This window comes from Polypterus senegalus, chromosome 1 (assembly GCF_016835505.1).
Source record: "Polypterus senegalus isolate Bchr_013 chromosome 1, ASM1683550v1, whole genome shotgun sequence".
In the NCBI taxonomy this organism is placed as follows: domain Eukaryota; kingdom Metazoa; phylum Chordata; class Cladistia; order Polypteriformes; family Polypteridae; genus Polypterus; species Polypterus senegalus.
The window spans coordinates 34,799,715-34,918,089 of NC_053154.1; the positions used below are offsets into that span (position 1 = coordinate 34,799,715).

General features: G+C 41.0%; 3 protein-coding genes and 2 pseudogenes across 4 annotated transcripts; 1 reads left to right on the top strand and 4 right to left on the bottom strand.

Annotated features, from left to right (window-relative positions):
- Positions 1–576: 576 nt before the first annotated feature.
- Positions 577–6,078, bottom strand: LOC120517777 (G-protein coupled receptor 4-like). The gene is made up of 2 exons (XM_039740262.1): positions 5,947–6,078; positions 577–1,799 (listed from the first exon to the last, which is right to left on the bottom strand). The coding sequence occupies exon 2, from the start codon at positions 1,504–1,506 to the stop codon at positions 580–582; it is 927 nt and encodes a 308-aa protein (XP_039596196.1). The 5' UTR covers positions 1,507–1,799; positions 5,947–6,078; the 3' UTR covers positions 577–579.
- Positions 6,079–24,097: 18,019 nt separating this feature from the next.
- LOC120524194 (G-protein coupled receptor 4-like) lies at positions 24,098–64,205 on the bottom strand. Its single transcript, XM_039746075.1, has 2 exons — positions 64,003–64,205; positions 24,098–25,631 (listed from the first exon to the last, which is right to left on the bottom strand). Exon 2 carries the CDS (start codon positions 25,038–25,040, stop codon positions 24,114–24,116), a length of 927 nt encoding a protein of 308 aa, XP_039602009.1. The 5' UTR covers positions 25,041–25,631; positions 64,003–64,205; the 3' UTR covers positions 24,098–24,113.
- On the bottom strand, positions 43,183–48,982 carry LOC120516996 (annotated as a pseudogene).
- LOC120517731 lies at positions 49,970–78,037 on the top strand (annotated as a pseudogene).
- A 17,731-nt stretch (positions 78,038–95,768) lies between these two features.
- LOC120524183 (G-protein coupled receptor 4-like) lies at positions 95,769–109,755 on the bottom strand. 2 transcript variants are annotated; one of them, XM_039746064.1, is made up of 3 exons: positions 109,716–109,755; positions 108,157–108,409; positions 95,769–98,065 (listed from the first exon to the last, which is right to left on the bottom strand). In XM_039746064.1, exon 3 carries the CDS (start codon positions 97,881–97,883, stop codon positions 96,891–96,893), a length of 993 nt encoding a protein of 330 aa, XP_039601998.1. In that variant the 5' UTR covers positions 97,884–98,065; positions 108,157–108,409; positions 109,716–109,755; the 3' UTR covers positions 95,769–96,890. The 2 variants fall into 2 exon arrangements, with proteins under 2 accessions (XP_039601998.1, XP_039602000.1); XM_039746066.1 differs by lacking the exons at positions 108,157–108,409; positions 109,716–109,755 and adding an exon at positions 104,053–104,206.
- Positions 109,756–118,375: the final 8,620 nt, after the last annotated feature.

The window sequence follows — 118,375 nt, forward strand, 5'->3', positions numbered from 1 at the left end:
ATGTGAATTTCCTTTGGGATTAAATCTATCTATCTATCTATCTATCTATCTATCTATCTATCTATCTATCTATCTATCTATCTATCTATCTATCTATCTGTCTGTCTTCAGTATAGGTTATCATGAAACCAAATCTCTCTGTCTTAGTACGAATCAGCCCTAATATTCACCATTCTTGTCTCTTGTTCCATGTATACTGGTCAATTCGCAACACTATGCACCCTACTGTCTTCCATTAAACAATGTATTATAAACTTACAAGGCCATCTTTCCATGTTTGTTACACAGTTGAACTGGAGGATATCTCACTTTGGCACCAGCTGAATTAGTTTTCTATAAAGGTTATTTCTTACATGCATCCTCAAATATGAATAGGCTGCAAACATAATACACCATGATAGAGAAGATTGTAGTATCCATCCATCCTAGAAAATCTATTCAGGATCATATGACATATCGAAACATATCTACTCATAGATGTATTCATATCTAGGCAAACACTATAGTATAATATAATATAATATAATATGTAAAGGTAAATGTCACAGAGCAAATAGACACCTTCATGGTGGGACTCTTTCAAACTGAACTGCTATCCACTGGCCACAGTCGTCTAAAGATGAATGGGCAAAGTTCCTGCAGCTCTTTACGAATATCTTTGGAGATTAATATGTAGAAGACTGGATCCAAGAGACTTGTTACACTAAGCAATGCAAATGTACATCTATAAGCATAAAACATTTTTGACTCATGTTGACATTTGTCAGATACGATTAATAATCCAACATATCTGATGAAAGCTGTGGTACAAAAGGGCCCATAAACCAAAATAAATATTAGCACTATCGTGATGAGAAGGTGTTTTATTTTCTTCTTGTTTTCATCTGGAACTGACTGTGAACTTCTTAAGATCTTCTCAATGCGAATGTAAATAAAGATGAGGAGTGCAAGAGGCAATGGGAACCAGAAAACGGACATACTTAGACACATAATGGAGAACGTATTTGTTGCTGGATAACTTTCAAAGCAGAGGTGTTGTTTGGAATTTCCTGTTGTAAAATACCAGACAAGAAGACTGATTCCTGTGAACAGAACCCACAATGCCAAGCATAGAATACAGGTGTTAGACAGCCTCCGGATATTCTTATACCATAAAGGATGAGCAAAAGCTAAATAACGTTCCACAGAAATCAGGCTTAGAAATCCAACGTTGCCTAAGAGACTTATGTGCAGCAGCACACCAAAAACGACACAAGTCACTTCATGAAAACGCCACACATGACCATTTTTGTAATAGTCAATCCACAGAGGCAGCGTGACTATCTGAAGGATATCTGTTAAAAGAAGGTTGATCACATACACCGGAAGAGAATCCTCTGCTTTAAGCAGTTTGTATAGGCCATAAAGTGCCAGACAGTTTGTGGGCAATGCCACACAGAAGATGGCACCATAGAGACCAGGGAGAAGATCTGTTTGTGAGCTGAAGTCGATGTGACAGTTGTTCATGATTTGTGATCAGAACTGAAGATTGGTGGTCTTCTTATTTATGTTCAGTCTTTGTCCTTGATCCAAACTTGATTAGACTGAGAGAGCTTTAAGGTGTTTAATGGCAGTTTAAGGATTTCAGAGGTGAGGATTACAGAGAATTCTAAACGTGCTTTACCTTTGCCATGTGGTGCTTATATTGATCAAGTGCTCACATCTCTTTTATAGCAAAAGCTGCACTGTCCGTGTATTGTTTGCACATTCTCCATCTGTCAGTTTATATCTTCTCCAGATATTACTGTTGCTCTTCTCATCTGTAAAACATGGAAGCACAACATCTCAAGGTGTTTTACAGAAGAAACATAATAAACTGTAAATGCAAGACCTTTCAATTATGCATTCTAATTTATGGGTCTGTGAGTGCACAAGTAAACAGTAACAGTAGAGTAGATGAAGAGCCCAGCTTGGCAGAAGGGCAGAGTTATTAGTATGGTTGTCACCGAAAAATGGATTTAAAATACAATTAGAGTCAAGCAGATTTATTGTCAAGATAGAAGAGCTCAGTCTTTTTTTATTGAATTTGTTAAAAGCTAGTAACATTCCATACAAAAAAGTCAGACTTAACAAAACTACAATTCAAGTCAAACCCATTCATGAGAAAGAGAGTACGACCAACAGCCAGAGTATAACTTTAAGAGTAGAAAAGACGCAAATGAATCCTTTTCTCCATTATAAATGCTTATTCTAAAATGTTATTGATTAGATCCTGCCAGGCCAGGTCAAGTCAGGTTGGGGAGCATGAACTGGTACAGCGTGTTGCACACCCACCACACGACGAAAATGCTTAGGATCCTGGTTAAGAACTCCCCTGGCAGACAAGCGGTCCAGTCCTACCCTATGGAAATGACCCTCTATCTCAACAACATCTCAAGGTGTTTTACAGAAGAAACATAATAAACTGTAAATGCAAGACCTTTCAATTACGCATTCTAATTATGGGCCTATTAGTGCACAAGTAAATGTTAATAGTGAAGTAGATGACTGGCTGGCAGTCTGGTAGAATTATTATGATTAATGTGGTTGTCACCAAGGAATGGATTTAGAATACAGCTAGAGTCAAGCGGATTTATTATAGATAGAAGAGCTCAGTCATTCTTTATTGAATTAAAATCAAGTAATATTCCATACAAAGAAGTCAGACAATACAATTTGCTGTGCTCCTTGGAGACTGTGAACCAAGGGTGCCGCTCGTAGTTTCTGGATTGAAAGAGGCAGACAAACCCTTTCCCCAGCTGGGACAGGCTTGCTAGCTTCACTGTTGGCTGACTTTTTCTCATGATGTCCTGCTTTTCTTGAAAAGTCCATCTTGAAAATGGTTTTGTAAGTATATCTGCGACAAATCAATTTCCTCTCCTCTCTCAGCCATAGCGAGTTAAAAAAGTAGCCATCAAATCTACACGGAGATATTTCAGCTTGAGCAGGTTGCTACACGTCACTCTCTGACCATCCAGTGACAGAACGTGAAAATGCTGACGTTATCGTATGCCTGCTAGATGTCCCCAGTGTCCGCAACTCGAAATCTGATTGGTTAAAGCAACAGTTTCATTGTGGTCTGTTTTAAGCTACAGGCACCTGCACTGTTGATTCTGAAGGCTCAAGGCAGATTTCTTTTACCTGGTAACACATGACAGCTGAAATATGATTGGATAAAAGATTTAGTATAAATATACACTACTGAGAAAGACTAGGACATGAAGAGAATAGATTATTGGGAATTATTTAATGCATATTCATGGAAAAATATATTGATAAAAATTTTGAAAAATAATAAAACATAAGTCAGTGATTTTGACTTGTGTTTAGGACAGGAGAGGAGGCCTTGCTACCATTGATGGCCCACCACTGATATATATACACAGGGATTTCATGAATAAAGGACCCTGTGGATGAGTAAATAAGCATTTAATTAGTATTAGCTTTACACTGTTATCTGCAGGATTATAATTATTTACTACTAGACAGTAACGGCGCACTGCATGATAATGTGCAGTGAATACACTTGACTTGACCATACTCCGTTGACCCTTGACCTTTGTTAACCATATATATCTACAATGAGGTAAGGGAAGTGACGGCCCACTGCCGAGTGTTGATTCTACAATACATCCATCCAATATCCAACCCGCTGAGTCCGAACACAGGGTCACGGGGGTCTGCTGGAGCCAATCCCAACCAACACAGGGCACAAGGCAGGAATCAATCCTGGGCAGGGTGCCAACCCACCACAGGACACACACAAACACACACTAGGGCCAATTTAGAATCACCAATCCACCTAACCAGCATGTCTTTGGACTGTGGGAGGAAACCAGAGCGCTCGAAGGAAACCCACGCAGACACGGGGAGAACATGCAAACTCCACACAGGGAGGACCCGGGAAGCAAACCTGGGTCTCCTAACTGCGAGGCAGCAGCGCTACCACTGCGCCACCGTGCCGCCCTCTACAATACAATAATATAAAAATTAAAAGATATATATAATAATTCCAAAACTCTTCATGTTTAATAAAAAGCTGTAGTGCAGAGTTTCAGCATAGTATATGTGTACCTAATGATAGGCTAAAGGTTATTTGATGTTTGACCCTGACCTCCCTGGGTTGACCTTTGACCTTGGATGTCAACCATCAACCTGACGCAGATAGTAGACGTCACGTAGTATAAGTGTACTAAATTTCAGGTTAATTGGTTTGTGAGCTACAGGTGATTTAAAATCCTGGACAGACAAATGGACAGCCACGCTAGTGTATTATATAAGAAGATTTCACTGACACTATAATTTTATAAGGGTGCCCAGACATCCTGGTGACAGGGACAGTTATGATTTCATAAAACGCGTAGTGATAAATAGCTGAAAAAATATCAAAAAGGTCCTGATTTTAACAGGCTACCCATCTAATAAAGTTTTTCCGGGCCACAAACATCATCATAATACAATTATAGCAGTGAGCACGAAATTCGAAGGGGAACACCGCTTGATGGAACTTGTGTTCAATTTGAAGAGGAGGACCAGGAAGTGCACAACAACAGACAGTACACTACCATTTATTTGGTTCCACTTCAAGCACTGAGTGAAATCCTATGCATGTACTTGTGAAAGTGTTTTGTGTTTTTTATCCTGTGCTCTAATCGGCCTCTGATAATGATGAGAGGCATTAAACAAAGGAGGCTTTACGTGTGGGCATGCATGCGACACAAGCGTTCAAATTTGGGTCTTTGAAAATCTTTTCACCCTTTAGTTTGCCATCAGAGTGCCATATGTGCCTGGTGTCCATTATGGTCTGTTACTGTAATAAAGTTTGTCTTTCACTTCTGTTATTTCCTAATATTTGCCATAACTGAATAGCTCTTCAATTCGAGGTTCATGAAAATTCCTATGGCCAGACATGTTCAAGCAAAGAAAAAAAAATGAATTGCAATTTTTTTAGGTTAGGGTTAGTTGGTAATTACAAACTGTCACTGTGTGTGTATATAATGGGTGTGTGAAAGAGAGAGTGCTGGCATGGTGGAATGGGTGGTGAAGAGTGTCAGGAGTGATTTGTGATAGACGGGTATCAGCAAGAGTGAAAGGGAAGGTCTACAGGACGGTAGTGAGACCAGCTATGTTATATGGGTTGGAGACGATGGCACTGACCAGAAAGAAGGAGACAGAGCTGGAGGTGGTAGAGTTAAAGATGCTAAGATTTGCATTGGGTGAGACGAGGATGGACAGGATTAGAAATGAGGACATTAGAGGGTCAGCTCAAGATGGACGGTTGGGGGACAAAGTCAGAGAGGCGAGATTAGGTTGGTTTGGACATGTGCGGAGGAGAGATGCTGGGTATATTGGGAGAAGGATGTTAAAGATAGAGCTGCCAGGCCAGAGGAAAAGAGGAAGATCTAAGCAAAGGTTTATGGATATGATAAAAGAGAGGACATGCAGGTGATGGGTGTAACAGAACAAGATGATGAGGACAGAAATATATGGAAGAAGATGATCCGCTGTGGCGACGCCTAACAGGATCAGCCGAAAGAAGAAGAAGATGAAGAAGTAGTGCGTTCATGTGCGTGTGTGAGTGAGGGTGGTCCCTGTGATGGACTAGAGTCCTGTTTTCAGCCTTCTGCATAATCCTGGCGAGACAGCCGTTTGCTCCCTTAACCTGGAAATGGACTGAGAAGGTTCTGAAACCCACCCACCTACTGAACTCAGTCCACCGAGGGCTACAGTACCTGCACAGCCCTTGAATGCATCTGTATGTTAATGCAATGCGTACATTTTCTTTTTAAAATTCTGAGGTAAAAAAAACTGACTTCCAGTAAGATTAGTAAAATAAAAAAGTAAAGGAAAGTAATGAAGCTAGGAGGTGAAAGCCCACGCAAAGATAGCAACGAAAGGCTGCTGCTGAAGACATTGCTTGTTACTTACCTGTAGACCTCTGACCAGGCAAACATCTGACAGCCGCAGTAAATGTCATTCTGTCTTTGTCGGTGACTCTCTCTTCAGCTGTCCTCAATAGTTGTAAAGGTTGTACTCCTTTTCAGATGAGCCTCATGCTGTGCTCCCTTTGAAGGCTTTTGAAGAACATCACTCATTTATTTCGGTGGCAGGTTTTAAGAGGAATTGGTCAGGGCTACAATGCAGTCAAGTAATAAATCACCAAGTAAGCAAATGTGTAATGTAATAAATGACAGCCTTTACAATACAAGCCATTGTCTACTGGTAATGGGGACAGAGCGTATGCAAAATCTGAGGTCAACCAGACCCTACAAATAAGTAGATTATGTTTCAAGCGTCTGGCTTAGTATACCTTGAATGTTTGTTTTAGTATTTTCTGCATGCCACCAGACAAGAACTCAATTCTCATCTGCACACATGCATTGTTCATATAACAGCTGAAAACATTTTTTTATAACAACATAAATGGCTCACTACATGTACGTTATTCTGAAGTCCATCAGTCTTGACTTGGATGTCATCCTCAGGTAAGAGCACAGCCTTACTTGTGAGGGTTACCGCCTTGTACTTTAGAAATCACCCAACCAGAGACTCCATGTTATGAACCAGCTAAGCACGCTTCTTGGTCTCCCTCCATGTTTTCACTATTACAAAGTCCATCCATCTAAGCCAGCGGTTCTCAGACTTTCGTATTTCGCGAACCACCAAGGTCGACCCCCATACCCCCACCTTTTCAACCTGGAATAATTCTGCTCCCCCTGTATAATATAAGATACAGTAGATGAGAATAACCAATGATACAACTAACAAAGGTATGATACTCGTGTGGTATCACTGTATCCTATCATTTTTACTTCCATAAGATTTGCCAGTGTTCCGCTAACTTTGCAATTTATTTTTTTAAAGTGCTTTAATGACTGTTAAAATGCTTTGTGTGGTTTTTGGTAGTAATTCTAATCCCAAAAACAAAGAATAAATTATTTATTTATTTATTTATTTCTGTAAAGAAACGATTAAATATGTTTTAATTTTTAAAAATCTCGTAAACGAGGACAGCGGTGAATTTAATCTGCACAAGACGAACGTATTTTCGCCTGACAAATATTATACCGCTGTTAGTTGTATCATGAAAATAACCCAATACGCAGTAAGTTATTAAACTGAATTTAGCAATATTGGCTACGCTGCCAATCTGGTGCAGTCGCGCCACATTATCAGCTGATCTACTGTTACCCGAATGTTCGCAACAGATACCGATACGTCTTGAACTTTCTGGATTGAAAATACGCGACTATAAAAGCAGCAGCAGTGACGTCGCTCGTCAAAGAAACAAACTTCAAATAGAAAAGGAACTCAGAGTGTCTCGATATCTCGAATATCAAACCAAACCTGGACAGGCTGTGTACTTTAAACCAGGCACATATTAGTCATTAGATCTATGCCTTAGAAATGTTTCCTTTTAATTTTAGTTACAATGCATTTGTTGTGATTATATACTTGCAAATTTAAATTTGAAATAAAAATGTAAAAAATTAATTTTGATGTCTTGCTCATTTATCTGACTACCCCCAGGGGGCGTGCCCCACAGTTTGAGAACCGCTGACCTAAGCATTAAAGCCCTAATCAAAGCTGGTGCACTCAACCTTGTCAACCTTAATACTCTTATAACAGTGGAAATGATTATAGTTGGATAGATAGAGAACTTTATTTGTCTCAAGAGACTAATTTAGATCATGAAATATGGAAATATTATAACATTGCAGGTCAGGAAACATGCAGGAAGTATGAACAAAGACCACACTCACATTGACAAGCCATCTCTTTCAGTTATTACCAGATGCTGTACCAGTCACTAAAAGCCACTACTGCTTGGCATATAAATAGTTTATTATCTGTTACAGTTGCTCTGTTCAAATATAGTCCTGAGTCAATTCTCCAGATCTGTCAACACTTCTATCCAAATTAAATGATGCCTTCTTTATAAAGACTACTAGGCGTGAGCACAGTTCTCCATTGCCGTAATGTGTTTTTATATGGTAGACAAGTGGACCAGCCACTCGGCCTGACAGACAGGGGGCCACATCTTGTTTCAGAACACCCAGAGAGACTGTAGATTTCTAATATTTTTCTTTTTATTTCATACCCTCTTTCTCTAACACCCTTTACTCTTCCTTTATTATCATTTTTGTTATAATAAATCCATTTATTAAATAATGTAATAAATCCATGTCACTTGCAGCAATTCTCAGATGACTCTGCACTTATGGTTTCTATTGATAGGGGGAATGAGAGAGACTGTAGGAGTGAGGTGGAGAACTTTGTTTCTTGGTGAAAGTAAAATTGTCTGCAGCTAAACATAAACCAAACCGAGGAACTGGTTATTGACTTTAGTGCACCAAAGAGCCTCTCTCTCCAGTCACTATTTAGCTTAACAGTGTAGGACAACCAAAGCAAGTCTCAGTTTCTACTGTGAAGATTGTGCTGCAGCTTTGACTGTGAGTGGCAGTAAGAAAGCCATTCCTTGAAGGATAAAATAGGTCCATGAAATACTGGCTGATGACTACTGCTGACTGAACAAAGTCTCCTCTTTATTAAAAAGTTATATATGAAACCTACACCTGAACAGCAGCAAAACCAAGGAGCTGGTGATGGATTTTAGGAGACCCAGGCCCCTCCTGGACCCCGTGATTATCAGAGGCGATTGTCTGCAGAAGGTACACACCTATAAGTACCTGAGAGTGCAGCTGAATGATAAATTGGACTGGACTTGCAATACCTGTGCAAAAGAGGACAGAGCCGACTATCCTTCCTTAGAAGACTGGCATCCTTCAACATCTGCAATAAGATGCTGCAGATGTTCTATCAGACGGTTGTGGCGAGTGTCCTCTTCTATGCAGTGTTGTGCTGGGGAGGTAGCATAAAGAAGAGGGACACCTCACGCCCGGACAAACTGGTGAGGATGGCAGGCTCTATTGTAGGCACGGAGCTGGACAGTTTGACATCCATGGCAGAACGACGGGCACTGAGCAGGCTCCTGTCAATCATGGAGAATCCACTGAACAGGATCATCTCCAGACAGAGGAGCAGCTTCAGTGACAGACTGAGGAGACCCCACACTATGCGACTCTTCAATTCCACCCGGGATAAATGTTAAAATTATACAAAGTTATTGTCTGTTATACCTGCATTTGTATCACTCTTTAATTTAATATTGTTTTTTATCAGTAAGCTGCTGCTGGAGTATGTGAATTTCCCCTTGGGGTTAACAAAGTATCTATCTATCTATCTATCTATCTATCTATCTATCTATCTATCTATCTATCTATCTATCTATCTATCTATCTATCTATCTATCTATCTATCTATCTATCTGTCTTCAGTATAGGCTATCATGAAACCAAATCTCTCTGTCTTAGTACGAATCAGCCCTAATATTCACCATTCTTGTCTCTTGTTCCATGTATACTGGTTAATTTGCAGCACTATGCGCCCTACTGTCTTCCATTAAACAATGTATTATAAACTTACAAGGTCATCTTTCCATGTTTGTTACACAGTTGAACTGAAAGATATCTCACTTTGGCACCAGCTGAATTAGGTTTCTATAAAGGTTATTTCTTACATGCACCCTCAAATATGAATAGGCTGCAAACATAATACACCATGATAGAGAAGATTGTAGTATCCATCCATCGTAGAGAATCTATTCTGGATCATATGACATATCGAAACATATCTACTCATAGATGTATTCATATCTAGGCAAACACTATAGTATATATTTATATATGTAAAGGTAAATGTCACAGAGCAAATAGACACCTTCATGGTGGAACTCTTTCAAACTGAACTGCTATCCACTGGCCACAGTCGTCTAAAGATGAATGGGCAAAGTTCCTGCAGCTCTTTACGAATATCTTTGGAGATTAATATGTAGAAGACTGGATCCAAGAGACTTGTAACACTAAGCAATGCAAATGTACATCTATAAGCATAAAACATTTTTGACTCATGTTGACATTTGTCAGATACGATTAATAATCCAACATATCTGATGAAAGCTGTGGTACAAAAGGGCCCATAAACCAAAATAAATATTAGCACCATAGTGATGAGAAGGTGTTTTATTTTCTTCTTGTTTTCATCTGGAACTGATTGTGAACTTCTCAAGATCTTCTCAATGCGAATGTAAATAAAGATGAGGAGTGCAAGAGGCAATGGGAACCAGAAAACTGCCATACTCAGACACAAAATGGAGAACGTATTTGTTGCTGGATAACTTTCAAAGCAGAGGTGATCTTTTGAGTTTCCTTTTATGAAATACCAGACAAGAAGACTGATTCCTGTGAACAGAACCCACAATGCCAAGCATAGAATACAGGCTTTAGACAGTTTACGGAAATTCTTATACCATAAAGGATGTGCAAAGGCTATATAACGTTCCATAGCAATCAGGCTTAGAAATCCAACGTTGCCAAAGAGACTGATGTGCAGCAGCACACCAAAAACGACACAAGTCAGTTCTTGAAAACGCCACACATGTCCATTTTTGTAATAGTCAATCCACAGAGGCAGCGTGACTATCTGAAGGATATCTGTTAAAAGAAGGCTGATCACATATACTGGAAGAGAATCCTCTCCTTTAAGCAGTTTGTATAGGCCATAAAGTGCCAGACAGGTTGTGGGCAGTGCCACGCAGAAGATGGCACCATAGAGACCAGGGAGAAGATCTCTTTGTGAGCTGAAGTCGATGTGACAGTTGTTCATGATTTGTGATCAAAACTGAAGATTGGTGGTCTTCTTATTTATTTTCAGTCTTTGTCCTTGATCCAAACTTGATAAGACTGAGAGAGCTTTAAGGTATTTAATGGTAGTTTAAGGATTTCAGAGATGAGGATTACAGAGAATTCTAAACGTGCTTTACCTTTGCCATGTGGTGCTTATATTGATCAAGTGCTCACATCTCTTTTATAGCAAAAGCTGCACTGTCTGTGTATTGTTTGCACATTCTCCTTCTGTCAGTTTATGTCTTCTCCAGATATTACTGTTGCTCTTCTCATCTGTAAAACATGGAAGCACAACATCTCAAGGTAATTTACAGAAGAAACACAATAAACTGTAAATGCAAGACCTTTCAATTATGCATTCTAATTTATGGGCCTGTGAGTGAACAAGTAAACAGTAACAGTAGAGTAGATGAAGAGCCCAGCTTGGCAGACTTGCAAAATTATTATGATTAGTATGGTTGTCACCGAAAAATGGATTTAAAATAAAGTTGAGTCAAGCGGATTTATTGTCAAGATAGAAGAGCTCAGTCTTTTTTATTGAATTTGTTAAAAGCTAATAACATTCCATACAAAAAAGTCAGACTTAACAAAACTACAAGTCAAGTCAAGTCAAGTGAAACCCACCCATGAGAAACAGCCAGAGTATAACTTTAAGAGTAGAAAAGAGGGAAATGATTCCTTTTCTCCATTATAAATGCTTATTCTAACATGTTATTGATTAGATCCTGCCAGGTCAGGTCAGGTCCGGTTGGGGAGCATGAACTGGTACAGCGTGTTGCCGCACCCACCACACGACGAAAATGCTTAGGATCCTGGTTAGGAACTCCCCAGGCAGACACGCGGTCCAGTCCCACCCTCTGGAAATGACCCTCTATCTCAACAACATCTCAAGGTGTTTTACAGAAGAAACATAATAAACTGTAAATGCAAGACCTTTCAATTACGCATTCTAATTTATGGGCCTATTAGTGCACAAGTAAATGTTAATAGTGAAGTTGATGACTGGCAGGCAGTCTGGTAGAATTATTATGATTAATGTGGTTGTCACCAAGGAATGGATTTCGAATACAGTTAGAGTCAAGCGGATTTATTATAGATAGAAGAGCTCAGTCATTTTTTATTGAATTAAAAGAAAGTAACATTCCATACAAAGAGGTCAGACAATACAATTTGCTGTGCTCCTCGGAGACTGTGAACCAAGGGTGCCGCTCATAGTTGCTGGATTGAAAGAGGCAGACAAACCCTTTCCCCAGCTGGGACATCGTTGGCTGACTTTTTCTCATGATGTCCTGCTTTTCTTGAAAAGTCCATCTTGAAAATGGTTTTGTAAGTATATCTGCGACAAATCAGTTTCCTCTCCTCTGTCAGCCATAGTGAATTGAAAAGCAGCCATCAAATCTACACGGAGATGTTTAAGCTCGAGCAGGTTGCTACACATCGCTCTCTGACCCTCCAGTCACAGAACGTGAAAATGCTGACGTTATCGTATGCCTGCTAGATGTCCCCAGTGTCCCCAACTCGAAATCTGATTGGTTAAAGCAACAGTTTCATTGTGGTCTGTTTTAAGCTACAGGCACCTGCACTGTTGATTCTGAAGGCTCAAGGCAGATTTCTTTTACCTGGTAACACATGACAGCTGAAATACGATTGGATAAAAGATTTATATAAATATACACTAACTGAGAAAGGCTAGGACATGAAGAGAATAGACTATTGGGAATTATTTAATGCATATTCATGGAAAAATATATAAATAAAAATTTTGAAAAATCATAAAATAAAACATAAGTCAGTGATTTTGACTTGTGTTTAGGCCAGGAGAGGAGGCCTTGCTAGCCTTGATGGCCCACCACTGATATATATACACAGGTATTTCATAATTAAAGGACCCTGTGGATGAGTAAATAAGCATTTAATTAGTATTAGCTTTACACTGTTATCTGCAGGATTATAATTATTTACTACTAGACAGTAATGGCACACTGCATGATAACGTGCAGTGAATACACTTGACTTGACCATACTCCGTTGACCCATGACCTTTGTTGACCAAATATATTTACAATGATTTAAGATATGAAGCGGTAGGGGAAGTGATTGCCCGCTGCCAAGAGTTGATTCTACAATACAATAAAATAAAAATTAAGAGATATATATAATAATCACCCTTAGCAGAATCCTGAAGGGTGCATGGGAGTTTGCCCAACCAGTCTATAAGTGTTTTGTGGACTTAGAAAAGGCATTCGACCGTGTCCCTTGGGGAATCCTTTGGGGGGTGCTCCGGGAGTATGGGGTACCGAACCCCCTGATAAGGGCTGTTCGGTCCCTGTACAACCGGTGTCAGAGCTTGATCCGCATTGTAGTAAGTGGAGCCCGTTTTCAGTGAGAGTTGGACTCTGCCAGGGCTGCTCTTTGTCATCGATTCTGTTCATAACTTTTATGGACAGAATTTCTAGGCACAGCCAGGGTGTTGAGGGGGTCCGGTTTGGTGGACTCAGGATTGGGTTTACTGCTTTTTGCAGATGATGTTGTCCTGTTTGCTTCATCTTCAGCTCTCTCTGAATCGATTCGCAGCTGAGTGTGAACCGGCTGGGATGGGAATCACCACCTCCAAATCCGAGACCATGGTCCTCAGCCGGAAAAGGGTGCCCTCTCAGGGCTGGGGGAGAGATCCTGCCCCAAGTGAAGGAGTTCAAGTATCTCGGGGTCTTGTTCACGAGTGAGGGTAGAATTGAGCGTGAGATCGACAGGCGCATTGGTGCAGCGTCTGCAGTGATGCGGGCTCTGCATTGGTCTGCCATGGTGAAAAAAGAGTTGAGCCGTAAGGCAAAGCTCTCAATTCACCAGTCGATCTATGTTCCTACCCTCACCGATGGTCATGAGCTGTGGGTAGTGACCGAAAGAACGAGATCCGCGAATACAAGCAGCTGAAATGAGTTTCCTCCGCAGGGTGTCTGGGCTTTCCCTTAAAGATAAGATGAGAAGCTCAGTCATACAGGATGGGCTCAGAGTAGAGCTGGTGCTCCTCCACATCGAGAGGAGTCAGATGAGGTGGCTCGGGCATCTGATCAGGATGCCTCCTGGACACCTCTCTGGTGAGGTGTACTGGGCACATCCAACCAGGAGGAGGCCCCGGGGAACACCCAGGACACGCTGGAAAGACTGTGTCTCCCGGCTGGCCGGGGAATGCCTTGGGATTCTCCCAGAAGAACTAGAAAAAGTGGCCGGGGAGATGGAAGTCTGGGCCTCCCTGCTCAAGCTGCTGCGCCCGTGACCCAACCTCGGATAAGCGGAAGAGGTTGGATGCATGGATGGATATATAATAATTCCAAAACTCTTCATTTTTAATATAAAGGTGTAGTGCAGAGTTTCAGAATAGTATATGTGTACCAAATTTCAGGCTACATGTTATTTGATTTTTGACCCTGACCTTCCTGGGTTGACCTTTGACCTTGGAGGTCAATCATTACCCTGAAGGCAAATAGTAGACGTCACGTAGTATATGTGTACCAAATTTCAGGTTTACAAGTGAAACAGTTTTTGAGCTAGAGGTGATTTAAAATCCTGGACAGATAAACAGACAGCACTCTAGCGTATTATATAAGAAGATTTCACTGACACTTTCTTTTTTTCTTTGGTCCCTAGCTGGCGTTTGGTCTGGACCTGGTCCTAGGCCCGTACGCTGCTGTGGGTGCCAATGGTTGTTGGATTTCATTTTGTAGGAGTTTCCATGCAAGGCGATCCATGGCGGCTGTTCTGGCCTCGTCAAGGTTGAGTCGACGGTTTCTGATGTCGTCTTCGACCTGCTTGAGCCACGTTTTCTTTGGTGCCGTTCTTTGGATTCTCCACCAGGTGGGTCGATCACACCAGAGGAGTTTGTGTGGTAACCGGCTGCCTTCCATTCTGCAGACGTGGCCAAACCACTGTAGTCGTTGTTGTTGGATTTGCTCCTCGATTGTTGGCTGCTGATCACACCGGCGATGGATTTCCTCATTTCGTATGCGGTCTCGGAGTGAGATTCGTAGGATTTGTCACAGGCATCGCATTTGGAAGACCTCGAGTTTGTTGAGATCTTGCTTGAGCAGTGTCCATGTCTCGAATCCATAGAAGAAAATTTGATAGAATCAGAGTTCTGAAGAGTTGAATTTTGGTCTTGTTGGAAATATTGGTTTGCTTCCACAGGCACCACTTTAGGGAAGCAAATGCCACGGTTGCTTGACCGATTCAACTGTGGACCTCTACTGTGGATGCCACTTTCTTCTCCTGGACCAGCGACCCAAGGTATTTAAATTCTTGGACCTGCTCGATCTGCACACCATCGAGTTGCACGTTGGTCTGCAATCCGTCTGTTGTCAGCACTTTCGTCTTGTCTGTGTTTATTTTCAATCCATATGGCTGGCCGATGTTGGCGATGTTGTAGAGAATGTCCGTGGCCTCCGCGTCATCACCGGCCAGGATGCCACTGTCGTCTGCAAACATGAGATCAGTCAGAAAGCCATCCTCACCATACTGGATTCTTTGTCTCCCTTTAAAAACCTTTCTCATGATGGCGTCGACTACGACGTTGAAGAGCAGTGGAGAAACATCTCCCTGACAGACACCAGTTCGGATGGTAAACTCCTCAGATAATTCATTTCGGATGCATACTTGGCTGGAGGACCCAGCGTAGATTTCCTGAAGGAGTTTGATGACTTTCTGAGGCACAAGTTCGGTCTCCAGTACTTTCCACAGTGCTGGCCAGTGGACGCAGTCAAAGGCAGATCGAAAGTCAATGAAGACAATGACTGCTCTTTTCCCGCATTGGATTCTTTCTCCATCAGTTGACGGAGGGTGAAGATCTGGTCACTGCAGCCGCGGTTTGGCCTGAATCCGGGTTGCTCTTCCCGACTGGTCTGTTCGCTGTGCCGCTGCAGCCTTAATTGTATGATCTTCATGAAGACCTTTCCAACAATGGAGAGCAAGCTGATGCCTCGGTAGTTCTTGCAGTCTCAATTATCGCCTTTTTTGTGAATTGGCACGATGGTGGCCTTCTTCCATGATTGTGGTATTTGTTCAGTACTCCAGATGGTTTGGATGAGCAGGAGCAATTGATGGAGTAATGGATCCCCACCAGCCTTGATCGCTTTGGCCGTGACCTGGTCCTGTCCTGGTGCCTTGCCATTTTTCAGAGTTCGAAAGGCAGTCCGGACCTCGTACGTAGTTGGCTCAGCGTCAGACATTTGGACCTCTGGCTTGTCGATGCTTGGTGGTTCCAATGGTGCGCCTTGTGGTGGGGGGTGATTGTAGAGCTCCTCAAAGAATTGTTTCCATCGTTGAAGGCGCTCTGTTGGTGATCATACAAAGGTTCCATCGGCATTTTGGATGTTGTCATTTGTTGACTTGGCCTTTCCACTCAGTTGTAGAAGAGTTTGATAGAGCGTGTAGTACTCGTGTTTGGAGGCTGCCTGTTCCAGGTCGGCCGCCACTTGGTTCCAGTAGGCCTCTTGCTCTTCTTTCATCTGACAGCGGATTTCTCTGTTGAGCTGCCGATATCGTTCAAAATTGGACAGTTTGACTAGCTTTCATTTGTTTACCATATCCAAGCATTCATCAGATATCCATGGCTGTGTTCAATGGCGAGTTGGCGGACACATTTCCTTGGCGCAGTTAATGATGGTGTTCAAAATTTGTCTTTCTTTGACGTTGACATCCTCTGATTGTGCCAATGCTGCGAAGCGATTGGATAGCTGCAGTTGGAATTCGGCCTTGCGGACAGGGTCTAGGAGACTTTTCCACTCCAGCTTGATCGGAGGACTTGATTTGCATTTGGCCCATTGCAGGCGAAGCTGGAGCTTGGCGCGTACAAGGTAATGGTCCGATCCACAGTCTGGACCACGCATCGCCCAGACGTCCGTGAGCGACGATCGAAACCGGGAGGTAACCAAAATGTAGTCCAAACCTGCAGAGTCCTTGCCAGCTGGGTTTCGCTATGTGAGTTGATGTTTCAGATGATGCTGGAAGTGGCTTTTTCCTACAAGGAGGTCGCTGGCGCTGGCGCTGGATAGAAGACGCAATCCATTGTCATTGATATGTCCACGTCCAAACCGACCCATTGAGTTTTCCCATCCCATTCGATCTGTGCCGATGTCTGCATTGAAATCACCAGCCAGGAGAATCACATCAGTCTGTGGGAGGGAATCCAGCGTTTTTCGTAGTTGGTTGTAGAAATCATCTTTGACTTGATCCTGACAGGTCTCTGTTGGAGCGTAGACGGAGATGATGTGGGTTTTGATAGTGCCTTTAATGGTGAGGACTGCTAGGCGGTTGGATATTGGTTGGAATGTGATCACACTCCTGGCCGCGTGACTGGTAACCATAAATCCGACACCTGCCTCTCTTTTGTCTCCACCTGAGTAGAAAAGTGTCATTTGATCTTCGATGGTTGGTGGTTGGACGATCATCGTCCCTGATCCTGTGAGTCGTAATTCCGATATCGCTGCGATGGTGATTTTGCAGTTTGTCAATTCCTTCGCGATGATTTCCTTTTGTCCGACATGGTGACCAGTTCGGACATTCCATGCACCGATGCGAAGTTCTGATGTCGGCGTGGAAAGTTTGGGTCTTCGGCCAATAGCCCACTTCACACCAGTACCCTGGCTCCTCAATACTGGCGCATCGGCTGCCCTGGATGCGGTAGCATGAATCGCAATACTTGAATTTCGATTATCCATTGGTTACGTGCCTAATTTCCCTGGTTTCCTGGTTCTGGCCACCTCGGCAAGGCGACCACCTTCCTCCTTTTGCAGCCGGGCTTAGGAACGTCCTCGGCGGAGTTTCACTGACACTATAATTTTATAAGGATGCCCAGACATCCTGGTAACAGGGACAGTTATGATTTCACAAAACGTGTAGTGATAAATAGCTGAAAAAATATTAAAAAGGTCCTGATTTTAACAGGCTACCCATCTAATAAAGTTTTTCAGGGCCACAAACATCATCATAATACAATTATAGCAGTGAGCACGAAATTCGAAGGGGAACACCGCTTGATGGAACTTGTGTTCAATTTGAAGAGGAGGACCAGGAAGCACACAACAACAGCACTGAGTGAAATCCTATGCATGTACTTGTGAAAGTGTTTTGTGTTTTTTATCCTGTGCTCTAATCGGCCTCTGATAATGATGAGAGGCATTAAACAAAGGAGGCTTTACGTGTGGGCATGCATGCGGCACAAGCGTTCAAATTTGGGTCTTTGAAAATCTTTTCACCCTTTAATTTGCCATCAGAGTGCCATATGTGCCTGGTGTCCATTATGGTCTGTTACTGTAATAAAGTTTGTCTTTCACTTCTGTTATTTCCTAATATTTGCCATAACTGAATAGCTCTTCAAGTCGAGGTTCATGAAAATTCCTATGGCCAGACATGTTCAAGCAAAGAAGGCTGAGCGTAAGTGGAAAAAGGACAGGTTACATATTTCTCTACAGCTGTTCAAAGATAGTCTATCTGCTTATCAGAGAGCTGCCAAATCAGCTAAGGCAACCTATTTTTCTAATTTAATTTTACATAATCAGTCTAGACCTAAGGTCATGTTTTCTGTTATTAACTCTGTTGTCAATCCCCCGGTACACACTGGGTCAGTTGCTTCTGTTGCCCTTTGTGAAAGCTTCTCGAGATTTTTTAAAGATAAAGTAAGTAAACCTGGTCTGGGAGCCCATATCTTCTCTACCAAGCAGCCTGCTCCTCTGCCGTTGTCTATGTCTTGGGATACTTTTGAACCAGTCTCTATACAGTCACTCAAAGATACTATTGTTAAACTGAAGCCATCTTCCTCTCCATATGACGCTATCCATCCTAGATTTTTAACACAAATCATTGATTCGATCGGACCGGGCTTAGCGTCCTTTTTTAATAAGTGCCTCTCAACAGGCGTGGTTCCTTCTAATTTGAAAGTGGCTACTATTACTCCCCTCCTCAAGAAACCTTCACTCGATTTGTCAGTTTTAAAAAACTATCGCCCTATCTCGGTCCTACCGTTTCTTTCTAAGGTTTTGGAAAAGATTGTGTTTTTCCAACTTCAATCTTTTCTTGCTTTAAACAATTTGTTTGAGCATTTTCAATCTGGTTTCAAGGCCCACAGTACCGAATCAGCCCTTTTGAGAGTGTTAAATGACATCTTTTTAGCCACTGATACGGGGGATTCTGTGGTCCTTGTTCTATTAGATTTATCAGCTGCCTTCGACACTATCAATCATTCGATATTACTGAATAGACTAGAGTCCTGGGTGGGTCTTTCTGGCACAGTTTTAAAATGGTTTCAGTCATTTTTATCTGATAGAAAATACATGGTTAGGCTAGGAGACTTCTCCTCCTCAACGTCCTCTCTTTCCTGTGGTCTTCCTCAAGGCTCTGTGTTGTCTCCCACTTTATTTTCTCTGTATATGCTACCTCTAGGCTCTATTTTTAGAAAACATGGGGTATCATTTCACCTTTATGCTGATGACACCCAAATTTATTTACCTTTTAAGAAAACTGATCCACTGGCTATGAATGCCTTGTTGTCTTGTTTAGATGAAGTTAAATCTTGGCTATCCCAAAACTTCTTATCCTTAAATGAAGAGAAGACTGAGGTGATAGTCTTTGGCCCTTCTGAACATATGAAGGCCCCGGAATTTGACCTGGGACCTTTATCAGCTTTCAGGTCTTCACAGGTTCGGAATCTGGGTGTCCTGTTAGATGACTCATTAAAACTTGACAAACAAGTCTCTGCCGTGATCGGATCGAGCTTTTATCAGCTTCGACGCTTGCAAAAATTAAACCTTATCTCACTGACAAGACCCTGGAGATGGCCATACATGCTTTTATTACATCTCGCCTCGACTATTGCAACTCTCTTTATTATGGCATCTCCAAATCCCAAATTGCCCGTCTTCAATTGGTCCAGAACGCAGCTGCTAAATTTCTTTTAAAAAAGAAAAAAATGGATCATGTGACTCCGCTTCTGAAGTCCCTTCATTGGTTGCCTGTTCAATTTAGAATACATTTTAAAATCTTATTATTTGTTTTTAAAACACTACACCAACAAGCACCCATCTATTTATCTGAATTGCTTCACCAATATACCCCCCTGAGAAGTTTGAGATCCGGTGATCAGAACCTTCTTTTAATTCCACACTCCAGACTAAAGCGTAGAGGTGATCGTGCTTTCTCTGTAATTGGGCCTCGTCTTTGGAATGATCTGCCTATTGAAATCCGAATGGCTCCTAGTCTGACTATTTTTAAATCTATTTAACACATCTGTTCTCTCTGGCTTACTAGGCCTTATTTTGCCTACCTAGATGTGTGTAAGTATAGATATATGTATATGTATAGATATATTTATACAAATTATTTTTATGTGTTTCTGCTGTGCTTCTTTTGGCTAAATCGTATATTTCTATTTTATGTTGTTGTTTCTAAATGTACAGCACTTTGGTCAGTCGTGTGGCTGTTGTAAATGTGCTATATAAATAAACTAAACCTAAACCTAAACCTAAACCTAAGAAAAAAAAATGAATTGCAATTTTTTTGGGTTATGTTAGTTGGTAATTACAAACTGTCACTGTGTGTGGATATGATGGGTGTGTGAAAGAGAGAGTGCAGGCAGGGTGGAATGGGTGGTGAAGAGTGTCAGGAGTGATTTGTGATAGACGGGTATCAGCAAGAGTGAAAGGGAAGGTCTACAGGACGGTAGTGAGACCAGCTATGTTACATGGGTTGGAGATGGTGGCACTAACCAGAAAGAAGGAGACAGAGCTGGAGGTGGTAGAGTTAAAGATGTTAAGATTTGCATTGGGTGAGACGAGGATGGACAGGATTAGAAATGAGTAAATTAGAGGGTCAGCTCAAGTTGGATGGTTGGTAGACAAAGTCAGAGAGGCGAGATTGCGTTGGTTTGGACATGTGCAGAGGAGAGATGTTAGGTATATTGGATGTTAAAGATAGAGCTGCCAGGCCAGAGGAGAAGAGGAAGGTCTAAGAGAAGGTTTATGGATGTGGTGAGAGAAGACATGCAGGTGATGGGTGTAACAGAACAAGATGCAGAGGACAGAAAGATATGGAAGAAGATGATCCGCTGTGGCGACGCCTAACAGGAGCAGCCGAAAGAAGAAGAAGAAGTAGTGTGTTCATTTGCGTGTGTGAGTGAGGGTGGTCCCTGTGATGGACTAGAGTCCTGTTTTCAGCCTTCTGCATAATCCTGGCGAGACAGCTGTTTGCTCCCTTCACCTTGAAATGAATTGAGAAGGTTCTAGAACCCACCCACCTACTGAACTCAGTCCACCGAGGGCTACAGTACCTGCACAGCCATGGAATGCACCTGTATGTTAATGCAATGGGTACATTTTCTTTTTAAAATTCTGAAGCAAAAAACTGACTTCCAGTAAGACTAGTAAAATGTTCCTTATTTCCTGTTCTCCACAATGGCATCCTTTCTTCTCCAGTAAGTCATTTCGCTGTAAGTGAGCAGAGAAATGTGATCCCTGTGATCTCTTAAACAATACTGATTTTTGATGATGTTTTTCATACATACAAATTTCACTTCATTACTTTTTAAAGCTGCAAAATGTAGAAGAGGAGGAGAAGAAAGCAGGAGTCTCCATTACGTATCCAAAGGAGATGCTCAAAACTGGCCGCAGTGTCTACAGTCCACCAGAATCAACTTGTCTATTTCTGTGTATTCAAAAGTGTCCAAAAGGAAGTAAAAGAAAGTAATGAAGCCAGGAGGTGAAAGCCCACGCAAAGATAGCAACGAAAGGCTGCTGCTGAAGACATTGCTTGTTACTTACCTGTAGACCTCTGACCAGGCAAACATCTGACGTCTGACAGGCACAGTAAATGTCATTCTGTCTGTGTCGGTGACTCTCTCTTCAGCTGTCCTCAATAGTTGTAAAGGTTGTACTCCTCCTCAGATGAGCCTCATGCTGTGCTTCCTTTGAAGGCTTTTGCAGAACATCACTCATTTATGTCGGTGGCAGGTTTTAAGAGGAATTGGTCAGGCCTACAATGCAGTCACGTAATAAACCACCAAGCGAACAAATGTTTAATGGAACAAATGACAGCCTTTACAACACAAGCCATTGTCTACTGGCTATAGGGATAGAGTGTATGCAAAATCTGAGGTCAACCAGACCCTACAAATATGTAGATTATGTATCAAGCGTCTGGCTTAGTATACCTTGAATGTTTGTTTTAGTATTTTCTGCATGCCACCAGACAAGAACTCATTTCTCATCTGCACACATGCATTGTTCATATAACAGCTGAAAACATTTCTTTTCATAACAGCATAAATGGCTCACTACTGAGTCCATCAGTATTGACTTGGATGTCATCTTCAGGTAAGACCACAGCCTTACTTGTAATGGTTACCGCCTTGTACTTTAGAAATCACCCAACCAGAGACTCCATGTTATGAACCAGCTAAACACGCTTCTTGGTCTCCCTCCATGTTTTCACTATTACAAAGTCAGATTCTTGTAATGCAGTTGATCGACACAGTTGACCAGATTTGATTCATACGTTGGGATAATCCATGATTTTTGTCTTCTTGTCATTGATCTGGAGGCATTGATTGTCATTGATTGCTTTCGAGCTTTGATGCTGTAGACTGTGGGGCCAGTTCTGTTTCAGCTGTGAGTGGCACATCTTGGGTGAAGTACAGGTCTATGAGGTGGGTTTGTGTTGTCCAAGGGATGCCATCTTCTACACCGTGTGCCATACAGAAATCCATCTAAGCATTAAAGCCCTAATCAAAGCTGGTGCACTCTCAACCTTCTCAACCTTAATACTCCTATAACAGTGGAAATGATTTTTATAGATATATAGTTGAATAGATAGAGTACTTTATTTGTCCCAGGAGAATAATTTACATTATGAAATATGGAAATATAACATTGCAGGTCAGGAAACATGCAGGAAGTATGAACAAAGACCATTGAAGGATTTCTTGAAGGATAAAATATACCATGAAATACTGGCTGATGACTACTGCAGACTGAACAAACTTTCCTCTTTATTAAAAAATTATATATGAAACATACACCTGAACACCAGCAAAACCAAGGAGCTGGTGGTGGATTTTAGGAGACCCAGGCCCCTCCTGGACCCCGTGATTATCAGAGGCGATTGTCTGCAGAGGGTACAGACCTATAAATACCTGAGAGTGCAGCTGAATGATAAATTGGACTGGACTGCCAATACTGATGACCTGAGCAAGAGAGGACGGAGCCAACTATACTTCCTTAGAAGACTGGCATCCTTCAACATCTGCAATAAGATGCTGCAGATGTTCTATCATACGGTTGTGGCGAGTGTCCTCTTCTATGCAGTGTTGTGCTGGGGAGGTAGCATAAAGAGGGACACCTCACGCCTGGACAAACTGGTGAGGAAGGCAGGCTGTATTGTAGGCACGGAGCTGGACAGTTTGACATCCATGGCAGAGCGACGGGTGCTGAGGAGGCTCCAGTCAATCATGGAGAATCCACTGCATCCACTGAACAGGATCATCTCCAGATAGAGGAGCAGCTTCAGCGACAGACTGCTGTCACCGTCCTGCTCCAACAAACAGACTGAGGAGATCATTCCTCCCCCACACTATGCGACTCTTCAATTCCACCCGGGGAGTGAGGGGGTAAAACGTTAACATTATACAAAGTTATTGTCTGTTATACCTTCATTGTTATCACTCTTTAATTTAATATTTTAATTGTTTTTTATCAGTAAGCTGCTGCTGGAGTATGTGAATTTCCCCTTGGGGTTAACAAAGTATCTATCTATCTATCTATCTATCTATCTATCTATCTATCTATCTATCTATCTATCTATCTATCTATCTATCTATCTATCTATCTATCTATCTATCTATCTATCTTCAGTATAGGTTATTATGAAACCAAATCTCTCTGTCTTAGTACGAATCAGCCCTAATATTCACCATTCTTGTCTCTTGTTCCATGTATACTGGTTAATTCGCAGCACTATGCACCCTACTGTCTTCCATTAAACAATGTATTATAAACTTACAAGGCGATTTTTCCATTTTTGTTACACAGTTGAACTGGAAGATATTTCACTTTGGCACCAGCTGAATTAGTTTTCTATAAAGGTTATTTCTTACATGCACCCTCAAATATGAATAGGCTGCAAACATATTACACCATGATAGAGAAGATTGTAGTATCCATCCATCCTAGAGAATCTATTCTGGATCATATGATATATCGAAACATATCTACTCATAGATGTAGTCATATCTAGGCTAACACTATAGCATATATTTATATATGTAAAGGTAAATGTCACAGAGCAAATAGACACCTTCATGGTGGGACTCTTTCAAACTGAACTGCTATTCACTGGCCACAGTCGTCTAAAGATGAATGGGCAAAGTTCCTGCAGCTCTTTACGAATATCTTTGGAGATTAATATGTAGAAGACTGGATCCAAGAGACTTGTAACACTGAGCAATGCAAATGTACATCTATAAGCATAAAACATTTTTGACTCATGTTGACATTTGTCAGATACGATTAATAATCCAACATATCTGATGAAAGCTGTGGTACAAAAGGGCCCATAAACCAAAATAAATATTAGCACCATAGTGATGAGAAGGTGTTTTATTTTCACCTTGTTTTCATCTGGAACTGATTTTGAACTTCTTAAGATCTTCTCAATGCGAATGTAAATAAAGATGAGGAGTGCAAGAGGCAATGGGAACCAGAAAACAGACATACTCAGACACATAATGGAGAACGTATTTGATGCTGGATAACTCTCAAAGCAGAGGTGATCTTTTGAGTTTCCTCTTATGAAATACCAGACAAGAAGGCTGATTCCTGTGAACAGAACCCACAATACCAAGCATAGAATACAGGCGTTAGACAGCCTCCGGAAATTCTTATACCATAAAGGATGAGCAAAGGCTATATAACGTTCCACAGCAATCAGGCTTAGAAATCCAACGTTGCCAAAGAGACTTATGTGCAGCAGCACACCAAAAATGTCACAAGTCACTTCATGAAAACGCCACACATGTCCATTTTTATAATAGTCAATCCACAGAGGCAGCGTGACTATCTGAAGGATATCTGTTAAAAGAAGGTTGATCACATATACTGGAAGAGAATCCTCTGCTTTAAGCAGTTTGTATAGGCCATAAAGTGCCAGACAGGTTGTGGGCAGTGCCACGCAGAAGATGGCACCATAGAGACCAGGGAGAAGATCTCTTTGTGAGCTGAAGTCGATGTGACAGTTGTTCATGATTTGTGATCAGAACTGAAGATTGGCGGTCTTCTTATTTATGTTCAGTCTTTCTTCTTGATCCAAACTTGATTAGACTGAGAGAGCTTTAAGGTGTTTAATGGCAGTTTAAGGATTTCAGAGGTGAGGATTACAGAGAATTCTAAATGTGCTTTACCTTTGCTGCGTGGTGCTTATATTGATCAAGTGCTGCTCTTTATATCACATCTTTGATAGCAAAAGCTGCATGTAAGTAGATTGAGTTACAAATATGGATCCAAAATATTAAATGAGCTGGTTGAATATCGAAATATGTGGGGCTTTACATTCTCATTAAATTGAGATTTCTGCTCATGTAGAGGCAAGGATATTAAGAAGAATTTTAGAAATCAGTACAACAATGCTTGCTGTTTTGGGGTTTACTAAATTTAAAATGCTATCTACAGTTTTATTACATATTGTTTTCAGGGTGGTGCAATAGTTAGAGTTACTGTGTGACAGCTCTGGAGTCCAACGTTCAGATCTTAGCCAAGGTCACTGTCTGTGTATTGTTTGCACATTCTCCATCTATCAGCTTATGTCTTCTCCACATATTACTGTTTTTCTTCACATCTGAAAAACATGGAAGCACAAAATCTCAAGTTGTTTTACAGGACAAACATAATAAACTGTAAATGCAACACCTTTCAATTATGCATTCGAATTTATGGGCCTATGAGTGCATAAGTAAACATTAACAGTAGAGTAGATGAAGACCCCTGGCTGGCAGTCTGGTAGAATTATTATGATTACTGTGGTTGTCACTGAAGAATGGATTAAGAGTACAGTTGAATTAAAAGCAAGTAACATTCTATACAAAGAAGTCAGACTTAACAAAACTACAAGTCAAGTCAAGTCAGCCCCCACCCATGAGAAGAAAAATGCGGCCAACAGCCAGAGAAAAGCTTTAAGAGTAGAAAAGAGGCAAGTGAATCCTTTCCCCCAATATACAGTAAATGCTTATTCTAAAATGTTATTGATTAGATCCTGCAAGGTCAGGTCAGTTTGGGGAGCATTTACTGGTGCAGTGTGTTACCGCACCCACCTCACTATGAAACAACGGGGATCCAGGCTGGCAACCCCCCAGGAAGACACTCAGTCCAGTCCCACCCTCTAGAAATGACTATTTCTCCCGCAGCTAAGTGTTACATGGGTGTCCTCTTGGCCATGGCAACAATGAGGATCCTGCGAGCTGGATAACCCTCGGATAATTGTGTCACATGACCGTAGTGTCGTAACTGATGCTCCCTCACAATGCAGGTATTGTGCCTCATTTGGGACTCCATGAGTAACTGTTCCTTTGACACAAAGTCAAACTAGCAGTACCCAAGGATTCTCAGAAGAGACACAGTACTGAAGGAGTTCAGTCTTTGTCTCAGGTCACTGGATAGCGTCCATGTCTCACAACTACATAGCAAGACAGGAAGCACCAGAACTCTAAAGACTTGGACCTTCGTCCATTTGCATAGATATCGAGAGCACCACACACCCCTTTCCAGCAACATAATAGGAAGAGTCAACAGAGACATGAATGTCACTGCCAAAATAAGTTCATATAAACCTCTCAACAAGATCAACACTCTCTCCACAGACAGACACACTGCTGATGGCTGTGCCTAAGAAGTCATTAAAGGCCTGGATCTTGGTTTTTATCAGGACACTCGTAAGCCCAGACACTCAGACTCCTCGCTCAGTCTCTCGAGTGCCCTGATCAGAGCCTCCATTGACTCTGTGAAGATCACAGCATCATCAGCAAAGTCAAGATCAGTGAATCTTTCTTCACCAACAGATAGATGCCCTACAGCAACTGGACCGTACTACCTTGCCCAACACCCAGTCCATGCAACTATTGAACACAATAAGATGCAAAGACATTACCAATGTACAAATCTCTAAGTGATCTAATCCTATACGTTTTCCAAACATTTAAAACTGTGTACGTTTGACAGGGTGAAAAAAGGCAGTTATCGCACAGAGGTGCCACAGATAAAAGCTTCCCTATCTTGAATTACTTCCTACATTGGTTCCATATTCTGAGTGAATGAAGCACAATTGGATTGTTAGTATATTGATGATAATTTGTATTTACTGGGGCATAAAGCAAGGAATATAATGAAGTGCTGCTGGGTTTATCTCTGTTGTGGACCGAGCCTGTGTATGTTCATCTATTTGTGTCAATGTCCAGGTTTTTATAGCTTCTATATTTGCCGCCCAGTAATAAAATTTAAATTTAGGTAGAGCCATGCCACCTTCTGCCTTAGGTCTTTGTAGGATCACCCTTTGGATGTGTGGATGTTTTGAATTTCAGATAAATTATATTATAACTGAATATAATTTCAATGATTTGTTAATATATATAGGAATGCTTTGAAATATAAAAAGAAGTTTAGGAAGGATATTCATATTGACAGTGTTAATTCTCCCTGCTAAAGTGAGATTGAGGGTAGACCATCTATGCAAGTGTTGCTTAAGGTTTTCCATGCAGATAGCAATATTTTATTGAAAAAGACCTTTATGTTTACTTATGTTTTTTACCTCTAGGTATTTAAAATGATCTGTGATAATAAAAGGGAAAGTGTCCAAACTAATATTGTGTGCTAGAGAGTTCACTGGAAAGAGCACACTTTTATTCAGATAAATTTTGAGTCCAGATATCTTTTGAAATTCTGCTAATGCTGTTGGGACTGCAGGCATGGTATTTTGTGGATCTATACTAATAAAAGGCAAAGGCCTCACTCAATCACTCACTCACTCACTCACTCACTCACTGACTCACTCACTCACTGACTCATCACTAATTCTCCAACTTCCCGTGTGGGTGGAAGGCTGAAATTTGGCAGGTTCATTCCTTACAGCTTCCTTACAAAAGTTGGGCAGGTTTTATATCGAAATTCTACGCGTAATGGTCATAACTGGAAGCAGGTTTTCTCCATTTACTGTAATGGAGATGAGCTTCAACGCCGTGGGGGCGGAGTTTCGTGTGACATCATCACGCCTCCCACGTAATCACGCAGTACATAGAAAACCAGGAAGACCTCAAAAAAGCGCTCAAGAAAACATGCATTATATAATTGAGAAGGCAGCGAAACAATAAGAAGCGAGCGAGTGACATATACAACCATATTGATGAGTTCTGCTACTGAAACAAAGCACGATGTAAACCTACACTTTAAATTAAGTTCATAGACAGGCTGCGCTGGCTTGTAATTTAGTGCCTGCCCATATAAGGCCGTCCGTCAGCGGCAATCCAATAGCAAACTCCCACTAAATATTCACGGGTTAAGGACTGTGCTTATGCAGAGGAAGATGAGATGGTCAGGGTGGTGTTTGGTACAAACTCAGCGAAACTGCGAGAGAAAGTTTTAAGTGCCAGGACTAAGGTAACATTAAATACAGCCATGGACATAGCACGAGATGGCACCAGCACAGCTGGGAACCTTCGATGCATGTACACCGAGCGGCTCACGTGAACTGACGCAGTGCACAGATAAAAGGCAACAGTTCCAAAGAGCTGAACAAAACCGAATTACACAATTGAAAAGGCAGCAAAAATATGAAGCGCCTGATAAGCATATTCATAAATGCAGCTACTGTGGAAACAAAGCACACGGTGGAAAAAGTCAATGTCCCGCTAAAGGAAGACAGTGTAAAAACCCGTGCATGCAGTGTGTCAGGTCTCAGATAAAGAAGAAGACGAGCTGTTTATTGATGCAGTAAGAAACGAATCGATGAATGAAACCTGTCATCTTTACAACGATTGACAAACACGGAATGTAACTTGAACACAACACATCCTACAAATACGAACCTGATTGAAAGAAATAATGATAATCAAATCCTTGATGACAGCAACACTCAGTAACACAAAACAAATACTGTATATTGACAGTCATGTTACGTTATTTTTAAAATGTTCCCTTTTCTTTTTCTACCTTTTTTAACACACTACTTCTCGCTGCGATACGCGGGTATATATATATATATATGTATATATATATATCCCGCTCTACATACTCGAATAATGGATACTTTATTCGCCATCAATGATTGTTTTGGTAAAGCCATACTCAGTGTATTCATTAGATGAACGGTAAAAAAGTAAGAGCGAGGGGAGGATGACTCATTGAAGCATGCAGGCTGTAGTGCGCCAACTCTATCTGAATTGCACGATCACATTTGAAAAAATATATCTTTTCAAGTTCTATTTAGTCCATATGTGTCAAACTCAAGGGTCGGGCCACATCCGCCCGGGCGTAATTATATCCGCCCCGAGATCATTTTATATACTGTATTATTGTTATTAAAGCCCGGTATATGAAGCGCTGGTAACACAATAAACTACAGATCCCATAATGCAGCGCTTCAGCTGCCTTGCCGAACACTCACCGCTTACTACAGATATTGCGCACTGAGTTTGCACGGCGCTTTGGTGACTTTGAAGAACAAAAAAAGTCCGTCTACATGCGGCTCGAACCTTGTGCATGTTTGGTAGCACATATCTGTGTGAGAAGCTCTTCTCAGTGATAAAGACTAACAAAACAGCACACAGGAGTCGCCTCACTGATGAGCACCTGCAATCCATCCTGAGAATCTCCACAACACAGAACCTCACACCAAACAGAAACGAACTTGTGGCCAAAAAAAGATGCCAGGCGTCCAGCTCTAAAATGACATAAGAGCAAAGACAACTGAATGATTTGATTTGTTATTGCACGTAAGAGCGGAGTCAACTGTTTTAACAAACAGCGTATTGCACTGATACTGAAATAGCTGTGTGTGTATATATGTAGATATGTATGTATATGTATATATATGTTTATATATGTGTGTGTGTATTTATGTATATATATATGTATTTGTGTGTATATATGTGTGTGTATGTATGTATATGTGTGTATATATGTAGATATATATATATATATATATATGACAACAACACTCATCACTCACAACAGTGACAAGACAATTACATTGACAATCAGGTTACGTTATTTTCAAAATGTTTCCTTTTCTTTTCATTGCTTCTTTAACACACTACTTCTCCGCTGCGAAGCGCGGGTATTTTGCTAGTCTGATTATATATAGTACCATATCATATGTGTATAGTGATATTTTCTGTTCAAGTCTTTCTCTGATAATCCCCTTTATCACAGAAGAATTTCAAAAGTGAACAGCCAATTGCTCAATGGCGATTGCAAATAGCAGTGGTGACAAGGCGCATTCTTGTCTAGTACCACATTCCAGTCTGAAGTAGTCTGAAGCAGATCCATGTACATATGTTAAGGCCAAACCCAAATGTATGTAATGTAGTCAATAGGTAGTCCCATTCAAGCATATTGAATGTTTTTTCTGCATCCAACGATAATAAGATCTCCAGGGTATTAGAGTTTGTGGGTGAATATATTACATTAAACAGGTGTCGAAGATTGGAAGCTAAGTGTCTACCTTTAATAAATCCGGTTTGGTTTTGTGATATTACCGAAGAAAGCACTTTCTCAGTACATCTAGCTACAACTTTGGAGAGTATCTTAACATCATTGTTCAGGAGTGAGATTGGTCTATGAGATGCACATTGCAATAAGTCCTTATTTTTCTTAGAAAAAATAACTTGATTGAAATTTTTTTTTATAAAATTCGCTATCAGGGCCAGCTGCTTTCCCACTCTGAAGTGAGTTTATAGTGTCTACTAATTCTGAGAGTGTCAAAGGTTTGTCCAATTCCTCTGCACTGATAATATCTAGCTGTGGAATCTGTAATGCATTAGATTGTGTCTTGTCTTCTTTAAACTGTGTAGAATATAAGGACTTATAGTATTCTCTAAATGTGTGTATTATATTTTTATAGTCAATGATTTTGTTTCTGTCTGTGATGATAATTACTGCGAACTTCCTTTCTTGTGGATTTGTTGAGCTAAGATCTTGTTAGCCTTCTCTCCATGTTCATGGTAATGATGTCACAATTTAAAAATTAGTCCTTTCATTTGTTTTGTTTTCAAGAGGTTGAGTTCTGAATGCAAAGCTTGTGTTTTCTTATAAAGTGCCTCATTTGAGAACCTGGCATGTTCTTGATCTATTCTGGTAATTTCAATGATTAACTCTGATATCTTCTTGGTTTCTGATTTATTTTTGTGGGAAAGCAATGAAATTATCTGCCCTCTTAAAATGCATTACGATTTTCCTAGAGTATTCCTGCAGATTCCTCTGAAGATGGACTTATCTCTAAAAAAAAATCAGTTTGCTTGGATATAAACTCTAAATAATAATAAAAGTGGGTTAAGACGGCAGCTGCGAGATGAGTATGTGGGGCATAGTGATTTGAGCTCCATGATCAGAGGAGCATGGTCAGAGGTACCTATAGTGTTGTACTTGCAAGATTTGATTATGGGCAAAAAATTGTTATCAATAGGGAAATAATCAATTCTTGAGTAACAGTGATGTACTGGTGAGAAGAAGGAATATGCACTTGGAGTGCAGTTTGGATTTAGAAATCAACAAGGGTCTAATAAGTTGCGATCAATTACCAACTCTATAATTGTTTTTGCAGGGTTAGATGCTATCATTCCTGTGGCAGAAAACCTGGAATTAAAACGCAATTAAAATCTCCGGCCATTATAATTTTATGAGTGTTCACATTAGGAATAGGTGCAAATACGTTTTGGATGAAGTCTTTATCATCCACAGTGGGTTAATAGACATTTATCAAAATCACTTTACAATTAAATAAATTACCCTTAACGATCACATATTGCCCTTCAGAATCAGATACTACATCTGATACTACAAATAAAATTGTTCTGTGTATTCAAATTCCCACACCTCTAGTTTTCTTTGTATAGCTGGAGTGGAATATTTGGCCAGAACTATCTCTTTGCAACCACAACTGATCCTTCCTTAATAAGTGGGTCTCCTGTAAAAATACCACCTTGGTGTTTAGACCTGTTAGGTTAGAGAATACTTTCTTATTCATTATTAAAACCTTTGACATTCCAGCTCAGAAAGTTCACTGTTTGGTCATAGAGACAGTGCTTCTGAACTTTTGTTGATATTTTGTAGTCTTAAATTAAGGTAGCACATTATTACATAAGATAGTTTTAACCTTAACTTGCAATTTTGACAGGAGTTATTGCTATGAGGCCTAATGTTGTGTTGGCACTTACAATTGTAAGGGTAAAAAAGACAGATTAGAAATAGCTTGCTCTCTTTCTCCACCACCCCGCCAGTCATCCATTTTGCCTCCCAATGTGAGGCTAGACCCACAGTTTTCCAAATTTTTTGAACAAGTACCACTCCGCGAGGACCAGTAAACTGAAGTACCAGTGTCAATGAATCGTTAATTTATGCCCGTGTTGTTTTGAAGAAAAAGTCACTATAATCACTATAATGACTATAATTATGATGTTAAAGTATTATTAAAATAATAAAAGAATCGTTTTAGAAAAGTATGAGGTGTATAAACAGGTAAAACGACTGAAAAGTCATATGTGCGGTTATTTGACGGCAGTTTCGCTCACAAGAAGAATTTGAATAACTTTGTTCACATGCAAAATACATTATCACTTGTAAGGTTACTCACTCTTACTGCCATGCTTAGTGCGAAACGTGCGCTTTTTTTGCCATCAGGTCCTGGATCCGTAGAGAAACTGTGCTTACCGAGACCACCAGCTCGTATTCCAAATACAAAAAATTTCTTGGTTTCGTCTTTATGCTTGTCATGGAAGAAAAGGCCTTTTCGCATAGATACGTCGAGCCGAAGGGTAGCAGAGCTGTAATCGCCTTAGCACTGAGTTCATCATGCTCTTTCCTCACTTGACTCCAGAATTCTGTCACTGAACATTTTCTTTGAACATTTCTTGGAAATGCTGATTATCTGTCATATCTATCAATATCTCTTGCTGCTGGATGGAAAGATCGGCACTTATAATGTTCTCCATATTAAACAGCGATGTAATCCAGCGCTTTCCAATGTCGCTTCCTGACGTCAAGAATGGAAAATATGATAGAAATTCCGAATGGAGCTTCTTTAGATGGTTGGTAATAACTTTCTGTATTTTCCTTGTATCGACGGCAGCGTTCATTGCTAGAAATTCCGAGAGAATTGGAAACATTTCCAAGTTTCCATTTGTGACCCGATTCATCCAGAAATAGAGTTTCTTATGAAAAGCTGAAACTTTCTCTTCCATTGTAAAAATGTTGTGTCCTTATCCATGGAGAGACATGTTCAGTTCATTAAATTTTTTAAACACGTCTGCAAGGTAACCAAGGCGGCAAACCCATGACACATCTTCAAACTTCTCTGCAAGGGATGACGAATCTTTCAGGAAGAGATACACTTCATCACGAAGCTCAAAAATCCTCATCAGAACTTTTCCTCTTGAAAGCCACTGAACTTCTGTATGGAAAAGCAACGTCTTATGGTCAGAACCTATTTCTTGGCACAATTGACGGAACAACCGCGCGTTCAAAAGGCGCCTCTTGATGTAATTAATCATTTTTACAGCATCATTCAAAGTCTCGTGCAAAATCTCACTCATTCTCTTCGATGCCAGCACATGTCTATGCAGGATGCAATGAGAGGAAACTATCGAATTATTTTGTTGCCTTGCTCTCGCAATGAAACCAGCTGTTCATCCTGTCATTGCTGCTGCTCCATCTGAACAAATTGCAACGCACCAAAACTAAAGAATATCATGTTCGCGGAAGAAATCATCGATATGTTTTATAATTTCCTCACCAGTTGTTCTGTCAGGTAAAGGTCGACAAAGCAAAATATGTTCGATAATATCTTCAGAATCTGGAACACAAACAAAAACGACCAACTGGGCTTTGCCTAAAATATCTGTGCTTTCATCCAACTGCATCGAAAACTCCTCAGCTGCAATTATCTTCTCAACCACCTGTTGTATCAGATCCTCCGATATATCTTTAATTCTCCTTTGCACGGTGTTATCAGAACATGGGATACTTTTCAAAACGCTGGCCATTTTGTTGTCGAACATGATTGATACGATTTCTATTGCCGAAGGAAACACAAGTTTCTCAACGACAGTATGGGGTTTATTTTGTTTTGCCGCTAGCAATGACAGAGCATATGATGCCTGCAAACACTTGTCAGGCACACTTGTTGTTTTTCTGAACACTGTCTGCTGCTTCAAAAATTCGTCTTTACTCCTGACAAAAAACGACAACGGCTTTCTGTTGTGATCTTTGTGCTTAGTTGTAAAATGTCGCTGAAGTAACGATGGCTTCATACACTGGTTCAACAGCACCTCATTGCAGATAACACACACAGGCTGCTGATGAGTGTCGCTTTCAATGTAACAAAACCCACATTGCAAATAGTCTTCGTTGTACTTGCGATTTGGTTGGGCTGTCTTTATTTTCTTTTTTTGGAGGTTCTTTCGGTGTAGCTCGTCGCTCAGTATACGGCGGAAATGTTGTTTTGGTAGCACTGGAAACTTTGCTGTTCGAACCGCCTCTTTGTGATTCTTGCACAGATGTTGCCACTTTTCTGATAGCAAATTTGTCCATCTTGAAAGAACTGCGCACGATACAACACGGTAAAATGGGTAAAAGGCGGGTAAATCACTTTGCACGCAGATTAGACCTTCCTTGAGACAAACCATAACTCAAACTGAAGAAATGAGACTGCTGAGAAGCCAGTTGTCAATTCCCCCCAAATTCTTTCGTTTGCTCAAAGAAACAGACACGAAAAGGTCATTTCGCAATCCACTTTAAGAAAGGGTAGACTTGAGATAAGACCTGTGAGGGTTTAAGCTTGGGCACCTGGGGCATAATAATCCATTTGCTCCAACTTCTGGTGATTCACTGGCTGGACGATACTTGTTGTCTATTTCTGAGCTATTCCAATTTTGGACCAAAGACGAGAGTAGGTAACGGGTTTTCGGGAAATGGGTGGCTGCACTAATTAAAGCTGGCTTGGAGTCTTCCACGCATTTACAGTAGTATACTTATAATAACTATATATGATTATATGCAACATATTGGCATTCAAGCAACATTGATTGGTGGAAAATAAAGGACCACACGAGTACCACTTGGCATGACTTGAAGTACCACCAGTGGTACGTGTACCACAGTTTGAAAACCGTGGGCTAGACTACACTTCATGAAGTAGCAGTCCTCTGACATACCTAGAGACAGAGCATGTCCAAAACAAAACAAGCCCCCCAGCAACAGTGGTGCAGAAGAGTTAAAGTAGAGATTTCTATTGACAATGCAGTCCAAATATTATAAATCTAGAATAAAACCTTAAACAGTCCCGAAACAGTAAACCCAGGGAATGAATTTAAACAGTAGCCATTGATAAGCAGATAATGTGTGATAGTACATTCCTAATACAATAAACCAAGGGTATGATGTTAAACAGTCTCCTTTGGGGAAAAAAAATATAATTGTAATTAAAATGTAAAAATAGCCTAGAAGAAAATAGAATATATAATTACGGCAAAAGTTTCATTGTGAATGGAGCAAATAGCAGGTAAAATCTTCTTTGCCTTGCCAGGACACGATGTGACTCACGATTGCATTTCAAAAAGTGTTGGGATCAATTTAATTAGCTGTTTTTCAGCTTCATCCATCCATCCATCCATCCATCCAACATGCAGCCCACTATATCCTAATTACAGGGTCACTGGGGTCTGCTGGAGCCACTCCCAGCTAACACAGGGCGCAAGGCAGGAAACAAACCCCGGGCAGAGCGCCAGCCCTCCGCAGGGCACACACATCCATACACCAAGCATACACGAGGGACACTTTATGATCGCCATCCAGAGAACTAAAAATGTAGAACTTGCCTTGAATATCCACTTTCAATTTAGCAGGATACAAGAGGCTGCCTCTAATTTTGGCTTTCCGTAAGCACTGTTTAATGGCGTAAAATGCGGCACGTTGAGCAACTGTTGAAGGTGAGAAATCAGGGAAACTACAAATGTGGCTTTTTCAGATATAATATCTTGTTTCAGTCTGAGAAGTGACATCACATTTAATTTATATTGAAATTTGTCGAAATGTGCAATGAGGCCATTACAGTATATTAGAAACACATATGTGTGCGTGTTTGTAAATATTTATTATGCTGCACTTGGATACTTGTAAATTCTTTTGTAAATAAATGAAAAATAGTTAAGTGTGATACATACTGGTCCTTCTTCCATGTCCACTCTAGCAGAACCGGGCATTAACTGATGAATACCGTGTGGCATCAACAAAACTCAGTATGTTCTGCGCATAGTTTTTTCTCCAGACAGGGGTGTGCTTTTAACAATGGCACCAATAATGCAAATGTAAAGTAAGTTAAGTGCTGCGACACCTGCACAGGCAATGCACATAGGACTCCATGCATCATTCTCTATTGAAGACAACCATTCTATTATTTTTTTGAAATTTACCTTTAGCCAATTTCTGTCTATGTTCTTGAGTTGTGGACAACCTCATTTCAAAGTAACAGCTGAGATCTACAGTACTACTTACCTTTAGAATTCTGAAAGCTTCTATGATGAGATCTGTCTTTATTTCTGTTTACCTAAACTGAAGAGGTTCAGCTCCTTCAAACGTTTCTTATACAGTAGGTCAAACCCACAGTTCTAAATCAGCCTAGCTGATCTTCTCTTGACTTTCTCTAGCAGTGTAATGTCTTGTAAAATGGAGACCAAAAACTGTACACAGTGCTTCAGGTGAGGCCTCACTAGAGAGTTATAAAGCTTAAATATAACCTTCCGTTACTTGTCTTCCCCTCCTTGAACTGTCACCTTATCGTGGTGGAGGGGTTTGCGTGTCCCAATGATCCTAGGAGCTATGTTGTCCAGGGCTTTATGCCCCTGGTAGGGCCACCCAAGGCAAACTGGTCCTAGGTGAGGGATGAGACAAAGAACGGTTCAATAAACCTCCAATGAAGAATAAAAACTGTGGCCGACGTTTTCCCTTGCCCGGACGCGGGTCACCGGGGCCCCCCTCTGGAGCCAGGCCTGGGGGTGGGGCTCGATGGCGAGCGCCTGGTGGTCGGGCCTGCACCTATGGAGCTCGGCTGGGCACAGCCCGAAGAGGTAATGTGGGTCCTCCTCCCCATGGGCTCACCACCTATGGAAGGGGCCAAGGAGGTGCAGTGTAAGTTGGGTGGTGGCCGGAGGCGGGGACCTTGGCGGTCTGATCCTCGGCTACAGAAACTGGCTCTTGGGATGTGGAATGTCACCTCTCTGAATGGGAAGGAGCCTGAGCTAGTGCGCGAGGTCGAGAGGTTCCGGCTAGATATAGTCGGACTCACCTCGACGCACAGCTTGGACTCTGGAACCAATCTCCTTGAGAGGGGCTGGACTCTCTACCACTCTGGAGTTGCCCCCGGTGAGAGGCGCCAAGCAGGTGTGGGCATACTTATTGCCCCCCGACTTGGAGCCTGTACGTTACCCCGGTGGACGAGAGGGTGGCCTCCCTCCGCCTTCGGGTGGGAGGAAGGGTCCTGACTGTTGTTTGTGCGTATGCGCCGGACAGCAGTTTGGAGTATCCACCTTTTTTGGAGTCTCTGGAGGGGGTGCTAGAGGGCGTACCTTCCCCCTCGTTTTTCTGGGAGACTTCAATGCCCACGTGGGCAATGACAGTGAGACCTGGAAGGGCATAATTAGGAGGAATGCCCCCTCGGATCTGAACCCGAGCGGTGTTTTGTTATTGGACTTCTGTTCTCGTCACGGATTGTCCATAACGAACACCATGTTCAAGCATAAGGGTGTCCATATGTGCACTTGGCACCAGGACACCCTAGGCCTCAGTTTGATGATCGACTTTGTGGTTGTGTCGTCGGACTTGCGGCCATATGTCTTGGACACTCGGGTGAAGAGAGGGGCGGAACTGTCAACTGATCACCACCTGGTGGTGAGTTGGCTTCGATGGTGGGGGAAGATGCCGTTCAGACCTGGTAGGCCCAAACGTGTTGTGAGGGTCTGCTGGGAATGGCTGGCAGAGTCCCCTGTCAGAAGTAGCTTCAACTCCCACCTTCGGCAGAACTTCAACCACGTCCCGAGGGAGGTGGGGGACATTGAGTCCGAATGGGCCATGTTCCATGCCTCTATTGTTGAGGCGGCTAACTGGAGCTGTGGCCGTAAGGTGGTCGGTGCCTGTCGCGGCGGCAATCCCCACACCCGTTGGTGGACACTGGCGGTGAGTGATGCTGTCAAGCTGAAGAAGGAGACCTATAGGACCTTTTTGTCCTGTGGGTTTCTGGAGGCAGCTGATAGGTACCGGCGGGCCAAGCGGAATGCAACTTCGGTGGTTGCTGAGGCAAAAACTCGGGCATGGGAGGAGTTTGGAGAGGCCATGGAGAACGACTTTCGGACAGCTTCGAGGAGATTCTAGTCCACCGTCTGGCGTCTCAGGTAGGGGAAGCAGTGCAGTGTTAACACCGTATATGGTGGGGATGGTGCGCTGCTGACCTCGACTTGGGACATTGTGGGTCAGTGGGGGGAGTACCTCGAAGACCTCAGTGAGAGTTGGACTCCGCCACGGCTGCCCTTTGTCACCGATTCTGTTCATAACTTTTATGGACAGAATTTCTAGGCGCAGCCAGGGTGTTAAAGGGGTCTGGTTTGGTGGACTCAGGATTGGGTCACTGCTTTTTGCAGATGATGTTGTCCTGTTTGCTTCATCAGGCCGTGATCTTCAGCTCTCTCTGGAGCGGTTCGCAGCTGAGTGTGAAGCAGCTGGGATGAGAATCAGCACCTCCAAATCCGAGACCATGGTCCTCAGCCGGAAAAGGGTGGAGTGTCCTCTTAGGGTTGGGGGAGAGATCCTGCCCCAAGTGGAGGAGTTCAAGTATCTCGGGGTCTTGTTCACGAGTGAGGGAAGAATGGGCCGTGAGATTGACAGGCGGATCGGTGTGGCATCCACAGTGATGTGGGCTCTGCATCGGTCTACGTTCCTACCCTCACCTATGGTCATGAGCTATGGGTAGTAACCGAAAGAACGAGATTGCGAATACAAGCGGCTGAAATGAGTTTCCTCCGCAGGGTGTCTGGGCTTCCTTTAATGGTAAGGTGAGAAGCTCAGTCATCCGGGAGGGGCTCAGAGTAGAGCCGCTGCTCCTCCGCATCGAGAGGAGTCAGATGAGGTGGTTCGGGCATCTGATCAGGATGCCTCCTGGACGCCTTCCTGGTGAGGTGTTCCAGGCATGTCCAACCGGGAGTCGACCCTGGGGAAGACCCAGGGCACGATGGAAAGACTATGTCTCCCGGCTGGCCTGGGAATGCCTTGGGATTCTCCCGGAAGAGCTGGAAGAAGTGGCCGGGGAGAGGGAAGTCTGGGCTTCTCTGCTTAAGCTGCTGCCCCCGCGACCTGACCCTGGATAAGCGGAAGAGGATAGATGGATGGATGGATGGGTTACTTGTCCTCTACACACTAACTCTACAAGGTGTCCCAAAAGTCACTTTACACGTTTAATAAATTCCTAAAAATTACTCAAGAAACTGAGTTTATTAACATTTCTAGCATCAACAAAGTAGTTGTTGCAGTTTTTCTTGCTAGACTTGCCATCATCACGTTCCAACGCCTTGACGACTAGTTGTATACCTCCACATGAACACCTCCATTTTCGACAACTTTCAGCCACCTTCAGGCGCAAGGATTCTTTCCTCAAGCTGTGAAAGGTTATGGGGCTTAGTGGCATAAACCTTTCTTTTTGATATAGCCCCACAAAAAAAAGTCACAAGGCGTAAGGTCAGGGGAACGCAGAGCCCATTCGAGGGGACCCCTTCGACTGATCCATCGGGCAGGAAATTTGATGTTCAGGAAATCTCTGAATAACCTGGCAAAGTGGGGAGGGGCTCCGTCTTGTTGAAAAAAGACATTAGCAAGGTCACTCCTCACCAGAAGTTGTGGCACAGCAAACTCCTGCAGCATCTCCAGGTAATTTTCCCCTGTAACGGTGGTCGTAATAGAGAAAAGGAAGTGTACAGTGACTTTTGGGACACCCTGTATATTAACTAGCATTCCTTTAGCCTCCTCAGTTCCTTCAGCACACTGTCTAGACACTGATCATGACAAGTCCACTTTATCTCCTGTATCTATCTTCCATAATGTCTTCTTTTAAGAATTTCTTTTCATTATGTTTTGAGATAAAACACTTTTACTTCCCACATGGAACTTTTACGTTTATTTACATTAAATTTGATTTGCCACAACTCTGCTCAACTCTGGATTCTGCCCTGGTCCATCTGTAATGATTCGGCTGATACTTGGTTGTCTGCCTTCCCACCTTCTTTAGTATCATCTGTATACTTGGCCAGCTTGTTAAAAAATTCCTCATACCAATTTTGTACCCACCTACAGAAGCCCTCCTTGAGTTCCCACTACTTCCACTTTAATCACTAACCTTTCAAATGTTGCCTTATCAAAAGCTTCCTGAAAATAAAGATAATTAATATCATATGCACCTCTTATCATATGCTTTTGTTGCTGCCTCTTAGAATTCCTACATATTAGTAGCATATTAGATAATTCAATAATATGACTGAATTTGACCTGTGATCTTTTTCTTAATAACTTCTTTTATTAATTTGCCTGTAATATATATTAGGCTGATTGGCAAATACTTACAGGATTGACATGATTACATTATTCTATATTAAAACATTCAGCCTTTAAGAATTTGACCAGTTTGCAATGATCTTGAAACATTTCTTTAAGGTTTTCGATATTCAAGATTCAAGATTCTTTATTGGTCACATGCATAGTTATACAGGACAGCACGCAGTGAAATGCATCCTGGTCCGCTTATCAAAACTGCGCAAAGTTAGAAGAATATCAGTGAGATTAACAAAAAAAAGTCCTAGATAAAAAGATAACAGTATAATAGAACATACAGTAATAAATAAGTAGAATTAAGTGGAATAAAGTAGAATAAAGTGTTAAGGTGCAGTAGTGTAGTGATTATTGGCCAAACCAAAGTTAGACAGGTGCATAGTTAAATGACAGACCAATTCCAAAACAAGGTAAGGGTAGACCACTTGGTACCACTCACCAAGTTTCCATCCAGTTTTTTGCGACGTTTTGTTATCGACAAACAGAATATACGTAAAAAAAATGTGCGAAATTTGCTGTCTCCAGCCTGTTTCCATCCAACTGGCTTTTTATCGATAAAATGGTGTGCGTGATGGCGCCATACCCCAACCCAAAACGAACTGTCGCATAAGTTTTGTTGTATCGCGAAAAAAAATCTGCCCTTGAGCCGTTTCCATACATAATTTTGTGTATGTCGCAAATTATCTACCTTTTGTTTTCCACGTTACACCCCCTCCACTAAACAAAGAAACAAAGAAATGGAGAGATTATTTAGACAGTTTTTTGAAATTTGCCAGCTTACTGTTATTTCAGTTTCACAAATAATTGGAATTGTACATAATATCCGAAGACGACAGCAGTATGAAGCAGTTGCTTGTCTGATAGCCCTAGAGCTCGAAGAAAGTACCCCAGTGCGACGAAACCCACGGGTATGGGAGAGATGACGGAATAAGACCTTCTGGAAGGAGGTGGTGGAGAGACACTTCACAGAAAATCTCTGGCTGCAACATTTTAGAATGACACGGCCAACGTTTGAGATGTTGTGTGGATTCATCAGTCCTGATGCTGCACCAATCACAGGTTGCCATCAACCACCGGTTCCAACCCAAAAGCGGATTGCCATCGCCCTTTACAAGCTGGCAACCTGCGCCGAGTATAGAGTAGTTGGAGAAACTTTCGGGGTTGGTAAAACTACCGTCCATCGATGTGTATATGCTGTGTGCACCGCTATTAAAGAAAAATTAATGCGCCGTTATATCAGACTTCCGACTGTATCGGAGGCCAATGAAATTGCATACCGCAATTCCTTGGTGCATCTTGTGCCACAGATTTACGGTGCGCTGGATGGCACGCATGTGCCTATTCTTCCCCCGACTGAAGGCTACCGCGATTACATTAATCGCAAAGGGTGGCCATCTATTGTTCTCCAGGCCCTTGTTGATGACAGGTGCATGATATGAGACATTTGCGTTAGCACTCCTGGAAGTGCCCATGATGCAGCTGTGTTTGCAGCATCGGATCTGTACAGGTGAGCCTATCTTTCAACATACCTTCTCTGTGCGATAACAACTGAATTAGTACTGTAACCTGCTTCCCTTAAGGTTTTTAATTAAAACTGAAATTTGAATTAATACAAAATAACGACGTTTAATCAAAAAAAAGTTCAGGTACCCCTTTCAGTAGCAGGAGACCCAGCCTATCCGCTACTGCATTGGCTCATCACGAGAAATAGCGAGGCTCTTCATCAGACCATGCAAACCGCTCCGCTATTCTCGTTTTGATTGCACGTGATGAAAATGTATCATGTGACACATTTATTTGCGTTAAAGCCCTTTTTTTCCGACAAAAAGTGTTTCCAATGTAGTTTTTGCGACATCTGAAGTATCGATATGGAATTTATGCGCTAAAATTAAACGGAAAAATATTATGTCGACATGTACAACATTTTATCGATAATTAGCATTTCCATCAGCTAAAATTTGAAGCGCTAAATATTTTTTCGCAAAAACTCCTTGGATGGAAACCTTACAGTCCAGTCTAAGTATGTGGAGGGTCATGGATGAGATGGCATGTTCTGATTTAACAGTCGTATGGCTTGAGGATAGAAACTCCTTCTGAGTCTCTCTATCCTGGCCAGGATGCTACAAAACCTTTTTCCTGACTTTAACAGATGAAACAGGCTATTGCTGGGATGAGAGGAGTCTTTGATCTTTTGGTGTAAGTGTTCTGCATAGATGGTAGAGCTGACCTGCAGCGGAGTTCTGCTGTACGGATCACTCAGGGCTTTATGGTCCTACACACAGCAGCTTCCAAACTAGGATGTAATGTTCTGTGTCAGGATACTTTCCACAGCGCCAGGCTAGAAAGTTTTTAGAATCCCTGAGGAGACCCCAAACTTCCTAAGCTGTCTGAGATGGCAGAGTCTCCTCTTTTCCCTTTTGGTCTGAACTTGGATGTGTTCAGACCATGTCAGGTCCTCAGAGATGTGAACCCCAAGTTATTTAAAACTGCTCACACCTTTCCACTGGAGTCCTGTTAATGATGAGGGGCTTAAAGTCCCGCTGCTATCTTCTGCTGAAGTCCACCACCAGCTCCTTGGTTTTGATGACGTTGAGCTGGAGGCAGTTTTCCTGACACCTCAATGTCAGGTTCGCAACTTCATCTTCATCTATGTAGGCTGTCTCATCGTTGTTCGCGATGAAGCTCAGTACCACCATGTCATCTGCAAACGTCACGATAGGGTTGGAGGAATACGTGGCCCCCGCAATCATTTGTGTAGAGGGAATACAACAGGGGGCTAAGAACACACCCTGTGTTGATGGTGATGGTGTTGGAATCACAGTTACCAACTCTCACTGCCTGTGTTCTGTCTATGAGGAAGTCCAGCACCCACACACACAAGCGGTTGTTGAGTTCTAAGTCCCTGAGTTTCGCAAACAGACTACAGGGTATTATTATATTGAATGCTGAACTATAGTCAATGAACAACAATCTCACATAGTTCCCCTGTTTCTTGTCCACATGGCTGAGGGTGGTGTGCAGTACGTGGGAAATGGCATCCTCCGTCAATTTGTTAGGATGGTAGGCAAACTGGAGTGGGTCAACGGTGCTTGGGATGGAGGATGAGATGATATCTTTCAGTAGCCACTCGAACAACATTCAGGCAGATATGTACTTGTTAACTTCCTTAATCACTTTAGCAACGTGATTTTCAAGTTCAGTCCTGGGGGACTCACATTTTAATCCGACCAATTTGACAATCAGTGCATCATTCTTACTTTTAACTGGTCTCATTGTTTAGTTATCTGGCCCACAACTACATGATTTCTAAGAGATTCATACAGATTTGCATTCTTTGCCATAGCTTTAAATGCTTAAGTTTACTTTTCCATGTTTTTTAATCAATCCTTGTCTGTAGAGTTGACTTCTTTGATGGTATCCATCCATCCATCCATTATCCAACCCACTATATCTATAAATACATGGTCTGCTGGAGCCAATCCCAGCCAACACAGGGCCCAAGGCAGGAAACAAACCCCGGACAGGGAGCCAGCCCACCGCATTTTAATGGTATCAGTAGTACATTAAGATAGTTAGTGTCAAAAGAGGTGTGAATTTGATTGATGACTTTAAGCCCCGCCCCCAAATATGATAGATGACATAAAGCCCCGCCCCAAATATGAGTTATGAAATATGATTTATGAACATATGAAGATATGAAATATGGAAATATAATTTATGTAAATATGAAACTATAAAAGTATGAAAATGTATTTATAAACTTAGGACACATGGGTTTATTTTATAAACATTAGGTTCAAAATTAATACTGTGAAATTAAATATACACTTATCTTGCAGTCATAGCTATGCTTATGTGTAACTTTCTGAAAATATTCACAGACCCGCGCTAAGATATAAACTCACAACCTCATTTTATAAGCACTAGATTCAAAACTAATATTATAAAATTAAATATACACTTATCCCGCGTGCAAAGCCACGCATATGTACGACTACATAAAAACGCTATAAAATATTCACACAACCGCTCTAAGTTATAAACTAATAGTAAGAAAATAAATATACTGTAATATCCCTTCCCAGACGGGCAAGTGGTAGTAAATTATCAAATAAAAGAACTAATCAATGGTTTATATTCACTTTCCTTCTTACTTCAACAAGCTGACAACCACAATGTAGGCAGGACAAAGAAAAACGCGCACCACTAAAAACCCTACTCCCATACAAGAAAATAAAATTTTCTAAAATCGATTTTCACTCCACCTCCAAGTTATAAGTTCACGACAAGAGTCTTTCCTTCATAGCCAACTCAAACCAAACTAAGCTCACGGCACACCCGTAAATAAAAATGATTTTCACTCCGCCTCCAAGTTTTAAGTTCACGACGCGCGTCTTTATCTTTCCTGCACAGACTAAAAACGATTTTCACTCTCCACTCTAAGTTGTAAATAGTAAGAAAATAAATATACAAATTTCTAAAAACGTTATAAGCTGCATTAGAATCAAAAGCACGAAAATACATGGCCACTCCAAATGCCTGAACGCCTCTTTGTAAATTTCACCGTTTCAAAGACTCGTTTTTCAATTACGTACTTCCCCCCTCATCTCCCCATCGGAATGCACCAAACATGATCTAGCACGGCCAGTCTCTTAATTTAATTACCAGGCCTTTCTGATTACCGGCTGTTTTAGGCATCAGCCAGACGTTACAGCAATTAGGCCCCCAAAGGGAGTCGGCGCCCTTCATGTTATCAATTAACAAAAGTCTTAATCTAATTTAAACGTGTTCTATTTTTTATATCATAAAGTAAAATACTTATTCACACCCCGAATCAAAGCGATTAAGAATATATACACTCCTTCTGATTTTTACTAAAATTCTTAACACGCTTTTCATCACTGTCTCTGCGAACACCCCACTAAAATTAAATATACAATTTTCTAAAAACGATAGGGACTCTCTGCTCTAAGTTATAAGTTAACGACACGCGTCTTTATTTGATAAGCACTAGATTCAAAACGAATATTAAATATACAGTACACTTATCCTGCATGCAAAGCCACGCATATGTGTGACTTTCTAAAAGAATATTCACTCCTAAAGTTCTAAGTTATAAACTCACCATACACGGCCTCATTTTATAAACATTAAGAAATTAAATACAGTATTATTATTATAATAACGTCTTGCCGTTATACTGTAGCTATGTGTAACCTTCTGAAAATATTCACAGACCCGCGGTAAGATATAAACTCACGACACACGACCTCATTTTATAAACACTTTTCATGCTTTTTAGTCATGTATAGTTCTGCGTAGCTGTAACTGTCTTAAAAACTCTATAAAGTGAAATATTCAATTAACCGAAAGTGTGCCTCCTTTTATAAATCCGGGGAAATAAGTTTTCTTTCACCGCCATGCGACCACATTTGGCCGTGAATTTTAAAGGTGGAACAAACTTTCACAGAACATGGATACCTCTGGTATTAAACTTCAGTTGATCAATAGCGAGAACCACGAAGCCCCCTGCAAGGCGAACACATTTGACCGCCAATTTTAAACGCTTGGGAAACACACTTTAGTGTTAAAATATTTATTGTAACAATTCATGCTTTTTATTTAATGAAATCGGAAAATCGTACGATTATTAAACCAACCCCACACCATTCAAAGGGGTTTGAGAATATAAGTTGCCTTTAAAATTCATAAGACCCTGCTCTTTGTTAACACGTTAATCGGCTAAATGTCAAAGCCTTTTTACATACCTATGGTCTAAGAACAATATTATTAGACGAACTACTTCCTACTAACGCTTCTCTCTTATATACCAAAATGCACAATGAACTTTAAAAGTTATTAAAAACCTCCGCGTTGAGCACAGCGGTTTCTCGCTGTCTATGGCACTTGATAAAACGTTATTTATATGCCGAGTACGAACACAGCTCTTTCCGATACTGTATTTCAGCCGTGTTAATCGTGTAAATGTCAAAATTGATCTAGTTTCATATGGTTTGCATGTATACCCATTTACATCAACTTTAAAATACACGTGGCTACCTAAGAAACGATCTCTCGGTAAAACATAACGTTTACATGATTTAAGCTCTTTCCAATTGATATCATTCATATTCAACTTGACCCTATAATGCTGAAGTCACAAAAAATCACTAGAGGCATAAAGCGAAATGTTAAAACAAAAAATGTACAGAACGTGTGCACCCCAACTGTAAAGCCACGCCCTTTTCTACATTACCGTGACGTGTCTCTCTGTTGGTGTGGTCAGGCTTTAGGGAAATGCCCGCCTCATTGTTAGTAAATAACAATTTAACCCTAAATGCATTGTCATTTAGATTCAAGCTATTATCACTCCATCCTTTTGCTGGATTGTATGTTATGGTCACATTTTGGTGCCTAAGCTTTAACACTTTATTTACATTTAACCTTTCTTTAACATAGCATTTTCTGTCTCTAAGAAGATATGTCCTAAATGTTATGTTTAAAGTACACTATATTTTTGGTGGTAATTGTCATCTTAACTTTTCCGGCATTATCCTGATAATATCCCTAATTAGCACGATTCTGGCAAACCACCGAATAGATCTGAGAGAATGCCATATTCAGGTCAACAAGGTATTACAAAGTATTACAAATTATGGCCACTACAGATGTAGTGACACTTTCAAATGCTACAGGATCCTGGTTGTAATTTTGCCATGCATTAAGGGAAGCCCACATTAAAAAAGTGTGGAATGTTAAAGGGATTAAACGAAAATTTGCAAAATGGCCCGATTAAAATATGCATAAAATAACAATTTACCAATACAGCGGCCATTCTGCATTGATAACATTTAGCCAAAAAACAAATGAAGGATTTATAAAATGTATCAGAGTCTCTCTTAAATCTTGTTGACTGTAAATATGTCAGTTTGTGCACTTTTACCATGGGGGAAGAAGGTAGCAGTACTGCCCCTATTTGTATAATGTTTACATGTTCTCTCTCTAGCCACAGGGGCTTTCTGCTGGTTTTTTCACAAAAACATGTACATCTGTTTAATTACAAGCTCTAAATTGGCCCTGTTTCCTGCAATGCCATGAGCCCTAAATATAGTAGGTGGCAGACCAGACCTTATGCCTGACGCTGGCCTTGGATTAATCATGTTCACAAATGAACGTATGTACTTAAAAGGTTGGGTCCTCCACATGTTGGTTATGTTTATGCAATGTAAGTCTGATTTAGAATAGTTTTCCCCAAAACTGCAGGAACAGGTTCTGATAACACATCCTGAAAATGTATGGATGGTTGTGGCTTATTCAAATGATCCTGATAAAGAAAACCCAAGCCACTGTTTATTAATACTGTTTTCGCATTACACCCAGATTCAGTCTGAGCAAGCCTAAAAGTTCCTTTCCCGGATTAATCAATCCGAGCTAAAGGCGTACAACCTTGGTGTAAAGAAAAATTTGATGCTAATCAGATGTTTTTGCCTTCTACATTATGTAGCATGCCAAAAGTATCTGGGGAATCAGAAGTTCTAGTGTATCATGTAAAGTCAGGGAAAAATATAGAAAGCCCTGTCCCAAAGCTTTGTCACTGTGGGCCTCCACTAAACTATCTGCATTTACTGGAAATTTTGCTCTTCAAGCAGTCTGAGTTTTGTCAGGAGGAAGTTGGTGAGACACCCAGGATAAACAAATGAAAGCCATTGTACTTACCGTTTGATTATCGGCATACAGCTTAAGGTGATAGCCACTGACCCCCTCAAAACAGTGAACCCACTTTTTCGTTCGGCGCACCATCCACCCACGTCTACCATTTTGAATGTCAGCTCTTTAAAGGTAAACATGTTTTCTACGATCCAGTTGTCATGTCTCAGGACTGGAGAATGTCTTCAATGGTTGGGGGTATAGTCAACCGCAGAAATGCGATCAAGGTCATTAAGATAGTAAGCCGTGTTATCCTCCAAGTGGCATTCATTGGAGCAACAGAAGCACTGTTGGAAACCTGGGTCAACCCCTTTGCTCTCAGCAGGACCAGTCAGTGCAAACAGCATCATAGGCGCTGTCAGGGTTGTGAATCTCAAATTTGAGGGTTGCCAGGGATCTTATGATTCTTGTCAGGGAGTCAAGGGCTTGTACTCCATGCAGGCCTCCAAGTTAAAGCCACCATTGTGGATTATCTTCATATGCTTCACTATAGTGCTTTTTCCTGAATTGCTGGTGCCAAGGAGAAGAAGCTTGATCTCACAGCATTGCCGCTGACTCTCAGAGCGCAGGTGTTGGTCGATTCTGCGAGAACGCCGAGCGGCCTCCTTTTCCTTCCGAGCTTTGACAACATCCCATGTTCATCCTGAGAGAGTTAGAGAAAGTATGCGTGAAGGAGGATGATGAAGCAGGGACACGTTTAGCTCTGCTGTAAGTGAGTAGACAGCCTTGATGACAGGTGCTGCTTTACAGTCATATACTCCTGCTCAATGCAATTCTGACGGCAATTTTGTCAAAGACAATATTTTTCTTACCCTTGCAAATCACATTCGTAACTGTACTACTTGACAGTAACATCATTTTACCAAACATTCTGCCGAGTATCTTTTCCACCGCTGGTCTACATAGTACCCCGTTCTAAATGGTACAAGTGTAGGATTGTAAACTACAAATAGAGGTGCCATATCTCTTGAGGTGTAGTGCCAGAGCGTTAATCTGATACACAGACTGGGATGGGTATGTTACTGTACTCATTGACTATTTGTGAAATTAGCTTCATTAGGTTCTGAAAAGAAATGCACTCAATATATGTATAAAAGAAAAACATCGCTGAACTTCCGTTATTCAAGTGTCGTATTTCTAGGCCTAGCTGCCGTGTGGTGTGGTTTTTAATTATTTATTTATGTCACTCACAAATCTATCTAAAAGGCGCCAGCAATGTTTTTTAAGATTTACAGATTATTTTCCTCCTCTGTTGTTATGCATTGCCTCCATCAAGTGTCTCTCACCTCTCCACACCAACCAGATTGCCGTGCTAACGGCCACTTCCCTCTCATGCAGGCGAGCAGAAACCGGCTGGATAAGTGTGTGCACCTTACATTTGGAACAGAGGACATGAAGTAACCATGCAGAGGTGGAGGGAGAAGGGCTTTTCTGTTTCCAGTGGAACAGCAGAGGAGAGGCAAATCGTTCCATTAACAGGAATGTGCTACAGATTGCTTGGTGGATGTGAAAAGCTATGATATTGGCCGAAAGAAGAAGCACTAACTGACCGCTCTGCAGTCTGGCAACCTTGTGCCAGGAGCAAGTTGGAAGGCCGTTGTGTGTATGTCAGGAGCAGGACATCAGCAGCAATGCATTGTATATGACTGTAAAGCAGCACCTGTCATCAAGGCTGTCTACTCACTTACAGCAGAGCTAAACGTGTCCCTGCTTCATCATCCTCCTTCACGCATACTTTCTCTAACTCTCTCAGGATGAACATGGGATGTTGTCAAAGCTCGGAGGAAAAGGAGACCGCTCGGCGTTCTCGCAGAATCGACAGACACCTGCGCTCTGAGAGTCAGCGGCAATGCTGTGAGATCAAGCTTCTTCTCCTTGGCACCAGCAATTCAGGAAAAAGCACTATAGTGAAGCATAAGAAGATAATCCACAATGGTGGCTTTAACTTGGAGGCCTGCATGGAGTACAAGCCCTTGACTCCCTGACAAGAATCATAAGATCCCTGGCAACCCTCAAATTTGAGATTCACAACCCTGACAGCGCCTATGATGCTGTTTGCACTGACTGGTCCTGCTGAGAGCAAAGGGGTTGACCCAGGTTTCCAAGAGTGCTTCTGTTGCTCCAATGAATGCCACTTGGAGGATAACACGGCTTACTATCTTAATGACCTTGATCGCATTTCTGCGGTTGACTATACCCCCAACCATTGAAGACATTCTCCAGTCCTGAGACATGACAACTGGATCGTAGAAAACATGTTTACCTTTAAAGAGCTGACATTCAAAATGGTAGACGTGGGTGGATGGTGCGCCGAACGAAAAAGTGGGTTCACTGTTTTGAGGGGGTCAGTGGCTATCACCTTAAGCTGTATGCCGATAATCAAACGGTAAGTACAATGGCTTTCATTTGTTTATCCTGGGTGTCTCACCAACTTCCTCCTGACAAAACTCAGACTGCTTGAAGAGCAAAATTTCCAGTAAATGCAGATAGTTTAGTGGAGGCCCACAGTGACAAAGCTTTGGGACAGGGCTTTCTATATTTTTCCCTGACTTGACATGATACACTAGAACTTCTGATTCCCCAGATACTTTTGGCATGCTACATAATGCAGAAGGCAAAAACATCTGATTAGCATCAAATTTTCTTTACACCAAGGTTGTACGCATTTAGCTCGGATTGATTAATCCGGGAAAGGAACTTTTAGGCTTGCTCAGACTGAATCTGGGTGTAATGCGAAAACAGTATTAATAAACAGTGGCTTGGGCTTTCTTTATCAGGATCATTTGAATAAGCCACAACCATCCATACATTTTCAGGATGTGGTATCAGAACCTGTTCCTGCAGTTTTGGGGAAAACTATTCTAAATCAGACTTACATTGCATAAACATAACCAACATGTGGAGGACCCAACCTTTTAAGTACATACGTTCATTTGTGAACATGATTAATCCAAGGCCAGCGTCAGGCATAAGGTCTGGCCTGCCACCTACTATATTTAGGGCTCATGGCATTGCAGGAAACAGGGCCAATTTAGAGCTTGTAATTAAACAGATGTACATGTTTTTGTGAAAAAACCAGCAGAAAGCCCCTGTGGCTAGAGAGAGAACATGTAAACATTATACAAATAGGGGCAGTACTGCTACCTTCTTTCCCCATGGTAAAAGTGCACAAACTGACATATTTACAGTCAACAAGATTTAAGAGAGACTCTGATACATTTTATAAATCCATCATTTGTTTTTTGGCTAAATGTTATCAATGCAGAATGGCCGCTGTATTGGTAAATTGTTATTTTATGCATATTTTAATCTGGGCCATTTTGCAAATTTTCGCTTAATCCCTTTAACATTCCACACTTTTTAATGTGGGCTTCCCTTAATGCATGGCAAAAATTACAACCAGGATCCTGTAGCATTTGAAAGTGTTACTACATCTGTAGTGGCCATAATTTGTAATACTTTGTAATACCTTGTTGACCTGAATATGGCATTCTCTCAGATCTATTCGGTGGTTTGCCAGAATTGTGCTAATTAGGGATATTATCAGGATAATGCAGGAAAAGTTAAGATGACAATTACCACCAAAAATATAGTGTACTTTAAACATAACATTTAGGACATATCTTCTTAGAGACAGAAAATGCTATGTTAAAGAAAGGTTAAATGTAAATAAAGTGTTAAAGCTTAGGCACCAAAATGTGACCATAACATACAATCCAGCAAAAGGATGGAGTGATAATAGCTTGAATCTAAATGACAATGCATTTAGGGTTAAATTGTTATTTACTAACAATGAGGCGGGCATTTCCCTAAAGCCTGACCACACCAACAGAGAGACACGTCACGGTAATGTAGAAAAGGGCGTGGCTTTACAGTTGGGGTGCACACGTTCTGTACATTTTTTGTTTTAACATTTCGCTTTATGCCTCTAGTGATTTTTTGTGACTTCAGCATTATAGGGCCAAGTTGAATATGAATGATATCAATTGGAAAGAGCTTAAATCATGTAAACGTTATGTTTTACCAAGAGATCGTTTCTTAGGTAGCCACGTGTATTTTAAAGTTGATGTAAATGGGTATACATGCAAACCATATGAAACTAGATCAATTTTGACATTTACACGATTAACACGGCTGAAATACAGTATCGGAAAGAGCTGTGTTTGTACTCGGCATATAAATAACTTTTTATCAAGTGCCATAGACAGCGAGAAACCGCTGTGCTCAACGCGGAGGTTTTTAATAACTTTTAAAGTTCATTGTGCATTTTGGTATATAAGAGAGAAGCGTTAGTAGGAAGTAGTTCGTCTAATAATATTGTTCTTAGACCATAGGTATGTAAAAAGGCTTTGACATTTAGCCGATTAACGTGTTAACAAAGAGCAGGGTCTTATGAATTTTATAGGCAACTTATATTCTCAAACCCCTTTGAATGGTGTGGGGTTGGTTTAATAATCGTACGATTTTCCGATTTCATTAAATAAAAAGCATGAATTGTTACAATAAATGTTTTAACACTAAAGTTTGTTTCCCAAGCGTTTAACACCTGAGGTATCCATGTTCTGTGAAAGAAAGTTTGTTCCACCTTTAAAATTGCAACTGAAGTTTAATACCAGAGGTATCCATGTTCTGTGAAAGTTTGTTTCCCTTTAAAATTCACGGCTAAATGTGTTCTCATGGCGGTGAAAGAAAACTTATTTCCCCGGATTTATAAAAGGAGGCACACTTGCGGTTAATTGAATATTTCACTTTATAGAGTTTTTAAGACAGTTACAGCTACGCAGAACTATACATGACTAAAAAGCATGAAAAGTGTTTATAAAATGAGGTCGTGTGTCGTGAGTTTATATCTTACCGCGGGTCTGTGAATATTTTCAGAAGGTTACACATAGCTACAGTATAACGGCAAGACGTTATTATAATAATAATACTGTATTTAATTTCTTAATGTTTATAAAATGAGGCCGTGTATGGTGAGTTTGTAACTTAGAACTTTAGGAGTGAATATTCTTTTAGAAAGTCACACATATGCGTGGCTTTGCATGCAGGATAAGTGTACTGTATATTTAATATTCGTTTTGAATCTAGTGCTTATCAAATAAAGACGCGTGTCGTTAACTTATAACTTAGAGCAGAGAGTCCCTATCGTTTTTAGAAAATTGTATATTTAATTTTAGTGGGGTGTTCGCAGAGACAGTGATGAAAAGCGTGTTAAGAATTTTAGTAAAAATCAGAAGGAGTGTATATATTCTTAATCGCTTTGATTCGGGGTGTGAATAAGTATTTTACTTTATGATATAAAAAATAGAACACGTTTAAATTAGATTAAAACTTTTGTTAATTGATAACATGAAGGGCGCCGACTCCCTTTGGGGGCCTAATTGCTGTAACGTCTGGCTGATGCCTAAAACAGCCGGTAATCAGAAAGGCCTGGTAATTAAATTAAGAGACTGGCCGTGCTAGATCATGTTTGGTGCATTCCGATGGGGAGATGAGGGGGGAAGTACGTAATTGAAAAACGAGTCTTTGAAACGGTGAAATTTACAAAGAGGCGTTCAGGCATTTGGAGTGGCCATGTATTTTCGTGCTTTTGATTCTAATGCAGCTTATAATGTTTTTAGAAATTTGTATATTTATTCTCTTACTATTTACAACTTAGAGTGGAGAGTGAAAATCGTTTTTAGTCTGTGCAGGAAAGATAAAGACGCGCGTCGTGAACTTAAAACTTGGAGGCGGAGTGAAAATCGTTTTTATTTACGGGTGTGCCGTGAGCTTAGTTTGGTTTGAGTTGGCTATGAAGGAAAGACTCTTGTCGTGAACTTATAACTTGGAGGTGGAGTGAAAATCGATTTTAGAAAATTTTATTTTCTTGTATGGGAGTAGGGTTTTAGTGTGTGCTGTTTTTCTTTGTCCTGCCTACATTGTGGTTGTCAGCTTGTTGAAGTAAGAAGGAAAGTGAATATAAACCATTGATTAGTTCTTTTATTTGATAATTTACTACCACTTGCCCGTCTGGGAAGGGATATTACAGTATATTTATTTTCTTACTATTAGTTTATAACTTAGAGCGGCTGTGTGAATATTTTATAGCGTTTTTATGTAGTCGTACATATGCGTGGCTTTGCACGCGGTATATTTGTATATTTAATTTTATAATATTAGTTTTGAATCTAGTGCTTATAAAATGTGGCCGTGAGTTTATATCTTAGCGCGGGTCTGTGAATATTTTCAGAAAGTTTACACATAGCTATGACGGCAAGACATGTGTGTATTTAATTAATTAATATTTAATTTTGAATCTAATGTTTATAAAATGAGGTTGTGAGTTTATATCTTAGCGCGGGTCTGTGAATATTTTCAGAAAGTTACACATAAGCATAGCTATGACTGCAAGATAAGTGTATATTTAATTTCACAGTATTAATTTTGAACCTAATGTTTATAAAATAAACCCACGTGTCCTAAGTTTATAAATACATTTTCATACTTTTATAGTTTCATATTTACATAAATTATATTTTCATATTTTCATATTTCATATCTTCATATGTTCATAAATCATATTTTCATATTTCATAAATCATATTTGGGGCGGGGCTTAAAGTCATCAATCAAATTCACACCTCTTTTGACACTAACTATCTTAATGTACTACTGGTATCCATATGCAGATTATTATGAATTAGCAATGCAGACATGGGTGGAAACAACATGAAATGCCAAAGGGAAGCAATGACTTAGCTGCTTTATTCACTTATCTGGTCAATAAGAAGCATTACTTACAAAGGGCCGACATAAGACCACGCGACAGAAGTCATTTGCGTCCTCTAGCGTTCAGTGATGTCAACATTTTGGTGAAATTAAGGGTTCAAACTCAATAGAAAAGGGTGCATTATGCTGAGAGTGGCAAATGAAACATACGCTTTTCAAGTTCTGGAAAAATACATATATTTCAGCCACAGGGATCTCCAGGACTAAACTGGGTAACCACTTCTCTTGGAAAAATGTCAAACTGTCCTTGAGATTTATTTGATTTCATCTTTTTTAGGTGAGTTAGCATATAATGCAAGGAACACCTACTACGATAGCCATGTCTGACTGCCTGTCTGTCCACATGAAACAACTCAGCCTCCAAATTTCAATGACTGTGTTGAAATTTGACACATTTATTCTTCAAAGAGGTTTGTCAAAACAGGTCAGTTTTTTTATTGAGATCTCTTGAACAGATTGTGATGTACAAAGTTTTGAAATGTCAGAATCTCCCATTGAAAACCATTGTTGATTCTGCAAACTCATCTTTCTTAAAACAGAGAAAAATTATATGTTGCTTTAACAATGAATTAGTTTACTGTTTCAGTTTCACCTTGGGAGCAGGTCCACCAACTTGTATATTGACTGAGATGGGAGTAGACTCACACCTTGTGGCATGGATTGTGGACTATCTTACAGACAGACCTCAATATGTGCGTCTTGGGAAGCGCAGGTCTGACATTGTGTGCAGCAATACAGGGGCGTGGACTTTCTCCGGTCCTGTTCAGCCTATATACATCAGACTTCCAATATGACGCGGAGTCCTGCCACGTGCAAAAGTTCGCTGATGACACTGCTATTGTGGGCTGCATCAGGAGTGGGCAGGAGGAGGAGTACAGAAAGTTAATCAAAGACTTTGTTAAATGGTGCGACTCAAACCACTTACACCTTAACACCAGCAAGACCAAGGAGCTGGTGGTGGATTTTAGGAGGCCCAGGCCCCTCATGGACCCTGTGATCATCAGAGGTGACTGTGTGCAGAGCGTGCAGACCTTTAAATATCTGGGAGTGCAGCTGGATGACAAATTGGACTGGACTGCCAATACTGATGCTCTATGTAAGAAAGCTTAGAGCAGACTATACTTTCTGAGAAGGTTGGCATCCTTCAACATCTGCAGTAAGATGCTGCAGATGTTCTACCAGACGGTTGTGGTGAGTGCCCTCTTCTACGTGGTGGTGTGCTGGGGTGGCAGCATAAAGATGAAAGACGCCTCACGCCTGGACAAACTTGTTAAGAAGGCAGGCTCTATTGTAGGATTAAAGTTGGACAGTTTAACATCTGTGGCAGAGCGACGGGCACTAAGCAAACTCCTGTCAATCATGAAGAATCCACTGCATCCACTGAACAGTGTCATCTCCAGGCAGAGGAGTAGCTTCAGTGACAGACTTTTGTCACCGTCCTGCTCTACTGACAGACTGAAGAGATCGTTCCCACCTGGGGGAGTAAATGCTAACATTAATTTTATTTTAATTTTTTTCATTTTTATTACTATTTAATTTAATATTGTTTCTTTGTATCAGCTGCTGGATTATGTGAATTTCCCCTTGGGATTAATAAAGTATCTATCTATCTATCTATCTATCTATCTATCTATCTATCTATCTATCTATCTATCTATCTATCTATTTGTATATTTTCCTCTTTTACTTGTGTTCCCCCCCTCACCACCACTAAGATCTTCAACTCTTGGCCCTGCCAACTAGACAGCCAAGAAATCCTGACGACTATGCCAATTGGTTCCACTGGGAGGCATCTGGAACTCCCAGATCCCAGGATCAGTCATACGATTAATGTGTAACATGTCTATCACTCTAATGTTATTTGATAGATAGATAGATAGATAGATAGATAGATAGATAGATAGATAGATAGATACTTTATTAATCCCAAGGGGAAATTTGTTAGAACTGCAAGAAATAAGCAGGGATCTCTGAGGAAGTCCACATGAGGGCAACATGCAATCTCCACAGAACAACACATCCAGCCATGATGTTGAATTTAAATTCAATTTCATTTTCAAATTGAAGTATATTTAGTTTATTCTTATTAACTCCCTTTCAGTTGAGGTAACAGCATCATCATACAGCAGGTCCTGTCAAATGCCCCATAATTTGTAAAACAGCCTTCTACCCAACGTAGCATACTAACTTCAAAGGTAACATAACAAAGATTAGCGTGGTAAGCTGTTTGGTTTCTTTTATTAAATAAAATGAAATTTTGCATTTTAAGACATTCTTGTTTGTCTGGCATCAGAGAGTGAGAATTTCACATTAATTAAAACTCATTTATGTACAGCAAAAGCAATATATGTATATATTGTGACAGATAGGGGTCGCTGTTGACCCCTGAACCCTCAGACAACACGTTCAGACACCAGGTAAAAGTCCCAATAATAAATTTATTTTTACAATAAAGTGCACAAAGCACCTCCACCTCCACAATCCTCAATAAATCAATTCAATTATCACAATAATAATCCAATAAATCCTCCTCTCCACCCAGCAGCTCCGTCACACTTCCTCCCAACTCGGTTCGGTTGGCTGGGGTATCCTAACGTCCTTTTATATTCCCTGACCCAGAAGTGCTTCTTTCCCTGAGTCCATGTGATTTCATAGCACTTCCGGGTCAGATGAAAACTTCTTCTTCTTCAGCCCGGAGTACTTCCGGGCTATAAAAATACTTGTGCCTCCCTGCAGCGTCCCCTGGCGGCCCCCATGGTATCCAGCAGGGCTGTGAAGTAAAACTCCAATGTCCATGATGCCCTGCTGGAATTAAGGGCCCCTCCATGTTGCAGGGAGGACTCCATCTAGCGTTGTGGGGGTATTGGCTGAGATAAACTGCTAGCCGTATATCACCGTATATATATATTTTTTTGTTTTTAGGCTTAATTTTAATTAGCTCACTTGTTACGATTCATAACCCTTATTTGCCCGCCACCAGCTCTCTAGCTAAGCTGGTTCCACTTAAAGCTGTTAGTATGCATCAAGATGTATATTCAAAATGTTTAGAATTCAATGAGAGAGAAAAGGGAAGGACCTTGAAATGCCAATCTGTTCCAGTCCATGGATAATTTTCTCAGAAAAGAAAAATCTACAATGTAATTAAAATTTATGTTGGATAAATGAAAGCACTAACAAAGAATACAATTAAATACCAAATGTCATTATCAGCAAGGACTTTCCCCTAATTTGTAAAGTGATTGGGCCAAAAACCTGCTGCCACTGCAGCCGTTGAGGAACGTGATTGAGGACCCCAGCACTAAACCATCAGCTCGTGTTTATAGAGAAAGGAGCGACACAAGTGTTACAGCAGGCAGCACCTCACACCTTCTAACAGTTCAATCTGTTTCCAGTCTCCTGCACAAAGCTTTCCCTCATGTTTTATAGGGCACTCTGGGTTATCTCAGTTCCTTCTCTGTCCTAAAGTCAGCCTATCAGGTTGCCTGCTGCCCATGCACTATGGCAGGATGAGGTTGCTTGTGTCTCTACATTTACTTTTGGACAATGCAAGATGGACGTCTCATCCAAAACCAATTTCCAGCCCTGCATCAGGTGCGGTTGGGATAGAGTACAACACATGACTCTAAACTGAAGCACAAAAAATACGAAGGCATGAATCAGCGGTTGTGCAAAAAGAAGGTGTCTGAACACAATGATGATCCAGTCCAGGAACAGGCAAATTCAGGCCTGAAGAGCTGCTGTTTTGGTTCCAGGCAGTTTGAAAATCAGAAGCTATATCGTGTCCTCAGCTCAAATCCTGTTTAGTGAAGTTCTAGTTTGCACTTATAATAAATATTCGGAAAATGTTGCCTTGTTTTTTGAGATCACTGCTTTTTCTGATATATTTGCATATAATGACTGCACCTATTGCAATAGCCAATGTCTGTTTGTCCACATGAAAAAATTGAGCCCCCTGTAGACCAATTTTGTTGAAATTTAACATGTGTATTCTTCAAAGGTACTTGTCCAGACAGGTCATGTTTTTATTGAGATACCTTGAATAGATCACAATGCACACAGTTTTGAAGTTTCAGAATTTCCCATTGAAAAGCATTGTGACCTCATCTCTTTTAAAACAGACAAACATTCTGTGTGCCTTCAGCTACAAATTAATTTACTGTATCGATTTTATCTTTAGAGCAGTTGCACCAACTTGTATGTTTTGCTGTTTTTCTCCGGTAAATGTCACTGACTGCAAACAGACCTTCCCCAGTGTGTGGATAGATAGTCGCTGTTACTAGCTGAGCACAAACAGAAGAGAAGCAGTGCATCAGTCCTCCTGATGCTTTAAGTTAAGGTAAATGAAATAATCTTAATAAACGTAAAAGTATAAAAGGCAAGCAAGGAAAACAAAACTTTTTTTTTATTTTTATCCACATAACTGATAAGACTTCATGAACAACACCCTCTGAACCCCACAGTATTAACCCACCTACCCCCCAATCTACAGTACATTTACATAAATATTTGGACAGAGACAACTTTTTTCTAATTTTGGTTCTGTACATTACCACAATGAATTTTAAATAAAACAACTCAGATGCAGTTGAAGTGCAGACCTTCAGCTTTAATTCAGTGGGTTGAACAAAAAGATTGCATAAAAATGTGAGGCAACTAAAGCATTTTTCTAACACAATCCTTCATTTCAGGGGCTCAAAAGTAATTGGACAAATTAAATCACTGGAAATAAAATGTTCATTTCTAATACTTGGTTGAAAACCCTTTGCTGGCAATGACAGCCTGAAGTCTTGAACTTATGGACATCACCAGATGCTGGGTTTCCTCCTTTTTAATGCTCTGCCAGGCCTTTACTGCAGTGGCTTTCAGTTGGTTTGTTTGTGGGCCTTTCTGTCCAAAGTTTAGTCTTCAACAAGTGAAATTCATGCTCAATTGGGTTAAGATCAGGTGACTGACTTGGCCATTCAAGAATGTTCCACTTCTTTGCTTTAATAAACTCCTGGGTTGCTTTGGCTGTATGCTTTGGGTCATTGTCCATCTGTATCATGAAACGCCACCGAATCAATTTGACTGCATTTAGCTGGATTTGAGCAGGCAGTATGACTCTGAACACCTCAGAATTCATTCGGCTGCTTCTGTCCTGTGTCACATCATCAATAAACACTAGTGTCCCAGTGCCACTGGCAGCCATACGCCAAGCCATCACACTGCCTCCACCGTGTTTTACAGATGATGTGGTATGCTTTGGATAATGAGCTGTTCCACACCTTCTCCATACTTTTTTCTTGCCATCATTCTGGTAGAGGTTGATCTTGGTTTCATCTGTCCAAAGAATGTTTTTCCAGAACTGTGCTGGCTTTTTAGATGTTCTTTAGCAAAGTCCAATCTAGCCTTTCTATTCTTGAGGCTTATGAGTGGCTTGCACCTTGCAGTGCACCCTCTGTATTTACTTTCATGCAGTCTTCTCTTTATGGTAGACTTGGATATCGATACGCCGACCCCTGGAGAGTGTTGTTCACTTGGTTGGCTGTTGTGAAGGGGTTTCTCTTCACCATGGAAATGATTCTGCGATCATCCACCACTCTTGTCTTCCTTAGACATCCAGGTCTTTTTGCGTTGCTGAGTTCACCAGTGCTTGCTTTCTTTCTCAGGATGTACCAAACTGTAGATTTTGCCACTCGTAATATTGTAGCAATTTCTCGGATGGGTTTTTTCTGTTTTCGCAGCTTAAGGATGGCTTCTTTCACCTGCATGGAGAGCTCCTTTGACCGCATGTTGTCTGTTCACAGCAAAATCTTCCACATGCAAGCACCACACCTCAAATCAACTCCAGGCCTTTTATCTGCTTAATTGATAAGACATAACGACAGACTTGCCCACACCTGCCAATTAAATAGCGTTTGAGTCAATTGTCCAATTACTTTTGAGCCTCTGAAATGAAGGGATTGTGTTAAAAATAATGCTTTAGTTGCCTCACATTTTTATGCAATCGTTTTGTTGAACCCACTGAATTAAAGCTGACAGTCTGCACTTCAACTGCATCGGAGTTATTTCATTTAAAATTCATTGTGGTAATGTACAGAACCAAAGTTAGAAAAAAGTTGTCTCTGTCCAAATATTTATGGACCTAACTGTATATTGCCTTCGACTCCTGTATGCGTAATCATTTTCTTCTGATGATAACACCTGATAGGTTGTAAAGCATAGGAATAAAAAAAGCTATTTTAAGATGCGTGGTTCATTTTCTCCCTTTGTGGATTTATGCAAACTGCATCACAGACCTTCGCTTTCATATAAATATATATATATATACTGTATATGAATAAAGGATCCTGTGAATGAATAAATGAAAAACATTTAATCAGTACTAACTTTACACTTTTATCTGCAGTATTATAATGATTTACTATTTCACTGACACTATAATTTATAAGGGTGCCCAGACATCCCGGTGACAGGGACAGTCCTGATTTCACATTATGCATCCTGATGAAAAACTGAAAAAATATCAAAAAGGCTACCCATCTAATAAAGTTTTTCAGTGCTCCAAATGTCATCACAATCTTATATATAAATCTCTAGTGTGTGTAAGTGTGTGTTTCTGTCTGTCCGGCCCGGAAGTGCGAGGCTACAGCATGAAGCTCAAAGAAATCGACTCAGTGCCAAAATGAAACGCAGAGAAAAGAGAAACTCGCGTAGCCGCTGATAGACAACAGAGGTGAGTATGTTCGCAAAACAAAACCACTGAGGAACGAGAACCTCGCTTAACCGCTAATGCACAACCGATGTGATTTATCGATTGAAGTGCCAGAATTCATGGTGTCTAGGAGCCCAGGCTTTTTACAGCATGAGCCTACACAGCTAGTACATTTATAACAGTGAACACAAAACTCCAAAAGGGAAATCCTGCTTTGTTAGGAACCTGTGTTAAATTTGAACAGCCTCACAAGGAGGACCAAGAAGAACGCAAAAACAGACAGTATACTGACGTTTATTTATTCAAACGCTGTGTGAAATCCTTGGGTGAGACCCAAATGTTTTTAGACAACTGTTATGAAACACAGATAACTTTTTATATGGACATAATTTATTTTTATTCTTCAAAATGCATTCCTCCTTGTTCAATGCCCTTGTTTGCACGTTCCTACAACTTCTTCATGCCCTCCAGGAAAGCAGTTTTTGAAATGCTGTTAAGCTCCCTTGTCACTGCACACTGAATTTCTTCCACTGTTTGAAAATGCCATCATTTTAACTTGGGGAAGAGAAAGTAGTTGGCAGGTACAAGATCTGGCGAGTAAGGTGGGTGTTGAAAAACAGCAACGTTTCTGTTCGCCACAAACTTCTTTACAATTGCAGCATTATCAGATGGCGTGTAATCGTGAAGAAGGAACCACTCACTGGATTGGAATTTGGCCATACTAACTCATTGAATTCTCTTCAGTAGCTGATCCAAAACATCCACGTAGAATGCTGCATTTACATTCTGCCCTTCAGGGACAAACTCTCAATGAATTACATTAGAACATTAGAACAATCTCGATGAGAACAGGCCATTCAGGTCAAAAAAAACATGAAGTTGAGTTTTGAAAGTCCCTAAAGTTTTACTGTCTACCACACTACTTGGTAGCTTATTCTGAAGTGTCTATCATTCTGGGTAAAGAAAAACTCCCTAATGTTTGTGTGAAATTTACCCTTAACAAGTTTCCAACTGTGTCCCCGTGTTCTTGATGAACTCATTTTAAACTAACAGTCTTGATCCACTGTACTAATTCCCTTCATAATTTTAAACACTTCAATCATGTCACCTCTTAATCTTCTTTATCTCAAACTGTAAAGGCTCAGCTCTTTTAATCTTTCCTCATAATTCAACCCCTGTAGCCCAGGAATCAGCCTAGTCGACATGTTACATGTCTAAAAATTCTTGTGTCGCACCTTGTACTTGTGAAAGTGTTTTATGTTTTTTTTTCCTGTGTCCTGGTCCCTTTCTGATGATGATGATGATGATGAGAGGCAATAAAAAAAGAGGCTTCATGTGTGGGCTGTTCAAATTTGGGTCTTTGCAAATCTTTTCACCCTTTAGATTGCCATCAGAGTGCCACATACACCTGGTACCCATAATGCTCAGCTGCTGTAATAAGGTTTGCCTTTTACCTATGTTATTTCCTAAGTGAATAGCATTGCATGTCCTATTTCATGAAAATTACTACAACCAGATATGTTCAAGCAAAGAAGGAATTCATTACACTTTTTTAGGCTATGTTAGTTGGCAATTGCAAGCTCTCACTGTATGTGAATATGGTGTGTGTGTGTGTGTGTTCATGTGCGTGTGTGAGTGAAGGTAGTCCCTGTGATTGACTACAGTCCTGTCCAGTCCTGTTTTCAGCCTTTTGCCCAATCCTGGTGAGACAATATTTGGCCCACGCAACCCTGAAAGGGATGGTGAAGGTTCTAGAACCCACCCACCTGCTGAACTCAGTCCATTGAGGGTTTCATACAGTACCTGCACAGCCCTCAAATGCACCTGAATGTTATACAAGGCGTACATTTTCTAGCTTGTTTTGCCTGTTATCGCTTCTTTTTAAAACAACTGATTTGCAGTAAGACTGGTACATTACAATGTTCATTATTTCCTGTTCTTCTTCAGTAAGCCATCTCGCTGTAAGTGAGCAGAGAAATGTGATGCCTGTGATCTCTTAAACAATACAGATTTTTGATGATATTTTTCAGACAGCCAAGATGCTCCAATCTGGCTGCAGTGTCTACAGTCCACCAGGATCAAGCTTGTCTATTTCTGTGTATTCAAAAGCAAGTAAAAGACAGCAGGAGGTGAAAGCCCGTGCAAAGATGGCAAGTAAAGGCTGGTGCTGAAGACGCAGCTTGTTACTTACCTGTAGACCTCTGACCAGGCAAACATATCTGACATCTGACAGCCGCAGTAAATGTCATTCCGTCTGTGTCGGTGACTCTCTCTTCAGCTGTCCTCAACAGTTTTAAAGGTGGTACTCCTCCTCAGATGAGCCTCATGCTCTGCTTCCTTTGAAGGCTTTTGCAGAACATCACTCTTAAAGAGGAATTGGTCAGTCCTACAATGCAGTCACGTAATAAACCACCAAGCGAACAAATGTTTAATGTAACAAATGATAGCCTTTATAATACAAGCCAAGGTCTACTGGCGATGGGGACAGAGCGGATGTAAAATCTGAGGTCAACCAAACCCTAAAAATATCTAGAGTATGTTTCGAGAGTCTGACTTAGTACAGCTTGAACACTTTTTTTTAACTTCTTTATTTTCTGCATGTCACCAGATAAGAACTGAATTCTTATCTGCACGCATGCATTGCTCATAAAACAGCTGAACACATTTCTTTTCACAACAGCATAAATGGCTCAGTATAGTAGTGAAATATTATGTACAGTGAACCCTCGTTTATCACGGTTAATCCGTTCCAGACTCTACCGTGATAAATGAATTTTCGCGAAGTAGGATTATTTATAAATCAAATATTTTTGCAGTTAGAGTATAGAAAACCTGTTTACGACCTTCTAAATACGGTTTTTAACATTATTAGAGCCCTCTAGACATGAAATAACACACTTTAAGCCGCTTTTCCACTGCATAGTACGACACGACACGGTTCAGTACAGCTCACCTTGGTTCGGCTCAGTTCGGCTCGGTTTGCGTTTCGACTGCAGTTTAGTACCGCTTTAGAGTGGGCGGGATTATTCACGTGTCGTTATAGTTGCGCCGCCTCTACTGCAGTGACACCGTGGAACTTTTACAACAACACGCAGACAATGACAACACTTTAGCTCGATGACGCGCAAGGTTAAGCATCTAAAAAAAGCATGTCACTAGCTAACTTTTATCACTGTTGCAAAGCATAAAATGAACTTAACTGCCAGTGTAACATTAAAATGCTGATTCTGTATATTACAGATCTTCCACATTTTGCAAAAAAGTCGCCGCAACAGACCATCTGTTTGGACATTTAACCGTGCTTCAGAGTGGTGGGATGTGATTGTTCCCGGTTTTACAAACACTCAGTGGCTGGAGAACTTTCGAAACTTCCGCGTGTCTGTACCTTTAAAGAAAAGAATAGCCAGTGACGCAGTAATGACGATTTTCTCCGGCCAATCAGTGACCAGCAGAGTTTACACGTCACATTTTGGTAACGGTTCGGCACGCTTGGAACCTCGGCTGAGGTGGTACTAAAAAAAGGACCAGGTACTGTTCCCAGTGGAAAGCCCCGCAAAAGTGAGCTGTACTGAACCGTGTCGTGCCGTACTATGCAGTGGAAAAGCGGCTTTAGTCACCATTACACTCGTATTACCAAATATATTAGACAAAATAAGAGAAAATAAGACATATTAGACGCTACAAATATCATATTATTACTAGGCTCACCCGCCTTTTAAGGCGACCAACTTTTATCCTCAATTTGTATGCTCCATGTGTACATCAGGCATGTAAGTGTAGGGAATGAGAACTTCAAAGTGCCCATTCATAACATCTCCCGAAAACCTAAGTTTTTTTTTTATCCTCTCAAGTGCCTGTCCAAAGTCGTACAATGTCAGCCCGAATCTGTATCGCTAAAGACGGAGTTTCGTGAATTAAATAAGCTATAGATGAGAATAAGCAAGCACCATCTCCCTGATATTTACTACGCGGTGAGGCATTTGTACTCCATCAACATTGTATTGCCATCTTTAATCATACCCAAGAGTTTCACCTTCTCATGGATAGTAAGCATCTTCCTCCGGCGCTTAGTTTTATTGTCAGAAGGCTTAGAAAGAGCAGCACGTTTAAGAGCCATCGTAGGGCTTAGATAAAAGTTCTCAGAAAGCGCATGCGTAGTGACGTAAGCGTGTATGAGAAAAAAATCGCGATAGAGTGAAGCCGCGAAAGTCGAAGCGTGATATAGCGAGGGATCACTGTACTTCATTTCTAGAGTCCTTCAATATGGACTTACATGTCATTCTCAGGTAAGAGCACAGACTTACTTGTGATGGTTACTGCCTTGTTCATTAGAAATCATCTAAGCAGGGACTTCATGTTATGAACAAGCCAAACACTCTTCCTGGTCTCCCTCCATGTTTTGTTTTTGCAAAGTCAGATTCTTGTAGTGCAGTTGATCGACACAGTTGACCAGATTTGATGCATACTTTGGAATATCCTTACTGCCTGGCCTAATCGGCATCACACATCCTCATCAGTTCTATCGTTGACTGTGGTGGTACTCCCCAGATAGTTAGACAGATTACCTCCTCAACACTTTTTCCGTACAACTGATTCCCATGATTTTCGTCTTCTTGTCATTAATCTGGAGACATTAATTTTCAATGACTACTTTCGAGTTTTAATGTTCAGATTGTAGGGCCAGTTCTGTTTCAGCTACGAGTGGCACATCATCGTTGAAGTACAGTAGAGGTCTACGGTATGGGTTTGTGTTGTCCAAGGGATACCATTTCTCTGCCATAATGAAATCCATTGCGATGATAAATCATTATGGTTATAGAATGCATCCTTGGCACACTCCAGTCTCAATGGAGAGCTCATCTGTCTTCATTGTTTACACAGCATGTTGAATTGTGGTAAAGATCTTGAAAGATGTTGATAAAGCCATAATGTCATAGGATCTGCCACAAGAATCACTGGTCAATGTGCCGGGAGTAACTAAGTACTAAGTGAACAAGCTTGGAGAATGAGAAGTGGACCAGAACATAGTTAGATTGAAAGGAGAAAAGCAAAGGATAGTCAAAAGACAGTCAGAGGTTAAAACCAGGAAGATAAACAGCAGAAGCATCAAAGCCCAAAATTTTTATCAGAAGAATAAAACCAAAAATACCTAACTGCCTTTTAAATCTTTCCTACTGCAAACCACCCCTGTTAAGATTGCCATTTTATCCAGAAACTTGGAATCTGCAGCTCCTCTTAAATAGTCACAGTAATGGCGACATCACACACAAAATACGGGAGCAAATTCTGCCCTCGATAACATAGTCTTGCGAAAATACACTACCGTTTAAAAGTTTAGAATCACCCAGAAATGTTCAGGTTTTTGAAAGAAATTGATGCCTTTTTTAATTAACCCTTTTAGGGCTGATGTCGACTTTTATCAAAAGGAGGAGTTGACGATGGAAATCAACTGTATGTTTTAGTTGGACTCTCGTTACTAGAAGGAAAGTTATCTTCATTGGTTTGACCGAGATTTTCTGCGCTCATTGTGAGTAATAAGGTGCAAATAAGAGCAAAAATGGCACTGACATAATGGTGAGAGATCAAAGCGAATGCGTAAAGCAAAATACTCCGTGCACAAAGTTTTGCCTATTATCTCTGAACTGGACTATGACTTGCCAGACTCTGATTTTGATACAAGTGATCAAAAACGAATGTGAGGTTACAGCTTCAGCTGACTGGTTCCCAGCTAATTGTGTAGCTAACACGCCTATGGCAATATTCGCCAGGAGGAATGCCACTTAACAATGATAAGAGGTAGAAAGCAGATTCAAGCAGACCATTTTCATCAGCTAGTCTTTCAGTGTCTCCCTTAGCTTATCTTTAATTTGTCATTTTAAATGGTAAATGGTTATTAGAGACCCCTTTGTAACTGCATTAGCACTGCAAGTTATGGGTGAGGCAAATTGCTATGCAATTTATAGATTGTGGAAGGAATTACTCACCAGTTTTTAAACCATCTGTCAATACTACTTTACTGACCTGGGGTCTGTTCCAGAAAGAGAGATTGCATAATCCCGGATTGCAAAACAAATCTTGACTTACTTTTGTATGATTTTGCAAAATGGAGATATTTGGTGTTGGAACACCAGTTTATAATTGGCTAATGCAATTGCAGGCAGGTTCATCTTTATTACTGCGCGTTGACGGCAACATTTACAAGACCTTTGAGTTGCAAACTGAACAGCAGACAAAACCATAGACAACAAGTCTGAGAAACCTTCATGCACGTAGAGCAAGAGGTGCTGGTGGCAGGATATGAAGATTATCAACATATCCTCCATAACAGCAGCAGCGGCCTCTGTGAAGGAAAGGGAGATGGTGTGGCGGAATATCACCGAAAGAGTAAAGTTTGTGTGGCAAATGTAAAAGAAACAATAAATAAGAACCACATTGACAGTTTCATCCTAATTCTGTTGCTATAAAACAGAACAACATTTTCTCCTTCATTCACGCTCGGTGCTTTCATACTGATGTGTGTTCTGTCCACACAGCCAATTACAGTGAGAAATCCTATACTATGTTATTCATTTAGCATTTATCCAAAACCACTTACAAGGGATTAAATCTAGTGAAGTAGCAGTCTTTTGGGATGGGCATGGCTCAAAGTGCAACTCGTCTTCTTCTTCTTCTTCTTCTTCTTCTTCTTGTTCCTCATTCGGCTGCTCCCGTTAGGGGTTGCCACAGCGAATCATCATTTTCCATATCTTTCTGTTCTCTGTATCTTGTTCTGTTACACCCATCACCAGCATGTCCTGTCTCACCACATCCATAAACCATCTCTTAGGCCTTCCTCTTTTTCTCTTGCCTGGCAGCTCTATCCTTAGTATCCTTATCCCAATATACTCAGCATCTCTCCTCTGCACATGTCCAAACCAACGCAATCTCGCCTCTCTGACTTTGTCTCCCAACCGTCCAACCTGAGCTGACCGTCTAATGTACTCATTTTTAATCCTATCCATCCTTGTCTCACCCAGTGCATATCTTACCACCTTTAACTCTGCACCTCCAGCTCTGCCTCCTGCTTTCTGGTCAGTGCCACCGTCTCCAACCCATATAACATAGCTGGTCTCACTAGCGTCCTGTAGACCTTTCCTTTCACTCTTACTGATACCCGTTTGTCACAAATCACTCCTGACACTTTTCTCCACCCATTCCACCCTGCCTGCACTCTCTTCTTCACCTCTCTTCCATAATCCCCATTGCTCTGTACTGTTGACCCCAAGTATTTAAACTCATCCACCTTCGCCAACTCGACTCCTTGCATCCTCACCATTCCTCTGACCTCCCTCTCATTCACACACTTGTATTCTGTGTTGTTCCTACTGACTTTCATTCCTCTCCTCTCTAGAGCATATCTCCACCTCTCCAGGGTCTCCTCAACCTGCTACCTACTCTCACTACAGATCACAATGTCATCAGCCAACACCATAGTTCATGAGGACCCCTGTCTAATCTCATCTGTCAACCTGTCCATCACCACTGCAAATAAAAAAGAGCTCAGAGCCAATCCCTGATGTAATGCCACCTCCACGTTGAATGCATCCATCGCTCCTACCGCAGACCTCACCACTGTCACACTTCCCTCATACATATCCTGTACAACTCTTACGTACTTCTCTGCTACTCCCGACTTCTTCATACAATACCACAGCTCCACTCGAGGCACCCTGTTATATGCTTTCTCCAGGTCCACAAAGACGCAATGCAACTCCTTCTGGCCTTCTCTAAACTTCTCCATCAACATCCTCAAAGCAAACATCACATCTGTGGTGGTCTTTCTTGGCATGAAACCATACTGCTGCTCATTAATCATCACCTCACTTTTCAACCTAGCTTCCACTACTCTTTCCTGTAACTTCATGCTGTGGCTCATCAATTGTATCCCCCTGTAGTTACTACAGTCCTGCACATCCCCCTTATTCTTAAATATCAGTAAGCTACCTAAATAATTAAAAGCAAGAGGGAAAATGGGAACTAAGCGAGTAGTCCGAAGTACTATACACGAGAGCAGCAACCATCAGCCAAATGAACTACAATACAATGCAGAAGTCATATCATTGACTTATTGCACTACAGAAACCCAAACTAAACTGCATTAATATACATATTGATACAGGTATTTGCAGAAAAAGTGGGTCATCAAAGGAGACTTGTTTAAAAGGTGAAAGGATGAAGGTGGGCAGCTTGTTCCACAAGGCTAGTCTTTCGGTTATTATTGCTCAGAAATGCTGCAGTTGCTTAATTTCGATTGCACTCCTTACAATCCTGTGAATGAATTTTTCTTTGGTGGTGCTTATGTACTTCTGTCTTGGGAACACAGCCCTTGTGTGTATTTGAGTGTTTGTGCACAGATTTGTGATTGCTTTGCTGTAGCATCTGCACTTTTCTGCAAAATAAAAAAGTCTCAATTGTAAAATAGTAACATGCTCTGTGTTATTGGGTTCTGATTATGTTTCTTACAGCAGAATTTGGAAAAGGAGATGTGATTTTTAATCGCTGAACTGGAGGAGGAGTTGGCCAGCCTGTGTTGCAGTAAAGAATGGGCAGACCTGGCCCAGGTATCCTTTAGGAAGATGGCGTGCTTTCCTAAGGTGGTGTGGGAGAAGACTTGAGACTGAACAAGTAGAGATAGGTGAGTGACAGTCGCAAAGCAAAGGGTGCACACTGTTCAGGAGAATCCACCCCAGATTTGGAAGTATCAAATCATTTTCAGGTATGACCTGGACAGTGTCTCTGAAAACTCTAAGGTGGTGGGCAGGCATGGTGAGCCCCAGAGGGACACCTCAACACCAATCACCTGAAAGAGAGAGGTTGTGATATTGTAAGACTCAGTCATTAAGGGGAATTGAAGTGCAGATTTATGTGTTGCCTTCCAGATGCACAGGTGGGAAAACTTTCTGAAAGGGTGGGTAGGCTCTTGGCCTAAGTGGGGGTGAATTCAGTTGTCATTGTTCATGTTGGAACAAATGACATACAAACAGGCTGACGATTCTGCAGTCTAAATTTAAAGAGTTAGGTGCCAGGCTCACGCTGAGGTGCAGAACTGACAAGTGGTCTTCTTCAAAGTTCTGCTTGTGCCACATGCCAGTCGAGCTAAGATGGATGAGATTTGAAAGCCTAACACATCTCTCAGATCTTGGTGTAGGACAGATAGGTATAGGTTTATAGGATATTGGGACTCCTTTTGGAACAAATGGGATCTGTTCTGGCGTGGCAGGTCACATTTCAACCAGAGGGGCATTAATGTGTTGGGAAGGTGTATGAGTAGGCAAGGATTGTATAAACTAGGGAGTGAAGGGACAGGGAGTTCAGAACAAGCCTTGGTAAAAAATGTACATGAAGGGACAAAAAAGTAGTGTAGAAACAAATATGCATAGGAATGTAAATTCTAACCCAAGGTTTAAGTGCAAAAGTAAAATAAGTAACACGTTAAAAATATCTTGCCTTAATACTAGACATATCAAAAATAAAACAAGGAGTTGTAGCCAAGCGCAATTATGATATTATAGCAATAACTAAAACTTGGCTAAATAACATGGATGGGGATGAGTATAACACAGATGGGTACACACTTCTCAGGAAGGATAGGCAGAAAAGAAAAGGAGAGGGGTCACTGTTTATCTGTCCACCCATTATCCAACCCGTTATATCCTAACTACAGGGTCACGGGGGTCTACTGGAGCCAATCCCAGCCAACACAGGGCGCAAGGCAGGAAACAAACCCCGGGCAGGGCACTAGCCCACCGCAGGTCACTGTTTATGCCAAACAGAGTCTAAACACAAGTCTTCTTCAGTTGGATGATGAGCCACATCTTAGTAAGGACGTCTGGATTCATCTGGAAAGCATTAGGGAAAGAGGCCTTATTTTAGAAGTGTGTTATAGAACCCCCAATGCAGACAGTAATTTCAGTGCACATCTTTTTAATACTGTTAAAAAGCAAGTTTACAGAGTCTTGAGGGATTTTAACTACTCAAATATTAACTGGACTAATCTTGCAATTAGCTGAGTACAAGAGTAGGAGTTTTTAATTTTCTACATCAGATTTCTACAGATTTAGAATCAACAGTATGTTAAAACACCAAAGAGAAGGAGGAGCCTGTCAAGATTTACTGTTTTCGTATTAACCAGGAAAGAATTGAGGGTGTAGAAGTGACTGAAGAGCTAGAGTTTCAAGTGACCATAATATAATTACATTCTTAGTGTTTTGGCTGTCCATGGATGCAAAGACTGAAATTGTTAAGTTTATCTTTGATAAGGAAAAATTCAAACAGATACAGATCAAACTTGTTTTCATATAATGCAGGACAGGTACATCCCATAATTAGGAATTAGTAGGAAATCAAAAAAACCCTGCAGTGGGTAAGTAAGGAGAGAATAGAAGAAGCTTTAAAGGAAAAAGAAATCAGCTGTATAAGGCATATAAGACTGGTAACTTCAGTGTGAATCATTATGTGGTGCCCCATGTAGTTAGAGTTGGTACCATGCTGCACTCTGGGCTTTATGAAACAACTGGATTGACAGTAAAACAATGAGATGAAAAACAATGACATCAGAATCTAAATAGTAAAGAAACAGAAAAGAATGCCCCACCAAAACAGAAAAATGGTGCAATTTCAAAATCCAAATCAATAGAGTGTTGCTAATTCAAATTCAGTTAACTATGACACTCACACGAAGGAAAACAAAAATAGCAAAAATGGCAGACAATAAATACGTATATACACAAAAAACAAAACAATCCTCTTCCCTTTCCCCTAGTAAAAACTCTTACAAGTAAAATGAATAAATGCTATATCCAAAAAACAAAAAGAAAATTCTCCTTCCCTTTGCCCTTCTCAAAGCAGTAAATCAAAAGACTATTCACAATACTAAATAATAAAATACCACTGTCAAAGTCCCTTCTTCTCAATTCTTTTTGTTCACCTCTAACCTTCACAATACACTTGCTCTTAAGGTTGCCAGACACTCGGCCCAGTCAAGAAGATGATCTCTAGTGTCCATCTACTGGTTTTGTACGTCAAGGGATATTGTGGTGCCCAATCCCTGTTGATGTCTCATTGTTCCTCCACTCAGGGGTCCCACAGCGACACTACTTACACCGCACTTCCCCTGTCCTGGAAACTCTTACTAAGCACAGCATCAGCTGGCATGCATCTCCCAAAAGAGATTATGCTGCTTCTCTCTCTCTCTCTCTCTCTCTCTCTCTTTCTTTCTCTCTCTCTCTCTCTTTCTTTCTTTCTCTCTCTCTCTCCTTCTCTCATGGATGTACTTTTCAATGCTATTCTCCTAGGACTTTGCTAAATCCCTACAGCCTCTTATCTAAATTGGCAACTGACCACAGCTGACATTGCCCACCCAGGCATTTAGTTCAACTTTCACAGCGCTCAGAGATTCGAATATGCGCACCGCAAGCAAAGAATTCCACATAAAGCCACGTCCACTACACCCGTACAGTTCATATTCTGTTCTGTCATGGTAAGTGTTTCACTTTCCTAAACATTATTTAAAACAATAATCAGACTATAAATCCGACTATACTTCCTTAGAAGACTGGCGTCCTTCAACATTTGCAATAAGATGCTGCAGATGTTCTACCAGACGGTTGTGGCAAGTGCCCTCTTCTACACGGTGGTGTGCTGGGGAGGCAGCATAAAAAACATGGACGCCTCACGCCTGGACAAACTGGTGAGGAAGGCAGGCTCTATTGTAGGCACGGAGCTGGACAGTTTGACATCCGTGGCAGAGCGACGGGCACTGAGCAGGCTCCTGTCAATCATGGAGAATCCACTGCATCCACTGAACAGGATCAGCTCCAGACAGAAGAGCGGCTTCAGCGTTCAGCGACAGACTGCTGTCACTGTCCTGCTCCACTGACAGACTGAGGGGATCGTTCCTCCTCCACACTATGCGACTCTTCAATTCCACCATGTTCATTTCAGCATTATACAAAGTTATTATCTTTTATACCTGCAATTTGTCACTCTTTAATTTAATATTGTTTTTTTTTTATTGTTTTTTTTATCAGTATGCTGCTGCTGGAGTATGTGAATTTCTCCTTGGGATTAATAAAATATCTATCTATCTCTATCTCTGTCTATCTATAAATAGCTTCAACTGTGCTTCAGATCTCTTTATTACGTAGTGTCCCTTACTACAAGGGCATATGAGAGCATGATAAGGGCAATGATTGATAAAGAGATTCTTTCAGTATTTTAGTAGAAACAGAACAGTCAAGGAGGAGGTGAAGTACATCAGGAATAGTAAAAGGGAATTAAAAAATACAGACAGTGAAATAGCAGATGCTCTAAATGCACATTTGTCTGAAGTCTTCACATGTGAGGACATGGATACCCTTCTGTTGGTAACAGGGACTACTAAGGAGGTACTGAGTGATTGGGAAATTGCAGAGGGAAAAGTAATGCTCAGATTAAATAGGCTGAAATCAAACAAATCACGAGGACTAGATAATATTTATCCTTGAGTACCTAAGTAAATTAATGAATGTGTATATAATAACTTGACACTTTTATAGGAAGTCACTTGGAAATGGCACATATTACGCTGTTAAATAAAAAGGGTGACCGGGCTGATCCAAGCAGCTATAGGTCAGTAAGTTTAATGTTTATCACAGATAAATTATTGGAAGGAATTATTAAGAAGGAGTTTTACTGAACAGACGAGGGAGGTCATGTTTTACCAACGTGCTGGAATTCTATGAAGAAGCAAGAAAAGGAAATGACCAGAGTGGATTTATCTTGACTTTCAGAAATCATTTGATAAGGTGCCACATGAGAGGTTGGGCATCAAACTTAAAGAAGTGGGAGGTCAGGGCATAGTGTGTAGATGGGTGCAGAACTGGTTAAAACACGGGAGACAAAGGGTGATAGTGTGATGAATCTTATCAGATTTGGCTAATGTTAAGTGTAATGTCCTTCATGGATCAGTGTTAGGGCCACTGCTGTTTTTAATATTTGTAAATGATTTGGATAGGAATATACATTTGTAGATGATACCAAGATAGGTGGACTGCCAGATAATCTGAATCATTACACAGGGACTTGCACAGCATACAGGCCTCAGCAGATTTGTAGCATATAAAATTTAATATATGTAAATGTCAAGTATTACATGTAGGAAGTAAAAATGTTAGGTCTGAATACCCAACAGGAGATCTGAAAACTGAAAGTACACCTTAGGAGAAGGGTGGCACGGTGGTGCAGTGGTAGCCTTGCTGCCTCGCAGTTAGGAGACCTGGGTTCACTTCCCGGGGCCTCCATGTGTGGAGTTTGCATATTCTCCCCGTGTCTGCGTGGGTTTCCTCCCACAGTCCAAAGACATGCAGGTTAGGTGGATTGGCGATTCTAAATTGTCCCTGGTGTGTGTTAAAGCACTTTGAGCTACTTTTTGCATGAAAATGTGCTTTATAAATAAATGCTGTTGTTGTTGTTGTGTTTGCCCTGTGGTGGGCTGGTGCCCTGCCTGGGATTTATTCCTGCCTTGCGCTCTGTGCTGGCTGGGATTGGCTCCAGCAGACCCCTGTGACCCTGTGTTAGGATATAGCGGATTGGAAAATGACTGACTGACCTTATGAGAAGGATTTAAGAGTCGTAGTGGACTCAACACTGTCAACTTCCAGACAGCGTTCAGAAGCCATTCCCTAGGCTAACAGAATGTTATGTTATACAGCGTCCTGATTTGTCGAGTACAAGTCCAAGGAGGTTACGCTCAAACTTTGCAATGCACTGATGAGGTCTTACCTGGAGTACTGTATGAAGTTTTGGTTTCCAGGCTAGAAAAAAGGCACGGAAGTGCTAGGAAAAATCCAGAGAAGAGCAACTAGGCTGATTCCAGGACTACAGGGGATAAGTTATGAGGAAAGATTAAAAGAGCTGAGCCTTTTTATTTTACGCAAACAGGAGATTAACAGGAGACATAACTGAAGTTTTTAAAATTATGAAAGGAATTAGTACAGTGGATCGAGTAAACAAGCTCAATGAGAACACAGGGTCTAGTTGGAAACTTGAAATTTTTCTTCACACTGAGAATCTCAGACACATGGAATAAGTTACCAAGTAGTGGGATAGACTGTAGGACTTTAGGGACCTTCAGAACTAGACTTGATGTTATTTTGGGGGATCTAAGAGGATACGAGTGGCAAGCTTTGTTGAGCTGTATGCCCTGTTCTTATCTATGTCTTTCTAATGTTTTATTGTTCTAATGATTGCTTATTCAGAGAGTGGCACATAATTTTCATTATTTTGTCATCTTTTTCTGCTTTTTAAATAGTGCAGGCGAGACCAGAAGTTCGTATGGGACAGTTATGACCTTTGATCTTCTGATCCAATCTTAGAGATCTTGATCCGTCTTATGATGGAATGCTCTGCTTTTTAATTATTGAGGCTGCAAAGTTTCAATCCTTCATGTTAAACTTGCTCTTTTTTCAGGTTAGTTTGAAGGCATTGGTGGCCCCAGTAACTGATCTGGAACAGACAAAGCTTGAGCCCATTCTGAAAAGTGGGATTAACAAATTATTTGCATCTTTAGCCTCATGCAACCCTGTCTTAATCTGTTCCAGAAACACGGGATTGACTAAATCCAGGTTTCCTGGATTGAAATTGGCCTGATTTCAGTGAATCCTCATTTACTTCGGCCAGGTTTCACTCTAATCCTGCTTTCTACAACAGGCCCTAGGTCTCCAATGTTATATTTCTTAGAATTGATTGCTTTATTTTGAGCCTCTTTTCTTTGTTTTATATTTTCAGAGCACTTGGATTTGTTCATAAAAGGAATCCAGTTCTGTGGTTGTTACTTTACTTTCATTTTCATTTTACAGTGGATACAAATATTTGAGTCTTCCTGTGATACCATTTTGTTTTTCATAGGTGTGGCTGTTTGGAAAGCCGTTTTATGCCCAGTAGCAGTGGGTGGACAACCTAATATGTGACATCACCATCAAGACAGTTTAATGGTCAGCATTGTGGGTGACCAGATTACTCAAGACTAAGATTTGCATTCATGAGGAATCCTCAGCTAGTGCTATACCTTTTGACTTTCTAGCTTCTCAACTTTGACTATGAAGTTTCAACCATTGAGATTTGATTTATATTCTTGATTTGATGCTCAATCTACTGTCTTTTTGGTTATGCATCTGTCTTCAGGTATCTGTCTATTACCTCATTGTAGCAGAACATCTAGAGGTAGGTTGACAGAGGCAAGGCAGGCATGAACATCCTAAGTGAAGGTCAGGGAGTGGCAATAATTGAGCATTCCTATAATTCCATATTTGATTAAGCCAGAAGTTTTAATTGTTGCTGCAGAGCAACTTTCAGAAATTGATAGAAACAGATGTCCCAGGGGATTTCAAAACGTGTTGCACTTCTCTTTTTCTCTCCTGATGTGTTCTCAAGGAACACTTCATGCAACTTCAGGACTTGGATAGATGAAGAAATGTGGTCTGTAGAGGATCTTCCTTTGATCCCTAGATAACAGGGATAAGCAATACTAAGTGATCAAGTCCATTACCTCAGACACTGTTGACTGGGACATTCATTTTAATCAGTTAAAACTTCATGTTTATATCCTCCTCCTTAGAATTCTTCCTGGCTTACCATTGAATTCATCATGATGGCTCCCAGACTTCTCTCATATTTCACTTGAACTATTTTAAAATATAAGGCAAGCACATCAAATGTAGGTCCCATCCTCTTGTACACTCTCAGCTTTTGAAGCCGAGTGAAAAGACATTTCAGCTCATGCCCTACCTGGCATATTTCTATTCCCTTATTCCATGATTTAGCTCCATGAATTGGAGCCAACCTTGTCTCTCCTGTTGGTGAATTTGAAGAACATTTGAGGGCATTTTCAATGACACAGGGCTTGGAACAGTCCATCCTACAGAGTCCAGTTTTGATATTCCCCCTTCCTCCTTCAAGGAATTGTTCTGAAGAAGATGTATCTTCTTCTTCTTTCCCCCTCTCATCCTTTACTTACATTTTCTTATTCACTCTGTCCAATTCTAAAGCCTATGTCAGCACTAAACACGATTCTGTGCAAAGCACCTTACAAACCACAGCCCCACCAATGAACCAAAAAGAACTAATACAGCGAGAGGGCATAATATACTGCACTTCTAATTTCTTTTAATCATCTGCAGAAACTGGAGAAGGTTTATATTGAGGCCTGAAATGGAGAAGTTTCAAACAAGAAACATGAAATACTAGATGGATCTCAAAATGACATAGCAGGACGAGTCTATAAACACAGGACACATCCTTTTTCAAGCAGATCATATAAGGCCCAATGAATTGAGGTAGGAGCTTTGTGTGACACAACTCTGGGTTAGATGGCACACCTTCTGCCCTGCTCTAAACTCTGAAGCAGGTTTACACTTGCGGGTCTCTGCCTTTGTAAGTTTCATCCGAAACCAGAAGTTTAAATAGAGGAAATATCCAACAAATGGAGTTTAAAGTCATGCAGATATTCAAATGTGAATTTTTATGGCAGAATGATACGTAAACTTCATGCAAACTCTGCTATAAACAATGAGTTCCATCAGTCGGGCTGACTGGAGGTACATGTACATTGAAGAAGCGTCTGTTTTTGTTAGGCCGCTCTATCTAACTAATTAAAAAAATAAAGAGCCAAAAAGCAAGACACAAACTGAGGCTCTAATCAAAAATGATGAAGAAAGACCATGCAACAAGACTATTTCACTCATACAAACTTCAGTCAATTCTCTGGCCTTACTCATCTTAACGATATAAAGTGTGCTGCTGTCTGCTACAACCAGAGTGATAGTATAGACATGAGAAGATGGAAGATCAGTAGATAGATAGATAGATAGATAGATAGATAGATAGATAGATAGATAGATAGATAGATAGATAGATAGATAGATAGACAGTAATAAAATCTATTGCAATGGCTAGGTGATGGAATAGGTTGAAAAAGACCTTGTGGAACTTCTCGTAAAGACTTTGCATGACAGTATATATCACAGGTTCATTTTTCCCACAAAAGGAATCCATTGACTAGTTTCATGGTTTGAGAGATGCTTGGGTGCCCAAATATACTTGAGGAGTAAATTCTGAGAAAAAAAATATTTTCCTTTGGGAGTCTAAGATTGTATCTACTTAATGGGGAAAGATCTATCCGGCTTCATCAGAGTCATATAATCTAGATAAAGTATCGGCTTTACCATTATTTCCCCAGCACGGTAAGTAATCATGAAATCAGAATGACTAAAATTAAAGCATAATGTGCTTGCCTTGTATTTAGATGTTTGGTGCTTTTTAGGTACATCATATTTTTGTGATCAGAATAGACGTTGAAAGGATATTTGCTCCCCCTTGACCAGCGTCTCCAGTCTTATAAATTGAGCTTGACGGCTCCACAGAGTCCAGTTTCCTTGAGAAGTGCGTGCAGGGATGGACATTCCTAGTAACTGAGAAAGAATGAGCTTCACATCCACAAATATATTTCTTTTGTTTGTTAGTTAGTTTGAGAGGTAAAGGTAGCAATAATCATGCTAAAAGTTTTAATAACACACTTGTAATAGTTACAAACCCCACAAACCTCTTTACTTGTTTCACACTTTCTGGTGCTTTCCAGTTAAGCATAAACATCACTTTAGGGTGGTTCATTGATAAGCCCAAGTGAGTGATTTTATATCCCAGAAAAAGTACCTAATCTTTATAAAAATCACATTTCTCTAATTTAACAAACAGAAGATTATCTCAGAATAATTATATCTAAAAACCTCTTTGACATGCTTAACATGTGTGTCAAAATCATTGGAAGAGGCAAGAATATCATCTATGTATACAAATTTAAAGTGCCCAATCATGTCAGTAAAAATATAATATACTTTGAAAAAAATAATTAGATTATTATTATTATTATTATTATTAAAATATTGTTTAGATTGAAAGAATGAATAATCAATATGCGTTTGTCCATACCAATACCCCAGGTCTAATACATTATCAATATTTTTAAGATTCTAAAAGAATAATCTATAAGGTACAAGTCAGTAAAGATAAAAAAATCAATGGTAAAAAAAAATCAATCTTTAGCAAACATTACAAAAAGTGTGTTTAGAATGGGATTAGAGAGTTCAGAGTTGAGAAGTTTATGGAGAATTTAAATAAATGTCAAAAGGTGCAGGTTTATTAATTGCTGGCTGTTTACTCAGGCATCCTTATTGCTGGCAGGTTAATCAGTGTTATCTTACACAGTTTGAGTTCTTTTTTCCAGTCCTTTTTAATTTTATGTGTTGATTGAAGGACAGTTCAGTATTGTGAGTTTTGAATATTAAAATCTTCATATGGCCTATTTGTATACCAATACAGTGATTTTGAATGCCATTTTCCATTCATCTCCTGCTCTGATACGAATAATGCTATAGTATCCAGTATGTGGATTGTTACACTCGAGGAAACAAGACTATTGACCTACTGTATGCAAACGTTAAAGACGCATACAGCGCCACCCCTCTGCCTGCGCTTGGGAAAGCAGATCATAACCTGGTTCTGCTTCAGCCTCACTACAAATCAAGAGTGAGGGAGCTACCTACTACTACATGCTCATTCAGGAAGTGGTCCCCTGAGGCAGAGCAGGTTCTGAGAGACTGGAACTACAGACTGGGATATCCTGCAGAGATCATATGGTGAGAACATTGAGGAGGTTGTTGACTGCACTACTGACAACATCAACTTCTGTATGGACATTGTAGTTCCAGTAAGAACAGTACGCTGCTATGCTAACAACAATCCATGGTTTACAAGTGACATCAAAGGCCTTTTGAACCAGAAGAAAAGGGCTTTTAAAAGCGGTGATCAGCATGAGCTCAAGTGCGTGCAGAAGGAACTTTGAGTCCAGCTCAGGGCGGCGATGCAGCATTACAGGAGAAAGCTGGAACAGAAGTTGCAGAATAACAGCATGAAGGAAGTGTGGGATGGGATGAAGATCATCACTGGCTGCAGCTCGAAGCGGGGTGCCACCATCAAGAGAGACGTGAAGAGAGCAAACCTGATGAACAACGTCTTTAACAGGTTTGAATACCCTAACCCACTCTCACCTCAGAGAACTGCATCCTCCACCCATCCTTCTGCTGATATCAGCATAGGAGAGAGTTTCTCCCCACCCACAATCACAGCAGCCCAGGTAAGCAGAGAGCTGAGGAGACTTCGTGCCAGCAAAGCAGCGGGTCCAGATGGTGTATCGCCACGACTGCTGAAGGCCTGTGCGTTGGAGCTGGGGAGTCCTTTACAGCGCATCTTCAACCTGAGCCTGGAACAGGGGAGAGTCCCGAGGCTTTGGAAAACATCTTGCATCAGCCCAGTCCCAAAGGTATAACGTCCTGGTGAGCTGAATGACTTCAGGCCTGTCACCCTGACGTCACATGTGATGAAGACCATGGAGCAGCTGCTGCTTCACCACCTGAGGCCACAGGTCCTCCACGCTCTCGACCCTCTGCAGTTCGCATACCAGGAGAAGGTGGAAGTGGAGGATGCCATCATCTATATGCTACACCAATCCCTCTCCCACTTGGACAGAGGCAGTGGTGCAGTAAGAATTATGTTTTTGGACTTCTCTAGCGCCTTCAACACCATCCAACCTCTGCTCCTTAGGGACAAGCTGACAGAGATGGGAGTAGATTCATACCTGGTGGCATGGATCATGGACTATCTTACAGACAGACTTCAGTATGTGCGTCTCGGGAACTGCAGGTCTGACATTGTGGTCAGCAATACAGGAGCGCCACAGAAGACTGTGCTTTCTCCGGTCCTGTTCAATCTATATACATCAGGCTTCCAATGCAACTCGGAGTCCTGCTACGTGCAAAAGTTCGCTGATGACACTGCTGTCGTGGGCTGTATCAGGAGTGGGCTGGAGGAGGAGTATAGGAACCTAATGAAGGACTTTGTTAAATAGTGCGGCAGGGGACAAATTTATCAAATATGGGACATGTCCTGTATATAAGGGACATCTGGCAAGCCTGCTCTTTTCAATCTACATACTTCCATTAGGTCAGATTATCTCAAAGCACAAGATGAGCTACCATAGTTATGCAGATGACACACAGTTGTATTTATCTATTGCACCTGATGACCCTGATGCTCTTGGCTCTCTGATCCAATGTCTTAGCAGTATTTTGAAATGGGTGATTAGTAACGTCCTCAAACTAAATAAGGAGAAAACAGAAATCTTAGTGATTGGCAAGCATGAATATAGTGAGGGTATTAGAAATAAACTTGATCCCTTAGTTTTTAAAATTAAGGCAAAGATAAAGAATTTAGGGATTATTATCAACTCAATAAATCACACATTAATCAGTTTACTAAAAGAATGTAGAAAAAGTTAGACCTCTTATAACATTACAAGATGCTAAAAAATTAATTCACACTTTTTTTAGTCAAGTAGATTACTGTAATGCACTCCTAACAGGACTTTCTAAGAAATACATCAATCATTTGCAGTTAGTGCAGAATGCAGCAGCCAGAATCTTAACTAGAAAAATAAAATTTGAGCACATCTCGCCAGTTTTAGCGTTGTTACATTGATTACCTGTGTCATTCAGAATTGAAAATACTACCAATGGCTTATAACGCCTTAAATAATCTGGCTCCATTTTATATTTTGGAATGCCGTGTCCCCCTCCACTCCAAGTCGTAACCTTAGATCTTCAAATGGTGGTTTGCTTATAATTCCAAAGAGCCAAGCTTAAAAGAAACGGTGAGGCAGCCTTTTGCTGTTATGCACCTAAAACCTAGAAAACTTAACCTTTAGTAATTTGCCAGGCTAATACTGTGGAACATTTAAAAAAAAACTGGTAAAAAATCCATTATTTTAATTTGTCTTTTTCATAGCTGTATTTTAGTCATACTCCAACTGGACATTATAGGCATAGAATGATCACATTCTTCAGGGATCTGCAGTCTTTACTAATCTCGACTATTCTCTGCTGTTTTTTCCTGTTCTTCTGTGGTGGCAATCTGCACCTCCACCGCCACCTCCTGATCAAAGTCCTGTGCAGCCAGCTGTGATGGTGGAATGAAGTCCATGAGACTGACTTCATTAAAATCTCTTATGTGAAGCCTGGAAACAAAGAGGAATGAATTTAAGAACATTTATGTTAGGTTCAATGCCCAGTGGGTGCTGGGTGGTCCTTTGGCCTTGGAACCCCTGCAGATTTTGTTTTTTTTTCTCTCCAACCTAACTGGAGTTTTGGCCATCTGCCCTTATCACTGGACTCATCCTTAGAGACTTACTTACATCTTGACACTGGATATAAGGACGCAACTCGTCTACTTCTACTTCTCTTGTTACGATGTTTGTATGAAAATGTGATATATAAATAAATGTTGTTGTTGACTGTAATTTTATTTTGTTTCTGATAATCAATAAATGAATGTAAACTCCCATCTTTTTCACCACAAAGTAAAAACCCAACCCTATCAAATGGTCGGACAGTCTAATAAAGTTATTTTCTTACTGTAACTGTCTTTGAAATAGAATTCCATTGCCTTGGCCTTGGTTTAGATCATTTGTAAATCCAGTGGTTACTTTAATGAAATACATTATGAATTTCACAATTCCCAGACCAAGGGGTTTACCATCGATTGGAAAAACTTTGAGTTTCAGTTTTATTGACACTTGAGGTATACGCTAAGATTTCACTAATGCAGTATTTATAACATTTTCTATCAGCCCCATGATAACCTTGTCATTAATCCTAACTGGCACATACAGTACAATAAGCTATTGAAGAGGATTTGCCTACAAATGCCTATCCTACCAACCTTGACCTGAAATGTTCATTTTAGTTTCCCCTGACATTTGGAACAATTAGATACAACTGTATTTGTCCTGGAGCACCTCAATAAAAACACAATTTTACTTTGGTTCTTGTCGTCAGTCTTTTAATGTGATGCCCGCCTTTCTCAGCTCTGAGGTTCGGACGCTGCTTTATTGTCTGTGGCTTTCAGATAACCTCTCTCTCTTATGCCTATGTTCTAATCTCCTCTGATCCACTGAAAAAAGGAAGGTAATGATTCGCACTTAATATTTTCAATCTGAACCAATATAATTCTTTTTAGCTTATTGATCCCACAATTTTTAAGTTGAGGCAAATCATTTTAAAGTGATTGGGTGCAATTCACTTGTTTTATACTGAAGTAAATCTATTTTTTAAGTTGTTCTTCTTTTATGGCAGTTGGAAAGCCATTACGCTGGAAAGATCCATCGGAAGAATATACAAACGGCCCCTCAAACACAGCACACGAACAACCTAAAATATTAGGTTAACTGAAACAGGATTTTTATGTTTATTCCCTCCACCATAACTTACTTTGGTCCAAACAATTTTTTTTACTTTGATTTAGATCTGAAACCAAATATTTCAAGCTACAACACTAAATGACTAATCTTAAGTTGCTTGAAAGAGAAAATTTACGTTGAATGAACAACATCAATGTTATACTTTTTTCAGTGTAGTAACACGTGTCCCTATTTTTTTGTGTCAGATCAATTATATCACCCAATGTATTGCCCATATTTTTGATAGCCATTTTGTCATTTATTTCACTTACAATCCCTTTTTTAGCACTGAAATTAGGGATGCTTCCTCCCATTAGATTTCTGCTGTCAACATACTGTATGAAAGTTACTATGTACTCGCTGAAAGGGCTTCTTTCTCTGTTCAAATTCTAGGATCTGAATAACCGCCGTCTCTAATTGAACATAAAATATTTTATGAAATTCTTTAATGAATGTATTAATGCAATAGGAACAAGGATGGTTCATATTGAATATACAGTAGTTGATGCCCATTCAAGTGGTTTATCAGTAAGTACAATACAATACAATACAATTTATTTTTGTATAGGCCAAAATCACACAAGAAGTGTCACAATGGGCTTTAACAGGCCCTGCCTCATGACAGCCCCCCAGCCTTGACTCTCTAAGAAGACAAGGAACAACTTCCAAAAAAACCCCAGTAGGGAAAAAAATGGAAGAAACATCGGGAAAGGTCATTTAAAGAGAGACCCCTTTCCATGTTGGTTGGGCGTGCAGCTGGTGTCAAAAGAAGGAGGTCAATACAATACAATACAATACACAGAACAGAACAAATCCTTAATACAGTATAAAAATAAAAATTTTAGAAGTACGTAGCAGAATTTAACAGTGGATGACATCACATACTTTATTAATCCCAAGGGGAAATTCACATAATCCAGCAGCAGTATACTGATACAAAGAAACAATATTAAATTAAATAATAATAAAAATGAAAAAAAATAAAAATAAAATTAATGTTAGCATTTACTCCCCCGGGTGGAATTGAAGAGTCGCATAGTGTGGGGGAGGAACGATCTCCTCAGTCTATCAGTGGAGCAGGACGGTGACAAAAGTCTGTCACTGAAGCTACTCCTCTGTCTGGAGATGACACTGTTCAGTGGATGCAGTGGATTCTTCATGATTGACAGGAGTTTGCTTAGTGCCCGTCGCTCTGCCACAGATGTTAAACTGTCCAACTTTAATCCTACAATACAGCCTGACTTCTTAACAAGTTTGTCCAGGCATGAGGCGTCTTTCATCTTTATGCTGCCACCCCAGCACACCACCGCGTAGAAGAGGGCACTCGCCACAACTGTTTGGTAGAACATCTGCAGCATCTTACTGCAGATGTTGAAGGATGCCAACCTTCTCAGAAAGTATATTCTGCTTTGACCTTTCTTACATAGAGCATCAGTATTGGCAGTCCAGTCCAATTTGTCATCCAGCTGCACTCCCAGATATTTATAGGTCTGCACCCTCTTCACACAGTCACCTCTGATGATCACAGGGTCCATGAGGGGCCTGGGACTCCTAAAATCCACCACCAGCTCCTTGGTCTTGCTGGTTATAAGGTGTAAGTGGTTTGAGTCGCACCATTTAACAAAGTCTTTGATTAACTTTCTGTATTCCTCCTCCTGCCCACTCCTGATGCAGTCCACAATAGCAGTGTCATCAGCGAACTTTTGCACGTGGCAGGACTCCAAGTCATATATGAAGTCTGATGTATATAGATTGAACAGGACCGGAGAAAGTACAGTCCCCTGTACTGGTGTTGAAGGTGCTAGAGAAGTCCAAAAACATAATTCTTACAGCACCACTGCCTCTGTCCACGTGGGAGAGGGATCGGTGTAGCATATAGATGATGGCATCCTCCGCTCCCACCTTCTCCTGGTATACGAACTGCAGAGGGTCGAGGGCGTGACGGACCTGTGGCCTCAGGTGGTGAAGCAGCAGCCGCTCCATGGTCTTCATCAGATGTGACGTCAGAGCAACAGGCCGGAAGTCATTCAGCTCACTAGGACGTGATACCTTTGTGACAGGAGTGATACAAGATGTTTTCCAAAGCCTTGGGACTCTCCCCTGTTCCAGGCTCAGGTTGAAGATGCACTGTAGAGGACTCCCCAGTTCCAACGCACAGGCCTTCAGCAATCGTGGCAATACACCATCTGGACCCGCTGCTTTGCTCACATGGGCTGCAGTAATTGTGGGTGGGGATATCTCACCTATGCTGGTATCAGCAGAAGGATGGTTGGAGGATGCAGTACTCCGAGGTGAGAGTGGGTTAGGGTGATCAAACCTATTAAAGAAGTTGTTCATTTGGTTTGCTCTCTCTACGTCTGTCTCGATGGCGGCACCCCGCTTCGAGCTGCAGCCAGTGATAATGTTCATCCCATCCCACACTTCCTTCATACTGTTGTTCTGCAACTTCTGCTCCAGCTTTTATAGTCCAGTTAATAGTCCTGGAGACCTCACCCATCAAGCTGCCTCCCCCATTTGGCCATTCCATAGCCAAAACACTGCTGGGCCAGCCAATCCGATGAAAGGAGCTCTCTTTCCCATGATTCCAGCGATCCTCCATCAGGGATGACTTTACCATAAGCAGGCACAACAACTTGGCAGGTGGGCCATGGCACCAAGTGCCACATTTGAGTAACGAGAAGAGAAACAGAATAGGTGAAGGTTAGTATCCAATTGTAACTATCATGTTACTTATGTTTTAGTGCTAATGACTAACAACAGAGATGCAGTCTGTACAGTTAATCAGCAGCTCTAGTCAGGATATGCTAAACTGAAGTAGTGAGTCTTCAGCCAGGATTTAAAAACTGAGACCGAAGGGGCATCTCTTATAGTAGCAGGCAGACCATTCCACAGTTTAGGGGCCCTGTAACTAAAAGCTCGACCTCCCACTGTTATTTTATTAATCCTTGGATTCATAAGCAGACCGGCATCTTGAGATCTTAATGTGCGCTCTGGTTTGTAAGTCATGATAAGTTCAGACAAGTAAGCCGGACCTTGGCCATTTAAGGCTTTATATGTTAAAAGGAGGATTTTGAAATCTGCCCTAAACTTAACCGGGAGCCAGTGTAAAGATTTAAGAACTGGAGTTATGTGTTCATATTTTCTTGTTCTTGTAATAATTCTTGCAGCAGCATTTTGGATTAACTGGAGGCTGTATAAAGAACAGTTTGAACAGCCAGTGAACACCGCATTGCAGTAGTCAATCCTACTAGAGATAAATGCATGAATTAATTTCTCACAATCCTGTTTATTTAGAAAGCGCCTTAATTTCCTAACGTTTTTAAGATGGAAGAAACATGATATGAACAACTTTGTAATATGTGCTTTAAATGACATGCTAGAGTCAAAGAGACCTCAGAGATTTCGGGCTGATTCAATAAAATTAATGGTGATTCCAACTGATTTAAATGATGACAGAATATTGTTGTGATCAACGTCATTCCCTCCAACAATTAACATCTCTGTTTTATCTGTATTTAAAGACAAGTAGTTCTCATTCATCCACTCCTTTAATTCACTAACACAACTAATTAAAGACAACATCGGAGAAACTTCATTTGATTTAAAAAAAAAAGGTATAACTGGGTGTCATCTGCATACGAGTGAAAATTAACATTATGTTTCCTAATGAGAGATCCCAGTGGAAGCATGTAAAGTGAAAACAGTAAAGGTCCCAGTACTGAGCCCTGTGGGACACCATATTGAATTTAAGTGTATAACGATGGAGTACTGTCAGCACATTTCTGTACATATTGGAATCGATTTGATAAATAAGAACTGAACCAAGCGAGCACGGGGCCTGTAAGGCCAACATCATTTTCTAGTCTGTGCATTAAAATAGAATGGTCAATGGTGTCAAACGCTGCACTTAAGTCTATACACTTACAGGGTCCAGCCTGAAAAACAAGCTACCGCCGAGAAGCAATAGTTAAGTGATTAGGCGACAGGGTCAATGGAGGAGTGTTCTGAGCACAGAGAGTTATGAAACATACTGAGGTGCTCAGCCTGGTAACAGTTCAGATGGAGAGCTTTCTTGTTCACTGCTCCGTCAGGCAGCACTGTCAGCTGAGCACTATTCTCAGTCAGTCTGATCACTTCTTTATAGGTGTCAGGAGGAGAACAAAGTAAACTTACACCACCCCTGATCAATTAGGACTAAAGTCAACTTACAGAAAAACTCTGCATCGGCACCTTGAATGGTAGCTTGTTGTACAGTACGCAGTAAAACAACAACAACAACATTTATTTATATAGCACATTTACATACACCTGATACAGCTCAAAGTGCTTTACAAGATAAAGAAAGAATGTTTTATATGAAACAAAAATAAGATTAGGCAATACTAAGGAACAAAGAAAAACTAAGATCCAATAGCTAGGAGGACAGAAAAAAACAAAAAACATCAGGGGCTGGAAAAAAAACTAAATCTGCAGGGGTTCAGAGGCCACAAGACCACCCAGCCCAGACTGGGCATTCTACCCAATATAAATGATCTCAATTAGTCCTCATGGTCTTCAGACTTCACATGGAAGAATTAGATGATGTGGACCTCTGGCCTTCAATCCATCAATGGAGGGTCATCACGGTGCTTTGATCAGGTGTGGTGACACACATCCCCACCACAGAAAACCAGAAAAAGAACAACAGAGAAAGTAGGGGTTAGTACTGATTGTGGAGCCGTGATAAAAACGATAATTCAATGTGTATACAGAATATCAGGGTTACACTCAAATGAAGCCATAAGAAAGCCATGTTAAAATAACTTGTTTCTGTCCTTACTAGAGTAAGTGCCTGCTGGCTCATATACCCTTCTTTTTGTGAAGACTGCCAGTGCTGCCCATCAAGTAGAGACAAGTGACTGTCTGACTCTAATAACAGCAATGTGCTGGCCACGTTTTATATTTTGTTTAAAGTAATCACATGTTGATGACTGGACTGCTCCCTTAACATTAAATGTGTGATTTTTTTATTTGTATTCTTCTAGGAGTTGAACTCCTTAGACATGAAAGCCCTTTAATCTGTTCTCACCGTTCTTTGGAATGAGCTCTTCTAGCATCTCCTGCGTTCCTCTACCTTTAAACCCAGCGATGGGATGACAGACACAACAGCTTTGAAGCCTGTAAAGCTTTAATGAAGCACCCTGTGTTGAAGTTTGTATCGACGCTTCATCAACACATGACTGTTAACGTCTGAAGTTTGAACATCTCTGAAGCATTAGGAGCAGCCTGACTGTTTCAAAGCTCTGCGCTGTCCCACGTGCAGTCATATTTTATACAGTGAAGATAATGAATTAAATATGGAATCGAAATGTGAGGAACTTGCTATCTGACAATAAAGTAAATACCATGCTATAGTATGCTGGAACTTGACATTAATGCTCTAGCCTACTGTAAGCACATTCCCTACACCATCTTGTATATGTTCAGTTCCACAAGCACATTCCTTAAATCCTGTTATGATTTTCTTGGACCCTTACTGATATCCATCCATCCATTTTCCAACCCGCTGAATCCGAACACAGGGTCACGGGGGTCTGCCGGAGCCAATCCCAGCCAACACAGGGCACAAGGCAGGGACCAATCCTGGGCAGGGTGCCAACCCACCGCAGAACTCACACACAAACACACCAAGCACATACTAGGGCCAATTTTAGAGACACGGTGAGAACATGCAAACTCCACGCAGGGAGGTCCCGGGAAGCGAACCCGGGTCTCCTAACTGCGAGGCAGCAGCGCTACCACTGCACCACCGTGCTGCCCTTAGTCGTATTTTTCCCCAAATACTAGTGAAAAATATTAATCTTTCACCTTACCTCCCAACAAAAATACCCAGATGTGAAGAAGCTGTCATATAATTATGCATCAGTGTATTGTATGGATTCTTGTTGTTTGTGCCGCTGTTGTAACGCCTCTGACAAGTTATATCAGCCCAGGTATGAGTTGGCATCAGTGGGAGTTGGCATCCCATCATTCAAATGAGCAGCTCAGTACCAGCTGCCAGAGAGCTTATAAAAATGGCAGGCCTACCAAAGTCACATAAGAGTTCCAACTCATGTGACAACAGTGAACAGGCCTTTATGGGCAGCGAGCCACCTAAAAGCGTTAAGTGCAAAGACTCCATTTGACACTTGATGCAGGTGAACACCGGTGTGGTGCTACGATTTTTAAAATGTTGCTGTAATGGCATCAAATTACACCTTTAGGACAACACATTTAAACATTTTCTAGTTGGAAATTGTTGCCTATCCTAACATGCACTCTTGTTGCTGTAGTTTAATGACAGCGTGATTATCATGAGATTGAAATGAACGCACAGAGTGTTCTTAGGCTTTTAGTAACCGTGTGCTCAGTAAGGGCTTGTATGTGTGCTTACTCAGACGGCGTCTGTGATTTATGTGGATGTCACTGTTTTTGAAGCTTTAAATCTTTTTCCAGCACAATCAGGTAGAAACCTCAAAAGCGTCAAGGAGCTTTGTTCACCCATCACTAATGGAAGCTTCCTGTTCATCTCTAAATAGGCTGTCCTCTCAAGTAATAGTAATAATACATTTTATTTATATAGCACCATTCCCAAAGTGCTTAACACTGGAGAAACCTTTACAGGGTCATGTAGCACTCGCTAGTAACTTAGGAGACTCCCACAATACCCCTGGGAATTGTTTTAATAAAAATAACTTATGAATGTTTGAAATCACGTCTGGTTTTGGTCCTGTGACTCCTAACTCACCCCACATATGACACACCATTCAACTCATCCTGATGTCTAATTAAACTTTTTGGGGTTCCCCTCTATTTTTGCCCTTTTAGCCCCAAAGAAAAACTTAATTTTTAGGCACATTTTGGACCATACTTTGTGCGGGAAATTACACCCTTACGTATAATAAAGGTTAAATTATTAGGTGTCTTCAGCAAAAATGTTCAGAAGGATGTCAACTGACACCAGGGGTTCATCCTCTAATGGGATATGAGGGGTCAAAGCTATTTACAAGATTGGAACTGGGCAACAGGGGCACATGGAGTGCCATTTTATGCTATTTTGAGATTGCTGAAAAAGAATATGGTAAATGTTTTAATATTTGATTCTTTATAAGTGGTTCTAGCTAGGGAATCCATTCCCGGGAAATATTTTTCATTCCCGCATTCCCGTGAATGAAACTGCTGTAATTCCCAGGAAACCGGGAACGGCCAAGCTCACATCTATAGTGTGTAAAATTGTAAAAATCGATCAAGAAATAGAGTTATAGTTGAAAATAATTAAGTGGCACAGTTTTTGTAGTGTGTTGCCGATTAATTCAGTCAACAACGGACCAGCAGCAGTCGTCAGCCTCCCGGCTCCGACTAAGACCGAGTACAGTGGACTGGGAAGAGTCTGCACTCTGCAGCTCATGAATGCCAGGGCAGGGCAGACTTCATTGACGTCTGTCAGACAACAACTTTGAACAGCAACTTGAAATTGCAATGCGTCACTCTGTTGCATCCGCATTATCTGTGCCAAGAAACTTGCCATCTTAGAATGATGACAAGAAACTGGATGCATCAGTAAAAGCTGAAATGGCGGTGTTTCAGAGCAGTGGCAAGCGCGGGCGTTGTTTAGAACAAGTGTATCAGTATCTGATCAGGTAGACTGTGTTGCATTCAAAAAAAATTTTTTTTAAATGTTAGTCTATCATATATCCTCCCTATGGCATTTGCCACTTGATTGATATTCAGGGCGGCCAGTCTGAGATCTCTTTTCTTCTAACACACTGGTCATCCGGCATGCACCCATACAATCAGATTGTGATTCAGACTACGGATGTCATGAATGTAATTACACCGATCTACATGCTGTCAAATAAACGAACCACACGCTGTGGCGCAACATAAGAGGCTACGCCTCTGACGTCCGAGGTTTGATTCCCAAGAGGGGGTGCAGTGAGTGTGTACGGCTGATGAGCCCAGAATTAGGTTGAAACACGTGTCACGTACTCTTTGCATTATTTGACAGTAAAACTATGCAATATATATATATATATATATATATATATATATATATATATATATACAGTATATACAGTATATATATATATATATATATATATATATATATACAGTATATACAGTATATATATATATATATATATATATATATATATAGCATTTTTAATGTAGGTAGATCATTTCGACCTGGTCATTTTAAAAGTCGCTGACAAGCCAAAAAAGTGTGGGCACCCCAGAACTAGATACATGTACTTATATGACAGCATGAACTGCTTGTAGATAAGGTTAGTCTTTTATTGGTGTCAACATATTGCAGTAGTTTTATTTAAAATAAGTGATGGTCGTTCTAAAACTGTTCACGTGTGAGATGCTCGTGCACTGTGTCATCCACGGGAGCCCGGGATTCCCAAATTCCCGGGAATGGATTCCCTAGTCCTAGCCCTCTAAGAGCCACATGACCAATTTCAAACATAAGCATGTGGGGTGTCGTTTTCGACTACTTCAGGGTCAGTGATTGTGAATATGATGTCACTTTTGATTTTTGATCCATTACTAGGGAGCTAGGCCTCTATGGACCTCCATCATTACTTTATCATTACCCATTATTTTAACATGGTTTTCTCATAGCTTCATTTTAGTGTAACTCTGATATTCTGTACATGCCTTTAATTATTTTTCATGGCTCCAAAATCCATACTAACCCATACTTTCTCTGTTGTTCTCTTTCCGGTTTTCTGTGCTGGCAATCTGTGCCACCACCACCTGATCAAAGCACCGTGCAGTCCTTACATTGATGGATTGAAGGGCAGAGGTCCACATCATCGAATTCTTTCATGTGAAGCCTGAAAACCATGAGGGCTGATTGAGATCATTGATGTTGGGTAGAATGCCTACTGGGGCTGGGCGGTCTTGTGGCCTTAGAACCCCTGCAGATTTTGTTTTTTTTTCTACAACTATCAGATCTTACTTTATTCTCTGTTAATTAGTATTATATATAGTATAGTCTAATTTTTATATTTTTTCTTTTTACTTTCTTCATTTTGTACAGCACTACATCATTTATAAAAAAAAGTGCTATACAAATAAATGTTGTAACAGAAGGGAAAAATTACAAATTTACATTACAGACAAGAATATTTAGACTTTAGGTACACATTTTAATATTTCAAATGTTTCACACAACTCTTCTTGTTAATAATGTACTTCTATCTCAGAAAGTTAAATCATTGCATTTCTTATGAACACCTTGGATCAGGGCGGTCTTGGCTAATTCAGAATTTTTCCCCAATGTTTTCCCTTCCTTAATTCACATTTACTATCCTGCACCTGTCTAATAGCATCTCCATTATTCATGATTGTTGCGATTATCGAAATGACACATTGCAGAGGTAGCTGGGGTCTGGGCCTGGAGATTTAACATATCAACAGTGTGAGAACATTCTTAACTGACCTTGAAGCGATGGCAGTTGGACATAAAGGTAAGTTAATGGAGTAAATTATTAAAGGGATGTAAGGATATTGGAAGGACAGTGTGGAATCGACAATTAAAGATTCTGCATTCCCCACCCATTAACGGCTGGCAGTGGGAGACTGCTATTGAGACCCCCACAGGATGTCCGACACCTTTTGTTAAACATGGACCAGCAGTCTGGTCAGAATATGTGGGGCTGCCAGAGGGATTTCTGGGCAGGAGTCCCCAGGGGATTTGTAAGGCTATGTCTGGCCTGGAGGTGCTTCAGAGACCAAAAGTGACCTCAGAAATACTTTAGGGATCGGACGTCAGAAAGACCAGTGGCTAGTCCTCCAGGAAATTTAGCATTGGATAAAGAATGGATTAGATTTGACCTGCCAGTAGCAGGAAGGAGAGGGGTGCAAGAAGGTAGAAGATGTGAAAGGATTTTTTATTTTGCTTCAGTGCACTTTTCCCTTTTCAGTCCTGTACCCTTCTTGTTGTTGCCTTTAGTTGTAATAAAACTTTTCATTTCCTTACATTTTTTTTTTGCCATTTTTTGGGATTTGTGGACTGCAAGGGCACCACCCACTGGCCACAATGTGCACTAGTGACTGACTGTACAACTCTTTGAATGTAGTCAAACTGAATGCATTTTCGACGCGCTCATTTTTCTGTGTGATCTCTGAGAATTTCAACATCTTTGTGCCAGCAAAACACAAGAGCAGGGAGCCATTTCCCCTAGCAGTCTGAATGCTGCACTTGCAGCTTCATCTTCTTTTTCTTTAACCACTGCTTGGTTTTTTTCAGCTTCCAGTGGTTTTAACAACAGCATTGTCTTTGTGTATATTTTTAGCTGCTTGTAAATTACTGATTCCTTCTCTGCCACGAGCACATGAACAGAAGCCCATTTTCACGTTATGATGCCATTTGCATGTGCATTGTTCTTCACCGCACCGCCACAGCAGCAAGTGACCACCAAATAAGCTGCAGACACTTCCTGTTAACTATGACTGCAAAATGTTTTGGCAAATCCTAATAATCAATCAGTCATTTTCCAACCCGCTATATCCTAACACAGGGGTCTACAGGAGCCAATCCCAGCCAGCACAGGGCACTAGGCAGGAACAAACCCCGGGCAGGGTGCCAGCCTACCTCAGGACACACACACACACACACCAAGCACACACTAGGGACAATTTAGGATCGCCAATCCACCTAACCTGCATATCTTTGGACTGTGGGAGGAAACTGGAGCACCCGGAGGAAACCCACACAGACACGGGGAGAACATGCAAACTCCACGCAGGGAGGACCTGAGAAGCGAACCCAGGTCTTGTGGCAGTGTGGGCGGAGCCATACCTGGGCATGTTGTGGGCGTGGCTGTTTCTGCACTAAAGTGTCTTTAATGCCCATGTCCTTAATTGATGCCGGGAGCTGCTAATTGCCACACCTGTGCCACGACCCCATTAAAAAACGGGAGAAGCACGAGTGCGGAGGGAGGGTGAAAAAAGAAAGGAATAGAGGTTAGTGGAGAGAAGAGGAAAGCAGTAAGAGAAAAAAAGCAAGGGAGTGAGTGAGTGAGCAAGAGAGAGAGAGCAGGCTCGCTGGTTAAGGCAGGCAGCTCGGTGGAGAGCCACTGGACTGGCACTCAGGGGCTGAAGGAAGTGGTCACTCCAGCTAAGCGATCTCAAGGAGCTGGAGTGACCAAGAAGGTGGTGGGCTCACCAGCGGGAGTCAGGGAGGCTTGGGAAGGTTGAGCCCAAGCGTGAGCGCCCTGACCGTTGGGTGAACTCAAGTCTCAGTCCAGCGGATCAGCTGTAGGTAGCGGCGCTCCCATGTTGCACAGCCCATATGGGAGAAACAGGGGAGACGCCAGCTAAAAGAAGACACCAGGCTTTTAAACAAAAAGGACAACTTCCAGCCTGTTGTTTTTAAGCTCGTTTTAAAGTGTTAATTTTTGGATTTTTAACCTCCAATTTTATCACCCTGTTTTTATGGATTATTTAGATATTGAAATATTTTTGAAGCACTGCACTTTTGGACACTGTTTTGGTTTTGATTGTTTTTAATAAAAGCACTTATTCATTTTTACACTCATTTTTACACTCCCCTTTTGCTCCCAGCGTGATTTGTCCTCATTGTACAGCTCATCCGGTTACATTACCGACGGCGTTGGGTTCGAGAGGCTGTCAGAAGTAAGGTGAGAGCATGGAGCAGGACCCACGCCATCACAGTGGTGCCTACCTTTTCAATTGCGCTTATGTGACCCACCTTTAGTCTTTCAGTCTGACATTGTGAGGCAGTGTAATATAATGGTGATAGTGCTCAAATAGACATTTAAAATTCTATCAACCATAAGCTTTTTTTCTAACACTTTTTCTTTTAATTGTACTTTTGAAACAAAAAATTTACCTTTGGCATCATGTTGAGGGTGCCACCTTGTGGACGAGGCCCTGCTGTAGACCCTTTAGCCCATTGGGTTAATGTGGCCTTGGTCAGCTGCCCTCGTTACAGATACAGCATGCTCAGATGTATACTTACTCTCAATCTTACTACTGTAGGTGCAGACATAAGTTCAGTATTGTCTGCTCCAGATTTCCTATACCAAGGCACATAATGAGTAAGAGTATCACCAGACACAGCTCATCCAGTCAAAGGCTGACTGTGCCAGGTTGTGGATTTAGTGTGCTCAGTTATGGACTCACTATCTCCATCCTCAAACTGAATATGCACACCCACAGATTTAAAGGCTAGGCTAACTCTAAACATTCAATGCCCAATATGGGATTTAGTATGGCTAGGCCCAGACTCAGTAGTCACAGCCCAGGATGTATTATTCCTAAGGGGAGAGTTAGCCTGCTTAATCTTGGATTTACTGTATCCCTCCAGAGCCTCATGGCGCCCAAGGATGCATTGAATGTACAGTACCTCTCTCCACACATGCTATACTGATTCAATATTACGAGTTCCAAATTCACTTTATTCATTCATTGATTCAATATGGGCAGCCCTAGGTTCAGTACAAACATCTCTAAACTCATCTGCAATTTCTTAGAATCCATATTAAAACACATTGATCTAAAATCGAGAATCTACAGTGAATAGGATGGACGAGTTATGGAGCTGGATGGCTTGTTTTTGTCACAATTGTTCTGATAATAAATCCAAATTAGGTGCTGTTCATAGCGGCGACTGCATGAGTGCTCCTATAACCCCATGCCAACTTGAACTTGATCAGCACAGCCTAAAGAGACCGGCCGGTGCTATCAGTATGCTCTGACATTCTGATGGTGCCATTGGGCTCAGCTTCACTTTTGCTGCCGATCAGGCTGAAAAACTTCTGACAGCATGGAAAAAAATAGAGGACCTGCTTCTGGAAATCCATTCTGAGGAATATATACAGGATGGGGTCTAAGAGGCTGTTCAGACTAAGAAACCCCCTGCCAACTTGATAGAAAATGAAGATGCGAGCCTCAAACTCACAAATGTCACTGCTGAACACCAAACCAATGTACTTGACACAGCCAGTGAGGTGGTAGGGTCCGAACACCAGCAGGAATATCAGCACTAGCAGACTGAGCAGGCCTCTGATGCGTTTCTTCTCAGATTTATTTACAGATTGGACATGACTAAGACTTCTCAGAGTGCCGCGGTACATGAAAAGAAGAAAAGCCAACGGAAAGAAAAAAGAGAGAATCAAGGTAATTATCCGGTAGGCGATGAAGTTCTTCTTGGAGGGGTACTTCTCAATGCACAAGCTGTTGTTGCTTTCTGGGAAAAGCACCTTAAAGGCCACTGCAGGAATTATGGTAATAAACGTCCACAAAGACAGAGAAAGGAGGCAGGCAAACCACAGCCGGCGGATGGCTGGAAACTTCAGAGGGTGGGCAATAGCCAGGTAGCGCTCCAGTGCAATGCAACAAAGGAAGAAGATGCTGGCATAGAGACTAATATAGAAAATGCAGCCCATAATCTTACAGGAGGTAGCTCCAAAATACCACTGGTGTCCATAGCTGTAGTAGTGAATCCACAAAGGAAGCGTAAAAATTTGAAGGATATCAGAGAGCAGGAGATTAATGACATAAATGGGCAGACCGTTCTCGGACTTCACTAGACGGTACAGGCCAAACACGGCTAGGCAGTTAACGGGAAGCCCGATGCAGAAGATGAAGCCATAAAGGATGCAGAAGAAGATTCTGTCCGAGTTAAAGTCGATGTTATTACAGGTACTGTTCATGATTCTCTGCTGACCAAAGAGTGTTCTGAGAGCGTCAGGAGACGCGACCTTAATCAGATCGGTCTTGTAACTATATGCTATAACACATCAGAATGATGAGCCACAGTACAGATCTTTACACATTGTCTTGCTGTTCTTGGTGGCACTATAGAGGTGATGAAGGCGGAATGGCTAAGAAACACCTGCAAGAAAAAAGAAAGAACAGACATTAGTTGTCTGGTTGTACTCTGTAGTTGGGCATTTGAGTATAAATGATTAGAGCCAGTAGGAGAAGACACACATCACCGGTGGCATTGTTTAATTGCTGATTCAAAAACGTAACAAGGATGAGTGAAGGGTACACAAGTTAAAAGCATAATTATATATATATTATAAGGGGCAAGGCAAACAGCTCACTTCACTTACATCGACTTTTCCTGGTGGAGGTCACAATGACAGCATGCTGAGCTGTCTAGGTAACAACAGTCAACAACAGTCAAGAAGAGTCTCCAGCTCCTCCTTGTGAATTCTCAGACACTCCCAGGCTGTTCAAGAGATAAAACCTTAAGGACCTTCTAACATACTGGGCTGAAAGGTGATATCAAACTATGAGAGGAAACAAACAAGCCTAGGAGAATGTGAGACTTCATAATGGAGGAGGAACCAGAGGTGAGACAAAGTTCAATCCCTCACCTTCAACTTTAAAGTCAAACTTACTTTATAAGGATTGCATTCAAGCAAGTCGAGTTGAGTTTCTGGATTTAACAAGTTAAGCCAAGTCAAGTCATAGGTGAGAAGACTGGAGTAAAAACGTCCTTATACTTTCACCACAATCTACAATTAATCTAATTATAATAAGGTCTACTGTATGCTGTGTGGAAGATGCCCAGGACGCCCCTTGGACACTGGAATGCACATTACATACCCCAGAACACTTGGTGGCAGCCCCCCTGAGTTGCATCAGGGCCACAATCGGGTTACACTGGAGCCCATCCCTGTTGGGCTTCGTGGCCACCACCAGGGGGAGCTGCATGGCCTCCTGAGCCCTTTAGGGCCGTTCTTCCACCACACCCGGTACTCCGTCATCAAACACCTTGGACTATAAAGGGAGCCAGCAGTCACCACTCTGGAAGTCGGGAGGAGGGAGACAAAGCTTGCTCCCTTCATGCTACCAGTAGTGACACTGACCGTAGCCAAATGCAAAACGAGTGAAAAAACAGTCAGGAAAAATGAGGAGGGAAAATGTCAGTGGTCTCCACCTGTTAAACCATTCACTCCTGTTTTGGGTGTCGTCTCATTGTTGCCCCTCTAGTGCACCTCTTGTTAATTTCATTAACACCAAAGCAGCTGAAACTGATTAACAAGCCCCTCTGCGACTTAACTGACCGGATCAATAGCCCAGAAGTCTGATTGACTTTTTGCTGTACCAGAAGTTCTCAAACTGTGGGGTGTGCCACTGAAGCTGTACAAGGGGAGCGTCGAATAAATGAACAAGACATCAAAATTCATTTTTTACATTTTTATTTCAAATTTAAATTTGCAAGCATATAATCACAACGAATGCATTGTAACTAAAATTAAAAGAAAACATTTCTAAGGCATAGATCTAATGACTAATATGTGCCTGCTTTAAAGTACATAGCCTGTCCAGGTTTGGTTTGATATTCGAGATATAGTTGCGTGTTTTCAGTCCAGAAAGTTCAAGACGTATGGCGAACATTCGGGTAACAGTAGATCAGGTGATAATGCGGCATGACTGCACCACATTGGCAGTGTAGCCAACATTGCCAAATTGAGTTAAATAATTGACTGCGTATTGGTTATTTTCATCTGAAAATACATTCGTCTCGCGCAGATTGACTTCATCGGTGTCTTCGTTTACGAAATTTTTAAAAATTAAAACATATTTAATCATTTCTTTACATATAAAATAATTAAATAAGAATAAATAATTTATTCTTTGTTTTTAGGATTAGAATTACTACCAAAAACCACACAAGACATTTTGACAGTTATTAAAGCACTTTAAAAAAAATAAATTTCAAATATTTCATCAAAGTTAGCCGAACACAGGCAAATCTTATGGTTGTAAGTAAAAATGATAGAATACCGCGACACCACACGAGTATCATACCTTTGTTAGTTGTATCACGGGTTGTTCTCATTTATCTTATATTATGCAGGGGGCGCAGAATTATTCCAGGTAGAAAAGGGGCAAAATACGAAAGTTTGAGAACCGCTGTGTTATACTCTGATTTTTTGAGCAGTATATTTATTTATTTATTTATTTTAACTAGTTTTTACTAGTTTGTGGCCATTCGTTGTATTTTGTTTGTGGCCATCATTCCATTTCCTCTCAAAACTAGTTTTGTATCCTTGTGCCGAATTCACTTCAATGCATTTCGTAGACCTCATCAAGTACCAGGACATTTCTGTGATTTTGCCAAACTCACAGTGAAACAAACTCTGCAGGGTTCACCCATCCTGTGGGAATCTTATTCTGGTCCAGCCTTGAGGAACACTGCCACCTGTCATGTGGGGGAATGAACTGCTCCTGGTAAGACTGTTTGCCCAGTCCATCCATTATGGCGTCTTTGTTGGGTATGAATCCTAACTTTATCCCAGATAGGATGCCTTTTCTTCCCCCTTGGCACCTACAACAGCCATCCCATTCTTTACACTGTAGTCTGCAGTAAACTGAGAATGTCCGAAATTGATAATTGTCAGTGCGGAGGATTATTTATTCATTTGCTGTTCAACACGTTAATTAATCCTGATGACGTGTGTTTGTGTGTGTCCTGCGGTGGGTTGGCACCCTGCCCAGGATTGGTTCCTGCCTTGTGCCCTGTGTTGGCTGGGATTGGCTCCAGCAGCCCCCCGTGACCCTGTATTTGGATTCAGCGGGTTAGAAAATGGATGGATGGCTGGATGGACTTACGCAGGTATGGAGCATGAAGAGTATATCAACAAAATTTAAATTAAAGGAATTCAATTTGAAAAATAGTAATCATGGCACTATGTAACATGAGACTTTGACAGACCTCAGGGTATGCGTCGGCTGACGACCTCACCAACACCTCTTCCAGGAATAATTTTTTCTTGCAGGTGTTTTCCTAGACGGCTGGCCCAAAATATACTAAGCTTCAGATGGATTACCTATTCTGAAGTATAGCTGGTATGACTGCTGGCACTACACATCTTACATGACACCTATCTATCTATCTATCTATCTATCTATCTATCTATCTATCTATCTATCTATCTATCTATCTACAGTGTATCCAGAAAGTATTCACAGTGCCTCACTTTTTCCACATCTTGTTATGTTACAGCCTTATTCCAAAATGGATTAAATTCATTTTTTTCCTCAGAATTCTACACACAACACCCCATAATGACAACGTGAAAAAAGTTTACTTGAGATTTGTGCAAATTTATTAAAAATAAAAAAATTGAGAAAGCACATGTACATAAGTATTAACAGCCTTTGCCATGAAGCTCAAAACTGAGCTCAGGTGCATCCTGTTTCCCCTGATCATCGTTGAGATGTTTCTGCAGCTTCATTGAAGTCCACCTGTGGTCAATTCAGTTGATTGGACATGATTTGGAAAGACACACACCTGTCTATAGAAGGTCCCACAGTTGACAGTTCACGTCAGAGCACAAACCAAGCATGAAGTCAAAGGAATTGTCTGTAGACCTCCGAGACAGGATTGTCTCGAGGCACAAATCTGGGGAAGGTTACAGAAAAATTTCTGCTGCTTTGAAGGTCCCAATGAGCACAGTGGCCTCCATCATCTGTAAGTGGAAGAAGTTCGAAACCACCAGGACTCTTCCTAGAGCTGGCCGGCCGCCTGAACTGAGCGATCAGGGGAGAAGGGCCTTAGTCAGGGAGGTGACCAAGAACCCAATGGTCACTCTGTCAGAGCTCGGGAGGTCCACTGTGGAGAGAGGAGAACCTTCCAGAAGGACAACCATCTCTGCAGCAATCCACCAACCAGGCCTGTATGGTAGAGTGGCCAGACAGAAGCCACTCCTTAGTAAAAGGCATATGGCAGCCCACCTGGAGTTTGCCAAAAGGCACCTGAAGGACTCTCAGACCATGAGAAACAAAATTCTCTGGTCTGATGAGACAAAGATTGAACTCTTTGGTGTGAATGCCAGGTGTTACGTTTGGAGGAAACCAGGCACCGCTCATCACCAGGCTAATACCATCCCTACAGTGAAGCATGGTGGTGGCAGCATCATGCTGTGGAGATGTTTTTCAGTGGCAGGAACTGGGAGACTAGTCAGGATAAAGAGAAAGATGACTGCAGCAATGTACAGAGACATCCTGGATGAAAACCTGCTCCAGAGCGCTCTTGACCTCAGACTGGGGCGATGGTTCATCTTTCAGCAGGACAACGACCCTAAGCACACAGCCAAGATATCAAAGGAGTGGCTTCAGGACAACTCTGTGAATGTCCTTGAGTGGCCCAGCCAGAGCCCAGACTTGAGTCCAATTGAACATCTCTGGAGAGATCTTAAAATGGCTGTGCACCGACGCTTCCCATCCAACCTGATGGAGCTTGAGAGGAGCTGAAAAGAGGAATGGGCGAAACTGGCCAAGGATAGGTGTGCCAAGCTTGTGGCATCATATTCAAAAAGACTTGAGGCTGGAATTGCTGCCAAAGGTGCATCGACAAAGTATAGAGCAAAGGCTGTGAATACTTATGTACATGTGATTTCTCTATTTTTTTATTTTTAATAAATTTGCAAAAACCTCAAGTAAACTTTTATCAAGTTGTCATTATGGGGTGTTGTGTGTAGAATTCTGAGGAAAAAAATGAATTTAATCCATTTTGGAATAAGGCTGTAACATAACAAAATGTGGAAAAAGTGATGCGCTGTGAATACTTTCTGGATGCTCTGTATCTTAGAATTACTTAAGGTTTCAAAGTTTGCTAATCATTCAGAAGTCAAGTGTGTGACACACATCATGTAGTTAATCCACATTTAATGTTAATTTCACAAAGCTGAGAGGAGTCTATTGCTTCTGACCCCATAAGTGTTTTGTGAACAGAAAATTGAAGTCTCTGATGCAACTACTGTCCCTTCCCTTGCTGGTTTCTGCCTCCATTGCTTTCCTAGTTTCTGTTGGCTCTGAATAAAGCGGGCTAAGAAAGTGGTTTCCTTCCTTATTTGTGATATTTTAAAATGTATTTCAATTAAAGGCTGAGATGTGGTTCAAAGCAAATAATCTCAAAATAGCTTCTATCCCATTTTAGGATATCTAAAATCGATCTCAGGATATCTCAGAATGATTTCCAAGAATTTTAAAATCATCTATCAAATACTGTGTATTTTGAGGTGTCTTGAACTAGACGAAATGTCTTAATGAAAAGCCAGTTCTGAAATATGTCAAGATTAATTTTAGATGTTAATAAATTGCAGGGGCAGCATGATGGCGCAATGGCAGTGCTGCCAGAACAGAGTTTGCATGTCTTCTCTGTGTCTGTTTGGGCTCCCACCAGGAGCTCCCAAAGTCCAAAGACATGCCAGCTTGGCGTATTAGGGGTGTGTGTGACTGTGAGTATTCCCCCTTTGATGCGCTGCCCTGTCCTGGGATTGTTCCTACCTTGTGCCCAATGCTTGCCGGGAAAGACTCCATGCTCTGAGTACATGGGTTTAGAAAATGGAGGGATGGATTCAATTCCATAGGAGGTCAGTTTGAAATACTATATCTCAAAATGTATTACAGATATTCTATAATACATATTTTGAGATATCGTAAAATGAGTTACATATGTTTAAAAAGCTTAACAGCCTTTTATAAATCTAAAATCTATTTTGAGGTTATCTCAAAATTTTGATTTGGCTTGCCATATGATACAACTTTTCAATTAACTTCTTCTCACATATACTGGAAAAATTAGTTCATTACAAAGAAGCACCCCTAACATATGGTTTTGTTTTTACTGCTTGGTGCCTAATGATATTTCAGGTCACCCAAAAGATTTATAATTATACCCAATATAGAGAAATTTTCAAATAACAAGCCTGCGCCAAAGCATACATGTAATAAAAGAACAAGACATGCAACAAAACACAGTATGTACATGTACATATACAAATACAGTATGCAGCACTTCAAAATAAATCACATTGTTAATACACCTAAACAATAAAAGGAAAAAGTATGAATACATACATTGTATCCCTGGACCAGGGAGAAAGTGACAAAGCTAAAGATTAGCAGTCACCCGCAGCTTCTTCACTTCCAAAAGGGCAGGGAGCAAGTTGTTCGTTGTACTGTCCTACATATGAGAATGTGCTCTAGTGGGAAGTGGATGTGCCATGCTAAGGATTCTTTTCCTTCTGACTGTGCTGTCAAATCAACTGTTAGGTGGCACTATATGCCTACTTCTTAAGTAAGCCTGCTGCTAGGAGTAGCATTTGAGTAATGCGCTGGCAGTTTATTACGTTTGAAACTTAGCAGAACCCCCAAGTATAGATAGATAGATAGATAGATAGATAGATAGATAGATAGATAGATAGATAGATAGATAGATAGATAGATAAAAAGGCACTAGATGATAGATAGATAGATAGATAGATAGATAGATAGATAGATAGATAGATAGATAGATAGATAGATAGATAGATAAAAAGGCACTAGATGATAGATAGATAGATAGATAGATAGATAGATAGATAGATAGATAGATAGATAGATAAAAAGGCACTAGATGATAGATAGATAGATAGATAGATAGATAGATAGATAGATAGATAGATAGATAGATAGATAGATAGATAGATAGATAGATAGATAGATAGATAGATAGATAGGAAAGGTATTATAATCTAACAGATTTGTCTTTTTACAGAAGCTCTTTACAAATACAGCATGATCCTTAAAAGAGGCACAGGTGCTAAACACTGAGGCTGACCTGATGTAATCTTTATTTAGTGTATTAGTAAGTGAATTGTTTTAAGTGTGTTAAATACATAGAGATGAAGTCAGTAGTCTAATCTTTAATGTAGTCCTGCATATTGTTTGTTATCACAACATTTGTATTTTTGTATACAGGCAAACTGAATATACTGCTCCTCTTTATATTCACACACATACTGTGATGGATGTGCCCGGACTGGGTCGAAAATAGAAATGCGGTACTGAATCAAGATGGCTGCTTTAAAGGCCAGTGTAGAAAGTGATGCAACTGGGGCTGGAAGCGGATGTGACGTCAACTGAGGCGAGACTGGAAATGATATCATTGAAAGTGCCAGAACCCTATGGGACATTGCAACCCACCACCCCCTGTTCGGACATGGAAATGCCATTGTTCAGACCTTTTAGTTGACTTCTATTCACACGTGTAACATTATCTATCTATCTATCTATCTATCTATCTATCTATCTATCTATCATATAGTACCTTTCGTATCTATCTATCTATCTATCTATCTATTGTTACAGTTTTGTTTGTCATTGTTCCAGACGGTACGTGACAATGTCCCTGTACTGTACTCTGTACAGATGACACTGCTGCTCTTATTGCTACTGTTTGTGTCAGGCGTGCACAGTGGTGGTAAGAGTACAAGTTTATCTTTTTGGATACTTTGCTGTCTGCATCTGACTGTTTATGGTCACCTTTGGGGAGGCTGCAGCTTGACGTTTACTAATGTGGAGGAGGCCTGACAAGAAGTGTCCTGGTGTAGTTGCCTTTGTAACCGGCGTCCACATGCAACACGTAAGCTCAAACTCACTCTGTCACAACTTGGCAGTGCTACTCATCTTTAGACACAAGAGGAGGTCCATTTCTACAAGTGATCTCATGTTGTGCTCTGGTTTTCTGAGTCAACTTGTAGCAGAAGGGTTTCTATAAATATAACTGGGGTACTGGTAAGTCTGCATGGTGCCTAGTTGGAGAGCTGCAGTGGAAAGTGAGTGAAATGCAGAAGAAGCTCAGGTAACACTTTATCAATCAATCAATCAACATTTATTTATATAGCACATATTCATACAAAAAAATGTAGCTCAAAGTGCTTTACAAAATGAATAGAGAAATAGAAGACACAATAAAAAATAAACATAAGTCAATATTAATTAACATAGAATAGGAGTAAGGTCTGATGGCCAGGGTGGACAGAAAAAACAAAAAAAAAACTCCAAAGGCTGGAGAAAAAATAAAATCTGTAGGGGTTCCAGACCAAGAGACCGCCCAGTCCCCTCTGGGCAATCTACCTAACATTAGTCAAACAGTCCTCTTTGTATTTAGGGTTTTCATGGAAGGACCTGATGATGATGGTCACGTAGACTTCTGGCTTTCAGTCCATCAATGTTTAGTTTATGTACTGCAAAAATGCACCTATTACTCATTTAGTTTTATGTAATAAGACCTTCACAAACACTTCTTAGGGTCTTCATAACACTTACAAAGTATCATTTAAGTGTTTCTTCATCTCTGCAATGTGACCCACTAACAACACTTCACTTTGGAGTGGTCTGAGGCTTCTTGAACTGAGACACATTTCTCTTGATGTTACATATTTAGTGTATGACCTGTGAATCCTTTATATTAGCAAGTCATTTTAGGATCATGTCAATATGTCACACCACACAGCAATGTAAAAAAAAGTGTTATGAAGACTACAAGAAGCCTTTGTTAAGGAATTGTTACATAAGAATACTGTACATGAGTTTTGCCTTTGGCTACGGTCAGTGTCACTACTGGCAGCTTGAGGCGATACCTGGAGTCCAACTACTCCAGGATGAAACATCAATACATTTCATTGCCAGAAGGTTTGCTGTGTCTCCCAGCACAGTCTTAAGGGCATGGAGGAGATTCCAGGAGACAGGCAGTTACTCTGGGAGAGCTGGACAGGGCCGTAGAAGGTCCTTAACACATCAGCAGGACTAACCGGTATCTGCTCCTTTGGCCAAGGAGGAACAGGATGAGCACTGCCAGAAACTACAAAATGACCCCCAGCAGGCCACTGGTGTGAATGTCTCTGCCCAAACAATCAGAAACAGACCATGAGGGTGGCCTGAGGGCCCGACATCCTCTAGTGGGCCCTGTGCTCACTGCCTGACACCATGGAACTTGATCGGCATTTGCCATAGAATATCAGAAATGGAAGGTCCACCACTGGCACCCCGTGCTTTTCACAAACGAGAGCAGGTTCACCCTGAGCACATGCGAGAGACGTGAAGAGAATGTTATGCTGCCTGTAACATTGTTCAGCATGCCCGGTTTGGTGGTGGGTCATTGATGGTCTGGGGAGGCATATCCATGGAGGGACGCACAGACCTCTACAGGCTAGACAACGGCACTTTGACTGCCATTAGGTATTGGGATAAAATCTCTGGACCCATTGTCAGACCCTGTGCTGTTGCAGTGGGTGCTGGGTTCCTCCTGGTGCATGACATTGCCCGGCCTCATATGGTGAGAGTATGCAGGCAGTTCCCGGAGGATGAAGGAATTGATACCAATGACTGGCCCCCACGCTCACCTGACCTCAATCCAATAGAACACCTCTGGGACATTATGTTTTGGTCATCCGACGCCACCAGGTAGCACCTCAGACTGTCCAGGAGCTCAGTAATGGCCTGATCCAGATCTAGGAGGAGATCCCCTAGGACACCATCCGTCATCTCATTAGGAGCATGTCCCCCTTGACGTTATCAGGCATGCATACAAACATGTGGAGGCCATACAAACTACTGAGTACGATTTGGAGTTGCTGCAATTAAATTTTGGCAAAATGGACCAGCCTGCCACATCATTTTTTCACTTTGATTTTCAGGGCGTCTTTGAATTCAGCCCTCTGTAGGTTGATCATTTTCAATTCCATCAAATGATGTGGCATCCTTTCATTCCTAACACATTACCATACCAGTCCATATCAATAGAGATTTGCAGCAGGATTTGTTTTCCCCAATGAGATCTGATGTGTTTTCAAAGTGTTCCTTTAATTTTTTTGAGCAGTTTATGAAGGCGTTTATGTGACAGAGAAAGAGAAGCAATAAGAAGACAAAACACTGAAGCACACAGTGAAGCAGGGAATCCTCTGTAATAACGAGTGACTGAGCAACAGACAAACAGGAAGGGCTCATAGGCATGCAAGACAAAGTCCAAGATACGGAATACAAGAACAAGAACAAGAGAGAAATATATGCCAAACGATGAGAAGACCGTCAAGTAAGACAACATGCCAACCACAAATAATAAAATACATTATAACTTCTTGAGGAATTGAAAGAGGTACCTATACAAGAAGTACATAAGAACTATAAACACCTCCTTACCTGTAACTAGTGTGGCCGGGTGCAGGAATGACAAGTCGCAGAAGGAGAAGAAGTCAGGACACCATTTAATTGAGCAATTGTACAGCCAACCTTTAGGTGAAATAGAAACGAAAACGTTTTTGACTTGTAGTTGCAGAAATGAAGGTTGCTTCACTGGAGCTCCATTATAAAAGATGCCTCCTTCCCAGGCAGTCAGGCTTCTTATAACGGATGAACCGGAAGGAGTGGTGCTAAGTGCCCTCACTGGGCAAAGCTGGCGGGGAGAGAAGGAGAAGAAAATGTTAGCGACAGCGCCCCCTCTCAGCCCGGCAGGTTATCGCACACCTCAATTGAGCGTATGAGGAGATTCTCTGACATGTCTGTGTGACACCAGATTATCATTTGCAGTTTATTTTAGGACCATAATAAAGTAGTAAAATGCCAGGCTGTCAATCAATCAATATGGCATTATTCTATATGGTGCTTTAGTAACACAGATCAGACCGAATTATATTAGAATATCAAATGTACAAAGTTATCCATTTTCTGAAGCCTAATAATACCATTTTAGGTTCATGGTGGTCTGGAGACCATTCCCAGGGCCGTTTGAAGGAATTTGGGGGCCCCAAGCAAAATGGACATGGAGGCCCCCCCGCACGCACGCAAAGGAACCACAGCATAGCCATACAGTTTAAATTCACTCACACTTTATATAAATAAAAAAGGTTTACAGTGCAAATACTGCTGTTGCATATAAAGTGCATAAATAAAAAAATGTTTAGAGTGCAAATACTGCTGTTGCATATAAAGTGCATAAAATTTGAACATTTTCAACAATTGAACATTTGCAAAAAACACCACTGTACCATAAAATCAAATATACATTAAAAAAGTGCACAATAACTAAATCCAACATACTTAAAAACACACCCACACATACATACTCACATTAACATTTTTCAGTTCTCTCAAACATGTGCAAATTATCTAAAACTGCTGTTTGCGAGCCTTGTTTTCTGCAAAGGCAATCACAATGTCCTCCAAGTCCAAAGACTGGCGAACATCCCGCTCAATTGACATAAGTGCCAGTCCTGTGAGCCTTTCTTCGCCGCCGTGGACCTCATGTAATTTTTTATCAGCTTCGAAGCTGAAAAGCTCCTCTCACCAGAGGCCAATTATTCTTATTTCTTTTTATTATTTTAATTTCTTCTATGTAAAGCACTTTGAATTGCCATTGTGTATGAAATGTGCTATATAAATAAACTTTTTACTGTTAACAAACAATGAAATTATAATTAAATGTTTACTAATTATTAGTAGTGCTGTGAGTCGACTACCAATGCTTAAAAACATCCCAAGCCAATGTTTGATGCACAGAATTTATTGTGTGGTTTTCCTAAATAGATTATCACAGTGGAATAGTTAGTATAGCATGCTATGCCACTTTCATCAAAACCTATTACAAAGCTATAGCAATGTCATGGCATTTATGTATGATACATAAACATATTTCTGCTGCAAAATTGCACCATTTGTACAAGACAAGTAGAGCTATTTTATGTGTGTAATTTATCACTTACCACTGTCTTGTTTTTTCTTATCCTCCTCTTCCTTTCTCTTCTTTCATTTTTGGCTTCCTGAAGCATAATTCCGCTTCCTGACTGCCGAGGAAGTTCTGTATTTTGCCGGCAGCAGAGATCGCGTGGTTGGCTGGCTGCTGTCAGCGAGGGGGGCCCCCTTGAGGGGGATCCCGATAACAGTGTCATTGCACTTTACTGCATTCACTATCAATGGGGCGCTCACACAGTTTGTCGCTGCATTTTATTCTTAACCAGTCGTTGTCTTGGGGCCCCAGGCCCCAAGCAATTGCTTGGTTTGCCTGCCTTGTCGCAACGGGCCTGACCATTCCAATACTGTCTGGTGTCAGACCAGACCTGAAGGGTGTGTTGAGGGGGCTGGGTGGTCTCGTGGTCTGGAACCCCTGCAGATTTTATTTTCTCTCCAGCCGTCTGGAGTTTTTTTTGTTTTTTCTGTCCTCCCTGGCCATCGGACCTTACTCTTATTCTGTGTTAATTAGTGTTGTCTTATTTTAACAACAACAACAACAGCAACATTTATTTAAATGGCACATTTTCATACAAAAAAGTAGCTCAAAGTGAAGTTTACATAATGAAGAAAAATAAAAAAAAGACAAAATAAGAAATTAAAATAAAACAACATTTAATTCTTACTTTGTCTTTTATTTCTCTTTTCTTCATCATGTAAAGCACTTTGAGCTACATTATTTGTATGAAAATGTGCCATTTAAATAAATGTTGTTGTTGTTGTTGTTGTAGAGATCACCTACCCACACTCACCCCATGCCAGTCTGAATTTACCGGCTTACCTAACCTAACGCTTGGATATATTTTTCGTAAATATAATATTCAGTTTCACTGTTATGCTGATGACACCCAGCTTTATCTGTCCACCAAACCTGATTCTGCTCTCCCCCCATCCTCCCTCACTCTCTGTTTAGTTGAACTAAATACATGGTTCTCTTCTAACTTTCTGAAACTCAACAGCAATAAATCAGAGCTTCTCCTGGTAGGCTCTAAATCAACATTATCCAGAACTAATAGTTTTTCTATTGCTATCAATAACTTGCCGGTCTCTGTTTCCCCATGTGTGAAAAGTTTGGGTGTCATCCTTGACAGTACTCTGTCTTTTAATTCACACATCAATAATGTCACTCGGTCTGCTTATTTCCAGTTGCGTAACATCAATCGTCTCCGTTCCTTTCTTACTCCACAGGCCACTGCCATTCTTGTTCACAGCCTTGTTACTTCTCGGCTTGATTATTGTAAGTCACTTCTTTTTGGTCTTTCTCAAAAATCAATTCATAAGCTTCAACGTGTTCAGAACTCTGCTGCCCGTATTATCACCAGGACCCCTTCTATTCACCACATCACCCCTGTTCTCCAGCAGCTCCATTGGCTTCCGGTCAAATATCGCATTCATTTTAAAATACTTCTGTATACATTTAAGGCTATTCATCATCTCTCTCCTCCATATCTCTCTGATTTGGTACAGATCATCATCCCATCTCGGTGTCTCAGATCCTCTTCTTCTCTTTCTCTCTCTGTCCCTGTCCCCCGTCTTGCCACTATGGGGAACAGGGCTTTCAGTTGCTCTGCTCCTCGACTTTGGAATTCCCGACCTCCTGAAATAAGAAACATCACCTCTTTCTCTCTTTTTAAGTCTAGACTAAAAACTCACCTATTCAAAATAGCTTATCCCACATAACTTTCTCCATTTTCCTATCTTGGAACTGTTTTATGTTTTATGATCTTGTAAATTACTTGCTCTTTTGCCTGCTTTTTATTTTCTTACTTTTATTATTATTTTTACTGTGTACAGTGTCCTTGAGTGTTCTGAAAGACGCTTTCAAATAAAATGTATTATTATTATTATTATTATTATTATTATTAACACAAGATTACATTAGAAGAAACGACAAACAAATTGCAGCCATACAAAAGGTGCAAATTCCACACAGACAGTTTGGGCCTGGGGCTCTGAGATGATTTCACAAGAGGTAATTTCCACGTTTTTGTGCATCAAGACGAAGGCCAGTGTAAAAATTAGAAACACGGAGCCATGCAGGCAGTGCTTCCATACCAAATGCCCTGATGATTATGTAGAACTGAGCTAGCGTCATTGCTAGAGAGGCTGTGAGGGGCATCCCTGCATTTTCTGAATCTGCTTGTTGCAGTTCAGGGTTGTGAGGAGCTGCAGCCCATCCCGGCAGCTTGCAGGTGCAAAGGAGGAATCATCCATTCATTATAGGACCAAGTCATGCTCAGCTAGCCATTTCTGAGTTGCCAACCTAACCTACAGGAGACACCCCAATGGCCAACAGCATCCTGGCGTTGAAAAGAGAAGCTGTCTTGGCTGAAGAACAGGGTGACCAGGCTCATAGCTTTCTTTTTCATATAAGCTGGGTGGTGTAGCAGTTAGCACTGCTGCTTCACAGAATCCTGGTTTCAGATCGTGACGCTGGGCACTGCCTATGTGGAGTATACATGTCATGCTCCCCCCCGTGTTCATGTGGGTTTCAATCCTAAATATAACCTTACTGGGCTAACTAAAACATCCTCACTGATGTAAAAGCGGCACTAAATCCATCTGTTAATCTCTCCAACTCACTGCTACTCCATTCCTGCCTTGTGCCAGATGTTGCCAAGATGGAGCAATTTCTGTTATGTAAGCATTAATGGATAGTGTAAGCAGACCACGAAGACATGAATACTATTGCAATGCAATGGAAAGTAGTTTCCAAAAGAGCCTGTTCACTTTTTGAAGTTTGCAGTAAAAAAAGATTCTGCCACTAAACTGCCATGTGCTGTCTTACTGGCACAGCTGACTATTTTAGGCTGGGCTTGTTATCTCGGTGGGCTTCTCAGCTGCAGAAAACCCCATGTGGCTGCGCCAAAAACAAATGACAGACGAAGCATCCACTGAACACAAGTCGCAGATGCGGTTTTGGGGGCAACAAACAAATTATTTTATGAAGATAAAAATTTAATCTTAAAAGTTGGGTGAGTAAAGAAAAACAGGAAACGCTGCATTGGTGTGGAAAATGAATGTCATTGAGATTTCTTATCATAAAGCATGTGCTTCATTAAAGCTGACTGGCATGCTTAGGGCAGAGGCCTTCGTGGTTTGAGCTCACTGACCAGACGCCTTGCTTTATGGGGGCTTGTCTGTTCATGTGGGGAATGTTGGGGCTGATAACTGTCAATTCACAAGACATAATTATAGAAGTAAATGAAACAAGCATACCAGCGTTAAAAGGTGCATAATAACTCGCAAAGTTGTACATTACAGTTTTTCTCGATTGGTTTGGCTCATTTCTTGAAACCGAGATGACATTCTCAAAATAACATGGACAGATCTCCAAACCACCTTGCAAATGTTCACAACAGAATGGCATTTCTCATTGATTTCATCAAATTGCAAATGCCTTAGTACATGTCTCAAGTGTCTCAGTGCATCTTTGCAAATGGTTAAGTACAAGTAGCCTGCAGTTAGCACAATAAGCCCACATTTAGCACATTTTCCAAATAAATAGATCTTGCTGATCTAAACTGATTAGTTGATTCTCAGTCTAATGGTTGTTCTCTCCAAAACATGTCAGCATGATTTCATCGTGTAAGTCATCATATGCACAATAGTCTGTTCAATTGTCAAAATTAGTCAAGAACATAATACCATGAACACCATATATGAATTTCTTGGAACATTTGATAAATTCATGACAGTAATTGACAATCAGGTGAAATTAGAACTTGACCAACGAAGGAGGAGTTTCCCACATCTCAGATGACCAACCAAACAGTTTGTTTAGTTACCTGACAGGTGCTGTCTATTGTTGTGAATGCTGCCAAACGTGTATATATAGAGCTTGGCTAGGGCCAGTACCATTTGAACATGGAGGTACCTCACCAAGTAAATCAAGAAGGGCAACCTCCTGCTCGAGGAAGAAGAGGAGGAGGAGGAAGAGGAAGAAGAAGAAGAGGCGGAGGAGGAGGAGTGAGGATGCGTGGTGGTGGAATAGGGGGAAGAGGCCGAGGAGCACGAAGACACCATGCTGTCCCGGATGAGATTCGGGCCACAATTGTAGACCATGTGGTTAACCATCGCCTGACAATGGCAGAGGCTGGGCCGAGTGCAGCCTAATGTGCCTCGCTCTACTGTCTCCTCCATCATCCAAACCTTTCGAGGGAAAACAGGTATGTACTCAGTCAATGATGGAGTCATTACAGTATACAGTACTGTGCATACTGTAAAGCAAGACATGTATAAACTCTTCATTCCGTGTGTGTGTGTGTAGGCCTACAGTACTGTAATATATTACCTCAATGTGATGTTGCAATATGATGTTACAGTACAGTAACTCATTCTGTAACAAATACGGCATACATTACGAATTGTCATACAGTGTTGTCCTTTGACTTCTACGTCTAGGATTGGACGACAACCTCACATGGGTGGCAGAAGAAAACTTCTCAATGAACAACAAGAACAAGAGATCTGTAACATGGTGATTGCAAATAATCTCTCACTTTGAGACAGATCCGTGATGCAATCCTTCAAGACAATGCCATATTCCAAAATGTCAACTCTATCAGCATCTCCACAATAGACCGGGTATTGAAGAAGCATCAGATGACCATGAAGCAGATTTACAGGGTACCATTTGAGAGGAATTCTGACAGAGTGAAAGAGCTGCGGTACCAGTATGTGCATGTAAGTCAGTTATTGGTTGTCTATTATAGTAACATTACAGTAAGCAGTGGTTCCCAATTTGTTTGGTTTTCAGTATCCTCTTTACCTTTAGAATCCAGCTTTATCTGACTACAGCATTTTGCCTAAAACTGCAACAGTGTTTCTCCCTCTTTGTGTCAAATACTCCCTGCAGTGCCTCTGCATAGGCCTGTACCCCAGGTTTGGAACCACTGGAGTAGTGGCCAGTAGCAGGCTATATTGAACTTGTGGAGGAGAACATAGAACAATCCCATGTAATTTTCTATTTCTGTTGTGTATGACTCCTCTATATGACTGATTTGATTTTTTACTCTATTGTAGAGAATAATGGCATTGGAAGGGAATGAAACATCTCACATCCTTGTATTTGTCGATGAGGCTGGTTTCAACCTGGCCAAGGGGCAGAGCGTGGCGTAACATCATTGGTCAGCGGGCCACGGTGGATGTCCCAGGCCAGCGAGGGGCAATTTAACAATGTGTGCTGCCATATCTGAGAATGGTGTGGCCACACACATCCCCAGTTTAGGCCCATATAACACTCAAAGCTCCTCATTTTCTTGGACCGTCTTTATACACATCTGGTCCCAGAAAATGAGAGAGGTCTCGAAGGGCCTCACCTACCACACTATGTGATCGTGTGGGACAATGTAAATTTCCACCGTGGGCGCTCATCAGGGCCTGGTTCACCACCCATCCAAGGATGCTCATGGAGCTACTACCACCATACTCTCCTTTCCTTAATCCCATTGAGGAATTTTTTTCCGCTTGGAGGTGGAAAGTCTATGAACATCAGGCTCAAGACCAGAGATCCCTGCTCCATGCAATGGATGCTGCATGTGAGGACATTACAGGGGATCAGTGTAGGGGATGGTTGAGACATTGCGCCGTTTCTTCCTCGCTGCATCGCAAGGGAAAATATCCGCTGCGATGTGGATGAGAATCTATGGCCAAACAGAGAGCAGCGTGGATGGCCAGGAGGATGAGGATGGTGGCCAGGAGAGGGACGGTGACGACAACAACCAGTGAAAGTTACCTTAGTTGTGAAACTTTATTTACTGTAAGCCCTACTGTAGGCTAGATATAATTTTTCTTGTTTTTTGTTTGTGTTTATATTTCGTACATGTACAGAATACTGTATACATTTTTATGTACTCTAATGTATGGAAGTTACTTTATGTGTGTCAATGAAAATGATTACAATTTCCTTGGAAGTAGGAGTGCAGTGTGTCTGATGTCAAACTTTGGAGGCTGCTCTTACTGTAAAATCCTTTTTTCAGTTTTATACATAATTGTATTCTGTTGGCTAGACCTCTGCCATAGTGACAAAACATCTAGGCATTTTGACTTGCAGTGCTTACACGATGCCAAAGGGACGATGCATTTTGGGGGCACTAACTATTTAAATGGGAAAGGAATTTAGTTTTGACACATGGGTAAACTATTTTGGGAGAGATACGAGCTTTTGCAGGTGATCCATGGTGTTGTGCTAAACCATCCAGGTTATTTTGGAAAAACGCACTAAGTGAATGCAAATGAGCCAACGCAATTGAGAAAGATCTTTGACATTTTGATGGTACTGACTCTTTATATGGGAAAGGAATCTATTTTGAAGCATGTATGAACAGTTTTGGGAAAGATATGACCTTTTGCTAGTGAGCTGTAATGTTGCGCAGAACTGTAAGACTGTTTGGCCAAATGATCTTATAGTTTTAAGAATGTAATTTCTGTTTCAATAAATGAGCCAAACCAATCGAGAAAAACTGTAATATATAAATAACAACAATTAAATTCATGAGATAGCAAGTGAAGAAAAACCTTTAACCACCTGTGGCCAGGTGCAGGACTCCAGTACTCTGGAAAATTTGGGGCACCAATGTGGTGGTCCCGTTTATTCCCTGTAGATCAATACAAAAGAAAATGCTCTTTGGCGTCCATCTTGTTAAGCAGGATATTCAAGGCAAACAAAGAAAGGTCGTGGGGCTGGATAGCTAAGGTCGGTTCACTAGGAGAGCTCTGTCCTGCCGGTCGCTTGTGCCAGTAAGAACGCCTCCTCCCAGGACAGCCTGGTTTTAATGGGGGCTTAACCAGAAGGGGCCACGTCTTGGCACTGCAGAGAAAGAAGCAGATGACAGTATTAGCGATAATGCCCCCCTCTCATCCCGGCGGGTTATTACAGACCTTGACTGGGCCTGTGAAGAGGTCCCCACCTGAAACACGATACAGGAAATGGTCAAGATGAGTCAAGACTAACACACATGTGGTGATCACACAATTAGCATTGGAAATCTTCATTCACCTCATACATTACCATTTTGATTCATCATTCATTCACTTTGCAAATGAGCTTCTTCTTTTATTACACTAAAGCTCCATGTTTGCATCAACCAACCCTGCAGGGCATTGCAGATCCTCTTTTATCAGGAAAATCATTCACTACTCCTTTGCAAGCCAGTCTTAGCTCAGAATGGTGTGGGCGTTATGGTGCCAAGTGAAAGCTTTGCTCTTGACATTGCCAGGATGGGCTCAGTCCACTCACCACCCAGCATAGCATTCAGAAGATTTCAAAATAAATGTGTAGCCACGAGTCAGAGTAAAACTGACAGGCAGTTAGCCAAACATTTAGGACGCCATGTCCTTCCTGCTGTTTTGATGTGTGAGTTGTCGTGATGAGAGACATCTTAGCAGAAGGTACGTTGGGTTTCGTGGGGTGGCTGTTCATTCCTCATGCCTGTGCTGTGAAAATGTGTGTTAGAAGGAGACAAACTGAAATTTTACCTTAGCTTGCTTCAGGAAAAAGCGTTTTATTGATTTACTGACTATATGGTACTTTTGTAACCTACAGTTGTCCTTGAAAGTTTGTGAACCCTTTAGAATTTTCTATATTTCTGCATAAATATGACCTAAAACATCACCAGATTTTCACTCAAGTCCTAAAAGTAGATAAAGAGAAATTAGTTAAACAAATGAGACAAAAATATTATACTTGGTCATTTATTTATTGAGCAAAATGATCGAACAAAGTGAACAACTCACTATCTTTAAATACCTTTTTGCAGCCAAGGCACATTATATGGGTGCCTGCCCCAAACCTTAATGATGTCTATTTATCATTCTTGTGACAATAGATAGATAGATAGATAGATAGATAGATAGATAGATAGATAGATAGATAGATAGGAAAGGTACTATATGATAGATAGATAGATAGATAGATAGGAAAGGCACTATATGATTGATAGATAGATAGATAGATAGATAGATAGATAGATAGGAAAGGTACTATATGATAGATAGATAGATAGATAGATAGATAGATAGATAGATAGATAGATAGATAGATAGATAGATAGATAGATAGATAGAAATTACTTTACAAAGGGACAAGAAAAATAACAAACAACAGCAACATCAAACACACACACATGTATTACAAGAAGGAAGAAAAATGGTGACTTTGTTAAAGGTAACAGTACGGTTGCTGGCAATGCACATTTGTGTTGGTGTAGGTATGAAGGAGCCCCACTGGTGTTTCTTGACACACTTCTTCATAATAATTTCCTAAATAAAGGTACTCAATGATTGTGTGTCAGTGTGTCGCCTTCCTGCCTCAGAGTCCTGCGCTTCAGTTCCTGTGGATGTCCTTCCAGGACTCCTGTTTTTCTTTATCTCAAAGATGTGTCTTAGGTGTGCTATTAGTGAATGTGGTTTTATGAATGAATTTGCCTGAATGAATGGCCTGGTGCCCTCACCGGGGTTGGCGCCTGTCTTGGGTGCCATACTCCTTAGATACACACTGACTCCCCCTTATTCATAAATTGATCCAAAAAATCGATAAGAATACATTTTCCACAAGTCAATTTGGGTGTATGATTAAGTGTACCCTATGATGGCCTGGAATAAATGGTGGGATTTCTTTCTACTTTTCATCTGT

Bases quoted from the DNA above. Each gene is read 5' to 3' on its own strand.
- LOC120517777 (XM_039740262.1), bottom strand. From the start codon at position 1,506: ATGAACAACTGTCACATCGACTTCAGCTCACAAACAGATCTTCTCCCT.
- LOC120524194 (XM_039746075.1), bottom strand. From the start codon at position 25,040: ATGAACAACTGTCACATCGACTTCAGCTCACAAAGAGATCTTCTCCCT.
- LOC120524183 (XM_039746064.1), bottom strand. From the start codon at position 97,883: ATGAACAGTACCTGTAATAACATCGACTTTAACTCGGACAGAATCTTC.